This window comes from Pyrus communis, chromosome 13, assembly GCF_963583255.1.
Source record: "Pyrus communis chromosome 13, drPyrComm1.1, whole genome shotgun sequence".
Lineage (NCBI taxonomy): Eukaryota > Viridiplantae > Streptophyta > Magnoliopsida > Rosales > Rosaceae > Pyrus > Pyrus communis.
The window spans coordinates 2395254-2528675 of record NC_084815.1 but is presented as its reverse complement, the minus strand read 5'-3'; the positions used below and the strand labels follow the sequence as shown (position 1 = coordinate 2528675).

General features: G+C 36.4%; 12 protein-coding genes and 1 pseudogene across 16 annotated transcripts; 5 read left to right on the top strand and 8 right to left on the bottom strand.

The window, feature by feature from the left end:
- Positions 1-11388: 11388 nt before the first annotated feature.
- Positions 11389-12117, bottom strand: LOC137712066 (protein GL2-INTERACTING REPRESSOR 1-like). The gene is made up of 2 exons (XM_068451212.1): positions 11983-12117; positions 11389-11781 (listed from the first exon to the last, which is right to left on the bottom strand). The coding sequence occupies exon 2, from the start codon at positions 11777-11779 to the stop codon at positions 11441-11443; it is 339 nt and encodes a 112-aa protein (XP_068307313.1). The 5' UTR covers positions 11780-11781; positions 11983-12117; the 3' UTR covers positions 11389-11440.
- Positions 12118-34190: 22073 nt separating this feature from the next.
- On the bottom strand, positions 34191-36545 carry LOC137713721 (uncharacterized). The gene is made up of 3 exons (XM_068453062.1): positions 36410-36545; positions 35571-35756; positions 34191-34601 (listed from the first exon to the last, which is right to left on the bottom strand). Exons 2-3 carry the CDS (start codon positions 35721-35723, stop codon positions 34434-34436), a joined length of 321 nt encoding a protein of 106 aa, XP_068309163.1. The 5' UTR covers positions 35724-35756; positions 36410-36545; the 3' UTR covers positions 34191-34433.
- Positions 36546-37406: 861 nt separating this feature from the next.
- On the top strand, positions 37407-40752 carry LOC137713115 (uncharacterized). The gene is made up of 8 exons (XM_068452372.1): positions 37407-37516; positions 37600-37702; positions 37817-37921; positions 38036-38121; positions 38727-38968; positions 39100-39289; positions 39764-39947; positions 40195-40752. Exons 1-8 carry the CDS (start codon positions 37461-37463, stop codon positions 40498-40500), a joined length of 1272 nt encoding a protein of 423 aa, XP_068308473.1. The 5' UTR covers positions 37407-37460; the 3' UTR covers positions 40501-40752.
- Positions 40753-42102: 1350 nt separating this feature from the next.
- On the bottom strand, positions 42103-42786 carry LOC137712574 (small ribosomal subunit protein eS17w-like). Its single transcript, XM_068451666.1, has one exon. It carries the CDS (start codon positions 42684-42686, stop codon positions 42267-42269), a length of 420 nt encoding a protein of 139 aa, XP_068307767.1. The 5' UTR covers positions 42687-42786; the 3' UTR covers positions 42103-42266.
- Positions 42787-45124: 2338 nt separating this feature from the next.
- Positions 45125-46154, bottom strand: LOC137712036 (short chain aldehyde dehydrogenase 1-like). The gene is made up of 2 exons (XM_068451183.1): positions 46108-46154; positions 45125-45938 (listed from the first exon to the last, which is right to left on the bottom strand). Exons 1-2 carry the CDS (start codon positions 46152-46154, stop codon positions 45125-45127), a joined length of 861 nt encoding a protein of 286 aa, XP_068307284.1.
- A 3747-nt stretch (positions 46155-49901) lies between these two features.
- LOC137712447 (secoisolariciresinol dehydrogenase-like) lies at positions 49902-51972 on the bottom strand. Its single transcript, XM_068451518.1, has 2 exons — positions 51935-51972; positions 49902-50694 (listed from the first exon to the last, which is right to left on the bottom strand). Exons 1-2 carry the CDS (start codon positions 51970-51972, stop codon positions 49902-49904), a joined length of 831 nt encoding a protein of 276 aa, XP_068307619.1.
- Positions 51973-59130: 7158 nt separating this feature from the next.
- Positions 59131-73742, top strand: LOC137712876 (IAA-amino acid hydrolase ILR1). 2 transcript variants are annotated; one of them, XM_068452056.1, is made up of 5 exons: positions 59131-59576; positions 61722-61847; positions 61991-62305; positions 62557-62685; positions 73155-73742. In XM_068452056.1, exons 1-5 carry the CDS (start codon positions 59229-59231, stop codon positions 73530-73532), a joined length of 1296 nt encoding a protein of 431 aa, XP_068308157.1. In that variant the 5' UTR covers positions 59131-59228; the 3' UTR covers positions 73533-73742. The 2 variants fall into 2 exon arrangements, with proteins under 2 accessions (XP_068308157.1, XP_068308156.1); XM_068452055.1 differs by lacking the exon at positions 73155-73742 and adding an exon at positions 62901-63399.
- Positions 73743-75880: 2138 nt separating this feature from the next.
- On the top strand, positions 75881-76728 carry LOC137713967 (uncharacterized). Its single transcript, XM_068453328.1, has 2 exons — positions 75881-76157; positions 76571-76728. Exon 1 carries the CDS (start codon positions 75930-75932, stop codon positions 76119-76121), a length of 192 nt encoding a protein of 63 aa, XP_068309429.1. The 5' UTR covers positions 75881-75929; the 3' UTR covers positions 76122-76157; positions 76571-76728.
- A 1036-nt stretch (positions 76729-77764) lies between these two features.
- Positions 77765-81120, bottom strand: LOC137713006 (uncharacterized protein At5g41620-like). The gene is made up of 3 exons (XM_068452234.1): positions 80245-81120; positions 79753-79878; positions 77765-79564 (listed from the first exon to the last, which is right to left on the bottom strand). Exons 1-3 carry the CDS (start codon positions 80725-80727, stop codon positions 78137-78139), a joined length of 2037 nt encoding a protein of 678 aa, XP_068308335.1. The 5' UTR covers positions 80728-81120; the 3' UTR covers positions 77765-78136.
- An 18442-nt stretch (positions 81121-99562) lies between these two features.
- LOC137713369 (uncharacterized) lies at positions 99563-100069 on the bottom strand. The gene has a single exon (XM_068452657.1). It carries the CDS (start codon positions 100067-100069, stop codon positions 99563-99565), a length of 507 nt encoding a protein of 168 aa, XP_068308758.1.
- A 4959-nt stretch (positions 100070-105028) lies between these two features.
- LOC137713367 (B3 domain-containing transcription factor NGA2-like) lies at positions 105029-109108 on the top strand. The gene is made up of 3 exons (XM_068452656.1): positions 105029-106041; positions 106447-106676; positions 108881-109108. Exons 1-3 carry the CDS (start codon positions 105213-105215, stop codon positions 109106-109108), a joined length of 1287 nt encoding a protein of 428 aa, XP_068308757.1. The 5' UTR covers positions 105029-105212.
- Positions 109109-116707: 7599 nt separating this feature from the next.
- Positions 116708-118273, top strand: LOC137713366 (protein trichome birefringence-like 8; annotated as a pseudogene).
- A 30-nt stretch (positions 118274-118303) lies between these two features.
- Positions 118304-127175, bottom strand: LOC137712512 (uncharacterized). Of its 4 annotated transcripts, none has more exons than XR_011065226.1 (19): positions 126997-127174; positions 125880-126375; positions 125287-125378; positions 124544-124708; positions 124056-124449; positions 123609-123727; positions 123447-123519; positions 123144-123364; positions 122997-123041; positions 122722-122818; positions 122043-122234; positions 121409-121488; positions 121206-121293; positions 120375-120524; positions 120093-120218; positions 119522-119692; positions 119051-119110; positions 118793-118959; positions 118304-118719 (listed from the first exon to the last, which is right to left on the bottom strand). XR_011065226.1 is itself a non-coding variant. In XM_068451586.1 (19 exons), the coding sequence occupies exons 1-19, from the start codon at positions 127035-127037 to the stop codon at positions 118745-118747; spliced, it is 2703 nt and encodes a 900-aa protein (XP_068307687.1). In that variant the 5' UTR covers positions 127038-127175; the 3' UTR covers positions 118304-118744. The 4 variants fall into 4 exon arrangements, 2 of the variants coding, with proteins under 2 accessions (XP_068307687.1, XP_068307686.1); XR_011065227.1 differs by having other exon boundaries at positions 118304-118712; XM_068451586.1 differs by having other exon boundaries at positions 118304-118747; positions 118870-118959; positions 126997-127175.
- Positions 127176-133422: the final 6247 nt, after the last annotated feature.

Genomic DNA, 133422 nt, shown 5'->3' with positions numbered 1-133422 from the left:
AAAAATCATTTTTTGGACATCTTCTAGTGTATGCACGGGGAGCTTTGTGTGGCTCACTTATTTATACTTCAAGCCTTCATTTATAATTTATTTTTGCAAAAAATTAAACAAATGTGAAACTATTAAGACATCCAATTATAATGAAGAAAATTGATAAATTCGGTACTTCAAATGAAAACTAAATGTCCCTTACAATCCAATGGTCATATTGTGTCCAATTTTAGTGATTTTTTTTTTAAGGATGATATTTAAGGAAAATTGTAAAAGTCATCGTTGAAATACAATGTTGAGTCAATACTCATTTTACTCACCAAACAATGTGTCACAATAAATCAAAGACATGTAGTCAGTATCAACTTTACTCACCAAACTATGTGGCTCAGGAAATATGAAACGCGTACTTTTAAACACTCATTATTCTTGTAGCCAAACACCCTGAATCTTGTGACCAAGCACCAATGTTCTCTCTCAACTCACCGCCAACTGAAGAAAATTAAAGCCAACAGAAAATTCGTCAAACTAATCCATCTCCGCCATAAATTTGATCCTCACCATAGTTTATATCTTATACAAACACACAATTTAATTCCTATGCAAAACATAATAGGAAGTAACATCAATTGAGGGGAGAAGAATGATTAAAACTATAAAAGAAAATGAATCCCAAATTATTGACAGTGCACCCAAAAAGGTCCATTAAAGTTGTTCTTGTATATTCTTTTCATTGAGATTGCTAGCTAGAACTAATGTACTTACAGAGGATGCTATCAGGAAAATTCACTTGTCTACCCTAAAGATAACGTTATTCGAAAGCCCACACACAACTAAGTGAGCCGCCTATGTTGGGATTGGTGAAATTGGGCTAATGTGGTCCCGCTACAAAGGTGGTCTCGCTTAGTTGTGTGAATGGGCGTATGGATGACACAATCCTCTAAGTTGACACAAGATTTTCCTGTAATGCCATGGCTGATAACTGTTGCATTGGGCTTTCTGAGAATTTTAGGATGCTACATGCTTGAGTCTCCGCCGATATTTGGTGACAAATTGGTCTTTGAAGATATTTATAGGGATCTTAAGCATGGTTGTAGTCCTAGTCACATTCATAATCAAGAGATGGATACGAAAATTCTACTCTGCTATGCATTGAGAATTTTGTTATGTTGTACCTTCATTGCTTGTATTTCCACGGCGTCTCACACCATCTCTCCAGGCCAATCTCTTTCCAGGGGACAAACAATCACCTCTCCAAGTGGAAAGTTTGAGCTCGGTTTCTACAAACCAGGTATACCTCAAAACTATTACATAGGCATTTGGTACAAAAATCTAACCATTAAGACCGTAGTTTGGGTCGCAAACAAAAAACCACCAGTTTCTGAACCGAAACTCTGTATTAGAACTTGTCGAAAATGGAAACTTGATCTTAAGTAGCCCCTCCAAAGTTGAAATATGGTCGACTAATTCAAGATCAAAGGTCGCTAATTCTAGTGTAGCAAAGCTTCTTGACAATGGGAACTTTGTTATTAACAGATGCATTCGATTCATCCGTTGTTATATGGCAGAGTTTCGATCACCTGACGGATACTTGGCTGCCGGGTGCTGAGCATAGATACAATAATCGAACCAAGAGAAAACAAGTTCTTAGAACCCCGAGAAACCTGGAAAATCCTGCAATGATGTGAGCAATGATCAATGCAGATTAGAATGCTTAGCAAATTGTTCATGCACTGCCTTCGCTTATAAATTTTTCAATAGTCGTCTGTGTTACATTTGGATAGGGGATCTATTCAATATACTGAAAACACCATCTGCATCCGATTACATAAATTGTTCTCCAGACAGCACAGGATTGCATATCCGGATTGTGGATTCTACAAGTGAGACGAAGAGAAAGACTACTTGGATTGTAATTGGAGCAATTACAGGGTTCTTTTCCGTCGTAAGTGTTGCCACTGTCATGGTATTGTACAAAAGGAGATGGTCAGGACTGATACTGTTGAGTAAACCAAAGTCTGTCATCTGTCCCTTGATTTAAGGAGTCCATTTCCTTGATTACTGTACAGTCATCACAGAATGCTTTTCGTCTACTTAGGAGTCTAACTCACGTAACAGCTTGTATAGGCCTTAATTTCAGGATCTTGATTGATCCATGTATCTGTATAAGTCTCTCCGTCGCCTCCTATCTGATTTTCTTTACAAAGACGTTTTAAACTCTTGTTAGAAGCAACAATGTCAAGCACAAAGCCTCTGTCAATCAATCATAACAAACTCATACACAGAAAACTGTTGGCCTCTCAATGCATTACAGATTTCTCCATATGTATGGAGAATCACGTGGACACGGTCCGAATCAACCAAACAAGTCCGCATTCTTGACAACGCATAAGGAGACACCGGCACTCCCAATTTATACATACGACCGAATGCATCAACAGACGAATCCAACATTCCATTTCGACAAAAATTCTCAATCAGAAAGCTACAAACAAGACTAAAATCAGAGCTATGGTTCTGAAAACAATCAGAAAATGCATCAAAGAAGTGAAACTGAGTCCCGAACTGGCCTACCGATGTTTTGAAAAGGCGGGAAACCGGTCCGAGCATCCGGTGGCGGATCAGCAGGTGAAGGAGGGCGCAGAAGGACTGCGGGTGGTGGTGCAAGCCGAGGGAGCCGCAGGCCCAATCGAAGAAGTCGATTAGGGGAGGAGAAAGCGGCACGCGACGTCGAAATTGTCGGCGTTTGGGGACTTGAAGTCGATAAAGTCGATGGGGGTTCAGAGGAGAAGCACTTGCCAGCATGACATACGTTGATCACGCCACCGTCACCACCATCACCAAGGGCCAGTTGCATAGTTATAGGTGTGTGCCCATTAACCTGTTTGATGAAATGCCCAGAAAAATTATATGAAAAAAATATTATCAGAATTGGTTTTTTTTAATGTAAAAATGTGATATTTCATTAAAATAAACAGTATCATGATCTTTTCGTCAAACTTCTAAAAAAAAAACCCTAAATTTAAATGACGGAGTCATCTCTTCAATTGTTGTTTACTTTATAGATCTTCTTTGAACAATCTTTAAAGATTGGGATTGAAAGAGAATTAGATTTCTTGCTTCCTTGAGGCCGTCTTTGTTACAACACTTTCACAGATTTCTTTTGGTGCCATTCATATTGAGTAGTCTGTAGCTTTGTAACGAGTGTGGCGGCCTGTTCTTGCATCTTTTTGTTTGATTTGGTCCAAGCTTTCCGTGTTTTGTTTTGTTGTAGGTTTGTTTTTATGGATTTCTTGTCCTTCCCCTGTTGTAGTTTATACTTCCATCTTCTATAAATTTTCGTTTCCTATCGAATAAATTGTTTCTGAAGACAAGTTTACTAATACATGAATTATTTCTCAATGAAATTGCAGCTAAGAGCTCATGTATCAGCAAGTTCTGCGTCGGTTTGCCTATTTTAATGCTATACAAATAAGTGAGCCAGCCCCGCTGAAGGAGTTGCTCGTGTTGGCACTAAAAGAGGGGGAGGATCCAGAATGCAGTGTGAATAATGAACTGAATGAGAAGATTGCAGAGGTAATGTATGTGCTCTCTGTTCCAATATAGTAATATGTTAAAGTACTGTTCAGTCCTACAAGATGATCTTAAATTTTTAGAAGTATTTATACCAAGTACAGCTAGATAGTAAGAAAGGATCTGAACCATTGTCCAGCATTAAAAGGAGAAATCGTGTATATTCGAGGCTGATGGGAATCTTGATGTAGTGTGATTAAAACCAGTGACACGAATAGATTGAGGATTTATCTCCTAGAATTCTACCTTTGCTTTGTGCTTGGATTGGAAGGTGTCTTTTACTGCTGCTCAAGTCAGCAATCATGACAGAGTTTATAGGAAATACAGAGAAAACTAAGTTAGGGTGAAGAAATGTAGTAAGAGTAGGGCTGTAGGGGTACGTTTCAATTTGCGAAACTGCATTCAGCATATCGATGGAGGTTCCTAGGTATCTCTACGGTTGTTGTTTTATCTTCCAAAACGTCATACCCTTTTTCTTCCATTGGTGCTTTAATATCCGGCCACAGGGATCTCCAGGTATTTGATTGATGGTATTCAGTTTTGGGATTAATTTTTTTCAATTTGAAAAAGACCAAAACTTGATCAAATAAGAGTAAACTTGTTTGGTCAGGGAATTAGAACTGAATGAATCGATTCGGTTGAAATAAGTTTGAAAACATCTCGTTTGAGCCAGACACGGGCTTGTTTTCCACAGTCGGTACTGCTGGGAACAAGGATGTCATTTCGTGATTTAATGCCAGCCTGGAATTGATTCGCAGAGTCACCGGTTATTTCTCTCAAGTACCTTGGAGTGATTTTTGGTGTCGCAGGAGACGACGTTGTCATGACAGAAAATGAAATTGAGCATGAACTAGTTGCGGAGGCAGAGAGTGCATGGGCGCTGCGCGAATGGTCAATCCAGCATGTTTTGTTTCCATCAATGAAGCTCTTTTCCAAGCCACCAAATTCCATGGCTACAAACGGAGCATTTGTCCGGGTATGCTGCATTTCTTTACGATCCAAAGACGTACCTTGATTAATGAGGCCATCTACAACTGAAGGGTCCAGAGGGTCAAAAGGTCGAAAATAGCTCGAAAATCGTCTCTAACCGTGAGCCAGGCCAAAGGGGACAAAAAAGGGCCAAAGGGCCAACCGGGCAGCCCACATTTTGAATCTCAACGGCTAGTTGATGTCAGTTACTGTTGGATTTGAATTTTTCGTTTTTCGTTTTTTTTTTTTTTTGGCCTAAATTTTTTTAAGAAATTTTAAAAAATTCTCATTTTTTCCTATAAATACCTAAGCCTTCCTACATCATTTCTCACATAATTTTCACCATTTCAATTATCATATTTTCCTCTTCCAATAATCTTTCCTTCAATTTTTTCAATAATTTTCAAATGGCCTCATCTGCAATGAAAGGTAGGGCTTGGACCTGAAAAGAAGATGAAACTCTTTGCAGGGCTTATAGATGGGTCTCGGAAAATAGTGTGAGGGGTAGTTCTCAAACAAGTGAAGGTGTTTGGACTCATGTGTCCAAAAAATACTATAAGTTCTACGAATATATGCACCACTCCACCAAATACCCGAAACCACGAGAGTTGTTCTTCAAGATGGAAGAAACACGTTCATCCAAGTTTGAATAAATGGCATCAAGCACTGTTAGCAGCCGCAAATAGACATGAAAGCGGCTCCAATTACTACAACGAAGTAAGTGTTTTCATAATTTATTTTTAATATTTAATTATATTACATTTAATTTCATAAATTAATTTCCTTTAATTTTGGTAATTATATTTTCTAGGTACGCCAAGCGGAGGAATTGTATATGGAGGGTAGCTCGAAACCCTTTCAGTTTCACGGTTGTTGGGAAATTTGTAAAGGGTGGGTGTTATGTGAAGATCCACCTCAACATAGAGTAAGTCCTACGCCGATGTTCGGATCTACATCCTCAATTGTAGATGTGGATGAAGATGTATCCACCTCAACATAGAGTAAGTCCTACGCCGATGTGGATGTGGATGAAGATGGATGAAGAGGGATCACGACAAAAACAATAATCTAAGTCATCCAATGTTGGTAGCATTTAATGCTATGTTGATAGCATTTAATGCTACATAGCATGGAAGAATATTCATAAATATGTATAAGATAAAAATAGTTGGTAGTTAAAATTTATGGAACACAAGTGAGAATTATAACAAAGAGTGCCACTTTAAATTGAAAATGTTTTTGACAAATTTATCCTTTCAGAAATTGTCGAAGGACCTAAACAAAGTTCGGCAAAAAAAAAAAAAAAAAAAAGAAAAAAAGAAAAGGGCTACATTTATGGTGCAGCCTGACAAAGAGAAAAATACATGTATTTATTAAGAACAAGAACTTTGAAATATCCACAAAAAAAATAAAGTAATAAAAATATCGAAGATGACAAACCTAAGGCCAAGACGACATACTTATAATGTAATTTAACTCTAGAAGTCGAAATCCTAAAATAGGACATAAACAAATAATAAAATACCAAATGTCGTAAAGTATCAAAATCTCGTGAGTTTGATGTGCATAGCCGTGCTCTTTGAAATGACGTATCATGGGCTAAAATAAGGTACTTGAGCCCAAATTTGCAAAGGTTTGCTCTTTTGACCCGATTTGTGCTTTTCAACTTCATCTTCAATACTCTCTGCCATTTGATCTATCTCAACTTAAAACAAAATTGACAATGCATGGCTGGATATGATGCAACGAAATAAACATGAGAAAGAGAAAAAATGTATTCTAAGCAAATGTCTTAGAGTAGATTTGAGAGCATTGTACCCAAATGTCAAAAATGATTGCCTCACATGTAAAGTTATCAATAATGTCAGATTCTAACACTACGATATAGTATTATTTCTCTTCGTTTGTCGTTTATTGTTCTACCATTTCATTTCTTCCAACCTTCTAGACCTAAAACGGAAGAATCCAACTTGGCATAACGAACTTTTTACATCTCTCTTTAATTGCTTTTCTTATGTGACTTGCAGCAAGTTTGCCCACCAGACAGGTATCAGAAAATTCAGAAAAATCGTGACATAATTTCCGCGTAGGTTCGCATACACTGGATATGTGTTCAAGTTCTTGCCCACACACTTTCTAATTTTAGATTACATTTCAATTTCATTCGTTTAGATCGCAGCCTTGTGCTTCAATATTTGGCCCAAAAATTAAATTGCATTGATGGTTTGATGCTTACCATACAAAACTTTGTCCTCCTGCAGTCACCCTAGCCCTGCCTTTGAAGCTATTGCCAACTCAGGCAATGGCCTACAGAAATCAATTTTTCTTCAATTTATTTCCTTGTAAACAAGTTCTTCCATTTTTTTAGAGGTTGGCTCTTCTTATTTTTATGAAAAATAGAAATTTGGACACACACACACACACATATATATATATATATATATATTCCTAAAAGATGAAGTTGGGCCAAATTCTGTTGAATACTTTAACTGAGAAGGTAAACGTTGATCTTCGTATCAAATACAACAATTTTATATTGTTCTAGAACAAATTAAAAGTAAAAGTAAAGGAATTGCTATTGGAGTTTGACTTACTAGCAAGTAGGAAAAAAAAAAGGTGTCAATCTTATAAGATGATTTGTGGCGTTTTTTTTAGAGTGTTGTTACTGACATTTTAAAAATTCATCGTTCATTTCTTCTTATACATATTTTCATATATTTTTATAAATATACAGTGCATAAAATAATTTTTATAAGGTGTTAGAGTGAGTCGTTTCTATCCGAGTCTGATTCGGCATCTCACCTCTTGTCACTTGAGCTAACCCTAATGCTCTTATGGACGTTTAAACTATTATAAAACCCTAATACAAGATCTTATTGTTTTTATTTAATTGTTATTAATGCGAGGAATGAGGGTTTGAAACTATTACAATAATTTAGGAGAGGGGGAGTTTCGAATTCGGGACTTATGGGTGGAAATCTTGCTTCATTGGATAGTTCCGTACCAGAGTGGGAATGTTCCTTGAGCAGAAACATCATTTTTTCCTTAGAGTGGTGCTATCCACACACCCATGTTTACTATCCTTCTCAATTTTCAAATGTCAGATCAAATGAATTGAAGATGATTAATGGCCAAAATTAACAAGAGTGTATGAGAAGTAAAAATAGATGTGTGAAATCAAAAATAAACTTACTGTGGAGGAGAAAGTGGAAATTAGATCCTTCTATAAATCATAAAACAGTGGAAATACAGGAAGAAGATAAGACATGTATACTTTTCTTGGTTTGAATTGTACAAGTCCATTTGACCATATTAATGATCCTTCGTATTGTCAATAATCCACATGAATTCCTTTCCACCTCATGTTTGTGGTCTGTGGACTCCTTTCTTTCATGTTTTTGTGTCCCACAATTTTTTCTCAGCCTAGATATTTGAATCCATAACTGATTGTTGGTATGCATCAAATTTAGATGGATTGTTGTGGTTCTGCTACATGATCGAGCAGAATACAAAATCGAAGGGGTATTTTTTAGCCATGAAAATTTTGTCGAGGACTCTTTTGACTACAAAGTGGCAACCCTAAAGCTATAAAAAAATTTATCTTTTAATTAAAGGGGGACATGCAAGGTGGCGAACCACAGTTATCTATCCCTTCCGGCCCCGAATAAGGCTAGTTAGGAATTGCACTCTACTTCTAGCCACAATCAGGCATATTCACAGCTTACAAAGTTATATTGTTGAATTGCATATTGATAATTTAGCATAATATGTCAGATTGTTGGTTTGACTGTTCATGACAGGAATAAATCTTATGATTATTTGTATACTATATATATATCGTCGATGTAATATTGTGGGGTTGCTTTTGTAGGAAAGAATTAAAAACTGAATACAAGCTCTAAGTGTGGACAAATCAAATGACAAGAAAAGAAGAAATTGAGTACAAACCCTAATTTTATTCCATTTGACTAAAGCAAAGAAGTATACAAATGGCCGGCAACATATTACCAAAACAACTATATAATGTAAACATTACATCTTGTCAAGACTTAATTAATGCCAAATTTAACTCAAGGAATGCATGTGACATCCCACATCGCTCAGGGAAGTGATCCTTAAATGTATATTCTCATCCCTACCTAGCACGAGGCCTTTTGGGAGCTCACTGGCTTCGGGTTCCGTAGGAACTCCGAAGTTAAGTGAGAAGCGCTCGAGAGCAATCCCATGATGGGTGATCCACTGGGAAGTTGCTCGTGAAGCGCTCGAGAGCAATCCCATGATAGGTGACCCACTGGGAAGTTGCTCGTGAGTTCCTAAAAACAAAACCGTGAGGGAATGGTAAGCCCAAAGCGGACAATATCGTGCTATGGTGGTGGAGCGGGCCCGAGAAGTGATCCACCCCGGACCAAGATGTGACAATGCAATTATAAAATACCAAAAATATCCTAACACAAAATAAACTGTTAACTTGCTAACTTTTCCAACAAGTGTTTCTATTGGAAGTTTTCATTATAAACACGTAGCAATGTTGATAAAAATTCAAGTGCTTAGTGGAAAAATAATTAGTGGTGCTTCTTGAAGAAGCACATGTATAGTAGATGCTTCTCTAGAAAGTGGTTTTACAACCTAGAAGGGTTTTTAATTTGTTGTGTCAAATGCAATCAAAAGCGTAACAACTTTAACTCTTACAGAACTAATCCTAGAAAGACCTTTAATATATTTTACACTAAGGCGTAATGAATTTGGGATATGTCAAACAATGGGTCTAGTCATAACAATTTAGTATTGAACTCATCAACTTAATACCTCTCATTTACAAGTGAAGAAAAAAATCACTAGACATAATACTAATAGTAGTTTTTAGGTCAACCTTTGGAAGTAGGAATATTATTTTTTTTACAACTATATTCCAAAATAATTAAGAGAAGGCAACATTCTACTAGAAGGTAGATTAGCAGTGCCATATAATTTATAACTGAAATCTCACATTTATAAATAAAAAGAAATATTATTAGAATGTATAGTACGATTCGATTGGAAGCAAATGGACAAGAAGGATAGAGACAAGAGTTATACCAACTTACCAAAACAGAAAAATTAATATTCAGAGGACAGTAAATAAAATAGAGAGAAAAATAAATAAACTAAGAGAAGTGAGCGAAGGTGGAATTAAATTTATATTTATTATCTGACGTAATACCCTTCTTTATGCTCAACTGTCTCAATTACTCTTGCATTTATGTGATTTTAATGGTCTGTCAATCTAATAATATAGTCTCTCATTATTTTTCAATGCTCGAACTACCCAAACCACCCCCACAATCTTAATTATAATCTGTTAGAAAACAGATATGAATTATTTGGGAAATTTGTTAAGTGTGTTATGGATGCTAGAAGTTAATTAACCAACTAACAAGTTATCGTTTCTTTGGTTTAAAAAATGGGGTTTTTTGATATGGGTCCAAAGTAACTAAAAATTGGATTTATTTCAAAAGTCAAAAGTCACTAAAAATTGGACCTATTTCAAAAGATGACCTATAAAATTGGACATATTTCAAATTTTTCCTAAAAAAATTATCGCTTCACCGCCAAAATTGATATCTTTCAAACCTTGATTGTGAGGGTTTAATGTATACAATCACATCATACTAGTCCTGATAGTTTATCGTTGTGAAGAAAAAGCGAGAGTCGAAGTTTGGTTATGATGTGTAAACAATTTCTTTACCACTACTGTTTTGATTGTTGATTTATTGTTGTTTTCAAAGAAGACTGTGAATCAAATATTGGTTATGCATGCAGAAACAATTCCTCCGTCACTAAAATTCTGATGATTATTGTTGTTTTGAAAGAGAAGAGCAAGAGTCGAACTTTGGTTGTGGATGTACACAGAAACAAATCTTCTATACTAAAGTTATGATTATCGTTGTTAAATTTAAAAGGAAAGAGCAAAAGTCGAACTTTAATTATGGAGCAAAAGTCGAACTTTAGTTATGAATGCAAAAGCGAGTCATCTATCACTAAAGCTATGCGCTATCGTGGTAACTTTTTATGATTTGGTTATGGAATGACGGATCGTGAGTCGTATATTTGGGTTAAGGTCCCAGGTTGCAATTTGTCCATAATTCGAACAGAAGTCCAGCAAGTTTACATATGGACCCAGTGGCGACCAAAATTCGTACCCTCTTGCCTGAAAAGCTCGATCTGCAGCTTTTAACCAGAAATCAGATTTCGCTTTCAAGCTTTCAAGCTTTCAAGCAAACATTCACTTCAGCAGAAAAAATGAAACACAGAAAAATCTACCTCATGCACGTGGCTGCAGAGAGCTAGGTTTTACCCATGCATGTGCAACTACCTGGTAAGCTGTGATTGGATATGGTAAAACCATATGAAGACAGAAAGAGGTAAAGGCAAAAGACAAATATGACCTGACATTTTTTCTAATATGAAAATGTTGGGCAGTTACAGTTAAACCGTTGTCATTGTCTTTCTGCTAAAGGGTTAACAAAAGCAGAAACAAACACCTTCCACCCAGCCTACCAAATCCCATGGTGCAAGCCCAATTGCCCATCATCCATAACCTAATTTCTAAGATTAGCAAGGTAAATAAAAAAGGTAAAACCAAACAGGTAGTGATATTCGCGCTCCACTCATTTCAGATACCTGATTAACAAGGCTCAACCCAATTAACTGAGGATGAATTGAGCCTTGTCCAGGTTAAATATTTTCCGCTATTTTTAAATAGCAAAAAATGTAATTAAAATGGAGCGCCAATAGCGCTGCCCCCAGAAGGGACAAAAGGGTTGGAAATAGAAAGAGCCTAACATTAAGTCCTATTAAATTTGCAAAAAAAAAAAAGGAAATAAAGGGATAGACTACTCTAGCACTTAGCTCTTTTAGCACTTTTTTTTTAGCTCCTCCTTGTCTTTGAGGTTGGGGTGGTGGTGGTGGTGGTGTCATGAAGAAAGTCTAGCAAAACAGTGCTCTTGCATTTAGGGCATTTAGGGTCGTCCTCCGAGAGCATCACATACATGAGGCACCTAGGGCATCCGACTAGCATCATGGAAGAGGTCTCCGGGCTGAAATTGTCGTCCTGATTCAGCTCCGACGACACGCATGAGCTTGGCGGTGACGTAGGTGAAACAGTTGCTGATCTTCGTGGTGACTCTGCCAGTTGCTGATTAGCCCTCGGAGGTGATAGGTTCAGCTTTAGGTCAAGCTTCGGACCGCCTCCGTTTCGCCTACTCATGGCTTTGGCATAAAAAAACAAAAATAAATAAATAAATAAAAACTTCAGCTCTAATTTTAAATCAAGCACAGCCAAAGTTAAAACATGTAAACACTACGGAATTGAAGAATCATCTATTATGTGAACAAAACAGTGAAAATAAAAAAGGGATGTGTGACAAGTAATATTACCGCCGAAATTTAAAGTAGTAATATCGATTGTACCTTACAATTGTCGAGAGGGCTTGCGGAAAGGGAGAAGGAGGATTGGAATATTGGATAACTTGTTTTTGGGGTTGGGAGAAAGTTGGGTTAGGCAAAAACCAGAAAGAGATGAGGGAACAAAAACATGGTCATTGGGGAGAGGTGGTGTATGGACCTCAAAACACCATATATATACACACACACACACACACAAAGGGAAGTGAAGGGGAGGGAGAGGAAGATGGATTTGCTTTAATGCTTAATTAAATTATGGGGGAGAGGTGGAGGGTATAGGATGAGAGAGAGAATTGTTTAGAGAGAAAGAGAGAGAGAGAGAGAGTGATAGGAATTAAATTGAATTAGATTGAATTGAAGTATTGGGGTAGAAGAAGAGTGTAAATTGAGGCCAGGAAATGTATTAATTGTTGGAAAGATCCCAATAAGAATGCAGGAAATGGAAATTTGCAGTAAATATTGCTATTACAAATAGTGCAGCACAGCAGGGGAAGGAAGGGAAGGCATTGCCTTCATTCATTGCTTAGGCTAGTCGGTGTTTAATATCGGAGAGATGGCCAAAAAAATACAGCACAGGAAAAACCCAACGGCTTTAAAGCTAACCCTCCTTCCTCCCTCCACCAAATTTTAAATTAACAAGCAACACACCAAAGAGAATTAAATGGATTTCTTGGAAAATTGAATTGTAACAACTATAAACTTGATTTGATCTCATTTTGCCCCTATAATTCAAAAGTAGTCAATTTACTTCCTAAAATTCAAAATTCGTTCCACTTTACTTTGTTTTTGTTTCTTGTTTCATAGCCGTTAAAGACTAAATTGGAGTGAATTTTGAATTTCATGAAGTAAAGTGACAAGTTTTGAATTTTAGAGGGCAAAGTGGGATCAAAATCAAATTCCAGATGCGTATCTAAAAAAACCCTATTATATACAATTTTACCCATCTACGTTAGCAACTTTAACGGCTATTTGATAGAAAACCGGAAATATGGTAAAGTGGAACGAATTTTGAATTTTAGAGAGTAAAATGACAGTTTTTGAGTTACAAGAACTAAAGTGCAATCCAAATCAAGCGGTAACTAAAAATAAGCATAAAAACTATATCTCAACAACATATCATAAAATGTAATTAAACACTTAAAAACACAAAGGGCCATTTAATTTTCACAACCTGAAATAACATTTCAAGATACAGAAAATTAAATGACAAGCCATGTATCTCCTTCTCTTGTTTTGGTAGCTCAGTAAATACTAAATACCATGGACCGTCTCTCAACCTTAATCTAATTAGAGCGATGGTTCTTCAACTAAAATTTTGTGACCAATGGTCCCTTATCTCATCAAAACATGCAGTTATGGTCAGTTTTGTCAACTCCGTTAGAACTTCTATCAAATTAAGTTATGTGACATGCACGTAAAGCTGAATGAAAGGACAAATAAGGAAAACCAAACGAGAAAAATTGTAGCAATGATCCTTCAACTTTAACCCAATTAAAGAAATGGTCTCTCAACTTTAACCTTATTAGAGAAATGGTCTCAACTTGAACCCAATTGTAGCAATGGTCCTTCCAACATGACTCATTTTAACAGAATTCTGACGAAGTTGACGAAAATGACCATATATGCACGTTTTGATGAGTTAAATGACCAATAGTCATGAAATTTTAGTTAAGGGATCATGGCTCCAATTGGGTTAAAGTTGAGGGACCATTGCTACAATTTTCTCCCATGTTTTTATATATTAAAAGTCCACTGCATTAGCTCATTTTATTTGAGTATAGTTACGTTGGTAAGAGCGGTGTGTTTCTTCTCTGCATCCAAATTTGAATTTCTTTCTTATAATTTAAATGAATTTAGTGTAGAACGTATAAAAAAAATCTATATAACATTCTCTTCTTCTTTCTGGAAAACAAAGATCAAAATAAATTACATTACATCACACGTCTAAATTGAAAGCTCCCCAATTAGCTTAGCTAGTGATATACATAATACATGTCAGGTGTGGTTGGCCAACAATACCTATCAGAGAAGTTAGGTTGTTATCAAATCTCATAAAACTACTAAATTTACAGTGCCAGGTGTGTTTCTAGGCCTTATTTCATTGATTTTCGAGAGAGAAAGGAAACTGATATATATTAGTGTTTCTTTTTTAAGTCTAAGCTTAGCAGTGGACGTATCTAAATAGACTTTCTAAGTTAGGTACTCCCTACAAATTAGGGAACCCCTTGAATCTTCAATTTAATAATATATACACACACTCGTGTATACTGCTCAAACAAATATGTACGTTTCAGACATAAGTTAGTTAGAGGCTTAGAGCAATGTGTTTCATCTCCTACGTACATTCAAAGTTTGAATCATCTTTCCATTGTTTAGATAAATTTAGCATATTTATGTTAATCGTATGTTCAAAAATACAACAACAATTATGTATGTTACTATCTGATTTTTTTTTTTTTTTCTTTTCGTTATTTCTTCAATTATGAGAGAGGGGTAGACTATGTAATTTCCAGTTCATATATTAAAATTGGGTTTAGCATGGTCAATGACTCAATTTGGATGCAATATTGAATGGGTGGGGTGCATTGAGGTGTCCCATCTAAATCAAATTTGCATCACTGTTTTTGAAAAAATGACTCAATCTGGAAATTGCTTGTATAGAAGGATAAAACAAAAAAGGGTCAGTATTTATAAATTTGAAAAGTTCATTTTATTGATTTTTATTTGAAAAAAATGAAAAAAAAAAGTTGAAAAGGAGATTAAAAAAAAAAAAAAACATATTTGTGAAAATTTAATTTTGCTCATTATGAAACTTCAAGTTCTCAAATTAAGTGTAAGAGTGCAGAAACTTGGGTTGAGTTGTCTGTGCATTATTTGGCGTTAGGCGAGTTTATATTCTTGCTAAGGGCGAGTTTTGTGTTCTCGTTACGTTATAGGCAAGTGTGACTAGTTCTCAAGTGTGCTCTCATTATAGTCATATGGATATGTCATGTTATGTAAATTTGTAGCTTATCTGTATCAGTAACAATTAAATATTGGTGGCTGATTTATATGGTTTTAATTACCGTAAGTAGTGTGTTATTCTCTCCAAAAAAATTATGTTGAAATTGGTCACTAAAAATTATTTACTTATATTCAATAATCAATATTATATATATTTTTTATATATAAAAAAAGTCGAGTATTATGTGGTATAGAGCAAATGGTAAATGATGATTTTAAATAAACATTAAGTTTCTCTTATGAAATTCTTATTGAGCATTGATGATATTATGAAATCCAATTCCTATATGGTGTTGTAAATTGTAAGAAAAGAAATGGTTTGAACAAAAAAAGAAAAAAAAAACTGTGAGAAAATTGGTTAGTGATCAAAACATAAGAACTGGCTTCTAATTCTATGCCATATTCTTGATGAGCTTTTGTCTACTTTTCTCATACGTTACTTACAACATCATTTCTCCAAAAACAAACACGTAGCTTGATAAAGTTGCTAAATTACTAATAGGTATTATTATTGGTACTTTAAAAATATCATCACGCCTTCCCCTCTATACAAGTTTTCACTTAAGCACAATATGATTCTTTTGGAGCGCACTCTCCAAGTTTGAGGGGTTTGAAAATGAGTCATGAAGTTTCAATTTTCTCATATTGTACCATGACATTTTGAACTTGTATCAGTTTGTACTTTTCGTACATGGTTGATTTAACGAAATTCCACCTACAAGAGAACAAATACCGTTAGCCTAATTGATAAACACCTTGAAGAAAGGAGAGGGTGTCAGCCAAAGGGCCTTTGATGCCCAAGTCAGAAAAGTAATTTGAGAAAAATGAGAACTTGATAGAGGTATGAGTAGTAAGTTGCGATTACTGTTTCCTCTGTTTGACCTGACTATTTATAGAGACTAAAGCCTAGCAGGCAGCTAGGAGGGGAGGCTGCAAATCATACTAGGCAATCCTTGATGGTGCAGGCTAGTCTCCACAATCTTTTTAGCAAGTAGTTCCAAAGGTCCATTTTGGTAGAAAACCTGGTTCACTGGACACGTAAGGGGAAACTCTGAAGAGTTTGATTATTGCCACCATTGGGCTGGGTATAACCTGATGGCAAGACATATCATGGAAGGCCCAGAGTGCCCTTGATACGTTGGTGGCCGAAAGGGCTATTACATACGGATAGACGAATGTCAAATACCCTTGTGGTAATATGTGGTCTACCCACGACATCAAAGGTAAAATTATCATAGTGAGCCTATGGTTCACGTGTCATTCTCGTATTAGATGTGGTTATGTCTCCACATAATCTACCCTTAAATTATGTAATAGGTGGGACCCATTTATGGGTTGGTGTCACATTTGAACTATTTGGACCAAATTGTGCAATTGATTGATGTTTTGAGACATAAAACATCAATTTAGTAGAAGTAGAAGTAGAAGTTCTATTACGAGTTTTTTATTTCCACATTTGTCTTGCACATTAGCTCGTAAACAGGTCCTAAACTTGTCAAATCCTCAATTTAATAAAGGATCAAACATTCAAATAGCTCAAATGCAACTTTAAATTTTTATTGGTGTAATATGAGAAGATTGAAACTTTATGGTCCATTTTGAATATCACACCATACTTGAAGGGTGGAAAATGTTAAATAAATAAGACTCAAAATTTTTTGTTAAATATGTATTTGAGGATCCTATGATTCTCTTGATTTTTAATATAAGTTGTAGAGGTAGTTTCTAAAGGGGTGTGCTATCCACAAACATCTTTTTATTTTTCACACATTTCTTGTTAAATTCTGTCATTTGATCTTCTTCAATTTATCCGATTCGACGGCCCAAAATTAAAATAGTGTGTAAGAAGTAAAAGGGGTGTATGAATATCACACCCCTTTTTGAATTGTAGCAAATCTTAGTAATTGTGAGATCTACATGCACCTCATGTGAGCATATTGACGAAAATTCTAATAGAGTTAGTCTTGAGGATTAATGCTACTAATTATATAATAAAAAAATTAAGTACCTACACATCCGATAATTTAGTTTGAGGACCAAATTGAGATCGCGTCACAGTTCAGAGACTAATTCACCAACTTACTTAAAAATTAACATATCTTCAAGTGCAGAACTGAAATTATAATGAGCTTCAATTTTGCTTAGTCATGCACGCGTACAAACATGAAAAGAAAGAAATTACCGGAAATAAAATAAAGGGTTAATCTCAGTTTATTACCCTGAAGTTCATGGATTTCAACATTTGGTACATAAAGTTTTTTTCATCCCAGAGTCATACCTCAAGTCTTAATTTTGGGATAAATTCATACATCTATTAAGTTTTCCGTTAAAGCTTCTGTTAACTGATGATGTGGCGCTCATGTGAACAATAATTGAGCACCACATGCCAATTAAAAAACCCACCCCTCCCTCTTCCCCGATCCCTCCCTCTTCTCTTTCCCGATCCCTCCCACTCTTCCCTCTTGACCTCTTTGACCCATCTCCTTCCTCTCCTCCACCACATCTGAGAACAACATAACCCGAGTCCCCAGAATTCCCAAAATCCCCATAGCCTTCCGTGGTGATGTTGGTGGCCACCAGCATACCCACACTGCTGCTAGGGCTCGACGGCCCATCAATCTCCAGCTCCGAATTGGTCCTCGCCCACACAACACCACCATCGACTCCGCCACGTGGCGAACCCTCGCTCGCCTTCTTCACCTCAGCTAAACCAGGAGCAACCGAATTGGCCTAGACTTCCTCCTCGTCATTCTCGATCTCCTGGTGATTGTTCTCCGTGACCGATCCATGTGCGACGCATTCCTGCGGCTATCAACCTCCGGCAATGCGAGGGCGGACAATTGGTCTTCTAGGGGTTTAGGAGTATGGTCAGGGTTAGGGTTTGGCTCGGAGGCTTTGCCGTCGGAGGTCGAATCTCCTTATTTGGAGGACATGGAGAACCAGAAAGGTTAGGGAATCGCGGTGAGCTTTGGTGAAAGTGAGAAATTAGGGCTCCAATTGACTGTGCTTGGAGAGAGAGAGGTGAAGAGGGAAGAGTGGGAAAGATCGGGGAAGAATGACAGGTGAGGTGTTTTTTTTTTTTTTTTTTTTTTTTTTTTTGATATTGAAGTGAGCCCATATTGATACGTGGCGCTCAATTATTGTCCACATGAAGGCCACGTCATTACTTAACAGAAATTCTAATAGAAAACTTAACGGATGTACGAAACTGTCCCAAAATTAAGACTTGAGGTATGACTTTGGGATAAAAAAAAAACTTCATGTACCAAATGTTGAAAATTACAAAATTTTAGCGTAGTAAACTGATATTAACCCTAAAATAAAATTACTCACATGTCCTTTTCAATACCGTTTATACCTGAACAGTGTGGTTTGGTGCACCCCTACTCCACGAGTCCGCATCATCTTCTGCATTATTTGTTCGGTGTTCGGATGAACGTCTGGAAAATAAATCTAGACTTATTATAGACTCCTTAAATTCTCAATAAGATACTGTATAATATGTTTCTCGTTATCAAAGGAAGAGGAGGGATCTAAAATTGAAACTCTTTCAACCCTAATATTAAAATTGAAACTCTTGCAAATTGAGCTATGCATAAATTAACTTAATTTGCTAACAAGATGAGTTTATCTCGAGACCTACCACTTACAAAAAAAAAAAAAGAAAAAAAAAAGAGCAATATAACTGTACTATAGTGATTGTGGGCTGCAAAACCAATAGTTATTTATTTGGTAAAAATCTACACTATTGACCACTCTTTTAAAGAATGAAATCACCATTCAACTATATAATAGATGTGATGAGATAATTTAGAAAGATAATACTTTTGTTCTCCTCTTTGGGATGAGCTCATTTCCATATTTGTAAATAACATATCTTCATCATAGAAATTTTAGAATTAGAACGGTTCAATTCATTAAGCTTCATTTAAAAATCATCCCTACAACAAATCATTCAAATTAATTGGAGTACGTTTAGTCATCCAAATATATCAAATAAATGGACGGTTCATTATGAATATGGTACTTAATACCTCCACCGTTAATTCATTTGATAAACTTGGATGACTAAGCAAATTCCGATTCGAATTATTTTTTGTAGGAATGATCTAAAATGAAGATTAATGAATGGAACGGTTCCGATTCTGAAACTTCTATGGTGAATATACGTTATTTGCACGTAGAGAATGAGTGCATTGCTCCTAAGGACAACACAAGTATTATCCAATATAAATTAAGTAATTATTTTTCTCTTTTTCGTAATTCGTATAAATTACTCTATGACCATATATCTTGTGGACTACATAGAAACATCATGCTCTTCACTTATATGTAGCAGTCCGTAATATTATTAATTTTTTTTGGCTGCATATATAGCAGTCAATGTATTCAATAAGCAAACAGATTTTTGTTTTAAAGAACTGGCCATTTGGTTGCAGTAAATAATAAGCTGCGGTTAGTTAATCGTTATTAAGTAGGGACTTAAATGAGAACCACCAAAGGCCAGAACTAGGTTTTGTCTTCATTACTCTAGTTTTTAAGCCATTCATGGATAACTATGTATTTATATCTTTGATAATATGATGGGAATTGAATATCTAAGTACCCATGACAAACGAACGAAACTATGAAACCATGAATATAAAGCAGAAAACAAATAAACTAGATTAATGTCGAGACGGCTATCATTTGAGGGCTACATTTTGATTAACTAGTAACTTGTTTTTCAAACTAAAGTACAAAATATATATATATATATATATAGAAACCTTAATCTAAGAAACCCTAATATTTTCTAACAGTAGCTACCATGAGCACTTGTAGGAAATAAGGAAAACATATCTAATTCCTGAGGCTGAGGTTCTTCACGTAATCCTTGATTCCTTGCACAACGAATTTGTATATCTATACTCACATATATTTTCCTCTATACAAATAGGTTTATACCAAGAGCGGCAGCTTCGACGAGTACGTGAAGCAGATCGACGTCATCGAACAGCAGGTGACGGAGTTCGAGTCGGTTGTTTCGGTGCTCGATAGATACGCGTCGATGTTGGAGTCCAAAGTTGAATCTGTTTATCAGAATCCATCGGCTTCCTGAATTACAACGCGTTTGTGGAAATTGGGATTTTTGTTTGTTTCGTTTAACTTCTGTGGCAATGTCTACTTTTTTGTACAAATTAAAAGTTCCCTGCTTGTTTTTTTTCATTCTATAAAAGTTCCCTGCTCGTTATTAATTCGTAATTGGAATCAAAATAAAGAGTTGGATATCGATTTTATTTTTACATTTTGACTAAGCACAGATTATTTTTGTTTATTAATTATGAAGTTGGATATTAATTATGGATTATTCATGTGCTTATTAAGCACGGATTATTTTTGTGTTTACTGGGTATGGAGTTGGATTTTGATTACGGATTATTCTTGTGTATTGGTAATTTGCTAGAGAGGAGTAAGCTGGATTAAAGATTGTGTTTTGGTTAACGAGTTTGGGAACAATTTGTAAAAAAAGGGGAGTATAATTCTTTGTCAAATTGTTCGGGCTGCTGGAGAAAAACGTGCATGCAGAAAATAATTTCCATGCATGATAAACGATTTATTAATACAAATTATACAACTTTGTTTTCTTTAGGCATGATGCATGTTTTATTTGAACTTTCAAATTCAACTAATTAGAGTTGACCCGGATTGTGGATCTTTCTGTGGAATTTTAGTGCACTGTTTTTGTTTCGGTGAAATGTACATGAACCCTTAAAAGACCCCAATATATCAAGAAGGAAAAATGTTTGACTAGTATTCCATGTAATATGTGTGTGTATATATGTATATATATTGGAAATTGATGTCTTCAACTGTAAAATAATAGTATTTCATGCAATATGCATATATTGTAAATGTTATTAACCGAATCAAAAGTACAAATCCTTTAGCCAGGTATCATTATTTATAGATTTATTTTTAGCTACAATAATTGTATTCTTCACAAAATATCACATTACTCCTTTCACTTAATTTTGTTTCACTTTACAGCATGTACTCTTGATTTGTGTCTCACGTTACACTATTCGGTCAATTCCGTCATAAACACCGTTAACTTCCTGATGTGGTAGGACTATTTTGGTACCTTCAGCCATTAGAAAAACTATATTCAATCAATTTAATAACAAAAATTGATTATAAAACTGGAAAAAGAAAACTAACTTCAGCCACCACCACAATCATCACGGCGATCCCCTTTGTTCTCTTTGATTGAGTAACGTTTCTTTCTGTTCTATATTGATAACAGGATTAATACTAAATCGAGATATGTTTCTTCCTTCATTTCCATTTTGTATGATCACTGAAATTTATTTTAAATATATAAAGAAAAAGTTTAAATCCACTGGAAATTTAACAGTGGTATCCTCTCACTTTCCCTTTTTGTTTTTCTCTTTTTTTTTTTTTTCCTTTTTTTCCCCATCCTCCAGCGGAATTCAGAAATGATAAGAGTTTGAGACTTTGCCGGCGTCACATTTGGGTCAACCGATCGATGAGAGAAAGGGAGAGAGGTGTTTATTGGTAAGGATCAAGGTCTTAAGGGACACTAGGTATTAATCGGTGGGAGCTAGGGGCTAGAGCCTAGGCGGTTAGGCAGAGCCGAAACAGGAACCTAGACGAATTTAAGTAAATTTAATATATATCGTACATCTAAATGTCTGCTTATATTGAAAAATACATAATTTCATTGAGATACATAAACTGCAAAATAGAATGACATATAGATTATAAAATATTAAAACATAATGAAAATATGGGAACAAACATATAATATGTGTTCATCTACGTGTTTAACAAGTCTCTTACTAATTGTGAAAAAAATAAAATGAAAAATTAAAGTTATCTATTTTCTATTTAAGTGAGAGTTGCAACTTAGGAAGGTTTGGCGGGCTAGGCAGGCGGCTAAGCAAATCTAGGAGTCCTTTCTTAATTTTTAAACATCTAGGGATTAATTTGAGACGGCAACCAACTGCCTAGCACCTAGGCATGCACTAGGCAGCGGTAAGTGAAGATTTTTAGAACACTGGTATGGGTTTAACGGTGGTGACGGTTCGATGGAAGTGAGCGGTGTGGTGGGTGGCTATGTGTCTAGTTAGTGCTGGATTCAGGATGAGAAAATTAAGGAGTGTCAGTATTAAAAGTTTAAATTTTTTAATAGAACCGAACTGGACATCTGCAACATCCCTCAAATTTTGACCATCGAAGAGTTTTGTGGCCAACAAAAATATTGTTTTCAAAACATTTTGCATATTTTATTAGAGATGCTCTTATAAGGTGCAAACATACTCACATGTACATAAATGGAGAATGTCTTTGTTATTTATCCCTCTATGAAGATAGGGACCCAAAGTAATGTACTAACAGTGACCTATATACGAGTCTATATCATTATAAGATTCATAGTTCCACAAATCTGGTTGGGAGCATACATTAAATTAAAATGGACTTGAAAACATTTTCTTCATTACACCTAGGAAACTATTACTAAATAAGAGTTTTTCTAGTTTCCTAAATAAGAGTTTTTCTTTTTAGTTTTAGTGATTAATATATGTTTTTACACTTTATGCTTTGCATTTTAAATTTGTAATAATTTCAATCTCTCTCTCTCTCTTTTTTTTTTTTTTTTTTTTTTTGAAACAAACGATATTATCTATACTAAAGGGTGGGGGAGTGGGCTAACCTCATAATGGGCAATAATGTAGTTCAATCTCTTATCTTATTATCAATGGGACAATGAGGAGTTGAATTTAGGATTTTTGAAGAATGAAATTTTACATCAGAAATTTGACAAAATAAATTACAACTTATAATGAATTGTTCCACTCTTAATTACATCCAGATTTTTTTTTGTGAAAAATCAACACCTATTGAGCTATGCATGCGATTACGTTGGGCCAATATTAGTATGACTAGTAGTAGATTGATCCGACTTTAAAATCTTGACATCGTATCGTAGTGAGTTCCTTCTGACCCAACCCAAATGATGACCCAAACCCAGAAGATGAACCAAATTAAGACTAGATGACCCAAACCTAAAACAAAACCCTAACTCAATGACGAATCTTTTGTTGCATTAAAAAAACAATAAACGGTTATTGATGTGGAATTGGTTGTATGTGTGGCCCACTAAATATGTGGTCCCACATGAGGAAGAGTGTCCAAGAATGCAATCTACATTGGAAACTTGATAGAATAAATTACAACTTATATTGAATAGTTCCATATCGAAAATTTTTATGATAAAACTTGTCACATGTTGGGTTGCACAGGTAATTAAGTTGAGACAATTAGGTTGACTAGTAGTTAACATTGACCCAAGTTTGAATTCTTGACAAGGACATATTTCAATATTATTGGTGGATAGAGAGTTTCACCAAGGTGGACGTTAATTCCAAAAAAGACCGACAAACTAGATCGGTTTGGACAGCTTGGGTTGGTTTTATATTAGAAAATGGATACTTCGGTGGAAAACGATTAGACCGGCGGTGAACTTGTTATTTTTAGGGGTGAGTTTGGTACGGTTACCACACTAAAATCCTCGTACTAATTACCGTATCAAACTTTCAGTTTGACAAAATCTATTATCATTACTGTACCAAGTTTTCGGTATACCAAATTTCGGTATTACCAAATAGTTCGGTTGGTATGAACAATGGTAATTCCCACTTTGTTTTGGGACAAATTCTATTTTTGTTTTTTTAACCCAATTCAAGGGCAAAACTCTTTTTTGTACCTTTATTTCATACATTGTAGCCTAAATTCATCTATTATTCATAATTCATAATTCACACACACAATAATTCAAATGAGGCATCAAGATTCATGATGAAAATTAAGCTTACAATCCAAATAGAAGTTACGAACCAAAACAAATAGAAGTTAATGATCCAAATAGAAGTTAAAGTTTCAAACCAAATAAAAATTGGAACTAAACTTCAAAAAGTAAAATTCATCGATCAATTCTTCAAGCTTGAGATGTCTAAGCTTTTGGAGGAAGCATTGAATTTGTAGAAGATTGAGCTTGTGTCAAGCCTACATTACAAACAAAAAAAACATATTAGTAGTAAGAAGAATTAAAGTTGAAAACCATTTAATAACAAATTTACTAAAAAAATTAAAGCATAACTTACTTGTTTCCACTTCTTCCTTTTTCTTGTAAAATTGAAGCATATCTTCCGTTAGTTCCTTGTAAAAGTTTGCTTCATCCGCCCTTGGTCAATCACTAGTACACACTAGTGCCTCTACCATTTTAGGAATCAAGGATGCCCTAATAGGGTCCACAACCCTCCTCCCTAGGCTAAATGCATTTTCACTAACAATGGTAGAAGTGGGAGTTGCAAAGATATCATTGGCTATTTTTGAAAGAATTGGGAACTCTTTTCACTAACAATGCGTTATATAATTATATATTATATTTTCGGCACGGTACGCTAATACCGTGGTAATGGTATCCATTACCAATACCATACCATGAAATTTCGGTATGGTACAATACCTTACCATTACCGATTGGCACAAAATCGGTATGGCACGGTTGGCACGGCAATTTGGCAAAAAAAATCCACCTCTATTTTAAGTTTGAATGGTCTTGAAAATGCATTTAGCCTAGGGAGGAGGGTTGTGGACCTTTTTAGGGCATCCTTGACTCCTAAAATGGTAGAGGCACTAGTGTGTACTAGTGATTGGCTTAGGACGGATGAAGTAAACTTCTACAATGAACCAACAGAAGATATGATTCAATTTTACAAGAAAAAAGGAAGAAGAGGAAACACGTAAGATATGCTTTAATTTTGTTTAATAAATTTATTATTAAATGGTTTTTAACTCTATTTCTTCATGCTACTAATAGTTGAATATATGGCGAAGATGGTTGAAGAATGGGGGAAAGTTTGTACATCAAAAGGCTCATTTCCCCCACCCCACACCAAATAACTCTCGGTTCTAGTACCCTCTTATCCTTCCCTAATTTTGAGCCCTTGGAGCACTGCACCTTCCTCCTCTCCACCCACCAAGTTTGCAAAGATATTCACAGATCTTCAACCTTCATTACAATTTACGGAGAAACCAATTTCCGATGAATCAAAAGTCATCGGTGTTGTTGATTTAGGTGATTTTGGGCACGGATAAATCCTTGAAAAGGAACTTTAAAAAGAACTAAAAAATTTGACTATTTTGACTGTTGGATTATGCCTCGAAACTATGATGTCCTTATTTTTCTTAAAAATAGACACCCTTACTTCAGAAAAAGGTAGTGCTAACCACACATCAATTTTTATCTCTCACACACCCCTCTCAATTCTTGATTGTCGGATCGAATTAATTAAAGAAGATCAATGGACAAAAATTAACAATGATGCATGAGAGGTCAAAAATTGTGTGTAAACAACACTACCCAAGAAAAATAAGTGAACAACACAGTTGATATAATTTTTTTTTATCCAAATATTGACACTCCACCGCTAGTTATTTTTACAAAATTTGTCGATAAAACTAGACAAGAATGAAGAAGACAATGACAAACTTTCGTTGTTATAATATTAGAACTCATGTCATTATTTACAACCCTATGTTTCAAAAGGGTGAAGATCTGTTCTTAAAAAAAATATTTTGGGACATTGGATTTTCTTTTTGGTTGTAGAGATGAGTGTGAAGATGAAGAAGATGAAGGAAAATTATTTACAACATACTGACGACATAACAACCTTGTATTGACAACTATCTCTAGCTATTATCTTATTAAAGAAATAATATCTCCTAAGGTTTAAGAATTAATATTGTAATTTGATTTGGATTATTAGAGGTTTTGAGTTCTCTGAGTTCAAATCACCTCTGCTTCAATTTCGTTTGCAAAACAAAAACGAGTGCCTGTATTTTTACTAATATATAGGGCAAAACCTAATTTTACGGTGTGGCTTGGCCGATATTCTACTGTTCGAAAGCAGAAGTTCGATCATAATAAAGATACAAATCTAAGCACAGTGTTTACTTGGTAAACAAATCATGTCATATATAAATGATATATACAAATCCTAACAGTTGCAGGCTATAAATTTTGATACTCTATTCATGAAACTTGAATTGAATTCTCTCAACCTCCACCTCATTGAAATGCATGCCAAAGCTAGCGTTTAGTGGCATACCTACGTGCGGATAATTAGCCTCTAAATCTGGGAAAAGAGATCAGAGGATTCTCTCAGAAGCCATCGAGGAGAAAACCTGTACAGACTCCATGAGCAGTCATTCTATTGCTTGCCTGCAAACCAAACTCCATTCAACAAGCCATGAATTCACGATCAGAAAATTAAGTACATCTTATTTATGGCCACATTCAATTTTCCTCTGCCTTAAAGCCATTCAAGAAGCCATTCCTTTGTTTTTTTTCTTGTACAACGAAACACAGACCACAGCAATTATATGTGAATTTTAAAGCAAACCCATCAGTAAATTTGACTTGCTTTTAGATTTTGCAACCACAATTCACTGAATGTTATGGGATTTTATTATGGCCATGTGCATGGGTAAATTTTTTACCGCCATTACATCTTGGACTCTACATGCATGCAAGAATGCTAAAAAATATCTGGTGCACATGTAAATGTGCGAGGAGTAATGCTATTCATACCATGTTTGAATACTATATTTCTATACCACCTTAGGTGGCATCTGATGTGGATAGCCACATCGTTTGAAGAATTTGCAAAACCTATGGAAAGGAAAAAGAAAAACTCCTTGTATACCACAATCATCATTTAATTAACTAGTTTATCTTAATTATTAGTTTATTAAATAATGAACTAAATTTAAAAATCTGATTAATTCAAATGATGTGGACGTCCACATCAAATGCCACCTAAAGTGGTATGAAAATGTGATACAAAAACATGATAAGAATAACATTACTCATGTGTGAAGGTTTAGAGTTTAGGGTTTTGAGATTGCCACCATGTGGTACAAAAACATGATAAGAATAACATTACTCATGTGTGAAGGTTTAGAGTTTAGGGTTTTGAGACTGCCACCACTACTCATCATGTTTGTTTTTTATTTTTTTATAAAAATGGGTGGTGGCAAACCACGGTTATCCACTATTTTCAAGCCAAAGTTTATAGAGAATTTCACTCTACTCGTGGTCACAGTCAAGCAGATTCACCAGCTCGGAACATTAAATTTGTGACCTCCCATATTTGTTTGTTTATTGAAAAGCCGCAGTCTACGTATTTACCACTAAACCACTTGACGTGGTTACACGCGTTTGTATTATTCTTTTATGTAAGGAAAGTTTCTCGTTCGTAAAGAATCATGAGGAAGTCCTCCTCAAATGTTATGTGAAATGGATTAAAAGTAGGGGTGTGCTATCCACACACCTCATTTTACTTCTCACACACCCTTTGTTAATTTCTGTTTCATTGATCTTTTGCAATTCATTCGATTCAACGGCCGAAAATTAAAAGGGTGTGTGAGAAGTAAAAAATGATATGTGGATATCACATCCCTAAAAATAATAGAAGTTATCTGAAATAGGAAAATGGGTAGGTGTCGGTTTATGAATAAGACACGAACAATTGAGGATGATGAGCGAAGCAATATCCTTTATGAAACTAGATATTTTAGGTCGTTCATGTATCAAATTAAAATAATGTTACATATACCACGTTTACTAAATATCTCTAATTACACGTGTCGCAAGTATGAGTTTGAGATTTATATAAGACCTCTTGTTGTATCATAGATTAGGCCTGAGTATTGGGGCCTCATTACTTAGTCCATGATTTATGTAAGAGATAAGGGAAATCCATGTTATATAAAAAGGATCATTCACCCTCATTTTAGGAGGATGGCAAACTTAGCCTCTTTGGCAACAAGCCCCAATTTATATAGTGAAAATCAGATCTACACCAATGTAGACATGGTCCTAACTTAAGATGAACCATGATATATCGATGTGCTCTTGTGTGTCTGTGATTTAGATCGGATTTATGTTGTTCAGATCAATCCGAATTTTTGTACATCAACTTTTGGCGGGTCTGTGCATCAACTTATATCGGGTTGATAATAAACATAAGAGATGTACTTTGTGGACAAGGATAAATCGTTTCACGTGACATGAGATTCTCCACATGCACAAATGCACGTGTGGGTTATGCATTTTCTCTAATTTTATATAAAGATTGGATCTTCTTACATGCTAAATTTAGGGTTTTTTTTGCAATTGAATTCAAAGTCGATCTGTAAGTTCTAACCCAAAAAATAATGTCAGAGAAGAAAGGGGTTTGACTGGGCATTACCTAAGAATCCCATTTTTGTTCAGCACCAAAAACTTCTAGTACACATTAGACTTTGATGAGTTTAACAATATCTATTAGAAAATTGGTCGCTAAAGCCATTCATAATAATACATGGAATAGTAACAATACATAATCGTATTGCTGGCACACACAAACTTCTCATGTTTTAGGCTTTAGGGTTTAGGCAAGTTGTTACATAATTTTCAGACCAAACGGCCAGGTGCTGAGGGGGTAGGGTTGGATCAATAAATTTGGTGTTAATTATATTTCAACCAAGGTTGGTTGTCTGTGCTTCCTAATGCGGAATATATGTGGTTTAATCATAAAGCTGGTGAGTTACTGAGGGACTGAGTTGAAATGTCATTCTTAGTTGGTTTCTCTTTAAATTAAGGAGCATATGGAATGAAAAATTAGAGGACCAATAAATGTGCCTCCATTAGTGTGTGATTAATATCGAAGGCTACAGATTAGCGACCATGATTAATTCTTCCGACTCCAACCATATAATCAAGCCAATGCATGCATGGCAACCAACACATGCATCTTTTCTAGAGAACTCCATTTGATTTTGATTGAGAGGCTTATGGTTTGGAAAAGAATTGCACATGCATCGTTTTTTCCTTCTTTTTCTCTAGGTGTTTCTGATGTAATTGTTTATGTTGAGGAGATTAATAAATAAAATGTTTTTGAGATTCTATTCAATCGAGAGAGCTTCTTGGGTATCATCAGTTTTTATAACTATGTATTCAGTCATGTGATAAAATAGATTGACGCATGTTGTATACTATGTTAACTGGCAATATGACAAAAAAAATCAATGGAGAGCTTTTGTGAGACATATTGTGTGGAGGATTCGAAGACATTGCTACATAAGATTACTGGAGCTTCTTCTACCTATGTGTGTTCATCGCCTAGCTTACTATGCTCTTCATTTTTAATAATTGTTGAACCTGGTTTGAGGAAACTGCTGACCTCATTTTAGACTTATTGTTAGAAGAAAGTTGTAGTGGGTTGTTGCCACCTTGTTATATTGTGGTGTTCTTCTTTTCAATAAAAACTGTCTAACTTTTATAATAATAAAAAAAATGGAGGCCTTATTGGGTGTTTGGCTGTATATAATTACGTGTTCAGTTACGTAATGAGAGAGATAGAAATTTAGTTTCTGGTTAAATACATTACGAGATGTTTTCCATACTTTTCCCATTCAGTTCAAGCTATTGCTGTGCCTTTTGATCAACCTGAACAACATATACAGATCCCTCAGCCCCTTTTTAAATTACTAATGGACTATCCTTCACTATTTTAATAAAAATGGAACGTAACGATCTCGTTTTGTTTTTTAGTTGAAAATATCACTTAAGCAATCGGAGAAGCACTTTGATAATAGACATATAATTATATACAATGTTACTAAAATGACGGATTTTCTCCAATGGGTGGTTGAGACTCCCATTTATTGATGATACGTGCAAGACATAAATATGAAAACAGTTCCACCTTTGAATCACAATAAACACAAGTTGACAGAAAATTTACTTATTTCTGTGTGACATTAGTTTGGACGGCTTCAACCATTTTCAGAACCAAGAAGGTTGCGGATCTCTGTTTCGAGTGTCTTGGGCTACCAAGAAGGGGAAATTAACCTGGATATGATTGGCCTAAACTTGCAATGTCTATTATTTTGCAGAAGTTACAGCATTTAGATCGATACATGGACCTAAAAATAGTTTCTCAAGAAATTCTTATTTTTATGGGATTCATTTTACTTTTTTTTATAGGTTTTCTGAACATATAAAGTGAAAGGGAAATCATATCAAGCAAAAAGCATAGGCCATGTTCCGTATTGCCTTTTTTCACTGAAAAGCGGCTTTATTTTAAAAGTTAAGCAGTAAAAACTTCAAGTAAAATTAAAATATTATGCTTATTTTAATTACTAGTTTGGTATTGAGATGCTTTTATATATATAAAGTGGGTATAAAAAAAAGTTAAGCTCAAGGTGTTTGATAAACACTTAAAAATAACTTATTTTCACACTTTTGGATGAAAAAAAAAAACTGAAAACGTGAAACAATAAAAATAAGCTTATTCTCACAGTACAACAGAAACAATTTGTTTTCAAAGTACTTCAATACCAAACCAGCCCTAAAACCAATAGCCTTTGGACAACAAATGAACAAAACATTTAATGAATATCTCAAATCTCGTGATACCCTCACTAGTGTTTAAGAATGACATGTTTTCACCATTCCTTGTGTTTTACGCTCTTTATCTAACTACCAACGAACAAACCACCACCACCACCTACCATTGCCACCACACCATGACCACCATCGCCACAAATAACACCCTCTCCACCACCGCCATTGTAGCCACTACCACTTCGCTGCCACCTCGTCACCATTGTTGCCCTTACACCCCACCATTACCACAACCACCACTACCTTGCTGCAACTTGGCCTGCAATCTAAAAGTACATACTGATTTTCAAGGCCCCTAACCATGAACGTAGATTGACTTCTGACATGTGGGAGCAAGGCCCCTAACCATGAACGTAGGTTAACTTCTGAACGTAGGTTAACTAGAATCATGCAAACATCCCAAGTTCTCACCTGCCCATGATTGTTCTGGAGGATTTGGGTTGTAAATCAGTTTGATACAATTTAAATTCGTGCTAGGCTCAATTTTTTCTTTAACCCTAATACCCAACTTGACTGTTTTCTTCACAGTTTGCCAAAAGTCGACTGTGCAATATACTGTGACATATAACGCTAACTTCACAGTAGAGCATCAAAGAAGGCCTCAAATTGTATTCAGGAACCATGATGACCGTGACTTTGATACGGAGCTGGAGCTACTTACTATGATGAATGCGCTAACTATGGATATAATGCGAAAAATAGATTGGAATAATGTAAAAGGCTTGCCCCTCCTATAAAAAATATAAAAACTACAAACTCTGAATCAGCAGCAGAGAAGGACTCATGTTAAAGTTTCAGTACCAACTTGTGAGAAACTGGGACCATTTTACAACACTGCTAAGGGCTGGTTTGGTATTGTTGTGCTTTGAAAAAATGTTACTTCTGCTGTGTTGTGAGAATAAGCAGCTGTGAAATAAAGCAGCAGAGTGTTTGGTAAACTTTTTTGTAAAAGTGCTTTTGAAAAAAAAAAAAATAGTATTAGAGTGTTTGGTAAACTTTTATGTAAAACAGATGTGAAAAAAAGCCGGTTTTTCAAAGCTGGGTTTTGCAGCTTCTTGTTTTTGGCTTTTTTTCATCCAAAACTATGAAAAAAAAACTGAAGCTGAGTGTTTACCAAACACAAAAACAGCTCCCAGCTTTTTTTTATAGTAGCTTTTTTCAGAATCACCTCACTACCAAACCAGGTCTATATAAGATAGGTTGAGGAAATAAATCGGAGAGACGGAAAGAGAAGTAAATTGCCAGCCTTGGTCTTCTCAATGGTAAAAATTACAACAGTAGGAATGGAAAAGAATACAGAAGTGCATCCGGTATGATCGTAGACATTTGAAAAAGATGGAAGACAAATGTAGGTAAAAATGGCTACTCAAAATACAATAATGGCGTTTCCAGAAATAGTACTAAAGAGTGAAAACACATTGAAAAACCTATTCACCATAATCATAAATTGAAGTGTCAGACATTGTAATCAAGTTCAGATCGAAATGTACCTCTTACAACGCATCAGCCCGATGAGTGGGTTATACAGCGACGTCTGTTGACCTGAATTTTAAATCCAAACATGAATCTCAGAAGGTTTCTTCACAATAATTTTTGAAGGACTTGCGAACAATAAACTTTGAGACGAGAGCTGCAAGGGACAATCCTGTACCAACTTCACACACTTGTGAACACTTCCACTGGGACCTCCTGAACAACCACCATGTCGGCAGCTATAACTTAATGCAGAAACTTAATAAATCCTAAGACAAGATTTAGCTTAGAACTCCAGCCAAGGTATTGGTTCATGTTTAAGTTTGGTAAGCTGCAGAAACCAATCAATTTACCGGGAATCACTAAAGGGCTGGACAACAGACAATCTCGGACTAAGTGTATACAAAATTTTCTAAAGTAATCCCAGTGTTAGATATTATGTTTAAGTAATAGGTAATAATAAGTTATAACATGATGCTTTTACAGCACAAATAATTGAGAAATATTACAAAGATGCAACCAAGGCCATACTATTGATTCACCAGTTTACCAAGACATCAAATACCGAATCAGTTTTCTACTATTTCCTACTAGAGAAGACTCAAATGAACCAGAAAAGTAAAACAGCAAACCACAAAAAAGTAAATATCCATAGCATGCTGGCAAAAGACAAGATAAGAATTTGGTAATGTGATTTGCAACCAAATGGATGTAATTTCACATGAAGCTAAAGGGAATTTGGATTCCCTACTTGCAGATACAAACATGCTGAAATTAACATGTATGATCCATGACTAATCCTCCAAAGCTGGATGCCTTTCAAGCTCAGAAAGAATTTCAGTAAAAGATTGAATTCTTTGTACGCAGTTGTGCAGATAACTTCCACAGAAAATAGGACCTCAGAAACTATTTCAATTAAGTAGATGAGATTACTACAAAAGCTCTTGATTAGTTCTTCGTATATCTCCTTTACTCTATATTAAGGAAATGGTTTAGTCTTTTGTTTCCTCCCCTTGGTTTATATACAGTTGCATCATTTACATTGGTAAACCCTAATATGATGGCACTAATCTGTGTCTGATTATGCAACTGAAGAAATTCCCAGAGAGTCCCACTTTCCTAGCAGTCTAAAGATGAATGCGGTAACTATTGTTTCGATGCTAAAATAGACCTTTTTGTATCACCCTTATAATACAGTGGGAAATATTGTGGACTAATTGGAACAATATAAAAGGCTTGCCCTCCTATCAAAAATACAATACTACAAACTTTGAATCAGCAGCAGAGAAGGCTTCATGTTAAATTTTATTACCAACTTGCAAGAAATTGGGACCATTTTCACAGTAACTACTAAATAAGTAAAACACTAGCCTTAAAACTTCTCACAGTACAAACTACTATAGTAAGAACAGAAAAAAGAACCATCTGGGATGATCATAGACATGTGAAGGAGAGGGAAAAGCAAAGGTAAGACAGACAGGGTACTAAGATCACAATAATGGTGATTCCAGAAAATGGTACCAAAATTAAAACACTGTTGTAATTAAATGCCTCTTCGCAAAAATCATAAATTGAAGTGTCAGGCATTGTAATTAAGTTCATCCAAATATTAAATCCAAACATGAATCTCAACACAGGTTTCTTCACAAAAACTTTTGGAGTTCAAACGTGAGACGATGACAGCAAGGAAGAACCCTGCACCAACTTCACTCTTTTACTGAGTACACTTACGAACACTCACCATTTCATGAGAAAATAAATTAACAACAGTTTAAATGCCTCTGCCCCTACGCAACAACAGTTTAATATTGAGAGGACAAACTTCATGAGAATATTAAAGGATAATAGCTAATAAAGAATGTTCATGATACTTAGCATAACTGTTAAAAAGGTTCAGCCCAGCAAATATACCACTGGGGGTCTCCTCAATGATAACCCGTTAGGGACTGTTAACTCAATGCAGAAACTTAATTAATCATTAGACGAGCTTTGTAGTCCAGGACTGAAACCGAGGTGTTGGTTCATGTTTAAGTTTGGTAAGCCGAATGAGAACTGAGAACTGATTCACCAGGAATACTAAAGGGGTGGACAATAGGCGATCCCAGCATACAGCATCTAGGCAGTTCTCATCCCTGTGTTTGGTGTTAGGATGTTGAAATAATAGGTAATAAGTACTAACATGATGCTTTGAGGATAAATATTTCTCTGCAGTTATCGGTTATGTTCCTCCAAAATATTTGAACCTTGGTTTTCATTTCATGCCACCAAACCATTTACTCAAAATTCACCAATATACAAACTTTATATATCCATAACATACTGGCAAAAGATAAAGAGTTCTGATATTGCACTTTGCAACTAAACAAATGTAATTTCACGTGATGCTAAGCAATAAAAAAGAATTTATATTTTCCTACCTACAGGTACAAGCATATTGATGTTTAATACGTCTGATCCATCATTAATCCTCCAAAAGTGGATGCCTTTCCAGTTCAGAAAGAAGTTCAGTCAAAGGAGCTGAAGTGCTATTGACAATCTCATTTTCACCTTTACATTGTAGCAATTGTTCTCGAAGACTCCGCACAAGCTCATTAAGTTTTTGTATATTTTTCTCTTGGGAGAGGATAATCTGCAGTGAAGATGAATTCAATGAGATTAAAGAACTTATCTACCAGTTGCAGCCCACCATAATTTGTAGAATTAGGCCGTTATGCTACCGCAGGTATATAAGATGCAGGTAACTGAATAATACATTATCACATAACTCATAAGTAGTAAATTGTGTATGCTAAGAGAAACTTAGAATATCCAATGTGAAAATTAGCCTTTTAAGTACCTCATGCAACAAAATTCAAGAATCAAAGCCCAACCCAAAAAAAAAAAACAAAGGTATATAATACTGCATATTTCCTTCTCGCTAAACAAATTCAAAGCCCAACCCAAAAAAAAAAAATCAAAGATCGGTCATTTAGAGAAGGGAATTGCCGTTTGTGAGCACTTCAAAAAGCCCATCCATCCAGCAGTACCCCCTCCGTTGTTGAGTTCATGATGACTTTTTTGCAGTGCCAATAATAACTCCCATACAAAAATGGGCAAACACTTCAGATATAGAGGTCATTAACGGAAGAAGCCAATTATTAGGGGCCGTGGCATCAACTAAAGAATTTTTATCTAGATCGTTCATGCATTGTCGTAGAACACTTACTCTCTCTGGACAAGAATCAAAGCAAGGGTATCATTATGTATACAGGGCAATGTTGAGATATGAGTTTGTTATATTAACTGCTATTAAAAGTTAGAACTTAAGTCCCGAATGAAGCAAAAAAATGACCCAAAATTCAGGTATGTTGACAGCTTAAGTCTTAATCCCAAAGGCTCGCTGCATAAATTTCTGAATTTGAAAACCAGAATGACCTATTCATTACTAATTTGTCTTCTATTCCCCCAAGTAACAACATTACATAATTGAAATACATGTATATTGTTCAAACTAACACTTGTGAAAGTAAATAACTATAGATTTCCAACTCAAAATCACACGATAGGGTAGGCAAAGAAAAGAATCTGTATGTTATAGATTTCCAAAATTAGCACTCACTTTTTCTTTCACAGCTTCTTCCCTTTCAGATATATATTGTTGTTTCTTGGAGGTACTTGGACTTGGTTCATCATTCCCATATTGCTTCCATTCAAACTGTGATGTAAACACAATTAACAGGAGCAGACAAACCAACACCCATGGTCTGGACATTGTCACAGACTCAGATGCAGCGCTCACCGAAATCTGGTATACATTTCCAAAATTAGCATATCAAATATTTCATGAATGAAGGGAACTCACAATTCACAAAAAAGAGTGAGAAATTATTTAATTTGAGAGCATGCTCTCATTTTATAGTTCGGTTGGACACCGATAACCATTAGGAAGAAACTTTGTCTTCATTTATCCTTCTACATTTATTTCATGTAATCATGTTTCATAACTGAGTTTGTGAAGATTTAAATTTCTATATTACATAAGTATTTCTGGACTTAAAGATGGGTATATTTTTTTTTTTCCATGGGAGCATGAAAAAAAGAACAAAAACAACAACAAAAGAAAAATGGCTTCCTTTCCTAAACATCTGAATGCTTCAGCAATTTCTGCCTTTTTTGGTTGCTGACAATACAACCCCCCAAAAAAATGGTGCCTAAATCTCAAGCATTTTACCTTAAATACACAGTAACACAAAAACCAATAGCAATACAAGTACTGAAACACAATATATGAAAGGGGGAAAAAAGGAAGAAACTTTGCAGTTAATTTTCTGTTTCCTACATTTTTCTTAACAACCAAACACGGCCTAAGAAGCAAGAAAGAAGAACCCCGTTACCCCAATCCAAGATACTACTAATAAAGTTTAAAAAATCAGTGAAAGAGAAAAGCATGGAACTTACAGATCTGAGTTGAAGAAGAAGAGTTGCTGTTGAACAGCTTGCAGTTTAGAAGAAAACCCAGATGGGTTTTGCGTTCTGGCTTTTGGCTTTTGGCTTTTAGCTTTTGCTATAATAAAGTGTGGATTTTTCGGTTGGGTCCTTGAGGCTCTGAGTATAAATTCCTTCACTAAACTTGCGTATAAACCTCTCTTTTCTCTTTAGTTGTGATTAACTTTACAGTCTCCATTTTCTGCAATTCGGTCCCTCAAGTTTGTAAAAGCTTTCAATTTAGCACCTCAAAGCTCAATTCTCACAATTTTTAATTTTTTTATACTATCCTTGCTAGTAAAAAAGGCTAAATGTTCTTTAGATATTGATTCCTTGCGGACACAAAATAGTTCTTAAGGGACACGTACCAGAAAAAGAGTTGAAGAGAAAATGGAAAAGGAATAAGAAATCTTCATGATTTTGGCAACAAAATAATTTTTTTCATGATTTAATCCTATGACTTCCATATCATCATGAGGTCATTACTTATTGAGAATGACCTTCATACTTGCATGTAGTTTTTTTTTTTTTTTTTCCTTTCCTCCAAATCAATTGAAAAAGTCTAAATTTTTACACTTTTAAATTGAGTACAAAATTGACGTAAAATAAATCCCACCTGCAATTACTCGTAAAATAAAGTGTTGGTCTAAAGTAAAAATGCAAAATTAGATGATATCTCAAATTTTAACTCTAAAATTGTAAAAAAAGGAAAAAAAAAAAATTAAAAGGGGCAAAAATGATTTTTTTCTTTTCTCGATAAGTGATTTTTATAGACTGTTTTTTAATTTTCACACACTTATTTGTATTTAAGACCATCGAATTGAATAAATTAAACAAAATTAATGACTAATATTAAACAAAGGTGTGTAGAATACATGTAATTACCAAAATGATTGGGGGAGTTTGAACATATTGGTAAATTACAAGCACCTACTTCAAAAAAATTGCCATGAAAAAGTATAAATATCAATCTAGATTTTTTCGGAGTCCACACTGCAGAGGGAAGAAGAAAACCAGAAAAAAAATGGGGAACTCTCAGTCACCTCCTTCTCACAATCCTCGCTTCGCTTCCTCCTCTAGGTATCTCTCTCTCTCTCTCTCTCTTTAATTATCTGCATATACATAAATATATATTTGATTGATTGATTTGGAACTGATTGCAGAGCTTTTACTCATACGGAACTCGAAGATCTCAAATCCCTGCACGCGTCTCTGGCTGCTAAGTCGCAGAGCGGTGGTCCGTACATCTCCCCCTCAGTTTTTAAGGTAAATTAGCTTCACCCATGTCTTCGGCACTTACAATTTTCATGGAAATTCCATTTCTTTTGCTGTAAAATGATCTTTCCTCTGTACTTAGATATAGAGTTTGTGCTTTCGCAGACTTATTTCGGACTAAAGGGAGCTTTCGGAGATAGGATGTTCGACTTAGTTACCCAGCAACGCAAAAACGGAAAGCTCGCCTTTGAAGACTTAGTTATTGCCAAAGTAATTTTTTTTTTTCTTGAAAATCTGGTGAATTTTGCACTATTTGTTTTGTATTTTTGAGTTTTATCATATGCCCATTTGCTTTATTTTGCTTCCCTTTTTGTGGGTTTTCAGGGGATTTATGAGAAGGGAACGAAAGATGACATTGAAGAATTCATATATCAGTTGTTAGACGTATCCGGGGATGGCATTGTGGGAAGGTAGAATTGGAACTCCAACTTTATCGAGAATATACGATATAGATTCATATTTTGATTGCACTTGGTTGAAGTATGTGGTTTTGTTATATCCTGTCTACAGAACCGATTGTTGCGTCCTGTAGTTTAGATTCTGTTGGTATGGTTTTAGTAAGTTTCACAGCGTGAACTTTTTCAATTTCGTGGAATAGAAACGCAACTAGCATTTGAATGATTTAAAGTTCATAGAAATAAGAACAGATATCTTAAAGTATGGCATTGTCGTATTACATGACTTGGGTTATACTTGTTACTGTGGCTTGCAATTCATAGAAGTATATGGGTGCTACGTTAAGTAGTTTAGTTACTGTTGTTTATTTTAAGTTCACAGTGTGATATTTCTTCAGATTCATTGAATAAAAACGTACAAGTAGTCCTCTCAATAATTTAAAGTAAATAGAGATAAGAACATATGGCATATTGCATGACTTTGGATTTACTTCTTGTTGTGGCTGCAGTAAGGATGGAAGAGTTTCGTGATTTCTATTTATAATGTGATAAGAAGTACCCGTCTTTGTATTCTTTTTATGTCTTGTCTGATGTATATGATATTAGGAATTTAAATTCAGGTCGGATTTGGAATGTGTTCTGGGTGCATTGTTTGACAATATATTCAATATGGACACCCCTGAACGTGGATCAAGTGCACATCAGGGCAGTGTCGATGTATTTCTTAATGCTGCAAAGTTTACTAAGCATGACGAAGGACATGATCAAGAAAGTTTGTCTCTTGAAGATTTCAGAACTTGGTGTACTCTTCTCCCATCTGTCAGGAAGTTCCTTGGAAGCTTATTGATACCTCCTCATCAAGGTTTTCTGATTTCTTTCATTTTTATCCTCTGGATTTGTTGGTTTTGCATTATAAACTGTTATCCCAATTAGTTTGGGAATCTGAATTTTGATTTGTATTTCCAATACTTTTGACATTGCCGCTCTTTGTAGGAAGACCAGGTTCCCAAGTTCCTCGACTAATGCATGTGGAAAACATCGATTCAAATATGGTGTTACTGAAGGAGGTATATGCTTGGCATATAGGAGGAATCCTTCCACAACAAGAGCTGGTGGAATGGAAACTGCTATACCACAGTTCTTTTAGCGGTCTGAGCTTTAACACCTTTTTGGGCAGCGTGTCGTGAGTATCTTGTTTACACAGTTATTTTTTATTTTATTTTATTTTTTTAATTTCATTTTGAATCTCTTAAAGTAAATTATATTTCTATTGTGAAGTTGAATATGTCCTTGTCGCAATGTGAATTTATCACTGTTCTCAAAACGAGGATTTAGATTTCTTGATACACTTTTAGAGTCAAATGGGTGGGTGTTCATGGATGTGCCTTGTTAGATAGGCAATGAGCACAAATTCTGTATAATGTAGCCCGTTTTGGTTTAGATGCACATCTAGCTACTTTGGTTTTGTTTCATTTATCTTGGGTTGAAGGGGAGATCATGTATAAAGACCGCTGAAGTGTTCCATTAAATGGTTATACTTGGCCACTTTCCTGTCTTAGATAAAATGCTAAATACATTTTTTTCTACTTTAGTTTCAGTCTTGTCAGTTGCTGCAACTAATTTGGGATGGAATGGGTAATTGTTCAATGAACTGCAGAAATGATAAAGGACCAACTGTGTTAATCATCAAGGATAAAGATGGTTATATTTATGGGGGTTACGCTTCCCAGCCATGGGAGAGGCATGGTGGTTTCTATGGAGATCTGAAGTCTTTTCTTTTCCAGCTGTATCCGAAGGCGTCAATATTCAGGCCAACGGGGGCAAACACCAACATACAATGGGTGAATTCCCATTCGATCTTATAATTTATATTGCTCTCGAAATAGAAGACTTGTTTCTTTAATACGATTTAAGCATCCATTTGGTTGATGAATGTCTTAGGGTCTTAGTTTCTTTCAGTTTAGAGTCAATCAACCGAACCACATCACATTGTAAAAGCTTGTTTATTCAGATGATCACCTTCGTAAATCAGTCGAGTCTGTTTCGGATTATGATGTTTTGAATTCTTCTTGTTTTGTATGCTGGCAGTGTGCTGTGAATTTCAGTTCAGAGAGCATCCCGAATGGTATCGGTTTTGGAGGAAAGGTGAATCACTTTGGCCTTTTTCTTTCAGCCAGCTTTGATCAGGGGCACACTTTCTCCTGTACCACATTTGGCTCCCCTTGCCTCTCCAAGACCAACCGGATACACCCGGAAGTTATAGAATGCTGGGGAGTTGTTACCAAAGTAGCAGAACAAGAAAAACACGCCGGTGGAAAAGGTACTGTGCTGGAGAGATTTAAGGAAGACCGCCATATGCTTAACATGGTTGGGCTTGCTAATTCAAGTGAGTAAAGAATTATACGTACGTAGTTTGTATCTCCAAAACTTCGAGTTGAAAACACTTGTAGATTGAAGAGGCGGCTTGTGTTTGATGTGGTGTATGCTGTTCGAATTCATGATCGCGATTTCCCTGTATATCGAACTTTCGTTTTTCTTGTTTTGGTCTAAACGCTGTATATTTCATTTAGTCCTGTAATATTGGCGGCTCTTTTTACCAGTGACTGAGCTACAAGCCACCGGGTGCTGTCGATTTCTACTTGTCTATATCCTCGTTCCTTTCGAACGAGGAAAACATAAGCGACACTCATTTCATCAAAGCTCCTTTTACATGGAAGATGTTGATTTTTGTTTTGGGATGGATTAAGTACTAGTTTGGTATTGACATGCTTTTATAAAAAATGAGTATAAAAAAGAAGGAAAAAAAAAAAAAACTAAGCTCAAAAAAATGTTTGGTAAAAACTTAAAAAAAACTTATTTTCAGAGGTTTTAGTAAAAAAAAAGAAAAACTAAGCTCAAAAAAATGTTTGGTAAAAACTTAAAAAAAACTTATTTTCAGAGGTTTTAGTAAAAAAAAGTTGAAAACGTGAAGCATAAAAAAATGAGTTTATTCTCACAACATAGCAGAAGAAGTTTTTTTTTCAAAACATAGCAATACCAAACCAGCCCTAAGCAAAAGCATAACAAATTCTAACAACTCGAAATTAAAGACCGATCTTCCTAATAACCTTTTGAAGTTGAGTCGCTGACAACAAATCTTAACCATACATCTTTTGTTCAACGGATAGAATTGAGTCATAGATTCCAAAATCACCACCATGCAGCAAACATCAACCCTAGGTTACAGGGCAAGTTTCGCATTTCCTAAAATTTTGTCTAGGGGATGTAGAAGAGGGCTTTTTCGTCTAAAGGCAGGGGCTGGCTATCTCACTATACTACGAACGAGGAGGAGCATATGACGCGACAAGAAGAATTTGTGAGAGAGGAGCAAAGTGGGCATCATCGTGACAACAAGACCTGCTTAAGTTATTTGCTAGCATTGGAAAGCCATTGTAGGACTAACCCAAAAGTCCACAATGGCGCAAATCACACCAGATGCAGTGGTTCCGGGACTTAATTCGACAATCTTTGGACAGTATAACAACCCAGTTAACAAGGAGGACATGGCAAAAAACCAAAGAAACTACTGCTTATGTATTTACGGGAAGGAAAAAGCAAAACCGGCGCTGGTGTGGAAGCAAGAGACATGACTGAACCAAGCATACAACAATGATACTGATAGCGATAACTGATTAAACTAACCATTTTAGGAAGTAAATTGAACAAATCACTACAACCTACATGCTGAATGTCAAAGTAGACTGAATAACGCATGAAAAATCGAAGATAAGCATCAAAGTCGGAATCACAAAGGTTCCAAATTCCAACAGATCAGAAACAAAGCCATAACATTGTTTCTGAGATCAAACTAATCATTCCCAACAACAGCACAAACCAATGCCACGACCATAAAATTCGAAACCAAATCGTAATCGAATCACATTCTTGAAGCCGAAAGCAACAGTGATATTAACCGAAAGAAGCAACAATCATCACCAATACGATTCATCCGACGAATTCAATAAAATGCAACATTTTCCATTCTAAATGCAAATTTGACATAATCCCATAACAAAAATGTCACACGCATTACATCCACAGTAAAATTAAACACATAACAAACTTCTTCCTAATTCAAAAACCAAATGTAATATAGCATCAAAACCCAATCATTCTCCGTTTTAGTACCTCCTGGGTGCACCACGCCCGTACCCGAGATTCTGAGTCTGAGCTTCCGGGTCGACCCGCTTGACACCAGGCATGTCAGCCATACCGAGAGCGGAGAGCATGTCGAGGGTCTCCTTGTCGACGGAGATCTCGTCGATCTTGATGGCGGACTCCTCGGGGACAAAGTCCATGCGGCGCTCGCGCTCCTCCTCCTGCAGCTTCAGGGAAATGCCACGGACCGGGCCCTTCTGGATCCGCTTCATGAGGTGGGTGGAGAATCCGGCAATCTTGTTGCGGAGGCGCTTGGAGGGGATGATGGCGACTTCCTCGAGGATCTTCTTGTTGGTGTGGAAGTCCAGGGTCATGCGCGAGTAGTAGCGCTCGATCACCTGGCGGGAGGATTTCTTCACTGTCTTTGTGCGGACGCGACCCATGGTGGTGGTGGAATTGCGCGGCGGAGCTGGGAGGAGACGAACGGCGGGTGAGTGTGTGTGCTCGTGAGAAAGGCAAAAAGAGGGTAAGGGAAGGGAAGGTAGGGTTTTGGGATATTTATAGGAGATCTCTGTTGGTGGGTTATATGAGGTTATTGGGCTAAATTACTGAATTTGGGGATGAAATTGGGCCACTGTATTGTCAAAATCCTGGGCTTTATTTGTTAAATTGAGTCTGTTTGGGAGAAAAACTTATATATAAAAACTTTGTCGTGATATTTTGATCAAATAATGCATTGTTATGTAGAAAATGCTTACACATCGTAATGCAATATTGGATCAAAATTTCATTTGGCAGTTAACTCATTCCATATAAATCATTCTCTTGTTTGGAATTTTGCTAACGGAAATGTTAACAATCAAAAGCTTTTCTGATTACGTTTTACTTAAAAACGCTTTAGGTTATAGAAACTATTTTTCTGGAACATAATCTATAAGCTATTGGGGCTAGCAAGTTCTTATTCTGGAAAAAAAAAAAAAAGACCTAGATTTTTAATGGAAAAAGAAAATTCAGTATGTTTTTAACTAAAAAGTACTTCTAGCAAAAGCACTTATCAATAGAAATACTTTGTACAAAAGCTGGCTCAGACAATCAAGTGGATGAGGGTGGGGAATATAGATTAGAATATTACTAGAGAGACCACATAGTTACACCATATTCATTCACTGACGTGATATGTATACTCATCACTTGACGCATCATATGGTATATTAGCTAATACGGTACAAAGTTTCCCTAGCTTCGTAATGTGAGTTTAGATCAAACTATTGTTGTGTATTGTTATGATATCTATTGTAAGACTTCCATTTTATTTATGTGTATATTTTATGAGGGTAAACTAGAGAGTTTAGGTAACGACTACTAAAGTTGAGTTTAGGAACAAGAAAACTACGTTTCGAATAAAATTTCTCTGCGTAATAGACACTTGTTATTATTGGACTTAGTATGGATTAAATCTAATTTAATCATAATGGAAGGAAATTATTTGAACTCAAGTTTTGAAGTAAGAGGTAGTTTTATTTATTTTATTTGTAGATGACACTTTAGTAGTGGTGGACAACAATTATGTCCATGTAGCCTGCTAGAGTTTTGATCCTCACATATCCCTTAACAATTCAACTCGCTAACGGCATGTTTGTTAAAAGAAAGAGATGTAGTTTATTTTGATTAGAAAACTAATGGTAACTGCTACCTTGATAGGAGGAGCAATTATCAACCTCTATATACACATCTTTGGTCTCTCTTCTCAAGTTAAACCAGTTCGACAAATACTCGTCCTATCTACAGTGAGAACTATGAGGAACTATGAGAGAAGAAGATTGAATACCACCGTTTCAAGATGGCTCTTTGGAAAATCTTTATATTGAACTAGTCTTTTGTATTAGGGTTTTGCTGCGTGTGGTAGTTTTGCAGACAAGAATTACTGTTTGTATAGAAAGCTTTATAGCAAATGCGGTTTATGCCTTTATTGGATTATAGGGTTTATGATTTATGGCTTTCATCTATTATATTGTAACAAGAAAAAGAACAATTTATTTTACATTCATTAATTTATGTTACATAAGAAACTTTGGAATAAAAGAAAGGATATTGCTTGAATCTTTACATACAAGGAGAGATTTAATTCTCCTTTAACGACAGTGTGACATTGATCATTTCTCAATACAAATATTGTCAAAATCAGAATCGTTTACTAATTATCTTCATCATCGTTAGAAGACCATCTTTTAAAAAAGTTAATTTGATTTTGAAACATTTATTAGTTATCCATATAAATCAAACAAATTAAAACTCGATGATAAGACTGCTCCTATAATCGTCAAATTGAGGTCTCATTATAATATTTTCAAAAGGTTAGGTTTGATACCCTACGCTGCACATAGGCTCGCTCCTGTTGGACTTGGTCACCAACTGGAGGTGCAATGGCGGGAACACCCACCTGATATACTCTCGGATGTGCTAGTGCAAGATGGTTCTATTTGATTCCCCTTAGTCCGATTATTTAAGCGTTTCGATGAGGATAGTTACTTCTAAGTTGTAAGTGCGGGACACTCTTTTTTTCTTAGACCGGAAGGAATCTCCGACAAGATTTTTATTGAGACTCAGTTATGCACCCTATCCTCATTTTGCATTGTACGTTTCCCTCTTTTCAATGAATATCGTATTTTCTCTCAAAAAAAAAAATTGATACTATAAACTGATATTTCACTTAAATCATAAGAGTGCAAGTGTAATTAACTCGTTACAACTCATTAGGTCAGTGTTTCATAAAAGAGAGGATGACGAGTTTTGAAATGAAGATTCATACTTCAAATAGAGAAAGCGCGAAGGATCAAAACATAGCAGACTAGCTAGTAGTAGCACAAGAAATGAATAATGCTTACAAAGCCTGGCTTGAGGACATTAAATTCCTCAAAACCATACTAAGAGACTGATTAGTGGTGCTATAACCTCCATCCACAAGAAGGTTCAGTCCGTTCACAAATTTAGACTCCTCACTCGCCAAGTACACGGCAGCCTCCGCCACATCCTCTGCCTTCGGCACCGCTTCTTTCAACACCGCAGAAGCGCAGATCAACTTCTCGACCGTATTTTTCTCAATCCCCATAAGATTTGTCAGCAACGGGGTTGCCATGGCACACGGAGATATGCAATTGACTCTAATCCCATGCTGCCCCAACTCCACACACAAGCTCTTCATAAGTCCCACCACCGCGTGCTTTGACATGGTGTACGCGTGTGTAGACTCGCCGCAACTAGCTGATGCCACGCTCGAAGTGAAAAGAATGACACCTTTTTTAGCAGCGATCATTGCCCTAGCAGCATGCTTGGCGCCCAAGAAAGCTCCGTAGACGTTCACATCAAACACCTGCTTGAAGTTCTCGGCATCAGCTCCCAAAATCGATGGGTCCAATTTGCCGGATATGCCTGCATTGTTGTACATGATGTCAAGCTTTCCGTACTTTGACAGAGCCACGTCTACAACATTTTTCACATCCAAATCGATAGTGACATCACAACGTATGTACGAAATGGACTCTCCGTCTGAGTTGAGTTCTTTGCAGAGGGACAGAGCTAGTTCATCTTGGACGTCGGCTATGACGACTTTTGCACCATGGAAGACAAACAATCTTGCAGTGCTCTCTCCAATTCCACTAGCACCTCCAGTAATAATTGCGACTTTGCCTTCTAGCCTGCAAAATCAATGACGACAAATGAGACGTATGTTAATAGATGTAAAACTTAGAGATTCGAGCTCTGGACCTCAAGTGTAGGGTTATAAACAGTAATATATTAACCACTTGACCCTATAAACACCTGCTCGAACTCTAGATGTTGAAACGGGACGAAGACTAAGCGTACCTTTTGGGATTCGGAACCGGAACTAGTGAGGAAGAACCGCTCATCATCTTAGAATTCTAGTGACTGACGCAAATGTATGGTGATGCTTGAGGCATGAATCAAACAGTGTATGTGATGTACGTCTATTAATAGCATGGAAGTATTGGATGGAGTGAGAAATGCTGGTTAGGTCGCCGACAAGTTAACGCAACCCGATTTGAATGCATGTGACAGACAAATTCTGGGTTTGAAGCTTTTAAATTTTGTTTGGAAGTGTTCTTTCTTTTCATGCTTAGGTTGCATTTTTTTTTTTTTTATTTTAGGATTCCAATTGTATATACAAATCGTGGGGTTAAGTACGCTTGCTTTAAACAAGAAAAAACTTAGTCAGAGATAAAAGCCGAGCAGAAACGTCCCAGTTACTACCAGATGAGGAGATATTGCAAATCAAATTGCCTGGCAAGGATCACAGGGTATGGAGGATTATATTTGTTTTTTCTTTTTCCTGGACCACATTTTGTCCTGCATAGGATTAAAAAATAATGGGTTTGACTTAATTCTCGACAACCCTTGGGATGAATTTAATTTTTTTATATTTTCTGCATGTTAAATTTGGGGTAGATTAATTGCATTTGGAGAATCAGAGTGACTTTGAGTTCAACTATTATAGTTTTTGTTGCAGTATTCAGATACAATATTAGGATAGTGCAGATGCATAAAAGGCTGTCTGTTAGTGGATCGAATATTTTTTGTTATTTTATCTCAGTGCATGCAAATTAAACAATTCAGCAGAGTCAGACTTGTAGTGTGATTAACTTTAAAGGTCTAGAACGGTTCACCACTAATATTATTGGTATTGTTTTTAATTTAACCACTCATTACTAGGTGCAGAGTTTTATCTTAAAAGACCTTGGTGATATTAGGGATGGAAACTCCTATATATTAATCATATATTATTTTGTTATATTCTAATGTGAGATCATATTCTTCAACACGCCTCTTCATGAGTGGCCCCACATGGGGTCGTTAGGGAAACCAATTCCTACATTAGGACCTAGTCAAGTCATTATACTTGAGCTAACGCTAATCTTTTCGAGAGTCTAATCAGTCTGCATTCAGTCACTGGAGCTAACATCAATCTTTTCAAAAACCCATTCAATATTCAGTCATTGGAGCCAATGTCAATCTTTTGGAAGACCCAATCGTTCAACCAATACTTTAAGCTGGAGCTAGCGAAACTTTTCAAAAACCCAATTTAAGAAAGCAGATTCAAGCCCAAGACGTGTAGAAAGAATAGCATGTACTATGATAAGCTTTATAAGCCTAACCTCGTTCACCATCAATATTGCCGATATTATTCCCAAGATCACATTCATCAACTGCATGCATTAGTAGCTTCACTGGAACAATTTGCTCCTCTTATGCATTCAAGTTCGAACATCTTTGTGTTATGTAGTTCGTGGAGTTGCTTCTTCGCATCATTATTATTTTACACACAATTGTCACATAATGTAGCAGATTATTCAATTATTATGACGAATGAGCGCCGTCGTTTCCTATGACCAAATTGAATCATGTTCTCAAGTGATTGTTCAAATGTAGCCATGGCCTAATTAATAAGAAGCCTCGGCGTCTATCTATCAATCTCTAACTTGAACAAATAAGGAAGGAAATGATTTCTGCTCTCTTTTCTCTTTATGCTCTCAAGTGATTGTTCAATTGGTACACGAATCTAAAGCCTGAGTCCATTAACAGTTGGGAGCAATTAGAGTGAGAGTTCTTGAACTTCTTTTGCAACACACATCGCACCGTCAGCATGTTGGAGCTCACAAGTACAAAGCTATGGAAGGACGAGCCAATTGTTGACTACATCAACAGATGGAGCACTCTAAGTCTCGACTGCCAAGACAGACTCTCAGAAATCTCCTTGATCGAGATATGCTTACAAGGCATGCATTAGGGATTGCACTACATTCTTCAAGGTATTAAGCCCTAGACTTTCGAAGAGTTAGCTACTCGCACCCAAGACATGGAGTTGAGCATCGCCCATCATGGGAAGAAAGACCCGATTGCTGATTACAGAAAGGACAAATTCTTTGGGCAGAAAATGGACAAATCCATGAGGGAACCTATCAAGGAAGCGATGGTGGTTAACATAGCTCCCGTTAAAATCTCTACACGAGACAAGGTGAAGCGGACTGAAGTTTTTTGTGACCAAGAAAGGCATAAATGCACTTTAAAGGAGTTTGAGGAGAAGACTTATCCATTCCCTGACTTCGATGTGGTTACCATGTTAGAGGACTTGCTCAACAAAAAAATGATCGATTTACCCGAGTGCAAACGGGCGGAAGAGATGAATTGCACCGACAACCTAAGATAATGTAAGTACCATCGCGTCATCAGTCACTCGGTTGAAAAGTGCTTTGTGTTGAAAGATCTCATCATGAAGTTGGTCCAAGAAGAAGTCATTGACTTAGGTCTTGATGATGTGTTGGAATCAAATAATACCACCGTCACTTTTGGCTCATTCAATTCAACATCTTCACCTCAATTGTTGGGGGCATACTCCAAAACCATGCCAGTCAAGCCGAGTGAAGTTGAAGGATGGACTCATGTCACTCCAGAAACACCACGCAAGAAGCATAGTTACACGGGCTTTGAGTAACTTTTATTTGGGTCTTAATATGGAATTTGAGAGAGTTTGTGAGACTTAGTATGATTTTTAATAGATTTGCATAGATGTCAATGTTTTTTTTAATCGGCTGTTAAAATGGGTATTTCCACTAGTTTCAAAGTTTTAATTTTTTTTAAATAGTGGTGGGTCATCATGTGTAATATTGGTGGCGGTATTAGAGGTGGGTAGTGGGAAGTGGTGGTGGCGGTGATTATGTTTCTAATAACGGTGGCAGGATAGTGGTGATGGTAGGGAGGATGGTACTGGTGATGATCACAACAAAGTGATAGTGATTGTGACGGTGACGGTAATACGGTTGATTTGATTAGGGTTACATACTTTCTTATTCCTATATTTTAAATTTGGTCAATTTGATTCTTGTGTTTTAATCTATTAACAATTTTGAATCTTTCGGTTCAATTTGGGTTGATGTATACAAATGACACACTATGCTAACACGACAAAGTAACGTCAAAGTAGTTACAAGGGACAAAATTTGTTGATGGGATAAAATATAAAGATTAGCTACTTAGTACTAGAGTTCAGTAGTATTCATCTTCACTTGTAAGTGAGATGTCTTAAGTTCGATTTTCACCAAATGCGAATTTCAGCCACATTATTGCATGTCAGCCCATTGTGAGGCTGAGCTCATCTCATTCCCCTTAGTGTAGATACTATCGTTTGTTAAAATAAAATAAAAATAATATAATAAAAAAAGGTCAATTTCAAAATATAGGGATCACAATAACAATCAAATATTAGGAAATGTACATAGATATCAAAATATAACTTGAACGTGGAAGTCTCTTTTATCACTCTTCTCCACTCAAACTTGTAGCAAACGAAGATGATGTACAACCTTCTAAAACGTACAATAACAAGATTGCTTATTGGAAGACCCGAATATTTCTACTCCGATAGGGGTACTTAAAAACCGGTCCTTTTTTTTTTTTTTTTTGTATTTTTTGTTTTTTAAAGGATGAACTTATAACAATTAAAAGTAATTCAAACTCAAACATGTAAAAAGAAAAAAAAAAATAAAAATCTATAGCACTTGAATGGATCAAGGCTTTGGAGGATAAACTGTCATGATAAAATCATCAACTGATCCCTTTTTTAAAAAACCAAAAAAAAAAAAAGATCAAGGCTCTTGAGGGTACTGAAACATTTCGAAAGAGGGATTAAGGATGCTGAAACCCCCATCTATCAAGAGATTATGCCCACTAATATACCTAGCCTCATCACTTGCCAAATATAGAGCTGCATTTGCGACATCCACCGCCTTAAGTGTCACGCCCTTCAAGTTGGCTAGAGATCCCATCACATTCTCAAGCTCCTCATCCTCAACCCCCACAAAATTCCGAGCCAACGGCGTTGCGAGCGCGTACGGCGACAAGCAGTTCACTCGGATCCCGAACTGACCTAACTCAACGGCTGCATTTTTTGTCAAGCCATTAACTGCATGCTTGGAACAACAATATGCATGTGAGGCTGCACCACCAACATATGAACTTATACTAGCAGTTGAAATTATGCTGCCCGTCCGCGCAGGAATCATGGCTTGGGCAGCATGCTTTATGCCGAGGAAAACTCCGGTGACATTTATGCTAAGCACGCGCTCGAAATCTGCCTTTTCATTGTCGATGATTCGGGCTTTGTTTGGGTCAACTACGCCTGCGTTGTTGAACATGATGTCTAGTTTTCCGTATGTGGCAACGGCTTTGTGTACGGCATCTTTTATTTGGGCTTCGTCTGTGACATCACAGTGGACGAACGTGCAGTCCGATGGCCCGATGGACTCGCGAACCGAATGGCCCAGATCATCTTGGACATCTGCAATGACGACTTTGGCCCCATGCTGGACAAAGATTTTGGCTGTGCATTCTCCAATGCCACTGGCTCCTCCGGTTATCAGAGCCACCTTTCCCTCCAGCCTGCATTCAGTTACAAAATAATAATTACTTTTGAAAATTTCAACATACATAATCTCCGAACAGTAGGATTTGCAATTTACAGAGTTAGATTGATGGTGATCTACATTTCGTCACCACATAATTTTTTATAATTTTGTATCAATCGCAACGTTATGAAACTCATTCGTTTATCCATAAGGCTGGTTTTAACGGAATCAAGGTAATAAATCGCATCAGTAGACCTGAGTTTAGCCAAGTTGGCTAATTAGGATAACGTTCTCTTTTATGTGCACACAAATTCGAATCTTCCTTCCAGCATTATATGTATCTAATGAGGTTCTTTCAAAGCATCATGTTATTAATTTATTAATATACACATTGGTGTTCGCATAATGTACAAAACAAATGATGCAATAATTAGGAGGAATGAGCACTTTCACCATAAGAAAAGTGAGCAAAACTTACCCTAATGAGTAACTCTTTTTGTAGCTGTTGTTTGGATCACAACGATGTTACCAATGAGAAAATAATGATGAAAAAAAAATTAATGCGTTTGTCACATTTGAGATGTAACTATTACCTACTCTCTTTTTTTACACCTTTATTTCCTTTGGACATCGTTTTTACCTCAGCAACAAAAGTTACCAAAATGGTTACTAATTAATTAGGGTTGTTGTTGCTCACTTTTCTTGTGGTGATTGTTTCCAGTGACCGAATTGAATCATGTTCTCAGTGGCTCCTCAACCAAAGAGTGGAGGAACCAAAGATTTGCCTTAGCCGGCTTAGCGTCTACACATCTCTAGCTTGGATAAATTAAGTAAATGAAATGATTACTCTTCTCTATTTTTAATCATTAGATTGAATAAATCAAAGAAGAATCAAGAGAGATAAACAAATAAAGATGTGCTATAGGAGAAAATAAGAGGGTGGAAATCATTTCCCATTAGAGGATAGGCACCATGAACTTGTATTTATGTGAAGCCATTTTTATTGTGAGTATACATTTGCAAAGCTGGGTCAGCAATCAGCATCTTGAGGAAACTAGCTTCATTCTATCATGAGAAAAGTTTTGTTTGATAATTTGTTAGATAGCTTGGATGAGTCAAGACTCAAGAGAGGTTGCGGTTCGTAAGTTTAATTAGCGAAAAATGTAAAACTTGATTAATCATAGAAAGTTAGGAACCGACTAGGAAAAGGTACACAAATAGAGGCACAAACTGAAAACTCAAAAACTTCGATTGATTAAGCATGTTCTGCTAACCTTCTTGGGACCGCCGAGAGTACTGAGGAGGATGCCATTGCTCAGAGAGAGAGAGAGAGTAGGGAAGAGAAGGGGGGGGGGGGGTGGTGGGTGGAACTGATTCTCTTTTGAAATGGGGAGAAAACGTGAGAACTGATAAAACTTCTCCACACATCCTGAATTTATTAGTTCTCACAAGTTGAGTAGTGGCATATCTACTGTTGTTTTTGTGACAGTCTAGAGAGATTATGACATGTCACCAAATGTATATACTCGATATTGCACCACACGAGATGTTCTTCCACGATAAACAAAGCAATACATAATTTTATATGTGGATCATCATGACTCATTCAAATTTGATGTATGTGGATCTTGATTAAGGGAATGATACGTTAAGGTAGTCCTAATTTTATATGTAGGACGATGTAAATGGACCAGTCGGAACCTGACACACAAACCAGAACATAAAATATAAAAATATTGCCGCATATATAGTAATAGTACTATGAACAAGCACCGTCTTCGGGAGGCGAAGTGCATGAATGATTATGCTAATTAACAGATTAAAGATTGGATATTCCATAAACAAATGGGCGGTTGGCTCTATCCCTTGTCCATATATTAGTAATTAGTACATAATACTAAATGATTCCCTATAATCTTTATCGTAATTAAACAGTTTTATATTACATAATAAGGTTTATAAATAAGGTCATTGCAGGCACCAAAACAAAATATCTAATAACGACACAGATGGTTGAGTTCGGAATCATTTCATTGAGCCCTGGGAATCTTCATAGTTCCTAACCTCCTGGCATAACGGCAAACCTAATCTAGTTTATTTTAGAGTTCAGGGAATAATTAATGTGCAGTGGTGGCAAAATTCAACAAATCATTCAAAAACCAACCACGTCAAGCCAGTTTGGGCAGTTTAGTTTGATCTTTACTAATTTGGTATTTTACTTGGTGTTATATATTCACATGGCACTTTCTTTTTTTGTTATCGCAGTTTATTATTAATTAAGTTCTCTCTTACATATTGATATATTAACATTTTAATTCAAAGAACAAAGATTCCTATTCCTTTGAATTTGACAAATTCTCTACAAACTTTCTCTATTTTCTCTAATATTATCTACAATAAGAGAAATAGATAGATTTAAACTCGAAACGTAATGGTTAAAGTTTATGCTCCAACCACCAGAGCAATAACCCACCACTATTTTTCTTTTAACTATTGTTTAATTAGCAATTTACAATTCCCTTTGAAATATTAATATGATATTTTCAATTTTTTAACAAAGAGGAAATCTTCAAAACTAAATGACTAATGGATTGCTTTGGTTTGACTAGTATAGTAGTCCGGTTCGATTTAGTTCCCTTTTTTTAATGTTGACTTTCTTTGTCGACATAATTTGTTTTTCTTGGTTTAGCGGTTTTTTTCCCACCCCAAGCATCAACCACATCCCTGATCACTGTAATGGAGTTGCTCATCTTGGCCAAGTTTGCACTTACTGTACTGTCGGCTATAGCTCGGTTTGAGGATCGTCTTTTTTCCTATACATGAGGCCCTTCTCCAGAATAGTGGTTGATTGTTTTCGGCCTATATATTGAGCTCTTTTCTAGTTCTGGGCCGGTCTTGTTCCATGTACTTGTCTTCCAGAGCGAGGCTACTTTATGCATGCCTTAGTGAATTATTGTTTTAACCTCAAACATTCAAACAATAATAATTTAGAGTTTATATAAGAGTTGAATAATCCATTCACATAACAATCCTTAAACCGATCGAACTCATCTTGTTGTCATGGAGTAGCAACCACTCATGGGGTTCAGGGGCGGCTGGTTCGTGGTGGGAGGTGAGTCAACTCACTCGGAAGAGGGTGGACTCGGCTCTGGTGCTCGAGTTCTTTGGTTGGTTGAGAGGTATTAGGAGGAGGAGAATCCACGAGAACCTGGAACTGGCCTTTGAGGAGGACGAGACGAGTCGACTCACTTGCGATCGGGTAAACATGGCGGAGGCACCAAGGGACCGTGGTGGTCCTGGCCTATCCTGACCTTGAAAAAATATATCTATATCTATATACATATTTGTATGATACTTAGCTATTCCTCTTCTTCTAAAACCCTCTTATTGTTTGAAACTTCAAATAAATCCAATCATTATGTCTTGTTATGGTCCTTTATCACAAATCAACCATTAAATTAATCCCATAATTCGCCTTTATTTATAAGAATAAAAAAATCTTACCTCACATTCTTATCTCTGATATTTCACGGTGCAACCCAGAAATTCGAGAGCTATCCACCATCTCATCCTTAAAATTTTATATTTTTTGTCATTCCAAATTCCAAATGAAGTCAACTTATTGAAAAAAATTACAAATCCATTCAATATGCAGCAATAAGATTTGTAAGTCTCTATTATTGTTACAATTGAGATCTTTTGATATAGACACCGTACTTTTGAATTTTTTTTAAACTAAACATCTATGCCTTTTAGAGATTTGATTAAACTTTTTTATTTTATAATTTCGGTGCTTTATGTATTAGAATTAATTATTTCATGTACCTCCCTAAAATCTAATGACAAAAAAACACATCATAACAAATTTCCTATTATCTAGCCATTTGATTACCCTCTCTCCCCTTCAAGACAATTGTAAAAAAAAACGTGGTTAGATTCAATTTGACACACCCCGACCCGGAATGTCCACTAAGACCCCAAATCGAGCTATGTTGGCCGACACCTGAAAGGTGACGAAGCCATGAAGTGTGATAGTGTATAAAATGTGAATAAATTTGAACCTAACAGTGTCTAAATACCAGAGTGCGCTACGAGTGGGAGCGAACCCATTTCACACGCGATGTCAAAACATAAGTAAAGGACAGTAGTGTGGGTAAGAATCATACCCTTAAAAGTAGCCACCAATACTAAGATTAGCCATATATCCTCATCGATACGAACTCAACAGTTAAAACCTGAAGAGGTACAAAACATAAAGTGTGAGTAAGCAGTAAAACCAAGCTTCCCAAAACTATTACCTTTCTAACAGTAATAACCCCTCACTGTAATTCCTTTATCATTTTCTATAGGACTGTACTACACACACACACACACACACACACACACACACACACACACACACACATATATATATATATATATATATATATATATATATATATCCACTCATGCTCAAAAATGGCCAAAACCACGGGTATGCCGTGTCCATAGACTCTACAATGCATTAACAAGTAGGCCAAATGAACTTAATCAATATAAAATGATACATTAGTCGGAATCACCTAATGTGACCCGTACAACTGTACTCATATCTCATCAATCAATGCTAGCATATAAGTCGGGAGTCATCTCTATTAACCTGTACGACTTATCCATATCTCATCAAGCATCCCTACACACGAGTCGGAACCACCTCTAGTGGTCTGTACGACAGAACTGGGTGTAAATAAGTACGCTCAAGTGCTACGATCACGTGAAGACTGGGCGAATAATCGCGGGTCACCTACGAGTTGGAACCACCTATAGTGGTCTGTACGACAGGCCTGTGCACCTACCTTGAGTCCAAGGTGAGCGTAAGGTGCGGGAGGTGAACATCACGTGAAGGACTGTGCCCTGGCCACGGACGGAAGCACTAACACCGGGGTGCAGGTATCCATATCTCATTAATCAATACTAGCATACAAGTCGGGAGTCATCTATAGTGACCTGTACGACTTAATCTATAACTCATCAAACATCCCTGCACACGAGTTGGAACCACCTCTAGTGGTCTGTACGACAAGACGTAAATAAGTACGCTCAAGTGCTACGATCACATGAAGACTGGGCGAATAATCGCAGGTCACCTACGAGTCGGAACCACCTATAGTGGTCTGTACGACAAACATGTGCACCTACCTTGAGTCCAAGGTGAGCATAAGGTGCGAGAGGTGAACAACATGTGAAGGACTGTGCCCTGGCCACAGGCAGAAGTACTAACACCGGGGTGCAGGTTTATGAGCCCTCAATACATCTCAATATAACATGTGCAACTTATGGCAACCAGTACGACAGTATCGGAGTTGCCTAACACATAAATGTAGTCATGCTATAACTCAATCGATTCAACTAATACCATAAACTCACCTGAACTTACCTAGGTGTCTTGCGTTCACCTTTCACTTGAAAGCATTCCCAATAATTATGTGCAAGTAATATACATATGGATATACCATGATGCAATCTAATACTCAACCATGTCGTAGCATTCTCAATTATAAAGAATACGGTGTGAAATGTACAATCAATAACGCCCTACTCCCGAACTACTTATTTTCAAGGATAATTATCCATGACAACCCAATTAACACTAATTTAACTAACTAATTCACAAAACTATAACTTGCCCTTACCAATTTCCTTCGCATTACTCAATTTCCCAAATAAGACTTTTGTCTCAAATATATTATGGCTGCATCTAACGTCTCGTTAGACTACCTACGTACCCTAAACAAGGATCAAGCCATTCGTAGTTCATATTAGTACTTCAAGCATTCACAATAATTATATGAATGTAATATACCTAATCAATTTAAAAGTGTCGATAGAACTCTCAATAATATGTACGATAAAAAGGAAAAGATTCACTTACCTGGAGTCCACGCTATGATTCTCTAGCGCACGCATCGAGACGTCCTGAATGATTGGTGCTTGTGACCAATTATCGAATCACATCTCAGAACTCTTATCAGTAGAATACGGAATTCACATAAAACACAATATCAAGGGCATTCTAAAATAGTTTGAGACCCATTAACCACAAGTCAACAGTCGATCAAAGATCGATAGTAAGGTTTACAACCCTGTATAACTCAATCCGGAAGATATGTATATCAGATTTCCAATCCGCAACTCCCAACGATCCAAAATATGTTTCTAGAATAACATATTAAAATTTCATTACGATCCAACGGTCGGATCTCCACTAATTGCCCAAAACCAAGTGGCGGTTAACATTTATTTTACTAACTTACAAATCCAATTCGGGAAGATCCGTACATTAGATTTCCGATCCATAAATTCCTATGATCTTTAAATATTACGTATTATAATGTATCCAAGTTTGGTGACGATCCCACAGTTGGATCGTCGATTCACATTTTTATTAAGTAATGTATCGTAACAAATTTAGGTTCTAACGATCAACCTACGTCATTCAAATAACAAAACTGAATTCAAGACATTCGACATAGCCTAAAAGTAGCATTGGCGACCCACTGGCCACACGCCGCGGCACGTGCCGTCGCGGGTGGCGGTCGGCCGCCCTGACTCGCCGGAAAATCCAACTATTACCAAAAATTCTGAAACTTCGCAGACATGAAGATCTTAGTGAGTGGAGCAACTTTCATACCTGCCACGAAGTCCAAAAGTGGACGGAAGATGGTCAATTTTTCCCACAAAGCCGGCGGGTGCCTAAAACTTCTCGGTGTCGATTCGTCTTCTACAGTGGTCCAACGGGGTCAAGGTTGGTTGGGTTTTGCTCCTGGGATGATGGGCTACAAAGCCCAAGTGGTGGCATCGGCCATCACTTTGCCGATTTGCCGCAAAATCAAAAAGGATGCCCAGAGTGTGAGAACCGCCAACTTTCGTGGCCTCAAACTGCCACATACCGTGATTAATCAAGGTGGTTCTTGAGTGGGTTTTGTAGAGGGGAATGAGAGCTTCAAGATGGTGGTGGTGGCGTTGAAAAAATCCATCGGAATTGGCCGGAATAGGCCTTGGAAAATGGGTGGTCGCGAGGGGAAAAATGCATGGGAAAGCTGGGAGCTTTCGGTTTTTTTATTTTTTTATTTTTCTCTTTCTTTCTGATTGGCTAAAGGCTTTCCTCCTCTCTTCTAATTGGTTCCTTGTCCCTTTAATTTAATTGGTCCACTATTCCCACAAGGTGAGAATTCAAATAATTTATAACTAAACTTTAAATAACCATTTTCAAACGTCCATAGTTATACCGTTATAATCCCGACTCGCAAACGGCTTTCGCCTATGCGTTCACACCAACGAGTACTATGAGAATATGTTAAAAGAATAAGTCATACGTCTCTCTAGACGATGGTCAACATAAGTCAAAATCTTTGCCTCTATGGCATTTTCGTAAATTCATGCTTTTAAAATAAAATAAAAACGTAAAATTTGGAACGGGTTGTCACACAATTTATTTTCACAATAACCCTTGCAATATAGCAATGATTATATACGATTTAAAACATTATTTTTAAATCCCACAAAACTAATTGTACCCAAATAAAATTTTACTATATTAAAAGAAAATAGGATTGAAAACAATATAAACGTGCCAATGAACGACGTGTGTGAAATCGAACGTACCTAAATGAAAAATAATGTTCCAATATTAACAATATGTACCAAATCAACCGTACCAAAATTTGCAAATAAACGTACCAATCAACGATTTTACAAATTTAAACGTACCCACCGATAATATATGCAAAATGTATTATACCTAATAATAGTTCTATCAACAACTATACGTAATAAAACATCAAAGAAAAATAGTTTCACAACAAAATTGAAAAAATTACACATAACTTGTTATGATGAATCACAACTATTTGAAAACAATCAATAAAAACAAACCATTTGACAAAAAAGATAGTATTAAATGTTTTCAAAAAAAAAAAAAAAAGTGATCGAAGAAGCATATTTGAAAGAATAAAAAATATAGTTAACAACAAATATCTCCACTGAATAAGAAAAAACGAATCAAGCAACTAAGTGGATAAATTTATAAGTTATTTTAATTACAAAACTAAAATAATGACATGTAATTTAATTTAACAAAAAATGCTGACGAATGGTCAAAGAACTTTAATCAAATTTTAAAAAGGCACAAATGTTTAATCTAGATGATATAGAAAATTTGTAGGGGATTCTAGTTATTAATTTTTGTCAGAGACGAATTTGAACCATATTGTTGCTAACTCATTGTGAGACTAAACCCAACTTTCTTTCTCTTTTATGTAGATAATATCGTTTGTTCAAAAAATATTTTAGTTATTAATTTTATTAATTGTGAGGTTTAAAGGTGATCAACAAACACGCATAAATAACCCATTAAACAAATCGAACGATAATTATCATAACCAAAAAAATAATAATAATAAAGCATAAATTTGCAGGCCAAATACAATAATTCAGGAGAAAAAGCTTATCGCTTTTTGTTGCTCTCTGGTCTGGAGTGATTCGCTTTCAAATTTCCACAAAAACCCATAAACATATTTTCATCCGACTATGGCTGCGTTGATGCTCTTGTACTTATTGCTGCCAACGATTTTGGGCCAGTCTTGGGCTTCGGAACCAACTGAGTCAGAGCTCGAATTGCTGACTCGGGAGCTCTTGGAATCGGCAAAGGAGGCCGAGTTCTTTGCGTGGATGACGGGAATGAGGAGGAGAATCCACCAGTACCCAGAGACTGGGTTCGAGGAGCACAGGACGAGTCAACTCATCAGGACCGAGCTCGAGTCGCTCGGAATTGAGTACACGTGGCCTGTTGCCAAGACTGGTGTGGTGGCTTCCGTTGGTTCTGGCTCCAAACCAGTGTTTGCTCTCAGGGCTGACATGGACGCCCTCCCTCTTCAGGTCCTCTCTGTCTTTTTCCGTTGATTTTAATCGAAAATTTTGAACTTGTCATCTCTCGGATAAAAGTACAAAACAACATGTTTCCTAATCTGTACTCGAAATCAAAGTGAAAGCACAAGTGAGGTCCATATACTATAGTATGAGGAAATCAACTCCGACGAATTTGGGGCATGTTTAATTATTTAGAAGGAAGGAAGTCGTGAATGGGAAATGATAAGTGGTTGATATGCTATGAGCAGTGATGGGCAACTGTTATGGCGGACGGATAACCGTGGTTATTTACTTATAATCGTTGGATATTTACATAAACGGGTATACCTATATTTATAACCGTTTATAAACGGTTAACCATATCCATAACTGCATACCCATTTACCTATAATGGCATACCCATTTACCCATAATTTGTACTCATTTTTTTTTTTTTAACCGTCTACATATTTTTTTAACAAATTTAAAATTAAAAAGAAATTTGTCATAATTTTCTTTTTACTAACTATTAAATACTGTTATAAGTACATTTAACATGTATTATATTAATGGCAATATTATTTATGAATATATGCGATGTCTTCCAATTATTTGACGGTCAATCTATTACAAGAATCATACATGGCTGTAGGTTAATTAATATTCTTGTATACATACATATATATACATATATATATATATATATATGTAAGTACGCATCAGTCTGCTAATAAGCTAATTTGATAAATATTTGGATTTTTATTTAGAAACATATGTTCATCGATCTAAGCCATTTAATCGATTTCTAATTTTGGGGTCAAATATTTATTGAAAACTTGAGGCCAATTAAATATATATAGGTAGGCATCATCTGATAATAACATGTTTCTAAATGTCGAAGGTAATCATTATCTTGAATTGGTCAAAACTCCAAAAGACTTCAAAACAAAACTGTCAAACACTCTAATGTTTTAGCACATTCAATCATATATATTAAATATTAGCCTGTTCTATCAACTATATTTTTTTCTCAAGTGAGACATATATATATGGCTCTTTATAACCAAATATATGTCGGGATACTAAAGCTAGTTAGAAACTTTTTTATTTTTTTTATTTTTAAGTTTTACATATATTAAAATAAACGGTTAAATGGGTGCCCGTTTATAACCGCGGGTAATACCCATAACCGCATATTTAAATTTTACGGGTAAACGGTTATACCCATAACCGTTTATTTATCTAAATGGTTACCCATAACCGTAACTGTCAAATTTAAATGGGTGGATAACCGCGGTTACCCATAACCAATGGGTATTTGCCCATCTCTAGGTATGAGATAACATAGATGGATCGGGTATCCCGCCAAAGTGATATTGTGATCTAATAACACAGTATTTTGTGTTTATCTCACCCTGCATGGTTTCGTTTTAAGGACTAAGACACCGCTATGCGATCTACGTGATTCATCTTAAGTTTTGAATCTTTAATAAAATAAATAAATAATCAACAAGTGGAAAAAATTCTCATTGAGACTGGAACATGGAGTGATGGAAAATTTTATTTTTAAGTATTAATTTTTTAACACACATATTTCATCATTTGTATAGAGACATGTGGTGTGCCATCCCGTATTCCGATCACACTGAAAAATCTCTCCAACAGATGGGATCAAGATTGTTGGCTTGTAGAGATTCATCAATGTACTGGAAACACAGGATGGTTCATGTTATTATACAAGTGAAAAAAAAAAAAATTCAAATGTTCCTCCACTTATATAATGGCACATAGCTGAAACACACTAAAAAATCACTGATGGGTCTGAGTGGGAGATTTGTGTGTGATTCATAGGAATGATTTCCCCCCTTGGTTAATCCCAAACGTATTTTTAGGTACTATGTACTTAATCATAACATGTGGCCCTTCTTTAATGGAAACCCTTCTTTAATTCCTTGTGTGTCAATAAATGCAAAACTAGGAGCGGAGAGTGACACTCTTTAACATCCGTTTCTGGCATGTAAACATGACTTAAACTGTTTAGGAAGGTGATAAGTTCTACCAGACCAAATGTCATCGGCTATTATGGAACTTTGTTATTGACCAGAAAATGGTAAATTGGGTAAATGATTTATTTCTGGTCACTGATGATCAAAATGTACCCATTGAATTTTGAAGGAACAAGTAGAGTGGGAGTTCAAGAGCAAGATAGACGGCAAAATGCACGCATGTGGTCACGATTCTCACGTGGCAATGCTGCTTGGCGCAGCCAAGTTACTCCAAAGTAAAAGAGACATTCTAAAGGTATATATATTCACTTGTCGTACATTTGTCATATATCGTCGATAACTTGATATGCAGTTGAACAATGTAATTTATCAGATATTAATTCGGCAAACCCAAATTGTAATTGATCCATGTCTTTTTGTTGCTTTTGAACTTAAAAGGGAACTGTGAAGCTGGTTTTTCAGCCTGGAGAAGAGGGTTATGCCGGAGCTTACCATATGTTACAACATGGCATTCTTAACGATATTGATGCCATATTCTTCATACATGTTATGCCATCACTGCCAACTGGTGTCATTGCTTCCCGGCCGGGTCCAATGCTAGCCGGCGCTGGCCTTTTTTCAGCAACAATCAAAGGAAAAGGTGGGCATGCAGCTGCTCCACATAAGAATAAGGACTCAATTCTTGCAGCAGCATCAGCTGTTGTGGCTCTTCAGCAGATTGTTTCAAGAGAGACAAATCCCCTTGAGGCTGGGGTAATTTTTCTCCTCGCACCGAAATAAGACCTCAGATTGACATCTTGATACACTAATTTACCATAATAATAATCACTAAACCAACTTGAATCTGAACTACAATTAAGATCAAGTCTTACTGAAATCGGATTTCCTTTTTATGCCATATGCGCTTAGACTTTACTTTACCCCTTTTTATTCCAAATTGCAATAATCGCGGATTATTAGATTTTGATTAGTGTATCAATTTTCATGTTGAACCGGTTACGTAGGTGGTGACAGTTGGGTACTTAAAGGGAGGTGAAGCAGAAAATGTGATCCCCGAGTCCGTGAACTTTGGGGGAACTTTTAGGAGCTTGACAATGGAAGGACTCAGCCATATCCAAGAAAGGATCAAAGAGGTAAAATTGCTAAAATTCTACAATGCACCGGTTTATGAGATTCTATGCTTCAGCGGATGGTTGGATTTGGGTTACTTGATTAAAAACATTCCAATCTAGCCTGTTCATTAAATCGGTTCATCACATACTGTAAAAGGACTTGGTAAACTAGTTCATTTTACCAAACTGAGTGGATTGCTTGTATAGCTTCTCTTACAGTTATGTTCCACTTGCAGGTCATAGAACTGCAAGCAGCCGTGCATCGGTGTGAGGGTACAGTGGACTTCATGGAGGAAACACCGCTGCCTTATCCAGTGATGATTAACAACGAAGCATTGTATGAGCACGCAAAGAAGGTTGGTGAGGTTCTACTCGGGGAACCTAATGTGGAGCTTCACCCATTGATCATGGGAGCAGAGGATTTCAGCTTCTACTCACATAAGTTTGCGGCTGCAATTTTCGTTCTCGGGATAAAGAATGAGAGTCTAAAATCAGACCAGCCATTGCACTCCTCTCTATTTGTCATTGACGAACAGGCTTTTTCTGTTGGAGCAGCTCTCAATGCTGCTGTTGCAATATCTTACTTGGATACACATGACGTTGGGAACTCATTAAAAATTTGAAATGCTTCCTTCAAAGTTCTGCAATGTAAATTTTTGGATGCAGAAACAAAAAGAACTCGAGTATGCCAGAAGAATTTCAGTGGACATTGATTGCTAATGGATTTTCACCTCACCCTCAAGGCTTGCACATCAATAACTTATTTATTTTGTTACGACTGAAAAGAATCAAACATTCGACCTAGTTTAATTCTAAGTCATTTCTCCGCCACCTTCGTCATTTGGGCTAACTCTTGGGGCTTGCAAATCAGAATCTGCCATGAAGTTTAAGATTTCAATCTCTGTAATATATTTTGATTTGGCATTTTAGCCTTACTATTTGAAGCTAAATATAATCTCTCACCTTTCTCTCTCTAAAAAAAAAAAATTAATACAAGAAGTTGACGTTGCTTAATAATAACCATTCAAAGAGAAAAGGACTGGAGGAGAGAGAAATTTGAAGGGAAGAGAATCGTACTTCATCCATAACCTCTGTAATTTTATTCTGAAAGTAAATATTGTCTAAGAAAATGCTTGGAGTGGTCGTGAGCCCCCTTCTCGCTTAACTTCGGAGTTCCTACGGAACCCGAAGCCAGTGAGCTCCCAAAAGGCCTCGTGCTAAGTAGGGATGAGAATATACATTTAAGGATCATTCCCCCGGGGCGATGTGGGATGTCACAGGTCGTGTATACATAGTTTGGCTGACAACAACAAGGTCACCAAGTATTCGAAAAGAAAATTATTTTGCGTACTTCTCACTCAGTTTCTATTAAAAACATTTAAACTCCAAATGTTTGAATCCTAGATCCGCCACTAGTGACGAGGATCAACTCACACATGCATGTGCCACTAATCCTGTCTTGAGAAATGCTAGGATTAGTTGTCTAATCGGCGTGCAAATTGATCTTGACCATTCATGATTATGAAACCACAAAGCAAATTCATCACTTGTACATTCAACTTATCTTTTGTGCTCATCTCCTATTTATCTAAACAGAAAATGATTTTCCCACTCATCTGATTCTTTTTCTCCAGTTGTTGAATCGTGTAGATTTAAAAAGAATCAAAGAATACAAATAAAGGAAAAAGATCATACCAAAAAAAAGGTAAATGTGAAAATCAGTTCTGATTTAAGAAGTAGAGTTTCCCAAGACACTCTTTTGCTCCATTATTTTGTACCCTTCCCAAAACTCACACAGTCCTTGCCCTTCACATTTAAATAAAAACATTAACAAATGTGAGCTGCTAGTTGTTTAATTTAAACCTTAAAAACAATTCTGAGTCATAAAAGCGATGTCTCGAACTTTTATACAAGAAAATTTTTCCAATGGAATTTTTCACTTTCTTCACCTCCTTGTTATTTTCATCAGCTGCTGCTGCTGCTACACTGTTTGATCAGCATTCTTGTGCTACTGGAGTTGGACCAGAGCTAGAGTCGCTGACTGGGGTGGTGGCTTCTATTGGCTCTGGCTCTGAACCAGTCTTTGCTCTTGGAGCTGACATGGATGCCCTCCCTCTCCAGGTTCTCTCTCTCTCTCTCTCTCTCTAGAAATTAGGCTAAAACACTTTTATTTTTATTTTTATTATAGCGATAGTCTATACTAATTGTGCATCAAGGGAAAAGAAGACTTGAACCCAGGACGCACTCGTTAAAACACTTTGTTTTAACTTATGTAGTTTGCTCAAAGTTTCACTTCCGTGCCTGTATTTTCAATTTCATTGAATTTGCTCCATGTATTTACAATTAGTGTATTTTCAAGTTCCACATTACGTGTCATTTGTGGACTGCTCGCAACTGTTTCTGCTGGAAGTGTCTTGGAAGTGCTTCATGAAGAAATAACACGACAAGTCTTTATCTAAGAGCAAGTACACTCTTAAAAAAATGCGTCAGTATCCAGCTTATTTAATTCACTTAGTGAACAATGATAGACCCCCAATGAACAATGATAGACCAAATGCATGTCCACCCTTGATAAAAAATAGTCTAGTCAATTTTATTAAAATATTATTATTTTTTATTATAAAATAATAAAATAATATTTTTATTTTTAATTTCTGACTTTATAAAAAAAATTATTTAACTTTTTTTTAATTAAGTTTTTTGGCGGAAAAATCTGGATTGTTGATATGAAAATCGAACGGTGCTCATTGTGCCACATCAATAGCCATTATTTTTAATTTTTAATTTTTTTTTACAGTTGGAAATCCAACGGCCCAGAACGAGCCACGTGGCCTCTCCGTCTAAACCGTAAGTGCGCCTACGCATGTAGGCCCCACGCCCTTTTTCTATCAGGGACGCGCCCCCACTCGAGTGTGTATCACATGCGTCTGATGCAAAAAAAAATTCAGTGGGCTTTGACGTCAGATGGCCCGACTGTTGGGTCTGTTGATTATGGGCCGATCTCTTTCCTGGCTTGGGCTGGGGTTAAGTGATTTGGTTGAGGGCCGGCCTGTTTTGGGTGCTGGGTGCCGGGTAATCCACTCTCAATGGACTTGCTCTAAAAAACACTCGATCCAAAATCACTTTTTTTTTCCCACCAAAAATAGTCCGAAGTGCTTTTGACTAGGTATTATAAATTTGGGTAAATTACAAAAAACTACCTCAACTATTGGTGTCACGACACTTTCATACCTCATCTTTTAAAATTGACAATGGCATACCTCATCTTACAAATTTGTGCCAATGTCAGATATCTGTCAGTTTTTCTGTTAATTTCCCCGTTAAGTGCTTACGTGCTAGAGACGTCACACTAACAAATTGTTTTTCTTGTGTTTTTTTTTCCTAAAATAAACATCACACTAACGAATAGAATATTAAAATAATCCATTGAATAATAAATTATTGAAAAGCAAAATATAAGTTCAAAGTTTTGATTACCTTAAAATACAATCTTCAAGACCATATAATAGTTGATTGAAACATTCGATAGAAATTGAGAGATTCGAACGTTGAAGGAAAAAACGATTGCAAATGGACTTGAGTTTTCTAACTTTATATGCATTTGAACAAATGGATTGGGAGTAGATTTGAAAAACAAGAAAAACTAGTGACTAAAAAGGCAATCCCATGTTTCGAACTTAACACCCCAAAGAGAAAGGAAGCTGAACATTTCCATTGCACCAACAAATGGAATTATGATATTTCTTACTTTTTCTATATTCATATGTTATTTACAGGATATATAAAAATTTTAGGGCCTCTCTGAAGTGAAGGCCCTAGGCGGGCGCCTACAAGGACTACCCTCAGGGCCAGCCCTGTGTGTGAGTTAATTTGGGTCATTCATGGTTGTATGACTCAAAAGCGGGAGTTGCAAGGATCTAACTCACATAGGCGTGTGATATTATTCCTATCTAAAGAAATGCTAAGATTTGCATGTGTGTAGATAGATCCTAGCCACTCACACACCCTAGAAAATAAGTATAGTTAGGAAGTTAGGATATGACACATCAATACCCTAAAACTCCTATCTATTATATAAAGAGACAAAAAAGAGCAAAAGCCCACCCCCAGTAAGGCAATAATTGCCCCGTCGACTGGGCTGGGCAAAGGCAAAGGCAATTATTATCTTAGTGAATAGTAATTACCCAATAGTATCTGTAGCTCGTAAAATGAATTGTTTGGGCAATTAACAATAGAATTTTTTTTTTAAATTAATAAAAAAGAAATAAAAATACTATATGAGAAACTTACACGCCACAAGCACTATATTATTGTGACATTCCATCAATAACACAACTTCATGTGAACAAAATTTTACACGTCCTTTTGCTCCATTATTTAACCTTCACCCAAACTTGAATATTTGATAGGATTTTTTTACCACCTGCAAAAGTAGAGATAAAAACACTTTAAAATACTTGTAAGAGTACAAGGTTGTCGTAGTATAACAGCTCAAGTAAGGTCGTTTTCCACAGAGATTGAATGAATAATTTGTAATTAAACCCAACGCTTAATTAATTATTGAAAACAAAGTTTGGAAAATGTTGATTTTAGAATTTAATATAATAAAAACGAATTTTAAAATAAAACAATTAAAGAAATTAACTAGAGAACAATTTAAAGAAAGTCAATTTGTAAAGCCTAGGGTTCCGCCGTCCTTAACAATCATATGCAATTTTATCAATTACTTACGAATTTCCACACACATGCTTTAGAGGTTAGGTTTTCCTAATACATATTTTCCTCATGATGTTCAAGCGAAAACGTATATCTAACATGCAACCTGTCTATAATGTTCAGATCAAATATAAACATGCAAGACTCATTAAGCTTTGTGAAAACCCTTTGAAAAATCATGCAACCCTTAAGAGCGTGATGTTCGCCTTAAGTGAACTTACAATTACTAATCACAAGAAGCCTTCTTCAATGTCAGGGTGATGTTCCAACAAAAATTGCATCAAATTACTTGTCTAAAAGCCCTAATGGTCGCGAATCACTAAGACAATTAGATAGTTTTAATCGTGGTGATTAATAATTCAAAGCAAACATACATCCATTCATAAGCAAATTAATAAAATCACATATTCATTCTAAGGCTCAAGGCATCGCCCTAGCAAAAGAAACCAGCTACGAATAATCATAAAACAAAATATTATTAAGAATAAGGATAGAAAACACGTAGAAAATAAACTTGAATTGTCAAAGGCTTGTGCGTTTCCTCCTCTCTTGTCGCATCCCGACCCAGGCCCCCACCACATCCCGGGCTCGACTCCACCATAGCACGATATTGTCCTCTTTGGGCCCCAACCATGCCCTCACGGTTTTGTTTCTGGGAACTTACATAAGAACTTCCCAGTGAGTCATCCATCCTGAGAATGCTCTTGCCCCGTACTCGCTTAACTTCGGAGTTCCGATGAACTCCAAAGCCAGTGAGCTCCCAAAAGGCCTCGCTAGGTAGAGATAGGAATATACATATAAGGCTTACAAGATCCTTTCTCTTGGACAATGTAGGATGTTACAATAATGTCAGTTTGGTATCAGAGCCAAGTTATATAATTGTTTCGCATATAGGTGAGACATATCCTCAAGACGAGCACAGTCAATCGAGGTTTAAGGGCTACGACCCTTCCACATACCAATGAGTGGGCTTTTGGTTTTCCGTACATACCTATATACTTGAGATTTTTCCCAGAAAATCGATTTAAATGAAATTATGTTTAGAAATGTCATGCATATTTATTTATACGTAGATCATCATTGAATTAATATAGTATGCATAAATGTGATTTGACGCTATGGACGCTCAGGTAAGTACCAGGTGAGTTGTAGGTTGTTTATGTAAATTGATGATTATGTGAGATGTACTGAGAGCTCATAAACCTGCACCCCGGTGTTAGTGCTCCCGCCTATGGTTAAGGTACAGTCCTTCACGTGATGTTTATCTCTTGCACCATACGCTCACCTTGGATCCAAGTTAGGTGCACAATCCTGTCATACAGACCACTATAGGTGGTTCCGACTCGTAGATGACCCGCGATTATTCGTACAGTCTTCACGTGATCGTAGCACTTGAGCGTATTTATTTACACCTAGTCCTGTCGTACAGAGCACTTTAGGTGGTTCCGACTCGTGTGCAAGTATATTTGTTGAGATGTGGATTTGAGTCATACAGGTCACGTTAGGTGACTCTGGTTGACATATCATTCGCATTGATTTATATCACATGGCTTATATATTTATATGTTGAGATATCCTACATGGCATATATATGTGGATTTTTTTATTCTGAGCATGGTTGTGGTATAGATATGTATTTTATTTTCTGGGAAATTATACAGGTCTTACAGCGAAGGGTTACTATCTTTGATAATTGAAATGGTTTTGAAAAGTTTTGTTTTTACCCACTCACAATTTCTGTTTTGCGCCCCTCCAGTTCTAGTTAGAAGTGCTTTTTGGTGGCTTGCAAGGAATCCACAGCAGCTCTGACAGATTATCACCATTATATGGTCATCTTTGAGTGTTGTATAATTAGTATTCGTCCTACTGGACTGCACCTAGGCTACTTATGCTCTGGTTGTGAATTTACACTTATTTCGTCTTGCACCTTATCTTATCTAGTGCTTGGGTTTTTATTTATTCGCATTTATTAAATTAATATTGCTTCCGCATTGTGCACATGGCTACGTCACCTTCACGTGACTACTAGCATGCCTTGATTTCGGTCGGGGTGTGTCAGTTGGCATGGTCGGGACCCAAAGTGGACAATATTGTACTACGATGGAGTCGAGCCCAGGATGTGGTGGGGGCCTGGGTCGGGATGTGACAATTTGGTATTAGAGCCTAACCCTGGTCACGTGTGTGCCGACGAAGATATCGGGCCCCTAAGGTGGGTGGATTGTAACATTCCACATCGCTCAAGAGAAAGGATCATGTAAGCTTTATATGTATATTCTCATCTTTACCTAACGAGGCATTTTGGGAGCTCACTGGCTTCGTAGTTCATCAAAACTCCGAAGTTAAGTGAGTACGAGGCGAGAGCATTCCCAGGATGTGTGACTCATTGGGAAGTTCTCGTGTGAGTTCCCAGAAACAAAACCATGAGGGCATGGTCGGGGCCCAAAGCGGACAATATCGTGCTACGATGGAGTCGAGCCCGGGATGTGGTGGGGGCGCGGGTCAGGATGTGACATCTCTTCCCTCTAACTCTAACGGCTAAAAAGTCTTATTTATACTACTACAAAATAAAACCCTAAAAGATCTTAAAATAAAACCAGGAAACATAATAAAACAATAAAATAGAAAACAAAAGGTTTCCTATTTAAACTAAAATTTGGACTTCTCAGGAAATCAGACTTTTGACCAACCAAATAAACTCCGATTTGGTCCCAAAATGTCTCTTTTGAAAGCTGGAGACGTCCCCTACAAATCCTCAGAATAAATCTTCCTCAAAATATGCCATCTTGACCTCCAAAAATACCCAAAACGTCCAGAAATGTCAATCTGGAAAAGCTACGCGTGGGGCCTTTATTTCATCGTCAATCTCAAACGGCTTGGTAGAAAAATCTGAAACTTTGATAAAATCATCTTGAAAAATTCACGAACATCCTCCAATTGGAATCACTCCAAAATTCATCCATTTGATCATTTTTTGCTCTAGAGGAAGTCGCATGTCCTACATTGAAAATATATAACAAAATATCAAAATTCTATTAAAATAACTAATAAACTATAACTAAGAATAGGATAAAATATATAGTATAATATGGACTCATCAATATTCCTTGCCTTTTTAAAGCCAAACACAATCACATTCGATCACTCGCTCTAAACCATCACTTCTAAATTGACACACCAATCACCACAAAACAAGATGCTCATACATTATTGGCTAAATCCAGCGACCAACTACTTCCTCAATCACGTGTCAATCAATGTAAGAGCTACCGGTTTGAACTTCTGAGAAATTTTTCAGTGTAGACGAAATATTAAGCTGTTTGTCTTTTGTAATAATTTGAAGATAATCCATAACGTTCTTGCTCTTGGAATCTTTCAAGATAATTTTCCAATGGGGTTTTTCACTTTCTTCACCTCCTTCTTGCTACTGTCATCAGCTGCCGCAGTGTTTGATCAGCATTCTTGTGCTGCCGGAGGTGGACCGGAGCTCGAGTCACTGACACAAGAGCTGCTGGCGTCGGCGAGGGAGCCTGAGTTTTTCGAATGGATGAGAGGGTTGAGGTGGAGGATCCACCAGTACCCGGAGCTGGGATTCCAGGAGCACAGGACGAGTGAACTCGTCAGGACCGAGCTCGACTCGCTGGGAGTTGGGTACAAGTGGCCTGTTGCCAAGACTGGGGTGGTGGCTTCTATTGGCTCTGGCTCTAAACCAGTCTTTGCTCTTCGAGTTGACATGGATGCCCTCCCTCCAGGTTCTCTCTCTATCTCTCTCTCTCTCTCTAGAAATTGGACCAGAACACTTTTTTAGCGTATATCGTTCAATTTTTCTTCAATAGTTCAGACTATTTCCAATTTTTCTTCAAAGTTCCACTTCTCTGCCTGTATTTTCAATTTCATCGAATTTAGTCCATGTATTTCCAGCAAGTGTATTTTCAAGTTCTACTTATGTGTAATTGCTTTTGTTAGAAGTGTTTTTATTATAAACATATTGAAATTCTATTAAAACTTCAAGAGGTACCTGAAAAGCATTTGGAGTGCTTCATGAAGAAAGCACCTAGCAGCCAGTGGCCTATCCAGAATTCTAACATCGGATTGTCCTAATCAAGATACACTAGCGCTTGGCAGACAGTGGGTTGAGACCTAGCGCCTATGCGCATAGACGAGGTCTAGGTAGAGGCTTAAGCGGATTTAAGTAAATTTATTATAAATTATATAGATAAGTGCATATTTGCACTAAAAAATTATACTTATTTAAAATATAACATAGAAAAACATCAGAACTATTGTTTTAGTATTTTAAAGAATTTGACGGTATGAGATGCAAGTTGTGATTACACGAGTTTGTAGTACTTTACAGAATATTTTAGAGATCGTATGAATTTATAGTGAATTTAAAAATAAAAAAAATTGTGTATACCCCATCCCTTTATTAAATAAATGGCTGGTGAAACAACTTGGGTGGATAATAATGAAAAAATAAGAAAAAGGAAAATGGGGAGTTGTTCACGTGGGGAACGAAGGGAGAGTTTCTTCTTCGTTGGAACTAAGAACAGCAGAGTTATGGTCGTCTTCTCTATGCTCATCTTCGTTTGAAATTAGATATTTCTCATTGATTAAAAGCTTCTGTTGCACATCATTTTCACAACCATGATGATCTTCTCTCTTCCACCACATGCCTAGGCCGTTGGGTGGTCCTTGAAAGTCCTTATAGGTGCCTCTTTGGACTTGTGGGTGGTCCTGGAACCATCTTGGTCCATGCATCAATCCACCCCTACTGGCAGTTGTTTATGTAGAAAACGCTTCTATGACCCAAAATCACCTTTTAAGTATTTTCGCCGAATGTAGTTGGAAGTGCTTTTGACTAGATGCTTAATTGAAATCTGATTCCTTGGAACCAATTTTAATGCTTTGAAGGAATTGGTAGATTGGGAATACAAGAGCAAAGTTGATGGAAAGATGCATGCTTGTGGTCATGATTCGCACGTCGCAATGCTACTTGGAGCAGCCAAGTTGCTTCAAAACAAAAAAGATTTGTTGAAGGTAGATAAATACATTGTGTTTAACAGCAAAAGCTACCAATCTACTACTTTGCAGGTTTTAATACTTCAACATGTTGTCGAAGGGAACCGTGAAACTAGTTTTCCAGCCTGGAGAGGAGGGTTACGCTGGAGCTTACCATATGTTAAAAGACGATGTTTTGAATGACATCGACGCCATCTTGAGCATACATGTTTTTCCATCAGTACCAACTGGTGCCATAGCTTCGAGGCCTGGGGCAGTACTTGCTGGCGTGGGGCTCTTTGAGGCTACAATACAAGGAAAAGTAGGGCATGGATCATCCCCTCATGAGGCCAGGGACCCAATTCCTGCAGCAGCCTCTATAACCATTGCACTCCAACAGATTGTGTCTCGAGAGACAGATCCACTTGAATCCAGAGTAATCTTAATCCCTTCCCTTTTCTTCTGTGAAAATCAATCAAAAGTTTCGTAAATGAAGTTGTACATTTCAGAATTATACTAGCAATTTAGAACAACAATTTTGATCCATTCATCTTTGTATCATGTAGGTGGTAACAGTAGGGTACATACAGGGAGGTCAAGCAGGAAATGTGATCCCCGACAGTGTGAAAGTCGGGGGAACTTATCGAAGCTTGACTTCTGAGGGTCTCTCATATCTGCAAGAAAGGATCAAAGAGGAGTACATATCGCCATCTTATCAAATATCATAAATGTCTATTCAATGTAAGTAGACTTGACTAAATATGTTGCACTTACAGATCATAGAGCAGCAAGCAGCCGTGTATCGATGTACGGCTGTGGTGGACTTCATGGAGGACAGACCACTGCCTCATCCGGCGATGAAGAATGACGATGCACTGTACGAACATGTGAAGAATGTCGGTGAGGTCCTTGTTGGGGAACCTAATGTTCATCTTATGCCGCTGACTATGGGTGCAGAGGATTTCAGCTTCTTCGCAGAGAAGACTGCTGCTGCAATCTTTTTTGTTGGGATAAAGAACGAGACTCTGAAATCGAGCCAACACTTGCACTCTCCCTACTTTTTTATCGACGAGGAGGCTCTTCCACTAGGAGCAGCACTTCATGCAGCGTCTGCAATCTCATACTTCTATCGCCATGATGTCAACACTGAGTAGGAACATGGTACTCTGCAATTCTAGAAACAAGGAACACGAATGTAAAAATGTTTTAGAAAATAAATGCTGCACCTTTCAGCACTCATATCACTTGGCGATTACCCTAATCAACTAAGCAGAGCACACTTAGAAAGCCATGTTGCTAATGACTGAGTATAAACATTGTACTATCTTCACTTCTTAAAACATACAGCTTTTGCTCTTGAAATTTCACCAAGCACTCAGAAGTCAAATTTGAGTCTATGCTGGAATAACTGGCACCTGAATTTGGCGAAGAGGGAATCGTATACACGATATGGTTCACTTCCTAACAGCATCCAGACGACAGTACCTGAAAAAGATCACGGTCATAAGCGCGCATTTCAATCCCAAAGTGCTAACTTCATGGCGTTATAAGATCTCCAATGAGCCACATTTGTGTCGCCATTCTCTTACTCGAGGCGATGAGTTAGACTTTCAGCAAACAAAATGCCTTCACATATTTGTTGAAAATAACTCAGACATTTCATCAAACACCTTACGCGCGCGCACAATCTCCCTATATTTTCCATACAAATCAATGAAACTTGTTCCAACAAACGCATCCCATCAGCCCCACGCCTCACCGCCGACCATGTATTTCCCGGCCTCCCGGAACGTGCTAACTGGAGACGGGTACGTATACCCATCCGGAACGCTCTCCTCCCTCTTCTTCCGAACAGAGACAGGGTCGAGAAAATCGACGGTCGCTTATCCTCTAACGACAACTCTTGTTATTGGCCAAATTTACTTTTGAGATCTTTGATCCCTGTAGTTTGCACCAAATTTACTTTAGTCCATTTGTTTTTAATTATGCTAATTTTGACCATATAGTTTACCAAACGTTTCAATTCAATTACATGTGTAACTTTCTATTCATTTTCTTGAGAGTTATTATATAAAATGGTCCTTGAGATTTGGATGATTAATAGAAATGGTAACTGAGATTGAAAATCACTAGAAATGATCCCTGATATTGTCCACCATCCATGATTTTAGTCCTTCCTTTAAAAATTCTTTGGGCAATTTTCAAAGATTCGTAACTCAATCGATTTTTAACCAAATTCGACCCATAATATATTAAAATGAAGATAAGAAAGTGTAGAACAAGATTATACCTATTCAGAAGCCCAATGATTGCTGGAGATGGCCGGAAAATAGCCTGAAATGTGACTGGTCCGTTGGAAAACTGGAAAACTCGCGCGGAAACTGGGTAAAATTTAAACGTTCATAACTTCTTTAATACTCAACAAAATCGAGTGATTCAAAAATGAAAATCATATTTCTCGATGAGACAAAGAGAATGGTATCTTTCTTTACTGCTAACTCGTTGTGGTTTGGCCGGAAACACTGCTCGAAAATGGTTAGCCACTTTCGAGCCGTTGTCCGACCAAACCACGATGAGTTAGCCTTCGAAAAAGGTACCATTCTCTTCGTCTCGTCAAGAAGTATTATTTTCGTTTTTGAATCACTTGATTTGGTTGAGTATTCAAAAAGTTATGAACGCTTAAAGTTTATCCAGTTTCCAACAAGTTTTTCAGTTTTCCCGCGGACCAGTCACTTTTCAGGCTATTTTCCGCCCATATCCGGCAACCATTGGCCTTACAAATAAGTATAATCTTATTCCACACTTTCCAATCTTCATTTTAATATATTATGGATCGAATTTGGTTAAGAAACGATTGAGTTACCAAACTTTGAAAATTGCCCATAATCGTTTTTAATGGAATGACCAAAATCATTGATAGTGGACAATGTCAGAGACTATTTCTATCGATTTTCAATCTCAGTGACCATTTCTATTGATCATGTAAATCTCATAGACCATTTTGTATAATAACCCTTTTCTTAATGACTCAATCACATAACATAATAAAAATGGCCTATTAGGAGGCTAAGGCGGCGTATTAGGAGTAAAAATGGTATATTATCACTCATGGCCCCAAAAGTATGTATACAAACTCAAGTCTTTTAAAAGACGCAACTCTACGAAGAAAGTCCTCGGCTCGAGCATGTCGGAATGAGTTAGTGAAGAAAGAAATTTGAACTCCGTGATTGTTCAATCAGGCACAGATAGTGAACAGAGTTATAATTGTGCTTGAGTTATATATGTGAAATTGAATTTATGAGCAATCATATGCAAAGAAAATGAACAGTAAATTACAAAGACTTCTCGTTGAAGTGGAACTAGAGTAAACCACAACGTCAAAATTATGACTCTGACAAAAATAACGGGTCAAAATTGACACAATTAAAATTAACATGGATAAAAGTGAAATTGGGAATAACCCACAGGGATCAACCCTGAAATTTAGCCTAACAGATATAAGTATAACGGCGCCGAAAACTAACAGATACAGAGAAAGAGAGGGAGAGGGAATGGTGGTGTGGTCGTACCCACCGACGCGGAAGCAGCTGGCCGTGACGGCGTTCTGTTTCGTAACGGGGGTGGCGCTCTTCGCCGTCGGAGCTCACCTATCGCTGGCAAACGTGGGCCCCCAACAAGACCGGGTCAAGGCTCGAAGGGACTTCGTCAGAGACCGACTCAGAAAGCTCCTCGATGATGATTGAGATCAAACCGCTGCAGCTGCTTCTGTCTTTCTGTTGGTAAAGAATCAGATTGATAGGGTTTTCAGTGCCTTTTATATTTCAATTAATGGATTTTATTTTAAGAAAACTAATTTGAGTTTTAAACAAAATAAATGGGAGAGTGATTAATATGAGGATTGATTTTTTAGGGTAAAAATATAATTTTTCGTTTAATTGAACAGTACCATGAACTTTTCATTAAAGTTCCTTTTTATTTTCCCATTTGTAATTTTCATGGAATTGGAACACGAAGTAGTTGAGTTTAATTGGTTTGATGCTTTGAAGAGGGCTAACACAAAAGCTGATATTTGCTGGTTTCTGATTATAAGATGACGATTGTATTAAATACATGTATAAGTATTTTGCGGATTTCTAATTAGTAAAAGTAGAAAATTGCAGAATGCTGTTGCTATGTAATCTTTTTTGTGCAGATCAAGCCAGCCAACTAGGGGAAGGACTTGCTATCATCATGCCCCAACCCGCGGTTTTGGTGGTTGCGGTTTTGGATATGGCTTCAGATTGGGATTCACTTCGGTATTAGCATTACCGCTACCACCAACATCTGAAGTGAATCTCAATCTGATTTTGGAACCAATACTGCAACCATTAAAACCGCGGATTGGGGCGTGACACTTACCTACATCATCTGATTTTGGAACCAATACTGCAACCATTAAAACCGCGGATTGGGGCGTGACACTTACCTACATCTCCGAGATGACGTTGTGATATTGCAGACCAATGATACAGTGTTATGTGTTGTAATTTTTTTACATACCACTACATTATTAGATTGAGACTTCACATTGGCGTCTTGTCTATATTGTATGATTGATCAAACCAACGTTTGATTTGTTTGTGGAATCAGTCCGCCCCATTCAACCAGGGTAAAGCAAAAAGTTGTACTTATCCTATAATTTGGTTATAAAATCTTTGCTCCCAATTGTTGGCTAGTTTGAAGTGTTATTAAAATAGCTGAAAACTCTTTTAGTGAATATGTTTTTGGACGCAATCTTCAGTAAAAATGCAAGTAAATCATGGAAAAACTTAGTGCTTCCTAAAAGCATTCTCTTAAAGCACTTTCAATTATTTTAATTTTTAAATATACTTCCAAACGAGCCAGCACAATGGTCTTCCACCCTTCCCAACTGCACATGCAGAGAACCCTTCACCCATCTCCGTAAAATTCCCTCAAATTATTAGGAACCTCCTACCTCCATATACGTAATTGAAAAGCTGTCCTCTAACAATATCCATTAAATTTAGAAAACTTTAATGAAAAATCATATTTTTACATTAAAAAATTAATTCTGGTACTATTCATTTTATTTTTTATTTTGCTTTTATCATTAAAACTTAAATTTTTCAAATCTTTTTCATTAATTTTTCTTTAAATTTAAATAAGCGCATAAAATAATATGTGCCAAAATTCTTTGACATACTAAAATTGACCTTGGACCATTAAATTTCCTTAGGGTTTATAATTACAGTCAAAAGTTCACTGAATTTGGAAAGATTATCAGGTGTAACCGGTTTTCTAAATTCAAATCGATACATAATTGTAAACAACAGTTGATTAGCGCAAAAATGTTTGTTCGCTACAACCGGAAGCACAATCTCCTTTCAAAACACAAAATCTTGCAAAATTACTGTCTAAAAAAAACACCGGAAATAAGGTAAATACAGATTACTATTAGCATGAAGGAAAGAGAAACAGAAAAGAAAAGGAAGCTAATATATAATGTTTCTATATAACTGAGACATAAATCACATCTTTCTTTGAAAAATCTACAGAACAAGCTTCTTAAGCGAAAATGGCGTTGGTATAGCGCAGAATGAGCAGCGATTACTGCAACTTAGCAGCTCCTGGTGATCACAAGCCAAAAGCATCGATGGGCCAAAACGCTGCTTCTCATCATTCAAATCGCCTTCCTCAAAGCATGGCCTTCTACAGCGCTACCCTGCATTTGAGCATCAACCGTGGCAAACAAAAGGCTTCACCGTTTATACCTTCTGCCATTCTGGCCTTCATCTCTCACTTCCCCCAATCTTGACTTCGAACCACTGCCTTGCGCGCTGGGAGGCCTATCTTGAAATGTACCGGTAGGATCCCTTGAAGGCCATGGCTGCCCCCATTGCCGTGTGGGACTAGCATGAACTATAGCATGTCCAAGCCTAGAACCAGACAACATTTGGTCCCGAATACCCCTTGATGATTTATGTCCTTGCATTTCGTTTGCACAACCTTTTCCTTGCCGTTGCCTTTGCCTCTCCAGTTCAGGAAACCTCTCCCAATCTATCCCGTCTCCTGAATTTTGGAGCCTTTCAGTTTGCATGCCCCATTCCACTCCATCTGATATACTTCTTTGCAAAGAAGTGCTTCTTCTCGGTGGCTTCCCAGAAGTACACTTGCTCCCTTTGATTTCTTCAACAAAAGGTGCTGCCCGCCTTGGATCAAGAGTGGCTGCAGAAGTGTGATTCAAGTTGTAGCCTTCGCTGTTGTTGCCCATACTTAACTCTATGGAATGAAGATCACTTTCAGCAGAATCCTCTTCACATTCTACTCCGTCTTCAACTTCTCCTTCATCCTCATCTCTTTCTTCATCCTGACAGGAACCAAGATGAGCTCTACTTAGATACGCAGAAATTTCTTCGTCATTCAGATGAGTAGAACTGCGTCCTTTTTCTTTGGTTGCCTTACTTCCCATGAAGGCTTCAAGTTGACTCCTCAACATATCAACGGCTGCATTCTTCTCTTCAAGAAGATGTTTTGCCTCTGAGAGTTTCACTTGAGCTCTCTCCTCACGCAACAAGTCAGCAAACAGCATCATCTCCCTTTCCTTCTCAACCTCATCACGAACTTTTGTGGATTCCCTCTTCATTTCCTCTGCTTCATCTTTATCTTCAGTCACATCCCTGGCTAATTCATCACATACTTGTTCCATGATCTCTCTTGTTCTCCTTTCACCTTCAAGTTCTTTTACCGTATTAACAAGAGAGGCTTTTGTCTCCGCCAGTTCTTTCCTGAGTTTCTTGTTCATGCTTTCGAACCTCCCTCTCAGTCTCTTCTCTACCTCAAGTTCTCCTGCAACAGCCTCAATGGCAGCCTCGACAACTTTATGCTCCTTGCTTTTCCAAGCTGCCTTTTCTTCAGCAAAACACTTCATAAGGTAGTTGATCTCATTCTGGTCTGAGTGTTGTTCTTGGATCAGCTGATTGACCTGTAAACGAGCCCTCTCCAGATCAGCATGTAACGCTGAGATAAGGGCCACGCTTGATGAAGGTCGATCTTCATTACCCCAAACACAGTTGATAATTTTCAGTAGCTCTTTAGACGTGGTCAAAGCATTACTAACATCTTTCAAACGTGTCTTGGCTCCAGCTGTAGAAGCAGTAGGCGTCTGGGCTCGTGATCTAGTCTCAACCTGTATAAAAAAAAAATTGAGAAGAAAAAAAATACTATCGTCCACATTAACAAATCATACAGTTGAAATTCCAATAAACAATCATCTGATTTGAATTAACAAAAGTTAAAATCCGCAGATGTGATTACTTCAAATGAGCAAGAGTGAGGCACACTCCTTCCTGATAATAAGGTGGATAACTGACTCACCTCCATTAAGCTACCATTGCCATGAGAATCCAACATTCCAGCATGATGGTCTGTGAGCCTGAGCCGCCTTTGCGAAATGGGCGACGCCCTTCTATGGAAACTACCGGTTCCAGACCGATCCATCCTCTACAAAACGAAAACACACAGCACGAAAAAATTGCAGTCAATCTCTCAACCGATATGCCTAACAGATGCTGACCAATATCAAAAATATCAGAAGGATCGAATGTACTATAAATTTAACAAAAAGTTTTCGAATGAGACATATAAAACTCCAAATTTACCAAAACGTTACAATCAACTGGCTATCAAACAACAAGATCAAATTGCCGCAAGCATGACGAGAAAAAGACATGTATGCTGGGACGAAAAATCTCAAAAAAGCTACTTAAAAACTAAAACCTTAAATTAAAACCCAAGCTATATTTTCCATCAAATTCCCGCAAATTTTCTCAGCAACCAAACAGAACTAGAAGCATAGAGAAAACCCACCTCGGAAACGGGACTATGAGATGGATCGGAGAGATGGGGCGGCAGAGAACCGGAGTGCGCCGATCTCGCAATCCTCTCCCTCTCTCTGGCCTTACGATTACGCGCCTCCATCTTCCTCAGCCGCCTCTCGTCCGACCCCTCTTTCACTATCGGAGACGGCATGTCGTTCATTTCCCAGAGCGTAGCGGCGAGCTTCCTCGCCGACACGGGCTGCTGCTGCTTAGACCTGGCGCCGCCGTTCTGGGAGTAGTTGGGTGAGTCCATGGCGCGCAATGCGGAAGCGGTGGGTGACCTGGAGCTCATGAGCTTCCAAGTGGGCACGGGCGTACTGGATCCGCCCCTCTTCCCAACCAGAATCGCCCGCTTGAATCTGTAGTTCTGGATGATCGACGATGACGACGACGCCGACGACGAACAACCCCGCTTCCGGATTTTTCCAGGGATCATCAGGTCCATCCCCAAATTGCTGTTCGGCCTCGGCATTCTCAAATTTTCGAAAAAAAATCAGAGCAAAAAGATGGAAACTTGGGAGATTTGGGTTCAGGGGATGGCGAAACCCACCGTTTTGTCCATACCGGAAACCCTAGGAAGAGAGAGGGAAGGAGGAGAGAGAGATTTTGATGGCGCCGACTGAGTAGAGGGTTGTAGATTTGAGGAGTGCAGAGTGTTAAGCTTGTGCAGGGACTGTGTGCAAAGGGGAAAGGAGAGGAAGGAGGATGGCGGGAATGATTGCATGAGGTGGGGATTAGGTGAGACTAAAAGCGCGGCGAGCAGTTACTGGCAGCGGTGATTCGGCTGTTCTATGGGATTAATTGTCTTCACCAATCGTGTGGTTGTGGTTTCTACTTGGGGATTTAGGGTGCTTCACGTGAAGGATTAAACAACGATTGTTTTCAAAATTTGAAGTTTATTAGCGAAAGGTTATTCAAGGATAAGTATGATCTCTTATTTAAAAAATTTCGTGTTTGAATCACAAAGTTTTATTTTTATGATCAGGACTATTTATATTATGAATCACTTTATTAAGATCATTTCTATGAAAATGAATTAAAAATAAGTTCGTTTAGTTGATATTGCAGCAAATATATAGACGGTTTGTAATACTTTTACCAATTATGTTCATCTATTTTTATAAAATTCAATGACTAAAACGGCCTTAGTTTGACTTTATTTTTTGCAGATGCGATATTTATAGAGAGATTTATAATATGAATGGTTTTAATCATAAACACAAAGTTTTATGAATCGGCAACAAACAGTATTGAATATGAACTCTTACTCATTCTTTGTGTTCTTAGCGAAATTGAGTGTTTTTTTTTTTTAAAAAAGCTTTGGGTTCATCATGGAGAACACCTGTTTTTTCTTTCTCAAATCTCAATTGTTGAAATATGAAGAAAAAAAAAATACAACGTAATTTTATAAGGCTAAGTTTGTGAGAATATGAAGATTGTCAAACATTAAAAAGTAAAGAAATTCTATATGAATTTATAAGAGATTGGATTACTTTCTCTATTGGGACTCTAACTTTCATTTTAACGTTGTCTGAATAAAGTAGCCCGCTCATAGTGCATCTTTCTGGTCTAAAGCCACCATGATTGTATAATAAAAAATGATAAACATGCACCTATTAATAATTAAAAAAAAAAAAAAAAAAAAAAAACTAAAGGAGAATGTGTAGTAGTAACATGTATAGTTGGGTTATTGGTTGTTTGCAGGTGCTCACCATGTAGATTTGAGGTTCAAAAATAGTGAAGATCCAAAATGGCTTGAAGAAGTGAGGAAACAAGAGATCAAGATCATTGTAAAAATGGATCTCCCAATACTTACCATGACCTTTCTCAACTATCTTAATCATATCAACACACGTTCATACTCGACGAAAGTTCATGGTTTGCCTTAAAAATTGGTGGCTAAAATCTAAAAGGGCGTCTCATTTTTCTTTAGACAATGACCCTTTTTTATCTATGCCAGCGATAATGAAAAGGGAGAATTCGAATACAAAATCTTCAATGCAAGGGTAAACACTCTTAAGTATTTAAGTTATAAGCTCGTTACAAATAATGAATCTTGGGCATGGAAAATTTGAGCATATAAAGCAGTTAGGTTTGTAGAAAAAAGATTGATCCAAACCCAACAGGAACGAATATCAACAATTCCAACCAAATGAAGTTCGTAAGAAAATTCACATTACAAGGACGAACTAAAGCCTATCACTGTCAGCAAGCCCAAAACAATATTCAGATTCACAAATTGTGGAAACCCGTAAGTGGTAATTGTTTTGGATAGGTCTTTCTCTTCAATCCATTATTTAGGCCTTAAGGGTGCGTTTGTTTGCCCTCACTAGCTATCACTGGACTAGACTAGACTAAAACTTAGTCCAGTCTCGTGTTTGGTACTGGCAGGGACTAGTTTTAATGAGATTAGATGGGACTCGCAAGGACTAACGACCTCGCTAGGAGGTCTTAGTGAGACCCCCCAAAATGGTTCGGACTACTAAGACCGTCTCTTGCGTTCGCCTTCAACTAGGTTTGACGGAAACAAATCCAAGAAATCCAAGTCTGTCTGGAATTTCTACAAGTGAAGTCGGAATGGCCATGACAAAGACTTCGAAAAGGGTCATGCAGACCTACAAGAAATCTAAGCGTTCCAACCCCAAGCCACCGTTGTCTCTCACTCCCCCAACTCCACAAACCCCGACTCCCCACAAGTTACCTCACCAAGCCTCTGAGAATTGCAAAAATCCCAAATCTGGGAATTGCAAAGATACCACATCTGGGAATTGCAAAACACCCAAAGAGAAGGGCAAGAGGTGGAAAGGGAAAGAAAAGGTTTGACAAAGCTTGAAATTGGGAGAAGAAAAAGGAAAGGGAGAGAGAGAGGACAGAGATGCAGAGTAGAGTTTAATTCGAGGGAAACGATGGGATACTGAAAGGAAAGATACATAGAGTGGAGAGAGGGTGAGTGAGAAAAAAAAATTGTAGATTAATAATTGTAAAATATTAGTAAATATGAATTAAAATTTGAAAAACAATTGAATTTCAAAAAAAAAAAAAAAAAAAAAAAAAAAAAAAAAAAAAGGTTCATGTCTTAGTCCGACACTGCACCAAACGCTTCACTAAGTTAGTCCAGCTTAGTCTAGTCTAAGCCAGTCCAGCTTAGTCCTTGAAGCTAGTCCAGTCCGAGACAGTCCTATGCAACAAACGCACCCTAAAACTCTTCTTCCCCTTCTTATTTTAGGCGTGTTTATCTAACCATAATTTGAATCAAACACACGGAATTGAATTCCGATTACGGGATATATCTTTGTTTACTAAACTTGAAGAGTAAAAGAAAAGGTGGGACCCGCACAAAATTTGGGAATTCAATTCCAAAATTTGGATGATTTAGATTCCTTAGATTAACATGGTATTTGGATTCCTGATTGCTTAGGCAATCGGAATGACACTTTTGTTCCCTTTATACCCTCACTTACTTTTTTTATTTTCAAGACTATCCTTTATAAACCCATTAATCCTAGTTTAATTATGCACAATTCCTTACTTTTTTTTTATTTCCATGCTCATTCACATTATACACAACTCCATGCATATGCCGAAGAGAAGAAACTACAACTTGAGAGAGAAAATTTAAATATTAAAGTAAATACTTAAATTTATAAATAAATTAATTAATTAAACAAAAGCATTTTAGTGTGTCTATGAAATTAAAAAACAATTTAATTTTTTATACCATTATATATTATATCAAATTTTATTGAAAAAAAATATATAAAATATTTGATTTGGGACAAGGGTATTTTAGTAATAATATTGGTTTATATTCTGATTCTACTGAATTAATAAACAGTTTTATGGAATTAGTATCATTTCTATTCCGATTCCAGAATATTTCAGTAAACAGCTTCAACAAGAATCCGATTCCAACTTCTCTTTATTTCAACTCATCTTCAATTTATTTCTTCCTATTTTCTTTACGATCGCATAAACACGCTATTAGATTAGAGTAGTAATATGGCCAGTATTCGAAGGATAAAAAATAAAAAGGAGAATTGTGGAAACCCAAAAGAGACAGAACATGTTGGAGACTTGGACCTAATGCAAAGGACAGGTCCAATAGTTTAATGGCATGTCTTGCTTGGGCCTGGGATCTACTATACTTTCTATGAAGCCTGCAGTCAACAAAGCCAGTGCCACAGCCCAAAAACCCATTCCATTATGTTAAATGCCAGGTCCAAGTTCTAAAACTTCGGCAAGTGTACACAAACTCAGATTCAATGGCTTAAAAGCACTTGAAAGTACTTCTTCAAAGTCTTAACAACTCATAAGCGCTTTTAACGTGGTTTCTGGTGAAGCATAATCAGAAACGTTTCAAAAGGTTGTTGTCAAACGTAATCAGAAACATTTTTCAACATAAAAAAAACCCTTTATAGACACAAACGAGCCCCTCAATTATTTTGTTAACTACCTAACAAAGGAGCTGGACGTTTAGGCCATTTCCAATCGGAAGGGCTAAACATAGTTCCGTCCTGAATTATAGCCCTACAAAAAAATTATCTTTTAATGAACAATATCAAGTAATACTAATGTATCATCTCCAATCGAAATGAGCTAAACATAGCCTCTCTCAATAATTTATTACTTTTAAGTTTATACTTTAAATTTATTGGTAATTTAGTTAAACTACCATTGGATTTTTTTCAAATATAGCAGTTGAATTTGAATCAATTATTACAATTGAGGAGTTGAGCCCCAAAAAAGGGCTATGGGGGGCTACATTTGGCCAGCCTAATGACCCTTTCACCAAATAATAACCTGGTAGGTTCCACAAAATTATAATCCAACTATCATTTAGAGATGAGTTTTTTGACAAATCAAATCATTTTTTAGTTTTTAGACCTTTAGCCCTCTCCATTAGAGATGACCTTAGTGCAAGAAAATAGATGTAACATAAGGAGACAAAGGCAATGAGATGCATGTCAGATAAAGAACGTGCTTATACTAACTGTGGATAATGTGCTGATATCGATTGATGGGGTCCCAATTCGGCTCACTTTCTTCAAAAGTTAGGCAGGGAACGGAAGGGATCAAGGGGAAAGGTCGGTTCATTGTTCCAACTTCAAACTTTGGTGTTGTGGGTCTTCCATTTAAGACCATCTTGAAGGTGAAATCTTTCTTCTATGATGTGAAAGTCTTTTGATATAAACATCATTGGCCTCCATTATTATATGTTAAGTATGATTAACTCCAAAACTGGTTGTGTTTATTTTTTATACGAACATTCTATGCAGCTTTGATGCATCAACTGTCACAATCAATTTACGAGTGTAATTTTTATTTCATGGTTTTTCTTGATTGTATTTATTAATTTTTTGTCATCTCGTGGTAGTCATAGAGTAACTCACTATACCGCGACGTATATAGAGGAACCCAGTAAGACCAACGTGATTACATGTCATTTTGTTATTAATTGATAACATTTTGTGACAATGACAAGTGCAACGCCCCTGTTCCATTTAAGACTTTTAGGAAGACAAAATTAAGAGCTATTTCATGCCAATAAGTGATCGCAGTTCATTGGGCATGCGCGATGACATATTCCATCATTGAATTATTCAGATCAATGTGATGTGAGCTTAGTAGTGAGTCTAGTGGCCAATGCAGCCTATCAATGCTAAAGCCTTAATAGATTTGTACATTATTTCAATGTCCATCTCATCCTAACCTGGTAGTCAAGAATTCAAGATTGAGTAACTTGTTATAAATTCTTACGAGCCCTACATGCTTCAACAACATATATACCACAAATTAGTCTAACATCGACCTATCTCCCGCACATGTGAAAGGTTTAATACAAATTGTCTAGATGTTATTTTAAAAATCTCTGCCTAACACCGCCCAGGTCCATCCTAGGCACTAGATAGCTGGTCACTTTCCTGATTAGTCCCTAGGTTTTTGAAAATTAATAACGAACGCTTAGACCTGCTTAAGCGTCCGCCTAGGTCCTGTCTAGCCCGGCCAAATCTCGCCGAGGTCGTGACTCTCACTTACACAAAAATAGATAACTTTCATTTTTGGATTATGTTATAGTACTTTATAATCCATATGTCATTTTATTTTATAATTTATGGATCCTAATGCAATTATGTATTTTTTTTAAATATAAGTAGCACTTATTTGTATAATATACAATAAAGTTAAATAAATTTGTCTAGGACACTAAGCTCCAACCCACCGCCCGACTAGCGTCTAGCATCTTTATGAACCTTATTATTAACGGTGAAACTTGTTTTGCCCATTTTTTGATGTAGAAACGGGAGGCCTACGATCTTGTTAACCTATAAGAGAATGCTACCTCTGAGGGGATTCCAAAACGAATCCACACACACGTAGTTTTGTTTTTTTTTTTTTTGAACAAACAATATTATCTACACTAAGAAAAAATGGGTGGACTTAGCATCACAATGGGCTAGTAATAATGTGGTTCAAACTTGCGCCGAGAATCGAACCTAATACCTCTCACTTACAAGTAAAGAGAAATACCACTAAACAGTATTACTAAATGGCCACACACACATAGTTATTGCTTAATTAAAAAGCATGCTAATTTACCGCTCAACATGAAGAGGACAATATTGTCTTCTTATATTCTCAACTTACACATGACGTTATCCTGTTGGCACTTGCCACAAACATGTAATTGAAATGTAAATAAGTTCCAACTTTATAGCATAACAATTATCAAAACAGTAGATACCTAACTCATGCACTGCAGTGTACGTAGTGTAACGCATGCTGCTGCTGCTGCAACATTGCAAAGATTTTGCAAGTGCCATAGTCCCTCTGAAAGGCAAGTTGACAGAGTCCCTTTCACAACCCATGTCCCATCTTCCTCAAATTCCTTGGCAATATTAGGGTCATGGCCTCTAGTTGTAGGGTTCTTTTCTTCCAGCTTCCCTCTGCAAAAACCTACCATATGGTTTACGGTCCCACCCCTATAACTGAAAACCCACCACGCCACCAGGTCGTCCACCACCATGTACTCCCACACTACAGTTAATTTTACGGTGCTGCAGTATCGCATGCCACGTGTCAGAAACCCACCTGCGTCACCCATGTGCTTCTGATTTTCCATTTTTCTTCCTCTTTTGCCTCTATTTGCTCGAATTCACCACGATAAAAGGGGGAAGGTAAAAATTATTCAGATATGCAGAGACATGCAGTATGCACACCCGATTGGCCTTGTGGGTCCAACTGTTAGGGCCCACTTCGGAAAAGAAAACATTTGATCTCATGGGCCCTGGCCCTCGCATGCCGTTTCTGATAGGGGAAGGGGAAGGGGAAGGGGGAATTGGTTTCATGACCCTCCCGTTTAAGGGCAGACCAGAAAACCAGAGAGTTTGGAGACGTGGACTTATTCCATATAGTTTTGGATCATGCAGTTTTTCAATTTGTTGATTCCCCAAAGTTCGTGGCTGTGATTGAATTGGTGACACATTGATTTTGCTCCTGCTAATGACATATGCCTTGGGAAATTGCTACATTTTATCCATATATATATAACAGCTTTTTAGCAGAGTTTTTGCTCGCGACTAAAAATGAGATGAGTACACGACTTAAGAGATTATGAATGTTATGGTACTCGATGCAGATTTTTATCGTCCCGTTTTTGGTACAGTAGATCGGATTACTGCTAAAAAACAAATCATTAATTTAGTTTTGTTGGCTTTGAGTTAGTTGGCTGCTTGGAAGTTGGCTAATATATGAATATTTATGGTTGCATTTCTTTGAATATTTTTTGTAACTCTAAAGTCTAAAGTGCCAGATGTTTGATCATGCATGCTTTGTTTGATTGCTGTATTTTTAGTAAGCTCACTAAAAGGGCACAGAAAGAGAGAGAGAGGGAGGGTGGGAGATGGGTGTGATGAGAGAAAACTTCAGTGTCTGGTTTCTCAGATTTTAAATGCTCCAAATTGCAGGCCAACTAATAATTTCTTGGGCAAATTTATTTTTTGTCTGATATGTCAGAACTTTTGCTAACTTTTTTCTCGGTAATTTCAGTCATTTAATGTTCTTTGATTCATTCGATCTGATGGCGAAAAATTAAGAAGAATTTACATAAGGTAAAAAGATAGTGGTTTTAGCTACATTTGCATTTGAAATTTTGAAGTGTCCTACAAATAGAAAATTAATTGTCTTGTTTTAAAAGATAGTGAGTGAAGCAAATTTGAGCTTAATCAAGTTGATTAAAACAGTGTGTTCGCAATTATACAACCACGTTCCAAATGTTTGCAAATCTCACCGACTACAATTATAACGTTAAAAATTTCAGGCAAACCTAAAATTTTCGGAGATATATCATATATATGTTGCATTCTACTATCATCTTATCCATAATATCAAATTAAACTCAAATCTCCTGGAGTTAATTCATCAAAGTTCAATAATATATATAACCATTGCTTATTATCAGTCGTCCCATTTAAAAATTGGAGTTACACTAAAAAGTCAAACCTAATACTATTCACGTTACCCTTTATTTTATCTTTATAGTTAAAACTCAAAATTTTCAAATCTTTTTAAAAAATATATGTATTGTTGAGGTGGCATCACTAAGAAATTATTAGGTCTGAGAAATCGGCTCCATAAATTTGCAGGTGCGAACAGTTTCCAAAATGTGTGGTCCATTACAACACATGTATCCTTCATGTGAGGACCAAGGTCCCCACTTTTCATAGACAGCTGAAATTGAAAAGAAAGTTATTTTAATTAATATGAATTCAAAAAGTGTGGGTGTATACAAAATAATGCTCATATAATACATAAATCTTGTAAAAAAAAAAATATATATATATATATATATATTAATTTAATGCCTGTTTGGCATCTTATTTAAAAAAATTCGTCATTTCGTAAAATATTTCTTAAGAATTTTTTTTTTAAAATAATTTTATTTAAGATTAAAAAACTTATTTAGTATGAGATTTGAAATTATTTTTAAGTCTTAAAATTTAAAAAGCGCAAAGAGATCCAAAGAGAGGATCAGAAGAGAGAATAAAAAAATGAAAGAGGATAAAAGGAGAGAGAACGAAGAGAGAGGATCATAGGAGATGTAGAAAATGAGGAGAGAGAACGAAGAGAGAGGATCAAAATGAGGAGAGAGAAAAGATGGAAGAAAGATAAAAGAAAGGAGTGAGTTTTAGGAGAAAGAAGAAGAAAGAAAGGAGTGAGTTTTAGGAGAAAGAAGAAGAAAAAAAAAGATGGAAGAAAGATAAAAGAAAGGAGTGAGTTTTAAGTTTAGAAACTCTAAAATTCATTTTTGTGCTTTTAGAGAATAGGCTATTTTAAATTAGTCTTGAGTTCAGTTTTTTAAAATAGTCATACCAAATAAATTTTTAATGCCTAGAACTTAAAAAGTGTTTTTGAGTTTAAAAAGTTAGATTCAAATAGAGTACCAAACAAGCCCTAAGTAATTTTTAGTTTTGTTATATAGCTAATATTTTAAGAATAAACGTATTTAAATTACAAAAACAGAGTTTGAACTTGTACAGAAGAAAATAACACATTATTTTAATCAACTTGACGGATAAAACTTCTTGTTCGCTAAATATGGGTTTCTTGGTCAAAATTGTATCTTGAAGTCTACAAAATAATTTGTGATGAAGTTAGGGGAAAAAACAAACATTCGTTTTATACTTTCGATCAATTTATCATATCAATTTACAGCATGCATGCATGGTCGTGTATTGGGATTCAAATTATTCTTAAACGCAGCATGCTAATTTTGATAAGGTTGTTAATTAATTTTTTTTTAAATATTGGTTTTGTGACTCAGTCAAATAATTGAAAAGTGAATATTGTAGCTTTGAAAAAGACGGGAAATATCTGGAAGTTTGCCACCAACTTGGTAGATCCCAGAGGATCAAGATCCTCTCCTGATCCTCTCCTAATTTAAAGATGAGGATCATCCTGATTAAGAAATATAGATCGTTAGATGAAAATTCAACGGCTACAAACAGGAATGTCCCTTTAAAGTTATAATAATTATAACCGTTGGATTTTCATCAAACGGTCCATATTCCTTGATCAGGAGGATCCTCATCCTTAGATCAGAAGAGGATCCTGAACCGATCCCAGATCGTTATTGGGTTAAGTGTGATCATCATACGCCACATGTTGTAATTCCCAGAAAAAGGAGGAGTGAAGAAGAAAAAATTATTGTCTATATTTCAATGTTTTGGCACACTAAAATTTTTTTCTTGTTCGAGGTCCGAGTGAAGCAAAAACCATTAGATTGTATATCATTAGTTCGTCCGAAAGCTCTCTAATCATGACTGAAAAATGTAAATAATTATGTATCTCTAGTGAAGCAAAAATCACATTCACATCTCTGAAAAATGTGAATGTAAACATGATGTTTATGTCTTCCCAATTCCATTGCAAATGTCTTTATTTGTATTTTGTTTGCAGTTTATTTGGATTTTAACTTTTATTTCATGTATTTTTTCCTTGAGTCGTTATAATTTCGTTTAGTTTTCAGTTAGTTCAAAATTCTGATAATTTTTTTTTTTTTTTTTTTTGTGAACGAACTTGAGTTTTCAAAATTTTCAATTTTAATCTTCATGCCCATATTAGAGTTTAGGAAGTGTTTGATTCTAGGTTAAACAAATCAAATTAAAGGTCTTCATGCATGTTTTTTGGTGCTTTGTCAACAAAACCCTAGAACATGAGCAAGTTAAACAAATCAAATGAGTTTTGTATATGATGTGAAACCTACTGTTACAAGCTTTGAACTTCCCATGATTATTTATGTCAAAATATAAAATTTATGAGTCAAAACTTAACGTGAAGTTCATATATTTTACATGGAAAACCAAAACTTGTAAGGAATTTTGCCTCGTTTAGCAGACAAAAGTGAAAACTCCGTTATAGGGGCCTCCGGTGCAACTTGGCCTATATAAAAATAACAGAGGACTCATTTCTAGTTTGGTTTAAAATTCATTACAAACCAATAGCTAGGGAGGAAATTTTCCTTGTCCTGTTTTTTTATACAATGTGATATATACAGTGGTGGATCCAGGAATTCAAGATTGGAGGGTCTCAAGATAAAAGTTGAAAAAACAAAAAAAAAAATTAGGCTAATTTGGTTCCATATCATTATTTTCTATTGAATTTCGTTCATTGAATAAATTTAGATTAATCTCAAAGGTAATAAAACCAACAAATTCTCCTCAGCAACATAACACAATTAGTGACTCTGCAAAGATAAAATTTGTTAATGTAACATAATATATATATATATATATATATTATTATTAATTGGGAGTTGGGACTAGAGTCTAGGATTATATGAAATTGGAAGAATTTAAATTAGGCAGCTAAAGGCGGTGGAACGGCAAATGGTGGTGGGGGATAAGGTAACTTGGGTTTAAAGTTGGAAGATTGCGACGATTGCGGCTAGGAGTTCTTAAATATAATTTGGGGATACTGGAAAAGACCGAGGTTCTCAGGCTTTGTAGAGAAAATAGAGAAAATTTAATTTTTTAAATTTTTTATAATGACCTGACTCAAAAATGCTGTCGTTTTGGCTAGATCTTTTAAAATAAAAATTAAAAACCTCTTCTTCTTCTTCGTCATAAGCACTGCTATCTGCACATCCATAGAGGCAACAAGCCTCTCCACTGCACCTGTCCAAATTGTTGGAGGATCTCGAAGGTCGATCATAAGTGTTTCTTCAGGTTTCCGAATGGTTCCGGGAGCCCCTGGGTCCCTATATGGATCTGCCAATGGATATATATATATATATATATATATATATATATATATATATATATCCTCGATTAATGCTTCATTTTGGGCTGTGCAAAAGATGAGTGTGGCGGCCGAAGATGAAAATGTTTCGTTGAATGTGTGGGCACACGAGAAAGGACAGGGTTAAGAACGAGGATATTCGAGGTTAAATCGGAGTGGCCACAATTGAACATAAGATGAAAGAAAATCAATTAAAGTGATTTGGACATGTGAACCAAAGACCTATAGATACTTCAGTTAATTAGAAGATGTAATTATAAGACACACGCTCATGGAAAAAGGGTAGAGTAACACCTAGAAAGAGTTAGAAGGAGACTCCAAGAAAGACATAAAATACTTGGAGTTAATAGAAAACTTGGCCTAAAACTGAGGCATTCTAGGATGTATACAACTGACTCCATTTAGTAAAATAAGACTTTGTTGTTTGTTGTTGTTCATATATGTGCTCGATTGTAGGACAAATTCTCTTGATTAATTGTCATGCAACTAATCAATTAAGAATAAAGAGAATGGAAAAGGTGAATAGTGATTTGGTGTCACCATGGTTCAACAAAAATATTTGGACAAAAATGCCCTCAAAACAAAAAACTTCAAAGGCATCTCAAAATAATGCATCAATAAGGTAAGGGCATTTTCATCATTTTAACAGTATTTTTTTTTAATAATTTACTTTTTGGTGCTTCTTTTTCTTTTTGTTTTAATTAGTACCTCATAATATGTTATCAATAATGTGATTCAATTTATCTATTTTTAATCACATTCAAAACATCTTAAGAGGCATGTAATACCAATTATAAAAAAAGTTTTTTGCACGTGGATAACAATGTGATTAAATAAATTGTCAAACGATAGTTTTTTTTATTAAACAAACAATATTATCTACATTAAAGGGGAGGGGGTGAGCTTAACCTTACAATGGGCTATCAATAATGTGATTTAATCAGTTATTTATTAAATATTATTTTCTCTATTTTTAAACACATTCAAAACATTTTCAGAGGCGTGTAATGCCGGTTATAAAAAATGTCTTTCGCATACGGATAATAATGTGATTAGATTAATTGTCAAATGATAGTTTTTTATTTTTAATAAACGATATTATCTACACTAAAGGAGAAGGAAGTGGGTTTAGCCTCACAATAGACTAACAATAATATGATTCAATCAATTGTTTATTAAATATTATTTTTTCTATTCTTAATGTAAATTCTATAGAGATAGATTTTATTATGTGAATTCAGCTAATTGGTTTATGAGAGGTTTCTTCTAGCATGATCTAAAATTATTCATTTACTTCAAATATTTGACTTTCCTTTTGTCAATTTACGCATATAAATATATTTAAAATATGTAAATTGCAAGTAGTATGCCGTGATTTAAAAAATACCTTCTGCACATGAAGGCTAGTCAGTTAAGAATGTGATATGAGAACAAAATAAGAATCAGATATTTATGAAACAGTGTAAATTAGGTGCCATGCATGCGTGTCCATTGAATTAGAAATATAAGTTGAATAGAGGAGATGGATGCGTATCAACCTTGAGATTTTGATACATTGTTTCTGGCCTTCGAGTCGGTACGTACATGTTTGCCAGTTTGGCCAGTCCTCCCTCCTATATTAATCTACTACTGATGCATCTGAAGAAGCATCAGCATCAGCCACATAAGAGTGATTAAGCATTCCTGATTAAACTATATAATATGCAACTTTAAGATAACTCCAGCCCAGTACATGTACAAGTTCAACATTTTTCCAGAAAACCCAGCTTTTTAACTGACAAATATCTGATCATTATTTCCTTTTCTTTAAAATATTTTTCACAAGAAAACAAAAGAAAACTGAGCGAAAATGTCACGGTGTTCTTTAGCATATTTTAAGAGTTTTAACAAGAAATATGCTATTCACACATCTCTTTTTACTTTTTACACATCCGTTGTTAATTTTTATCCGTTGATTTTTTTCAATTTATCTGATCTGACGACCGAAAATTAGAAGAGTGTGTAAAAAGTAAAATGAGGTGTGTGAATATCACACCCCTTTAATAATTAGATCTTGATTATTATATTATTGACAAAAAAACCTAACAGTTAAAAATACAGAGTAAAACATGTCGAAACATGCTAGAAAATTCCAGAGTTGAAATTGACTAAGACCACCTCCAATGGTGGGCTAAATGATAAATTTCACCCCAAAATTTCCTCCCACACTCACTCCAACCCAATGGGAAAATATGGGCTAGATACTAAAAGGGGAAGTAAGGCCAGAAACCGCCCAAAATTTAGCCCAAAATCGAAGTAGGCCCCACCAAAGAGAGTGGTTTTCAGCGTTTGAGCTCCAAACCCAGCCTGTGGACTCGCTTAACGCACGTTCCTTCCGACCGGCTAGGACCCACCCATGTGGGCCTCTCGGCCACATTCCCCAAAGCTCCAACGGCTCTTTCGATCTAACAGCTGTAATCATCAGGGCGTTGGTTAATCCAACAGCCTAGATTCAAAATTTTTTTTTATTTTATATTTATCTATTATTGAATCTAAAGGTTGAGATCAAATATAATCAAATCTAACGGTAAAAAAAAAAGATCTAACGGCCCAAATTAAAATCCAACAGCTAAAATAATTTAAAAAAAATTATTTAACTCAAAATTCACCCAAAAACTCTATAAATACCTATGTATTTGTTCAAATATTTAGTGATTTTTTCAATATTTATCGGAATTTAAATATTTTTAGATTAAAATGTTCATAAAATTAATTTACAATAGTCTACATATTTATTTTAAAAAAATTAATTTAAGAAAAAAAATAGCCTAAGCTCATTCTTTAATGATTATGGGCTAAAATTTTAGTCCAAAATGGTTGGAGCTGAAAAGCTGTTTCTAGGCTAAAAAATTTAGCTTTTAGCCCAACCATTGGAGTTGGTCTAAGAAGTACAATATATGATGAATAATTGATTTTTTTTCTTTTCTTCTTCTTTTATTTTTTGTTTTTTTTTTGTTTTTTTTTAAATAAAAAGGACAACTGGTAGTAAGCCATACTTATCCATATTTTCCGGACCCAAAGAGGTTATAAGGAATTTCATTCTGCCCCATAGTCAAGCAAAATCACCAACTTAGAGCATCCAAATTGTTTTTTTTTAAGATAAGAACATTTATACAGGGCCGACCTTAAAAATTTAAGGGCCCTAGGCAAGCTTTCGAATTGGGATCCTAGAGCGTACTAACGCCCGATGCTCTATACATTAATGTGTAGAAAAAAAAATTTGCAAATACATTAAAAAATATATTTCTACATCAAATACTATTAAAAACTAATATAAAAAATATACACAAACAGTACTTATATATTACCGTTGAGAGGCCAAAAATAAAAAAACAAAAAAAATCCTTTTAGATTAGGTTTTCTATTTGTATTTGGATGTTTGATGGGAGTCTTCGGGGCTGTAGTGTGACCTTTTTAGTTAATACGACCTACTTCGAGTTTCGAACCGAGAACATGAAGCAACCACTACACCAGTTCCACTGCGCCAGCATGTCATCTATCTGACTATCATAGTATTTATAATACAAATAGATATAGAAAATTCTTCAAAAGTCTTATTCCATACTCTTCACAAATGTATTTTTCTTTCTAATTATAGAAACTTTGGAGTGCTAATTGAGATTTTTGGAATGACAATAGTAATTCCTATAGATATATTAAAAAATTTTGAAGCCCCAAAAAATCGGAGGCCTTAAGTGGTCGCCTTATCCGACTACTCTCAAGGCTGGACCTGCATTTATAGTAGGAAATACAAATTTGAATTGTAGAAATCATATCTAATTTACAATTACGATGGATGTGAATGTAGTTATTGGTCCAATAGGAGGAGATGCAATGCTTTATAATTTCACACTTGTCGTATATATGATGTAGATATTATGTAAATTAAGAAGAACATCGATATAATTAGTAGTGATCCAAAAACAGCCTTTTATCTCTGAAACTGGGCAGAAATCAATGCGAAAAAGAGTGGCCTGGACTTTAGTTGGGGTGGCGAACGAGGAAGGAGGCTCAAAGTCTCACGGATTGCTCTTACAAGAACCAGGTGGTGTACGTCTTTTTACTTGGGAATTGAAAATTTCCCAGAAATGAAAAAATATTAAGGGTTTCTCCATATATATCGAAGGCCCCTCTTGTTTGTTACCTGGTCTCTTTGAACAAGATAAACTTTTTTATTATTATTAAAATATGGATATTAATAAATGATTTTCCAGAATATTAATTTTCAGAAATATTAAATATGTTTGCAGATGAATTATGCATTACATGGCAGAACCTCGCCCACTGTATAGGTTTCTTTATGTTCAAGGATTCCAGCACCTGGCCAAACATAATCTTTGAGAGATACTTATTAAAAAGATTTCAGGTAAGTTTCTACCTTTACGTAACAGGTGTATACTTGCAAGATAGTCAAAATTTCGACATCTATATACTTAAGTTTAAATTTGAAATTTGTGTTTATTTATTATACAAATGTCGAAATTTACATTCAATTTACATCATTTAACGACAATAAGTAAAGTGATAAACATCACCGTCATTTAAGGGTAGTTCCTTTACGTAAGCGCCTTTCTCACTTGACCATTTTTTCTTCTTTGCTTTTTTTTTTCATTTAGGGTAAATCTCAATTTACTACCCTCAAGTTTCGTGGTTTTCAACATTTGGTACATGAAATTTTTTTTCGTTCCAAAGTCATACCTAAAGTGTTAATTTTGGGACAGTCTCATACATCCATTAGTTTGACTGTTAAGTTTCCCGTTAATTGATGACGTGACGCCCATGTGGACAGTGAATGAGCGCCACGTGTCATTAAGGGGTCCAAGTGGAAATTAAAAATTCAAAAAAATAATTATTTAAAGAAAAGTTATAAAAATTAAAAAATTAAAAAAATTAAAAAAAAAAAACAAATCCCCTTCATTTTCCTCAGAATCCTTACATGTGCCCACCCTCCTACCCCTTCCCCCATCACCCGCAACCATTTCCTTCCCCACTGCGTCTCCATCTCTGATGAGAACCTCCTCGCCGAGCTCTTCCCCCAGTACACCGGCAAAACTCGCTGGCAAAGTAGCTCTGTGTCGGAGCTTGTCGAATCGACGTTTGGGGTTCGTCTGGGGTTCATTTCCTTCACGAGTTCTAAATTTCCCTTCATTTTCAACTCGATTTTCCTCAAAATTTTCACAGCAACGTTCATTTATTGCTTTCTGCATCTGGGTTTTTACCCAAAAAATTCATTTACTTCTTTTTCATATGGGTTTTACTTTTTATTTCCCATAGATAGGTCTGGCAATTCCTGACACGACCCGATAACCCGACACGACACGACACGAAATTAACAGGTGTTCAAGTCGACATGATAACGAATCGGGTTGTTATTGGGTAACCCGATAAGCACCTGTTAAGATAACAGGTTGGTTTAGGTATACATGTGGGTAACACAATACACGAGAAGCAAAATATTAATTTTATAATTTTATAACCCTAAAAAAAATACTATAATAATTATATATATTAATTTAACAATTTTATACCCCAAAAAACTATAATAATTATATATATTAATTTAACAATTTTATACCCCTAAAAACTATAATAATTATATATACATATTAAATTAAATTTTAAAAATTGGTGATCGTTGGATCGGCTGAAATTTAATCTCAACCGTCCATTGTGCATTAGGTTGGAGGCTATCTTTCTCTTAACTCTGATTCACTCTTATCTCTATTCTAGACTCTCTCGCGCCGTCTCTTTAATCCACATCTTTCTCACTTCCTCCTCCGTTCACTTAACTCGACCCCAACAGCCACAAGAAAACCACACACAGGCAAGCACATGCTAAAGGTATGAATTTTGTATTTTTGGGTATTTTGTGTTTTCTTCAAAAACTATTGTTTTATTTCTTTTCATAATTATTTTGGTAAACTTCTCATAATTTGAATGGTTTTTAATGTTTGGTTTTTCTATACTTAGTTCATGTAGAAGAGAGTTCTGACGTGTTACTGAAAACATCATCAACATAACTCTTGAAGGCAATAGATCAAGCCAAAGTTCCAATACAATTTCCTCATGATGATCGATGAAAATTGAGGATTTTGTAAAAGGAATAACATGCAAGCTTTGAGTTCCATTCGCGAGGTTTAAACTTTTGAGAAAGGCTTCACAACCTTGAAAACAAAAACTCTTTCATTTTGCATATCCTTGCACGTTTAATATTTTGTAATAGACTAGTAGTGTATAGATGTTTTTTTACTAATCTTATTTTCGAGTGTAGATGTAGTACTTAATCGACATCTCCAACCGAATGATCCAAAGGGTTAGATGGCCGAAAATAGCCCGAAAATCGTCTTTAACCGAGGGCCAGGCCAAATGGCTCGTGGGCCCCACTGGACAAAAACAGGCCAAAGGGCCAGCCCAAAGGAGCCAGCCAGACAGCCTGGGGCTGGGCCAGAATTTGAAAACCAACAATAACTAGCTGACATCAGCTAGACATTATTATTATTTTTTTTTTAACAAAATTTGTTTTAAAAATTGTAAAAATTCTTTTTTTTCCCCTATAACTTCCTAAACCATTAAACATTACATAACATTAAGTAACATGAAACAACATTAAACAATATTAAACAACATTAAATAACATTAAACAACATAAAAATAAAACATTTAACAACATGAAACTTAAACAACATTTTTAAAAATATTTAACAACATAAAACTTAAACACCTACTCCATGCTTCTTTTGGTCCAAAGATGTGCAACAAGATCCTGTTCTAGGTACTTATTTGTGGCACGAGAACGTATCATTCTATAGCGCCTCATGTACTTATTTAAAGAGATATTACCAATTCTTAGATTGAAAGGCAAATTAGCCTATCATATATTTTTGCACGAGCCATTCTTGAGCTATTTGGATTGTCTTGGTCGTTATCAAACTCTCTATCAATATACATATCTCCCTCATCATCAACAATCATGTTGTGTAATATGATGCAAGACATCATGATGGAGTCCAAATTTTCTCGACCCCACCTTCTTGCCGGTTTGCTGATGATCTTCCACCGTGCTTGTAGAATACTGAAAGCTCTCTCAACATCTTTCCGATATGCTTCTTGGTGTAAGGTAAACAACATTTTAGCGTCATTCACATAGTTTGGAATTACTTAGACAAGTGTCACCCACTTTGGGTAGATGCCATTTGCCAAGTAAGACCTTTTTTTGTACTGACGGCCGTTGATGTAGTAGTCAAGTTGAGGTGCTTTAGCTTCTGTCAGGCTATTGAAGAAGGCTGAACGCCCAAGAACTGTAATGTCATTTTGGGATCCAGGGACTCCAAAGAAAGCATGCTAGATCCATGTGTCATACGAGGCAACTGCCTTTAACACAACAATTGGCTTTCTCAACCTTCCGCTAAATCTTTATTGCTATCCGGTGGGACATTTTTTCCAATCCCAATGCATGCAGTCTAATGACCCTATCACCCTATCATGCTTAGAAACCCACAATCTTCAGCTTTGTGAATGAGCCGATCCATATCTTCTTGATTTAGCTCATGGAGGTACTTGTCTTTGTAAAGTTGAACAATTGTGTCACAGAATTCAGCAAGAGTATCAAGGCATGTAGACTCAGACATACGATGAGTTTCATCCATCGAATCAGCTGGGAAGCCATAAGCCATCATTCGGAGTGCAACAATAACCTTATGATGAGGTGAGAAACCAGGGCGGCCTACTTGGTCTCGCTTCTGTCGAAAGTATGAATTAACTTGCTGGACATCACGAAGTAAACGCTTGAAGACAGGAAGCCTCATCCGAAAGTGATGTCTGAAATCCTCTTCTGTGTACACCGAGTTGGGGTTTAAGTAGTTGTTCATCAGATTGGCATACGTCATCGCTTTGTTTCGTGGTTTGTAAGAGTGACCAGCAACAGAGTCACCCCATTGAGGTTGTTCCTTAGTTGGCTGACACACCATGGCCATAACCATGACTACCACATATTGTGTGTTGCGTCATGCTTCATCTTCTTCATCAGACTCCTCATCTTCTCGTCTCATCTGCGCCCATTTTTCTTCTAATTTGGAATTGGATGAGGACCCCCAGTTGGAATTCGAAGAGGATCCAAAGTTGGAATTCATTGCAAACTTGAATTGAAATAGATTGAATTCAAAGGTGTGAGAATTATAGCCTAATATCCACCCTATTTATAGCCCAAAAAAAAAATCAAATCCAACGGCTAACTGACATCATGCTTACGTCACTTAGTCGTTGGATTTGAATTTATGTTGCAGTTTTTAAATAATAAATTATGTTTATCCTTTTGGCCCTCAGTTGGAGATGATTTTTTGTAACACGGCTAAAACGAGCCCTATGACCCTTTGACCATCGGTTAGAGATAGTAAGAAATATGACCCTGCACTTTTATTTAAAATATTAATTTCTTAAAGGGCCAGAGGGTTAAAACAAACACTTTGGCCAGCCTTCGGTTGCAGATATCCTTACCTAATTTTGGGAATTCGGAGTCTTGGATCCTCTACCATTGGGGGGGGGGGGGAGGGTAATTATGTTTATTTTGAATATTCTTTTTTTTTTCTTTCAGATAATACTAAGGAGATCAAAATTTTAAACTAAATTTACAAACCAAATGATGTGTCATTGATAGGAAATAAACACGTTAATTAATGCTTAGGTAATAATCCAATCATAAACAACCATACCATTTATTTGCAAATTCAAATTTAAAAATTTAGACTCTCTAGCCTTATCTTTTTTCTTACGTTCAAAGTTTTGAGCTTTCCCTTGTTAAGCGGTTCTTGGCCTTCCATCGTTTGACCGGTACTGCGTAAGCAATCAATTGTACTGCGTAGACAACTGATTGATCTTATGAGACTCTTCCTTGGATATGAAAAATGATCAGCCTTTCTAACTTCAATCTAGGCCTCACATTACTCGAACCAGTTCTCAAATCATGCGATGCCTTGAACTTGTCATGAAATCCGTAACTCTTTCTTGATCATTTTTGTGCGGATTCCATTTTTGAAGTCCTCATGTTTTTTACTCTTTGCACAAATATGAACTCTCAATCAATGTTATAAAACAACTAATTTTCCAACTTAATTAACTATGCGCAATATCAATAATTAAATTTTCAATTTATCTCATCATTTAGATGCATAATCCTCTAATGACATGAAAAAAAAAATTTGATCACACGAACACTAGTTAATTACAGGTCCAATGTTTTAGTAACATATGATACTTTTTCATGACCTTTAACCATGAATTATTAAAATCCCATGACTAATTTGTTAACTTAAATCACTAGTTGCAATAAAGTCTCGATTTGTATCAAAGTTGATCAAACAAACACTATTAATTATGGGGGCAGATCCATGTCACAACCTTTTCTTACATAATTTTACGATATTGTGGGGCTCACTCCATAATATACTTTAACAATTCAAATAGTCTATCTTTTAGAACACCGTTTATAGATTATTATTTGCAAAAAATTAGACAAATTCAAGGCTACTAAGACATTCATTTGTAGTAAAAACATGGACGCCAATTCTACAAAGAAACCCTATACCCTTAATCCAAGGGTCATATAATTTCAGATTAGATGACTTTGGCAGACATGATCTTTGAGAGAAGACCTAAAACATAGACAGTTCGGATTGTTGAATGTGTGTTAAAAGTTGCATGAAAAAAGTAGTGTCACATATCCACCACTTTAATTATACCTGATGTGTTTCAGTAATGTACAATAATTTTCATTTAAGTTTTACCATGAATTATTAAAATCCATGACTTGTCCCATCAATATATGATTGAGAGACGCATGGCATGGTACATATCATGATAGAATAGTAGTAAGGTAAAGGACACGAGCACACACAAAGCCAACAACAAAAACCTATGATAATGTGTTTCCCACATGTTCTACTCACTACTTAAAACTATCAAATTAAAACCAAGTGGTAACAATAATCCAATCCAATCCAATCCGACCTTTTAGTTGGGGGGATATGATATGAAATTGGGTGTTTGTGAATCTACCTGGAAATTGAGGTGGGATTTGTCTGAAACTCATGGGGAGGAAAAAGACATAAAATCCCAACGAGAAATTAAAGATAATATATAAGAAAATAAAATATTAAATAAAATAAAATAATAAGACACCCAGAGAGACAGAAGACTGAGACCCCAGTTAGTGTTTTGTTAGAGAGAGAAAGAGAAGGGACTAGCAGTGTGAGGAAACGATTAAAACACGACTATACAATGTCCCAAAAACAAAGCCTATTTGTATTTCTGTTTGTATTTTATTGTATTATTCTCCCAATTGGACAAATCTTATCCCATCCCATCCACCCCTCTCTATCTCTCTCCTGCATGCTTATTGGAAAGGGGAGGGATCTGTGGATTTATGCATTCCACCTCCTCCAATCCCCGTTTAAATCCAGGCCGGAATGGCCAAACACCAATAATGCTGTCCTGCACGTGATATTACTATTCTTCTGTGCAGCTACATTTCCTTTTCCCCATTGAAACATCCTTCTTGCTCAATGCCTACTGATTCAAATCTCGGTTGTCACTTGTTTAATTTACAGATGATTAATTGTCAATAGCTGATAAATGTGAATTACACATACATCAACGGTTAACATCTATTCAGGACTGCTACGGGTTAAATAAACCTTCGAAATCGGAATTGTTCATTATGCACTTGAAAACAAATATATCTCTCATATATGTTGTATCCTGAGATGGAGAGACAAATTTCTTTTAGTGGGGGCATCCCAATCAACCAAGAAAACTTTATTATAGTATGACATATACTCAATATGATAATAGGGATGCTTTCAAATGATGATGTATCACAATTCAATATTACAAAAATTTCAGTATAGTAGTGGAAAGTGGAAAAGTGATAAGAAAAATATTATTACATGATAGGCGGGAGAGGAGTTTTCAGTTTGAATGACAGAGTCAGAGCAATTTTGCTCATAGAATATTTGATATGGAGTATAAGTAGTATCAAAGTATGTTGGATATTAGATACATATATTTTCTTTTAAGATAACACGTGTATATTATATAACTCTAGGTTGCAACTTAACAAACGAATTACTTGAGTAGAGGTATCTACCCCCAATAAGCCTTCATTGGTTCCGTCCATGTTGTATCCAAACATCAATTCACGAGCTAGCACTAGAAAATTTTGCAATACTACCATTATATAGCATTGGTGTTGTCCAATATCCAACCCAATTGTAATGACGATTGTCATTACAAATAATACTCAGTGCGTTATGCATACAGGAACGACTGAGAATTGTAGTAAGTATTGTAAATCAAACTTCTTGTATAAGTAATTTGGAGAGAGAAAAGACAAACTAACTTGTTTTGTTCAATTGGGTTCATAGGTTTACGAGTGAATTCTTCTAGTTATGGCACGTTTCTGTAAAGATAATCAGTCGGGAGTTGAAATTTGATTACAGGATACTTCAATGTATATTAAATATTGGGTAATTCAAAAGGTTGGTGAGCCTCATGTAAATTTTGGAGGAATTGAATTCCCTACATTTAGGTGGGAATTTAATTATGGGTTTTTGGTGAATCAGAGTGAATTTTTCCTCCTCGTTTCTAAAATCCCAAAATTGCCCTTTGCATTAACCCAATACCACCAACTGGTACCCATTTTAATATGACATTTAACAATATTAATAACAATAATTAAAATAAAATAAAATAATTAAATTCCAGTGTGCTTAACATTATTTTGCTCTATTAAATAGCATATAAAATTTAACCAAAAATTCAGGTGAATTAGTAAACAGTTTATATAGAATCTATACTAATTTTAATCGTTTCCATAAGGTTTTAATAAACAACGTCAACATGAATCAATTATGACTCATCTTCTTCTAATTCCTCTCCAATTTAATTCTTCTTATTTTAATTACGTATTAGTAAACGGGCTTGAGACATATGGAAGGGGGAAAAATATCTCAAACCCAAAAAAAGGAAAAAAACTAATCTCAAGTGCCCCATAGATATGGTCTAGAAAACCAAGTGCTAGGCTAGGCCGGCTTGGCCGTTGCATGGAATTGATGAAGAACCAGGTGGCTAATTATTACGTCGGAGGTGTTACAATTTGATTTGCTTGGCAATGTAGCAATAACATGGGGTGTTTCCAAACAAATAGTTTAAACCACAAGACCCTCTCTCTTTCTTGCTCAAGAGATTCATCCACATACATGCTGTGCCCAATTCAGAAAACACCAGTCTCCTTTTATTAATTTATCTTTATACACTGTTTAAACACACAAAACTAATTACATGGTTATTATGCTGTAATAGTTATATGCCTCATTTTATACATGAAACCATCTATATTAACGAGAGTATGGTTAGTTTTGTGTGTTTGAATAATATACAGTTAGGCTTCATTATTGTACGTTTTCAAAAATGTTATTCTTCCTATTTATTTGTACCATATTTCTAATAAAAATGAAAACCACATGCGCAGACAAGTTCTACCTATATTAAATAGATGATACAAGTAAAAATACAATTAAATAATAAGTGTATTACTAATCATCAAATTTTGTCGGTTTGAATAAGGGACTTGCATATCTCTTACATCTTTTTCACAACAAAAGCAATATTCAATTAAAAATTCTTTTCACCCAAAATCCCAACAAAAAACACAAAGAAAGTAGTAGTAGAATATGGGAATTTACACTGAAAATAATGATTGAGTTTTTCCCTCACGCAAAACCTTAAAGTAGTACTCTCGTACTTACATTTTCCCACTCTCTCTCTCTCTCTCTCTCTCTCTCTAACATTCTTGTCAATATCTTTGGGGTAGCTACCTTCCGTCAAATAGTTCTCATCAGCCCCATAATCTGCACGCCTATTCCCTCCCCCTTCCGTCTCACCACCACCCACCCACACACACACACACACGTACCCCTTTACCCCTATCGCTCTACATCTCTACCTAGCTAGCTCGCCTTCCCCATCCCATTATTCGTCCCCAAAACCAGAACCCCATTTCTCAATTTTCTCCATCTCTCTCTCTCTCTCTCTCTCTCTCTCTCTCTCTCTCTCTCTCTCTCTGTGGAAATGTCCATAAACCACTTCTCATCGGACCTCTCAGAAACCCAGTGGTGGAACACCTCCAGTGCTAATTCTAACCCCCACCAACAAGATGACTCCTCAGGACACCCCCACAGCAGAACCCATATCATCCACCCATTTTATCAAGATGGTGGCAGCCACCCTTATCACAATTTCCAACCCTTGCAGCTCAACTCCCAAGACCCCCCCACCCATTTCCACACCCCTACCACCACCTTCAATTTCAACCTCAACCACCACGACGCCATCGATCCCAACGAATCAGACCAACTCCAGCCCCCGCCGCCGCATCCCCGCATCGACTCCTACGACGAGAAAGAACCCATGTTCGAGAAGCCCTTGACCCCCAGCGACGTCGGCAAGCTCAACCGCCTCGTGATTCCCAAGCAGCACGCGGAGAAGTACTTCCCGCTCGGCGGCGGAGACTCGGGCCTCCTGCTCAGTTTCGAGGACGAGTCCGGGAAGTCGTGGCGGTTCCGCTACTCCTACTGGAACAGCAGCCAAAGCTACGTCCTCACCAAGGGCTGGAGCCGGTACGTCAAGGAGAAGCGCCTCGACGCAGGCGACGTCGTTTTGTTCGAGCGGCTCCGGGCCCACACGGATCGACTTTTCATCGGCTGGAGACGCCGCAACGCGGTCCCGGCGCACGATAGCGGTGCTCAGGTTAGCAGAGGAGGGGTTGAGAGCAGCAGTGGTGGTGGCGGAGGTTGGACCAGGATGTTGTATTCTGCACCGCATCACGGCTCGTCTTATCCTGCGCACCAGCATCGTCATAGTGTGGCGCCATACCCACCTGACTGTCTACATGCAGCAGGTGATGTATATCCTCTTAATTGTATTTTTTTTTTTTACCAAAAAAATAAAAAACCCTATCTCTTACTGCTTCCCACTCTTTTAATTTCGTAAAAACATAAATATAAACGTTTTTAATTCTTGTTTACACGCACGTGAAAGTGCGTGAAAATCACCTTCCTATTACTTGGGAAGAATGTGCTCTCGGGTTTAGATTATATTTCCAAGTAAGTTGTATGAATCGATATACTAAATTAGATGTTCAGTTGAGACGGTACAAAATGCTCATGTTTAGCATTGTTCTTTTGTTAAAGACATGTGGCCCAAATAAATAACCAAGTACACTGGTCCTTTGTAAAATTACGGTAAGAAATTGGGGGTATGTGTTTAATTTCATGCATGTGTTTAATAACTGTTATTGTTGCAGGGTCTGATGTTCAGAATATGAACCAGACGACATCGGTTGGGAACTCGAAGGTACTGAGGCTATTTGGGGTGAACTTGGAGTGCCAGCAGCAGGCAGCTGAGCACCACGAGTCGGAACCATCGACCCCAGATGGCTCATCATCGAGTTTGTCGATGTCGAGCCAGGGTCCGACTCACGGCCAGCAACCATTGTACGCTCCTGCTGCTTATAATTATGCTGACCAACACAGGGTACGTAAACCCCCTAAACTATCATTGTCCTGATGATCTTTTTATATAATTATATGGGTAGTGTATTGTGAGAGCATATTTTGCGGTGGCATGTTCTTTTTAAAAAGCTCATTTTGTTTCCTCTCATGAGACAGATTATTTTAAGAGCAAATAATAGTATCTGTGTTGAGTCTAGAAAAAAAATTAGTAAAACATGTTATCTCCTTTCTCCCCAACGAAACGATTAATTTAATTGGTATGATTAGTAAGTCATTCACATAACATAATGCATTCACTATCAATCAACGATTCAAAATTATTAACGCATATATGTGACAATTAATATCAATGTGGGTGAGAAGTTAAAACATGTTTAGACTATTATTTTTGTAAAAAGTGACAACTTTTAAACCTACAATTGAACCAAAACAAAGGTTGGTCCCAACCCAACTTTTGCCCAATTAAGGTCAGTTTTGGCTTTTGAGTTTATTTGCTTTTATATATATATATATATATATATATATATATATATGAAAAAAGCTTTTTAGCTAAAATAGTACTTAAGGTTAGTATAACTCCTCATTTTGGTTCTTGAGATTGAAAATTGATAGAAGTGGTTCTAGAGACCCTGTCAATTATTTTGGTCTTCCGTGAAAAACCTCTATTAAATTGATAGTATTCATCCAATCAACACCTCCACTTACTTTTTCATTTAACGTAGATTTTGACAGAAATACCAAAATAATTGACAGTGTGCAAACTCAAGAATCATTTTTATCAATTTTCAATCTCAAAGACTAAAGTACCAATTTGAGACCATCGTAACTTAAAAACTAAAAGAATAAAAATTCGACACGGTTGCAAAGCATGAGGGCAGCTTTTGTGGACTGGACTGGTGTGTTCAAAGCATTCATGGTTTTCCATTTTTCCTCTAAGTTAGCCACATACACAAAATAGCTGTTATGCCCTGTGTGGGATATTTTTAGGCACCGACTCCTTGTGAAAGCGGTCTCCTGTGGACCATTTGCTAGCTGATATACGATCTTTAATTTTACAAATTTCCTATGAGAAAAACATTGGTAGGAACACTTGGATCACGTACGTTACTTTTGCGTTGTCCATACTTCTGCGCTTTTGTCACAATTGACTTAATTTCAGGTTGGTCCTATTCGGTGTGATAGCTACCTTAGTAGAATACCCAATACCGAAGCTTCTCTCATACTTCTAGTGGTTTTTTTTTTTTTTTTTTTGAGTGATATATTTCCCTAGAGAAAAAACCGAAAAATAACACTCCAACCACGTTATCCATGCCTCTTTCACAGAACATAGCTACTCTTATATTTTGTTATTATTTAACTTCATGTTGGTCTTTACTCTGTAAGTGGTCTAGACTCTCTGTAAATCTACTCTAAGAAGACGGTTCTACTAAAGTTTCTCTTATTTCTCTAGGGTTTAGGTTTTTCGTTATTTTTTCGTATGATCAATTTCCTTAGGGTTGAGCATTCAATTATTTTTTTCAAATACTCCTACTGTTGCCATGTTACATAATTTGTAGTCGAAATTAATAGTGTGAGATATTATAAACTTGTACCAAACATTTCAGATCAGAGAATGCACCGATCTTGACTGGCAATATTTAATTTTAAGCCGCTCAAATATTTGATGGTTTTGACGTTGAAGCTATAGCAGGCAGCAGTAGGCTTCTTGTAGGACCAGAAAAACTAGCGTCAATGCATGGGATATCGGTGGTTTTCAGAACCCAAAAACAAATGAAAAATGAAGTTATAGAAAGTAATGAGTTTGTCGTTAGCACTACAGTTCAACGGTATTTATAAATGAATTCGATATTTAATTTTGATAACTAACGAGCTTCTTATTATTGATTTATATTATGTGATTTAACTCAATTTTGCTTTCGCTCCATCATAAAGATGAGGGAGCACCGATTTTCACAAATGCAATTGATTGATATTTGTGTGTTGTGGAACAGGAATTCACTACTTTCTCCCGAGATATCAAACCAACGAGAAATCGCCGAGGATAGAGATCTTCCGATGTGACGTCCGCTTTCGATTTATTGACTTCCAAATATATATATAATTTTTATTTTTAACCTCCCACAGCTCACTTGGGAAAAAATCCCCCATTTTAATATCCAGTCCCCCACTTGGGAAAAAATCCCCCATTTTTCGAATACAATATTCGAAAAAATCCCAGATTTTCAGGTCATGTCCGGGGCAATGCAGGAAGAAGGGGTGAGGGGGAACCAGAAGGAAGGTGCTGCAGGTAAGGGGGGGAGAGAGAGTAGCTGGTGGGGTATATTTAGGAAAAGTAGCGGGGGAGGTGACGTCATCCTTGTTTCTCCTTCCATGGAAAATGGGAAATTTGCTTGGAGGAATCTGATATGTTTGGTATTTGGCATCACTGTTGAGATTCTGCCTGAAGATTTTTGATAAAATAATAATGGAAGGGGAAGGAGGGTACCAGTCTATCAGATATGGTGGTGGTGATGGAAAATGGGTGGGTGCACGGTGGGTGGGGAAGTCAGTTGAGTGGGTGCGACTAGACTTTGAATAGATGGGTGACAGCAAACCCCAGTGCTTTTGTTTTTGTTTTTGTTTTAGTACTAGAGAGAGAGAAGAAAGAGAGAGAGAACCCATACTCTCCTAATTTTCTTGTTTAATTTTCTGATTAATCCCATGTAGCTAGCTAATTAAGCTCTTGTTTTGGATGTCTTAGTCACTCTACTTCTAGAATTTGAATAGTAATGACAAGTTGACAAAGTTTTTGCTTAATGCGATTCACTTAATTGCTTGATTTGATCAAAATGACAAGTGTTTTCAAATAATGTATGGCGAGTTTCATGTCTCGATCCATTTATAGTATTTACACTAGGGATTGCATGATGACTTACTAGAAGTTCTGGCGATCCTGATCTTACTTTCCTGGCAAGCAACATATCATTTGGTTCGTGGATTTGCAATGGCGTAGAAATACTCCCAGTATAGTTTCATCAAGTACTGAAGGTATGAGTGAAACAAACATATTATTGTCAAGATTTTAGAAAGACAGACCGACCGGAGGCAATGGCAAGGAAGAAAGGGGTTTTTATTATCGATGTTTTCCCCCAACTTACAAATTTAGGTCTGCACAACATGTCAAGGGTAGGGCAAAACTATAATTCTTTGTCAACGGGTACGTAGGTCATGTTTAATTTTATCAATTTTTGGAAACCAAATTCTTGTATTCTTGGACAAGCAACAAATGGCTCATGAATTACTCAGAAGAAAACAGAGTCCTTGTTTACGGCCAATGACCCCAAAAGCATGTGTCACACTCGAGAAAGCATGGCAAGACAATAATTTTCAGTCGTCCATCATCAGATTTGAATTTTTCAGCAACCTCAACCTCAGTTACATGAATTTTACTGATCATCACCATCACCTGGATAATGGGTCAGGAATCCCATGCCACTTACAACTACATGATATGATTAAAACCACCATTGCAGTTTTGCTCAGATGTCAACCCAGACAACCAATACCTGCCCTAACATCATAAGAGAAATGTTAAGGTAATTTTCTCAAAGTGGTAATTTTCGTAGACTTTCTACCACCATGTAGTTTATTGTTAATTCTATACTAATATTACAAAACATTATGCCAAAAATATGAAATGACAAAAAACCCATGAAGAGTCTCACTATTTAGAGTCTCCTTAGCATTTCTTTTTCCATTTTAAAAAGAGAAAAATGCCACTATTGTTCTAGTTGAGTCTTTCTGCACTGAAATCATAGTTTGTGTTTGTGTAATCAGTGGATCAAAAACAATCTATATTTGATGGGTGGTTACTTTTGCATATTTGCTTTGATTACTTTTTTTTGCACAAGAAATATAATATTGACAAAAGAATTAACGTTAAGTTGTGAAATAATATTTGTGTATGATAATTCACACTACATTTGCTAGTCCATACTGGTGGGCGGGCACGCAGCAACAATAGTTAGATGAGCCAATCGAGCGAATGGTCAGTGCTACTTCGAATTCAAATTATGTATACATGTGTTATCATTCGATTTTAATTATGATGCTCCGTATATGGTATCCAAAACACGTTAGAAACATGTACTAAAAGCTGGAGATTGGATTCAATATTGGAAGAGACATATTCCACATTACATTTTATCTTGTAGAAAATTTTGAATGGTTGTCGAACCAGACCATTTTAGAAATGGAAAACTTAAACCTCTATAAGTAGTGGACGAAGTAGAGGACGAATTCTGAAATTTGGATTGACCTACTTTCCAACAAAATCACATATATCTACAAGTGCTGATAGAAAAAACTTATATTCTCTCCACATGTCATTGAATTAAAACCAAAGCACCAAGAAAGCAAAATTCTGAAACTTTTGTTCGTAGTTTATACTCAAGTGTTCTTGTTATTCTTGGAGTGTTGAAGTTTGTGTTAGGAGTGAAATTTTTTGACAAACGTAGTCTTCCTTGTATCCAAAAGTCTAACTCGCAACTCTCTTTTGCACAAAAGTTGTGAGGATGAATTAAACCTAAAAGATATCGTCGTGGCTTTAGTTATCTGATATGGATTCTCAATATTTCCAATACAATAGGCCATCAGAATTCAGAAGTTCGCGTACGATCTGTTCTTTTAGTCGGTAGAGACCCAAAATCTTGTTGAAAATGAGTTTCACATTGCTGGGAGGATGACCTTACATAGGCTTATAAGAGGTTTGACTACTCCTCATATTGCTAACTGGTTTATGGTGAAACCCCAACTTTTTTCATGGTATCATAGCAGGTTGTCTCACGTGTGAAGCCAAATGGCCACATGTACTCCACGTCACTCCGTTGTATTGTTCATGTGCTAGGCTCGAAAATTCGTCACATAGCGAGTTGATAATGAGTTCCATATTGATGGGAGGAGGGACCTTGCATGGGCTTATAAGATGTTGGGCTGCTCCCTATATTGCCAATTAGTTTTATGGTGAAACCTCAACTTTCTTCAAATCTTACATGCTACTTACTATTCAAGACTGTCATACCGTTCAAGACACCAGAACGACCCAACTAACTGATCGCATGCCCCATGTTAATCTCTTTCAACAACCTTTATCTGATCACCTGTTGATGTTAATTAGTACGTAATGGCCAACAACCTAAATCTAATAATTACATGTTAATTTGTCTGATACACAAGTTGCAAAACATGTCAGACAAAATAGAGAAACTATTAAGGTTAAGAATTTTCATGTGATAATTATGAGGGCCCATGAAGATGAAGAGTGATAGCCCTAAACCATTGACCTTCTCAAACATCTGCAGGAGTTGGAGGAGATGATGGGAAGAGTCCAATGCATATTGGTGTCTACTCAACTCGTCATCTCTCTCTCTCTCTCTCTGTGCAAGTCGTGGGGAAGCTATAGGGTCCCCAGAATCCAGATATATATTGTGTCTAGTTATATTATGATTCAAGTTGAACTCCAAGTAAGTGCATGACCAATCGAAGGAATGAATGGACTCATCCGGTATAATTAGTTTGTCCTGCCAGAGAGCCAGATCGAATATAATCATTCAATCTGCATTTGGTTTGAGATATTTAGATATTACCCAGTACAGTACAGAAACACCGTGCGAGTCTTTTTCTTCATAATATTCCCACTCAGCATTTTCCTTCATCTTAACATGTATGACAACAGTCTTCAATATCATTGCTTTTGACCCTTGGGGACTTTTAGGTTATCTCCAACCCAAGGTCCAGAAAATTTAAAAAGAAAATTTAATTAAGGCCCATAAAGGTGATTGGTTCTATGTAAGGATGTTGCTTTTATAAGCATGTTTGATTGCTCAAAAATCTCCCACAGCCGATGCGGGACAAATATAATGGGTGCCACATATGCAAGCTTTTGCTTGCTCAATTCTCTCCCGATGTGGAACAAATTTAATGGGTGCCCCAAATATAAGCTTCCTATTAGAGGTGGTAAATATGCATTTATACATGGTAAATGTGCATTTAATTTAAGTTGTTGTAGTCTTTAAATTTAAATAATATGTTTGGCCCTATAACCCTTTGGTCCTGAGTTGGAGATGGTAAGAAATATAACCCTGCATTGTTCATTAAAATATTAATTTCTTGGAAGGCCAGAGGGCTAAAACGAACCCTCTGACCAGCCTTCGGTTGGAGATGGTCTTAGACCTCACCCTTCACCTCTCTGAATTTTTACCAGCCATAAGGAAGAGCTTCATTTTGTGACGTCAACCCTTGTGTGTAATGTGAGTGTGTACGGATCCCGTTCTATTGTAGCAAAAGACGAGATGATAGGGCCCTTGTAAAACACATGTAATTACCGTATATGACTGTATTCTAAAGCAAAAAATGGAAATAGCTATCATATTTTTGCTACAATCAAACGGAATCTCGGATAAGAAGCTGCTCCTTCTATGAGTCATCTTCAATGAGGGATCCCTCAAATAATCTTACTTGAGGGACAACTTGTGGAACCCACTTTATAAATTTTACTGTTCATATTTAATGCATCATTCATAGATTATCAATGCAATAAATTAAACAAATGCAAAATCATTAAGATATTCAGTTGTAATGAAAAAAATAAACGAATATTGAACTTCAAAGAAGCACTAAAAAAATGTGAATAGCACCCCCCATCCATTAAAGACATGCCCTAAAATGGAACCACTTCCGGTCAGAGTTTCTGAATCTTGGAACCGTACTGTTTGATGATCTACTCTAGACTCAGTGCTTTATCCATACATAAAATTATCCATATTCAGTGCTTTCTCCATAAATGGATAATTCAGTGCCTTATCCATATTCAGTACTATATTCAGTGCTTTATATACATAAATGGGATTATTCCATGACTACTGTGCTTAAAGTAGTATAGCGTCCTTCCAAATTATCTCCCAATCCCAATTAAGTTGTCCGCCATGTACACAAATTTTCAAAGGAAAAAACGAGCAACAAATGTCATGGTGTGTATCTTGGTTCAATCTTATTCTGTTATTCATATATATTAGATGGCTTTACTCAAGATTCAATTCAGCAGAGATTATAGCAATGGACAATAATGGTATCATATTTGTAAGCAGAAGTGGGGACATATATTTGTTGAGGAATCGTCCCGGCTAGATCAGACATTCCCTCTTCAAACCAAAATAATCTGATCAGATCCAGATATATAGCAGATAAACCTGCATACAAGTTAATGCTATACTAGTAAAACTGCTGGGAGTACCATATAGCATTACTCATACTAAAATTTCGTACAAGTACATAGATTCTTAGATTAGAGAACATCTCCAAGGACAAAGCAAATGTTTGAGGCAGATGGTGTCATTTGATTTGGAAATCTATTTGTTGTACTTTTCCTTCAACATTGCAGTGATTAAAAACTTGTCACGGACAAGGGATGAGGCAAATAGTTACCCAAATGCCCTAGAGAGCATCACTTTTTTAGTAAAATGTTGTCATGTTGTCGTTGTTCTTATTGATATTATCGATACTTAATAGCTATATACTCGCAATTGGTGATATTCATATGTCGCCAAAACCCCTAAAAAACATTTAGCGGAAATGTACCATCAAAACCCCAAAATTTATGTGTTAAGAGACTATTTAGCTAATGAATAAGAAACTCTAGTTAATAAGAAACCCCAAAATTTATGTTTCATGTTGTTGAATGAATAAGTCCTGTACATTAGGGTAGTTCTACTGCATCCAAAATATTGCTCATGACTTCAATATGCTAATTTTCCTCTAAGAAATCTGATCGTGTCAAACCGGAACTTTCTTGAAATTGGGTTTTACATAAACCAAATTTGAGGACCCATCACAAAATGTGAGTGGGGAGATAAGTGAGATCCGTCACGAAATTATGCCAACTGAATAGGGAAATCTGTGGGCAACATCAATATTAACATCACCAACGGTCAATCTGTGGCCAACCTCAATGATCACTGATCGTCCATGCCCATTACCATCAGTAACCACATAAAAATGCGTGGCTATTGGTCAAATTTCTAGTAGTGAAATCGACCCGACATAATACTTAACATCCTAACCTAATTGGTTTGGATATATAATATTGAGACACATTCAAAATCCTAACGTCCCAAACAATACATGACCTAATCCATGCATTACATATATGATCCGAAGGGGAAAACACTATATATACAGTATAATTAAGATCCACGGCCAGCTCTTGTACAATCAAGATTAAAATAGATTGAGTTTGGTCCATGCAAATATTTTCAAGCATACACAAAAAAAAACCCATGTCTTTAGTAAAATTTGCGTTGTATGCCCGTTTATACTGTACCGATTATCTCCTTTGTCCTTTTTTTTGTTTTCACCGTGAAGGTTTCAGACGTCGCTTCTTTTTTTAAGATGATGCTTTTGTTCCTGATTTTTGAGTGGATTTTGGATGAGCCGTTTTGATAATTCCTTTTATTTGGAGGCGAATGCATGTATGGAACATGATGGTCCCGACACCATCCAGAAGTCCAAAAAAGTACACGTGAGGATCTCCGAGGATCACCCAATGGTCTAGACAGGTGGTGGAAGAGAGAAGACCACCATGACTGTGCAGATGTTGTGGAACATGAGATCTGAACCAAGAAGAAAGACTACCATGATTTTGCTGTTCTTGTACCTTGGTTTCAATGAAGAATAAAGACTTACTCTCTCCATTTCCCACCTGGCCAACTCCCCATTTTTCTTTTTCTTTTTTTTTAATTGTTTTCCAATCAGGTTGTATCACTCAATATTTTAATTAATAGAGGATGAGGTACTACTCAACCAATAGTTTTTATATCATATGTTTGAAACATAATTTCTTTTAAAATTCACTGTAAATTCTTGCAATGCAACCTCTCCAAAATATTTCGTAAAGTATTACGAACTCGTAATCACTTGAGATTTCATCTCATACCATCACATTTACTAAAATACTAAAGCTATTTTTGTATGTTATATGTTAAATAATAAACTAATTAAAATAATAAACTCAAATTATCAATACAAATATAGTTTTTTAAGTATAAATAGTCACTTGTTTATATGATATATATATAACAAATTTACTTAAATCCATCTAGATCCCGCCACATCTAGGTGCACAGGCGCTAAGTCTCAGCCCACCGCCCGATCAGCGTACTTTGATTATGACCACCTGATGTTAGAATTCTAGATCCATCACTGCTTGTATTGATCTTGTGATGCTTTATGCTTATTTCGTTTTGAATAAAAAAAATATATATATTTTTGTTAAACCTACTTTGTGAGTGCACGTATCTAAATTTAATTGCTCGTCCTTAAGAAAAAAAAAAATTCAGAAGGATATGGTAATGCTGTAAACAGGAACTGGATCATCTCCGGATCCACCAAAACTGAGTCACCTAATCAATTAATTCGAACAGTTAAAATTTGATCTAACGGTTACAAATAAGAAATCCTATAAAAATTATAATAATTGTAATCGTTTAATTAAATTTCAACTAATCCGGAGGGATCCAGTTCCTGTAAACATGCTGTATTGCTGTGCACGTTCAGGAAAGAAAAGAACGCGTCAAGCATGTTAGGTAATTACGTATACGTAGCATGGAAATTAAACCGACAGTGTGTCACCCAACATCAAAAATATATAATAAAATAAAATAAAGTGAACAAAGAAAATGACCCTGCACCCTCATGTGAAAAAAATAATAAATAAAAATTGACCAGCACTATTCCCTATTTGTCGCTCAATAAATCTTATAAACTAACCATAAATATCCCTAAAATTAATTAATAACATAAATATAACCTTCAATAAATCTTACAAAAAAATTAAATACATCTTATAACTAACCATAAATATCCCCCAAAATTAATTAATACCATAAATATAACCTTCAATAAATCTTATAACTAACCATAAATATCCCCTAAAATTAATTAATACCATAAATATAACCTTCAAAAAAGGCCACAACTCTCTCTCCCTCTCTCTCTCCCCTCTAACCCCCAAGACTTGTTCAAAATACGAGTTTTTTCTCTGCCAATCTCTTCCAATGGATCTGCAAGCCTCTAATCAACCTCAGAAGCTCCATAATTTCCCCTTTTCATTTCTAATCAGAAAAGAACTTCGTTACGGACTCTCTTTCTTCCTTCTCCTCGTCTCTTCCTTGTTTATTCTCAGACTCGTAACCCCATTCGACTCTCAGTTTCTATCCGATCATTTGGGTTTCTTATCCCAAATCCTACAGAATAATAATCACAAGTTGCCTCCGGGAACTTGTGATTATTCCTACGGCAGATGGATCCGCGACGAAACTCATCCGCTTCAGTCCTACACCGAGGACTGCCCGTTTCTCGACCCTGGCTTCCGGTGCAGCCAGAGTGGTCGAAAAGACGAAGGTTATCGGAGATGGCGCTGGCAACCGGCTGGCTGTGACGTTTTGAGGTGAGTTTGTCGTGGAGTTTTCAGAAAGCCTAGTTTTGCATGGTACTTCACACTGCCATGCATACATTAAGTCTCTTTGTGGCGTTTAGGGTCTCATACATATAAATTAGCAACAATTTAGGTTAAACTCTTGAAAACCACAAACTTTAGGAGTAGAAAACTCCTTAGAAATGAACATAAAAAAATAGCTATACTAGGACATTTTTGTGATTTAGATGTTGAGTGTAGGTTCTTTCGGCTAATTCGTCTGGTACAGCACTTACTCATGCACTTGTAACAAAAGTTTGATTTTTGCTCTCCTCTTGTGCTCTAAATTAAAGAGTTTCGCTTCTTTCTCCTCGTGATCTCAGATTTAACGCAAGCGACTTCTTGGAAAGAAGCAGAAACGGACGGATAGTATTTGCCGGCGACTCAATCGGAAGGAACCAGTGGGAATCTATGCTATGCATGCTTGCAGAAGGGGTGTCCAAGAAGTCCAGAATCTATGAAGTAAATGGGAACCCCATAACAAAACATAGGGGTTTTCTGTCGATGCGGTTCCAGGACTATAACCTCACAGTTGAATATTATAGGGCACCGTTCCTTGTGGTTGTAGGACACCCACCCAAAAATTCACCAAGTCGGGTCAGGACCACGGTTAAGCTCGACCAAATCCATTGGTACTCCGAAAAATGGGTTGGAGCAGATGTTCTAATTTTCAGTGCAGGGCACTGGTGGAACGAAGACAAAACAGCAAAGATGTACGACACTGGCTAGTTCCCTAAACTCACCTCCCGTGTTTTCAATCTAAATATCTGACATATTATATTGTCAAACTATTAATCTGCACCACATTTACAAAAAGTTTCACCTAATCAATGACGCAAATTAAAAGTTTGACAATATAACAAACCAGGCCATTAAGTCATCGACTTTTCGTTGTCCAATCACAACTGGCCATCTTGTGTTTCAGGGGCTGCTACTTTGAGGAAGACGGGAAAGTGAATCTGACAATGGGTGTTATGGAAGCATTCAGGAGGTCTATACAAACATGGAAGACTTGGGTGCTCAAGAATTTAGACCCTGAAAGGACTCGGGTTTTCTTCCGAAGCTACTCTCCGGTACATTACAGGCAAGTATAAACTGCTATCCGACTATGAAAATTTCAATTTACATTCTTCCACACTACGGAAACCAAAAGAATGAATGGCAATTAGTGTAACTTGGGTGACTTTACAACTTGCTGTTCCTCAATAGTTACCGCCAAACATGGCGTAAAAGGAAGGAATTGACGATTAATGAATCGATGAAGTTTTAACATGCGAAGTTGCAGGAACGGCACATGGAATGAAGGGGGGCTGTGTGATACCTATTTGGGGCCAGAAACAGACTACAAAAATCTTGAAGCTGACCCAGTGAATAATCTATACATATCTGAATCAATCAAACAGTTGGAATATGAAAACTGGAAGGTCCAGTTCTTAAACATCACGTATCTAACAGAGCTCAGGAAGGATGGTCACCCCTCAAAGTATCGTGAGCCAGGGACTCCGGCTGATGCTCCACAGGACTGCAGCCACTGGTGCTTACCCGGAGTGCCTGACACCTGGAATGAACTTATTTACGCCACTCTACTTGCAAAAGGATTCAGAACCAAGTAAAAGAAAATGTCAGCATACCTCAGATTTGAAAATTTATTTATGAACTGTACATAATCAGCGTTGCCCTCTATTCAGACTAATTCCTCCACGCTTACGTTGGAACTGTCTTCACTGCTTTCCATTTCCTTCAATTTCTCAACCTGCCTCAAGAGATTCAACCTTTCCGGACCATATGTTGATGGTATCTGTCAAAGAAACATATTATGCACGTTAACACAAATCCGGTTCTCATGAAGAGTGAAGGAAATGAAACTCTTGGAACTAAAAGCCACAAACCAGAGCTGGTACATATCTCTGAATAGCAGCCAACATTGCTGCATGTCCAACCGCAGTGACCTGCGATACACAAGTTATCTCTATGTTTAAGTTCCAATAGGGTTTAGAAAAAGTGTCAGGTGAAACAGCTGAATCATTCTTTTTTTTTTTAATTTCAAGGTACAAATTCATTTTTATTTCTTTTCTTCGCCTTGCGATTGAAGATACATCAAGCCAATTATGAAACCCCTTCCACCATGTCAAAGGTAAGCTTTTATATACGTTATTCATTTGCAATGGCATAACAATGCAACATAAACAGAATATCTGAAGCACGCCTTGTTTTATGACCATAAACCTCCTCAAATGATAAAACACATCAGCCGGATGAAGAACTATGGCGAGACTCCTATCACTTTATAAGTTTTTTTGGCCAGAATCATCCACGTGTCAATATAAGGCTTACAAAATGATACGAGGAAGAAATCTCACCGGAAGAAGCATTAAAACACCAATAGGAACAACTGATGCTAAGTCGGTCAGAGTTCTCTGTAGAACTTTCTTTTCTTTTTCTGTCAGTTCATCTCCAATCAAGACCCTTCTAAGCAACCCCGTAGCAGCACCAACGTCAATAGCTAGCAATTGAGTTCCTTGCCACACATCCTGCCCATCAATTTTGAGACAAAACAAAAAAAAAAATTATGAAAAGGAAATTACAATCTGTGGAAAACTCCACAGCAAGAGATGAAACTAATAACTCCTATGTTAAGAGTAAGAGTCGACATCCTGCTCATAATTATGGACAAATAATAATGGAGACATCCACATGCCATTTGAAGATATCCTGTATCCTAATTGGTTTGGTGGCAACTAAATGGATGCGGTTAAAGGAGACGTAGACCTCATTCTGAATGATTTTCTAGTCTTAAGTATCAAACAATTAGAGCAAAACCAACATTAAAGTTCCATTTCCCACCTAATTTTTAGCCAAAGTATAGTCAACAATGTCTAACTAGTTGACAAAGGTCATCAATTGCCTACTCAGGCCAGAAAAAATTCATACCGTGCTAGCTTCTTTTAGCTTGTCAATTGATTTTTCAATGATATTCTCTTTCTTCTGAACCTGGACTAGTTGAGCAGCTCCAACATCATCCTCGTAGTTAGGACTATCATCAGCAGGCTTAAGATCCTGATTAAAAATATCCATAGCAACATAAGAATATCTTAAACCAATAAGAGTTCAAAAGTCAGTCTCACTAGTAGGAATTGTTTCTGGTCAAATTTCCTTCTTTTTATATTCTCCCGAAGAATATGGTACCAAGTTGCATGCTTTTGTGAGATATACCTCCTCATTTTCTGGATGATCAGCACTCCTTTGCACCCGTTTTTCAAGTTCTATCAGCTCATTCCGTAAAAGCTCAAAACGCTGGATCCTATTTGATTCTGGGTCTTCAAATTCAAGACTTGAAACGGTCTGCTCAATAAGTTCATTATCCTGTGTTAAAGGACGCAAACATGAAGCAACTTGGTTTGAGAAATTGCACATTTCCAATTACTAACACCAAAATAGATATATGCTCCTGAATCAAGTAAGGAAATAACAAAAGGGAACAATCTCATAAATGAGAAAGCCAAAGGTTCAGTTACAAAGGGTTATATGCACTCAAAATCTAAGCACATGCCTTTATGGTTTTTTTTGCATGCCATGTTGCTTAGCCAAGAACAGTGAGTGAAAGACAGCTATTCGATCTTCCTATTAAGGGGCAAGATAGACTAGGAAACCACTAGTCAATAATTAACACCCTAACTTCTCAACCGCATTTTAATAAGGATAACAAAAACAAGGAACACAAAATAATATAACACAGGGCCACTAAGAGAAGCAGCTAGGAACCCAAAGTATATATCATGCTAATGCAAACAAACACTGCCAGTGGCAACTTCAACCTGATTGTTCTATTGACAAATGACCTTGCCCTAACAGGGGAAAAAAAAAACATAATGGAGTAACAATAAGCGTTGTTAACTCTTGGTCAAAACAGATCTAAATTTGAGCCAGCAGCATGCACAATCTTCTTTTAGATACAAGAGTCCAGTTAAAAGTTAATACATTCGGAAATTAGATAGCGCAATCTTATGTAAAAATCAATGAAATCCTTGTGAAGAAGGGCCATACAGATTGATCCACAATCAACCCAGGATTGGGCTTTCCAGTTGGAGGGCGCAATAGGGAGCTCCACAAACCGCGAGAGTTACTGGCAGCTCTAGAAATAAATTTTGAGATGGGATGTGCTTATCAGAATCCAACCAAAAAGAAAAAAAGAGCTAGGTCATATGGAATAATAAATGCTTCATAATAAAAAAACCTAAGCTTCATACCTGTTGCCCTCCTTCTTTCTGCTTTTCCCTTTAAAGAACTGTTGCTGCTTGTTAGTAGAAGACTGGGAGCGATTACCTTCCTGGATGACAAGAACAAAAGTACAACTAAGACAAGTGAGAATTCAAAAAATCCAAATAGGGTAAAATGTCACATAATAACTACACAAGTGAACCTAAGAATGGAGCTTCATAAGAGAATCTACAATTACAGGTGCAATATGTTGGTCTGAATAGAGCAACTTACAAGATACAGTACGTAAATTTGGGAGGAAGTCCAACAACATAATCTAAAAAACCAGGCAAAGGCACCATCACTTTTGGTGGTCTACATCGTCAAGTTTTCTATCTAATACAGACACTTATAACTATTGAGACACTTTGTGGCTAATTATTAGCCTATATCTTTTATGCCAACATCAAAAAGCCAAGACATCTGTATGTAGAAAATCTGAATAAATTGAAAGGGAAAAAAACGAAAAAGCCCTACAAAGTTCACCAACTATTAAGTTATATATTGGTTGAATGGCACACATTCATAAGATGTTCGTGGTATGGTCCAAATATTATAATCATGAGCAAGATACTATATGAAACTGAAAAAAGAAAAAGAAAAAAAAAAAAAAAAAAAAAAAACCTGCTGAAGGGAAGCTGCTTTTGCTCTGAAAGATGCCTCCAGAAATTCAGCCTCTTTTTTAAGCTTCCTTATCTTCTCAAGGTCAGAACAAGCAGCTTTTATATGCTCTTTTCCTGAGTTAGAATTTGATGCATGTAAATCCTGAAGCAACTTTTCTAGTCTTATGACGGCTTCTTCAACACTCTCCAAGGCCTGACACCAAATGCCAATTCCACAATTTACTCAGGCATTCAACAAGTTACAAATCAAAAGAATAAGCTTGACTGGAGACCTTCTTTTAGTTTTGACCAGTACCACAAATGGAATGAGGAACCTGTTCATGTAGCTTACCAGTTAAAGCAGAGCACTGCAATAACAGGGCTCAGAACTATTGTGTAGATTAATTTTACCATCATGCAAATTTCTTGAAAACCAGATCCACAAAAGCTAATTATTAATATCAATAAATCAATAGAAAAGGTGAACTGCAAAAGCACAATGAGTACATACATATAGATCAAAGACCCTTTCATTGCTTTAAAGTATTCTAAGTATTAAAAGGAAGTATAGAGCCCATGAAACCAATTATGCATGATTAACCCAAAAGTTTAGATGGAGAAATAGTGAGTAAAAACTAACAACAAAAGGTATAAGTGCACTGCACTCTGCAATGATCATAACATAAAGGGAATAAGCCCACCTTGTCAAAAGTATCCAATTCTTTCTCAGCTGGTGTACGAGTTCCAGACCTAGTCCTCTCAACAATGTTATTGCTACTGCTTTTCATATTTTCATTCCTGCATCACAGTTTAAAAGGTGTAACTCCAACTCTTATGTGATAAAAATTAGTGTTACGGGCAGGAAAAAACACATCACTTGAGCAGGCAGGGATCTTTCTATTATACTAGAAACCACTAAAAAACCAACACGAGAGAGAGAGAGAGAGAGATGATATTGCTGCATTCATTAACTTACTTTAATATACCGCGTTCTTCCATACACTCCACTAATTTGTTGTGCCTAAGCATTGAAGATAGAAAAAACTGTCATTTAAAAATTTAAAAAAAAAAAAAAATGAAGCCACTTATGGTTCAAATCATTATGCACCACATGTTTGCATACCCTCTAGACAAGAATCTCTCTGCCTTAACATTAGAAGGGTCCTCCAGCCATTTACTGTATTTGATAAAACTTTGCATCCATTGGAAACATACTTCTAAAGCTTGGGGGATTGCTTCATAATTGGGAGGTCCTTCCCATTTACTTTTATGCCCATGTGATTGTTTAGGGGTGCCTGAAATGCCTGGATAAAATGGAAGCCAGTCCAGCTCTTCACAGACTACCTGTGGAACTTATGCATCATTAATTAGATATCATATTTAAACCACAAAAGAGTATCCACAAGATATGACAACACATGCTAACCTCTACATACAATTGATAAGAACTTATTGACGAAAGCTGAGGATAGTATAAGATGCTGCCCCCAATCAAGAACCTGCACATATTGAAAATACTAAATCCACAACCAAACCAAAAAGCAATTACAAACTTATGTATAGTCAGTCAAAAAAAGTCCAGGTATACCTCACAAAGCCTCCAATCGGATCAGCTAACACATCAAATCCATTTGCCGATAGAAAGGACTGCGTGCTTCTACCCAAGGCAATAAAGAATCCAAATATAGCCAGATCCCTCTCCAATACCTACACAAATTCAGCATCAACAAAATACAGCTTTGCAACCATATATAAAGAAAGGCTCACAAGCCCCAACATACATAAGTAATAATCTATTATAGATATCATAAAGATAGGGCTTTTTCTTCTCACTTTTCCAAGAAGATTTTAGCAATTTCATTAACTGGTTCCTAAATTAATTTCGTAATTAGATAGTTCCGTCACAGAAAGAGCACATACTGGTGAGTAATATGCTTTTATCATGCTGGCTCCAAAACAGTTTCTAATGTGAACTAACAATCAATGAGCAGCCTATGGGAATGGTCACACGCATAAAAATTGTGCCTGAGGTTACCTCAATACTTTCGGATGTTGTTAGTCTTGACCATATTCGCTCTCTATCTATAGCTCGCTGCAACTGCTTCTGTACAAGATTCACCCAGAAAACAACTTCTTCTGAACCTTGATCAATTTTCACTCTACATGCTGCAGCTCGAGGACCAAAATGGACAAGGAACTCCCTGCGTAGACCTATATTCTTTAGAGAAAGATAGGCCTGGCGAATAGGCACAAAATCCACCAGCATGTCCATGAATCTACCGGTTATATCTGGGATTGTCGAAAAGAATTGAGGGCACGAAACTTTTGCTTGCCCAAGTTTTGTAATTGCGGCATTGCATGTCAGTGCAAGCATGAGGAGAGATACGTCACTTGTGTTGCTAGACCCCAAGTGCGTTCCCTTACTAGACCTGGAAGCAGATTGAATGCAGCATTAAATATACATAATCTTCAAATGCATCTAAAAAAATTAAAATACACATTAAACAATAGATGATAACGTACACATTGGTTGCAGCAGTAAAACGTGCGTCGCCTTCAAAATAATTAACAAAGGATGTTACCACCAAGGGCACTTGCTCAGAGAAAAACCACTCATAAGCTTCAGGTTGCTTGGCTGATAGTTGATCCCGGATTAAGCTCTCAAGGGAAGCAGATTCTCTTGATAAACTGCATCAATGGAATGGTTAATATATTGAAAATCCTAAACCAAATAAAAGGAAATATTAGGGCTAATATAACCAAAAGTTGAAAGAAAGCACACATCAGTTGCATTTGACCTTTGTGAATGAAGACACACTACTGAATTTTCAAAGTCCTCAATACAGTTTTCCAATCCCGCCAAACAGAGCAGAGCACAAATTTTCCACTTCTATGTTAAAAATTTAGTCCCCTTAATTTTTTGTTTAAAAACATAATTTGTTTCATTTACACAAGCAGTAAACTCCATATGAAAATAAGGTTGTTGAAGCTACTATTTAAAACTTATGGTCACCTTACTACAACTGTCTGTAAAAGAGATCAAAGTATGCCATTTTTATTGAAGTGAGAAACTGATCAAACGTCCGTAAACCAATACACAGGAAGAGACTCATACTTAAAGCCCAAGTTTAAAAAATACATCCTTATGACAGCACTGGCAATAAAGGTAATCACAGTTTGAACAAGAAAACTAACGGGACAAGCTTCTAGTCAGTCAACTTCCACACAAGAACTCATAAATTTCTGAAATACAAGTGATGTAATACCTCCTTTGGACAAAGACATTTATGTCTCTGTCTCTGCCATCCCCTCGAGATGCAATCTCGCTTGCTGCTTGCAATAAGGAATACACTGAAGCCTGAGAAATCATCAACTCCAGATATTGAGAACTATCTATCTAAACCAATTAACTAAAAAAGTTCGCAAGTAATACCTGTTAGATTTTCCTATGAAAAAGACCTTGAAGAAGCTCAAACCAGTTACATATATAATATAAGGCAAGTAGACTTCTTCATGATATAGAGTAAGATAAGGATAAACTAATAAGACTGGTATTCCTTGTAGAAACATCGAATACCAGTCTAACTTATTTACAAATGATTAAACTTCTTCTACTAAATTACTGATTCAACAAGATAAGTGCGAAAGTCATACTATGTGAGACGCAACCTTGAACTGAAGGAGAAGTTCAGTAGCACTACAAGACTGGCATAAACCAAGTAGGAAGGACTACAGAGTTTACTCATGCATAATACAAGTGTTTTCCTTTTCCGAGAACAGTAGTAGCATGCAGTGAATCATAAGATGGTGCATGCATGTTATGGCCTTAACAAAGACATTTGAAAGTTCATGACAGTACCTGATAAGACAGTGTTTTGAGCCAGGCGTTTTTGTCTACGCTAAGCCATGCAGTTGAAAACCAAGAAGACTTTGACAATGAACACTGTTCCTTAATGGCTAACTCAAAAACCCTGGCTGCTTCATGTAAAAATTGGACAAGTCCATCACTAGAATCTTCACCTTGAAATGATTGATTAAGTTTGACCTTTATCTCCTCAACATCCCTTCTGGTGCTTGCTTGGGGACTCCCATTGACCGTAACACCATCATCAGCAGATGCCAGTGGAACTAGGCTATCCATTCCTCTGGACTTTTGAAAATGTAGATAGCGTTTCCTATTGCCCACTGCTTGGAGATTAAGACTGTAACAATTACTGTGCTCTAACACAGAAAATCTTATGAGGCATCTTCTCTTTGAATAAGCCCAGCTACTTAATAGGTGATCCAAATCAACCACTTTATTGCAGGAATAATGTATTGTAGCGGGTTTACGCAAATGCCATGGATTTGAAGAGCTGCAAGTACCAAGCACAACAATAAGAAACAAACACATCGTCACTCCAAAGTGCTACCATTTAATAGCAAAACAATACGCACTTCACAGTTGTCAATCCAGTACATAAACACAAAAAACAATCCGAAAACCACATAATCAACTTCAACTTTCGAAAAGTACCTGGATAACATAAATACAATACAATTACACACGATGCACAGCGACTCCGAAAACAACTAGAAACTTAAAAATTTTAACTCCATCTGCTAAAAGGAACAATTCTCACTTTTTGCCAAGACCCAACAAAAACAAAATCAAAATCTTTTATTTTTTACATCATCTACTGCTCAGAACAATTGAACCGCTAACCAGGAACAATCAAATATACTCAATTTTGATTAAATACAAAACAAACCAACGTTCAACGACATGTCAAATTCTTATCTTCTTCTCTACTATCAGCTTATCACTACCCAATCATTGACATACCACAATTCACACAATTAAACATCACAATTCCAGCTCGTAATCGACATCAAAACCTCAAAAACCCTATATTCCTAGAAATCAAATTTGCAAAAATTAAAATCAGAAGAATAAAAAATGCCGCGCAAAGAAAATGTAAAGAGAAATGGAGCACCTTGGAGATAGAAAGCCGTTGTGGTACAATTTAGTGGCCATGTATCAGCTAAGAGATGAAAAACTGGAGGTGTAAACTTGTTTGGCTGCCGAGAAAAACACCGGGAAAATGGCGAGAAAGGCAGTGAAAATTATTGGGGGAGAATGCTTTAGGATTGTATTATCAGTGTGGGCGGGGGCTGTCTGGGCTGTTTGTGTACACAGAAGAAAAAAGGCGACGTGGCGAACGGGAATTATCCGTATACGTGGAAACAGGTGGGATCACATAACAGATTGTTGGCTCTCAGGACATCTCCAAATCTTCTTTTTTTTTTTTTTTTAAAGCACCCTAGTGCAGCCATCTCTCTGGCCAAATGGGCCTTTACTGGCCCCTTTCACCAACTGCGTTCTCACCCTTGAAACTTGGGGTTCTGAGTTCGGTTTTATCTTTCCCAACTATCACATGTACGAAAAATACAAAACAACAACAATTAAGTATTTTTTTCACCAAGTAAGGTTTGCTGTATGCATCTTAGAGCGTCACTATACTCGATTTTGAAGCATGCACCCTAAAGTAATTTAAAGCATTGCTTTCGATTGGTCAAGGCTCTTCGAACGTGCGTTGTTGGCTTCAGTCACTGCCTGCTGATGCTCGGTTGCCTTGGCATTGGAACTGTTTCTATTGTTTGCTCTAGCTTCTAGGGAACACTACTTCGCTACTGAAAGAAAAGCAGTAGATGCTGCTGAAACCCCAATCACGTATGGACATGTGTCCAATCATAGTTTCCAATTCCAATTATTTGGACTCGTATCCATCTGTGATTGGAATTCAGCAGCAACTGCTACTCTGCTTTCAGCAGCGAAGTAGTGTTCACCTCTAGGGGCCTTTTCCTTGATAGGCAAAATACTGATGGGTATGGGTAACTGTCGTTACCCGCCCATTTAAAATGCACGGTTACGGTTATGGATAACCGTTTAAACAAATAAATGGTTATGGATATAACCGTTTACTTGTAAAATTTAAATGGGTGGTTATGGATATTACCCGCGGTTAAAAACGGGTACATGTTTAACCGTTTGTTAGTCCAAATAAATATTTTACCCTTGTCTTCACTTGTTTATATCTCCTTCGTTATAATTCCAATTCGCGAACGGTTTTCGCCTACACGTTCGCAGGATCGAGTTCTATCCAAATATACTTAGTGTGATCCCAAAAGACTAGATGATTTGATAAAACTTAGAGGATCAGATGGAAAACGAAACCTGATTCTCTTGTTAATGGATATGATGTTGAGAGTTACTGGCTTCCAACGGAGCCAAATGACTTGTTCAGAGCTTTTACTTGAATAAGGGCATGAAACATGGTTATTACAATCTAGACTACACGCTAGGCCAATGGCATTTGGTTTCTTACTAATTCACTCTTCTTCAGTAACTTGCAGCATATCCCACGAACTCACGGCATTCCCATCTTATTCCAATAAGTTGTGAGGTACAATGTGCAAATTGTAGGGCACGTACAAAGGAACTAACCTTCACAGGAAAGGGCAAATAAGTTTTGTAAGCTTAAGGGGATTGTTTCAATAAAAAATAAAGGGAGTTTTAACGAAAAGTTCATGGTACTGTTCATTTTAACGAAAAACCACATTTTTTACACTAAAAAGTCAATTATGGTACTATTCACTTTACCCTTTATTTTGTCCTCATCATTAAAACTCAAAATTTTTAAATCATTTTCATTAGTTTTCCTAAACATAAAAACTTGCAACAATTAATGAGATGCTTGAATTGCTTGGACCAAGCGTAAAGGTGCATGTAGTTGCAAATATCGTATGTACACTATAATTTTAATTATTGAAATTGTATGAGAACTTAGAAGATCGAAACAAGATAATGCATGTTAAATGTACCTATAAATAAGTGTAGACGGGTAAAAAAAAGGTAAATGGGTAAAAACGGTAAACAATTTAAAAACGTGTAAATGGGTAATATGTGGTTGATATTAAATAAGTATGCGGTTATGGATATGGGTAACCATTTATAAATAGTTATGGGTGTGGGTATAACCATTTATGTAATTATCCAACGGATAAACGATTATACGGGTAAAGACTTAAATGATTATAGATAAGTAACCACGATTGCCCTCCCACCATAACCGTTGTCCATCTCTATACCTTTCCTTGAATTTTCTCCTCTACTACTTGTCAACTCAATACCAGTACCAAAACTCAACAAACTAGAAAGTACATGGAGAAAACCCCACACAAATCAAGACGATCCCTCCCAATCACAACTTACATCTCAACTATTTAATCTCTCAAAATACTTGATTTTTAAGTATAAAAACATTTTTAAAGGATACGTCAAATTTAAAACATTAAATTTCAATTTGATGGCTGACTTAGCAATTTGACATATTGTTAATATTTTTCTTCCACCTAATATGTCAAAATTTATTGCTTCATTTATGTTTTTTTTAAACAAAAATTGGGTTGTTGGTTTAAAAATAATAACATAATAATTAAAAATGCTAGCATTTAAGATAAGGTAAGCGGAATGCCTTTGGAAATAGTAAAAATCAAATTTGAAGTTGCCTTCATCAAATTTTGATTTTGAAGGCAACTTCAAATTTGACATCTCTTTACCCATGTCACCTTAACCTTCTTTTTCATGTCATATTTGACATCTCAGTGGAGTAAATGATACGTCATTTGTTACTGTTATATGTTTATGTGGCATTTTTGACATCTCCTTTGGAGATGGTCTAAAGAGTCATTCATCAAAACAAAGTTGATCCCTCCCAATCACAACTTACATCTCAACTTATTAATCTCTCAAAATACTTGATTTTTAAATATAAAGAGCCATTCGTCAAAACAACAACAACAACTAACAATTATTTTACTAAGTAGAGTCAACTATATGAATCCTATAATATCTTTGCGCTCAATTTTACACCAAATCTTTCGTTAACCCCAAATACTCCATATCTTTTAAAGGGTCATTCTTCACTGCACATAAATTAGTTTGGCATATATATATATATATATATATATATATATATATATATATATATATATATATTTTTTTCCACTTATTGGGTTATGTTTGACTGCATGCCAAATGCAAATGTAAGAGCTAAGAATATAGAAATGAACGAATAAAATAAGTTAATAATTAAGCACAGTTGTTTTTAAATTATTGTAGCCGGTGCCAATTGACATCTCTTGTCTCCTTAATCTTATGTCATGCGTTGATTAACAAAATTAATCCTAATTAAAGTTAACAAATTTGCTTTGTTCATGACGAAGAGGAGTCAGTCAAGTGATTCGTAATAGAGACGGCAAAAGGGAGTGGAATGAGTAATGCTATTTATACCATGTTTTTATACCACATTTCTATATCATCTTATAGTAGTTCCAGCATATGCTGGAGCCTGATGGACATGCGAGGAAGGAGACCCACACGCCCCAGCAACAACCTCCAGCCATGCAGGCGATTGGGGAGGGAGAGGCCCGGTGCGAATTGGTGGCCCAAGAGCCCGATGGGAATGTGATGCAATGCTAACATCAGGGTGGCGTCAACCACTATTAGAGTATTTTTGCATCAGGCGCGTGCACAACACGCTTGCGTGGGGGCGCATCTCGACAACATTTCATAAGGCTGGGGCCCGCGATGCAGACGGCAAAAGGTTACCGATGGAGGCCACGTGGTAGCTTCGCGTCCGTTGGATTTCAATGGTTACTTTTTGTGAACTGTTGGATTTCCAACGATAAAAAAAAAATTCAAACCTTCATTAATTTCAGCCGTTGGATTTGAGATCAACGGTCCATGTTATTCGCCTTTATAAATTTAAAAAAAAATAACAGTAAAAAAAATCTGAAATTTTACCCTTGTGCCACATGGCACCATCTAAAGGCTTGGATTTCAAATTTTTTTAATCCAACGGTAGAAATTAATTAAGTTAATAAAAAATTGTTAAAAATTAATAAAAAAAATTGAAATTTTTTTTTTATTATTTTAAATTGATTTTACTTTTCTATAAATACTTTCTCATTATCTTCTACCTTACACCACAATTTCATATTTTATCAAATACTTTCAACCATATTCTAATATTTCTCTCAAAGTTTCGATCCAATTGGTTTCCAACAAAATGATTAATGATGCAGGTACGAATTGGACGCTTCTTGAAGATGTTACGTTGTGTTCTAGCTGGGTTGAAGTTACTCATGATTACGGGTAATGAGATACAGTTGTGAGAAATGTGAAGTCTTATTCATACCAATTATCTTGAGAAAATTGGTGGGAAAAGAACCAAAGAATCGATGTGCAGTCATTGAAGAATACTCAACCAATTGTTTAGTCTTTGAAGAGATGCCTTGACACAAGCTAGTGCTAATCTTCGAAGTGAGGAAAATTTAGTGGATCAGGTAACAATATATTATTTATTTGTTTGTACTATACCCAAATTTACATTATAACTATTTGTTTGTATTATTTATTTGTTAGCTACTTGATTATAATTATTTCTTCTCCCGCATTGTGTAGATACTTTAAGCACAAGCTTGGTATAATGTCAAAACCAAAAACAAAAACAAATCATTCACCTGATGGGAATGTTGGAATATTGTCAAAGATTGTCCTAAATTCAGAGTTGTGCATGCTGGTCCAGAAGTTGTCATGAACAACACCCCTTTACACTCCACGCCCATTCATAACTCGCATGTTGAAGGGGACACAAAAAAAGTGTCGTAAACGCCCCTTGAACAAGCGTTAGGGTCGACCCGTTATCCAATTAGGCCTTAAGGTAAGAAGGCTTCAAAGAGAAAAGGAAGTGCTTCCAAGAATGATTATGCAAAATATATCGAAGAACTTGCTCGGCAAGGTGAATTGACTTTGGTGTGGGAAATGGTTAAATTTGAGGCTGATAAAGCTAAAGAGGAGGTAAAAGCTGCAGCTGCTGAGAGATTATTTCAAGCTAATGAGATAGAAAAAGAGCTACTTAGGCAAGAAAGGGAAGAGATTAAAGAAGAATGAAGGGCTCAACAAGATCGTGACATTATGAAGGAGCCTTTAAAAGGGAAGTCACTGAATTCTAAATATTTTTGGAATCCAGAGAGAACGGACGTGGTGCGAAAGAGGCGTGCAAGGAAGCGAGAACAAGAGGAGATGGTCCTAGCATGACAAGAGGAGATGATTCTAGCACCACAAATTGGTTAGGTGATGATTTTCCATTCACGAGTGATTAGGGAATATGTTTTTAATCGGAGCCCATAATTTTCCAATCAGCTTGGGTTGTAATTTCTTATTTATTGAATACAGTACTTTATGTTGTTTCCAATTGATTGAATTTCGTACTTTATTTAAACTAAGAGTAAATTTATTTAATTTGATAATTTATTTAAACTAAGAGAATCTTTATTCAAATGACATAAACACACCAAATAAAATTAATAAATATACCAAATAAAATTACAAACACACCAAAAAACACACAAAAAAAAAAAAAAACTCACTAATTGAACTTAAAAAACACACCAAATAAAAACAAACACACTAAATGAACTGAAGTTTCTTGAGCTTATTTCTATTCCCGCTGGTACTCTATCAAGTCAATTTGCCTTTCATTGTGCATATATGGGTCTTGAAGTGCAATATATCGTTGAATGAGTCTTTCATTGTAACGTACATCCCTTTGTAATGGCTCATGTTGCACAGGTTCTTTGGTGACGTCATGAACACAATATATTTGTGTTATGGAATTGTTCATCTTGTCTGGCTCATATTCATCAACAACATCATAATCGTACTCATCTTCCACAATTATGTTGTGAAGAATGATGCACGTCATCATGATGGATCAAAGCAACTCTAAATCAAACATTCTGACAGCATCCCTGACAATCACCTAACGAGCTTGGAGGATACCAAAACAATGCTCCACATCCTTCCTACACCCATCTTGACAGCTTGCAAAGTGTTTTTCCTTTACACTTCGCGGACGTGACACTGTTTTGACAAACGATGACCACCTTGGGTAAATATCGTCTGCTAGGTAGTATGGCCCGTGGTACTTATGTCCGTTGATCCAGTACGTGACTCCTGGTGCTTTTCCTTGCAGGACATATGTAGTACCCTGAAAATTTAAATATATGAATTTTATATTCATAATTGTGAATATGTGAAGAAAATCGAAATTAAATTGATGTATGGTCCCAAAGATAGAATTGGGAAAATCATAAAGTTTTGTTCCAAGAATTATTATAATGTACGTATTCGTGGTATTGAGACTTTATATTAATTTATTTGAGTTTAGTTTTAAATTAAACGGCTTATGAGGTTTAAAGTTTGGAAATTAACTATTTAAAATTCCTAGACCTTTTCAGGTCACAATTTATATTTTTGAATAGGGCTTGAACTCACGAACGTGTAAGCACAAACT

Excerpts from the sequence above, each read along its gene's own strand:
- LOC137712066 (XM_068451212.1), bottom strand. The coding sequence starts at position 11,779 with ATGAGTAGGCGAAACGGAGGCGGTCCGAAGCTTGACCTAAAGCTGAAC.
- LOC137713721 (XM_068453062.1), bottom strand. The coding sequence starts at position 35,723 with ATGTCCAGACCATGGGTGTTGGTTTGTCTGCTCCTGTTAATTGTGTTT. Across the intron at positions 34,602-35,570 it reads AAGAAGCTGTGAAAGAAAAA|ATTATCCTCTCCCAAGAGAA; the intron begins GTGAGTGCTAAT and ends TCTTCACTGCAG.
- LOC137713006 (XM_068452234.1), bottom strand. The coding sequence starts at position 80,727 with ATGCCGAGGCCGAACAGCAATTTGGGGATGGACCTGATGATCCCTGGA. Across the intron at positions 79,879-80,244 it reads CTCATAGTCCCGTTTCCGAG|AGGATGGATCGGTCTGGAAC; the intron begins GTGGGTTTTCTC and ends TTCGTTTTGTAG. Across the intron at positions 79,565-79,752 it reads GCAATGGTAGCTTAATGGAG|GTTGAGACTAGATCACGAGC; the intron begins GTGAGTCAGTTA and ends TTTTTTATACAG.
- LOC137713967 (XM_068453328.1), top strand. The coding sequence starts at position 75,930 with ATGGTGGTGTGGTCGTACCCACCGACGCGGAAGCAGCTGGCCGTGACG.
- LOC137712036 (XM_068451183.1), bottom strand. The coding sequence starts at position 46,154 with ATGATGAGCGGTTCTTCCTCACTAGTTCCGGTTCCGAATCCCAAAAG. Across the intron at positions 45,939-46,107 it reads CCGGTTCCGAATCCCAAAAG|GCTAGAAGGCAAAGTCGCAA; the intron begins GTACGCTTAGTC and ends TTGATTTTGCAG.
- LOC137712447 (XM_068451518.1), bottom strand. The coding sequence starts at position 51,972 with ATGGCATCCTCCTCAGTACTCTCGGCGGTCCCAAGAAG. Across the intron at positions 50,695-51,934 it reads CTCTCGGCGGTCCCAAGAAG|GCTGGAGGGAAAGGTGGCTC; the intron begins GTTAGCAGAACA and ends AACTGAATGCAG.
- LOC137712512 (XM_068451585.1), bottom strand. The coding sequence starts at position 127,037 with ATGGCCACTAAATTGTACCACAACGGCTTTCTATCTCCAAG. Across the intron at positions 121,489-122,042 it reads AAGCAGCTTCCCTTCAGCAG|GAAGGTAATCGCTCCCAGTC; the intron begins GTTTTTTTTTTT and ends CTTGTCATCCAG. Across the intron at positions 119,111-119,521 it reads GTGTTTTAATGCTTCTTCCG|GTCACTGCGGTTGGACATGC; the intron begins GTGAGATTTCTT and ends TGTGTATCGCAG.
- LOC137712574 (XM_068451666.1), bottom strand. The coding sequence starts at position 42,686 with ATGGGTCGCGTCCGCACAAAGACAGTGAAGAAATCCTCCCGCCAGGTG.
- LOC137713369 (XM_068452657.1), bottom strand. The coding sequence starts at position 100,069 with ATGGTTATGGCCATGGTGTGTCAGCCAACTAAGGAACAACCTCAATGG.
- LOC137713367 (XM_068452656.1), top strand. The coding sequence starts at position 105,213 with ATGTCCATAAACCACTTCTCATCGGACCTCTCAGAAACCCAGTGGTGG. Across the intron at positions 106,042-106,446 it reads TGACTGTCTACATGCAGCAG|GGTCTGATGTTCAGAATATG; the intron begins GTGATGTATATC and ends TTATTGTTGCAG. Across the intron at positions 106,677-108,880 it reads ATTATGCTGACCAACACAGG|GTCATGTCCGGGGCAATGCA; the intron begins GTACGTAAACCC and ends CCAGATTTTCAG.
- LOC137712876 (XM_068452055.1), top strand. The coding sequence starts at position 59,229 with ATGGCTGCGTTGATGCTCTTGTACTTATTGCTGCCAACGATTTTGGGC. Across the intron at positions 61,848-61,990 it reads GTAAAAGAGACATTCTAAAG|GGAACTGTGAAGCTGGTTTT; the intron begins GTATATATATTC and ends TGAACTTAAAAG. Across the intron at positions 62,306-62,556 it reads CAAATCCCCTTGAGGCTGGG|GTGGTGACAGTTGGGTACTT; the intron begins GTAATTTTTCTC and ends CCGGTTACGTAG.
- LOC137713115 (XM_068452372.1), top strand. The coding sequence starts at position 37,461 with ATGGGGAACTCTCAGTCACCTCCTTCTCACAATCCTCGCTTCGCTTCC. Across the intron at positions 37,703-37,816 it reads TCTCCCCCTCAGTTTTTAAG|ACTTATTTCGGACTAAAGGG; the intron begins GTAAATTAGCTT and ends GTGCTTTCGCAG. Across the intron at positions 37,922-38,035 it reads AAGACTTAGTTATTGCCAAA|GGGATTTATGAGAAGGGAAC; the intron begins GTAATTTTTTTT and ends GTGGGTTTTCAG.